Source organism: Paramormyrops kingsleyae, chromosome 9 (genome assembly GCF_048594095.1).
Source record: "Paramormyrops kingsleyae isolate MSU_618 chromosome 9, PKINGS_0.4, whole genome shotgun sequence".
Taxonomy (NCBI): Eukaryota; Metazoa; Chordata; class Actinopteri; order Osteoglossiformes; family Mormyridae; genus Paramormyrops; species Paramormyrops kingsleyae.
Genome location: NC_132805.1, coordinates 26,610,829 through 26,732,525, shown reverse-complemented (window position 1 = coordinate 26,732,525; position 121,697 = coordinate 26,610,829). Strand labels below are relative to the sequence as shown.

At 46.4% G+C, this 121,697-nt stretch overlaps 7 protein-coding genes across 15 annotated transcripts in view; 5 read left to right on the top strand and 2 right to left on the bottom strand.

Moving 5' to 3' along the window:
• Positions 1 to 23,495: 23,495 nt before the first annotated feature.
• Positions 23,496 to 25,666, top strand: LOC111840911 (ictacalcin-like). Its single transcript, XM_023806265.2, has 3 exons — positions 23,496 to 23,654; positions 25,045 to 25,202; positions 25,389 to 25,666. Exons 2-3 carry the CDS (start codon positions 25,050 to 25,052, stop codon positions 25,527 to 25,529), a joined length of 294 nt encoding a protein of 97 aa, XP_023662033.1. The 5' UTR covers positions 23,496 to 23,654; positions 25,045 to 25,049; the 3' UTR covers positions 25,530 to 25,666.
• A 6,782-nt stretch (positions 25,667 to 32,448) lies between these two features.
• On the top strand, positions 32,449 to 47,709 carry snx27b (sorting nexin 27b). Of its 4 annotated transcripts, none has more exons than XM_023806248.2 (13): positions 32,451 to 32,961; positions 38,777 to 39,008; positions 39,288 to 39,480; positions 40,141 to 40,205; positions 40,309 to 40,413; positions 40,853 to 40,931; positions 42,430 to 42,593; positions 42,712 to 42,801; positions 42,993 to 43,142; positions 43,238 to 43,366; positions 43,500 to 43,559; positions 43,658 to 43,706; positions 44,890 to 47,709. In XM_023806248.2, the coding sequence occupies exons 1-13, from the start codon at positions 32,639 to 32,641 to the stop codon at positions 44,955 to 44,957; spliced, it is 1,707 nt and encodes a 568-aa protein (XP_023662016.1). In that variant the 5' UTR covers positions 32,451 to 32,638; the 3' UTR covers positions 44,958 to 47,709. The 4 variants fall into 4 exon arrangements, with proteins under 4 accessions (XP_023662015.2, XP_023662013.2, XP_023662016.1 ...); XM_023806249.2 differs by having other exon boundaries at positions 43,658 to 43,720; XM_023806247.2 differs by lacking the exon at positions 44,890 to 47,709 and having other exon boundaries at positions 32,449 to 32,961; positions 43,244 to 43,366; positions 43,658 to 44,870.
• Positions 47,710 to 50,812: 3,103 nt separating this feature from the next.
• LOC111840889 (neuronal acetylcholine receptor subunit alpha-7-like) lies at positions 50,813 to 59,979 on the bottom strand. Of its 4 annotated transcripts, none has more exons than XM_023806201.2 (11): positions 59,497 to 59,979; positions 58,984 to 59,014; positions 56,641 to 56,780; positions 56,369 to 56,413; positions 56,056 to 56,165; positions 55,794 to 55,873; positions 53,578 to 53,745; positions 53,156 to 53,350; positions 52,669 to 52,755; positions 52,466 to 52,575; positions 50,813 to 52,147 (listed from the first exon to the last, which is right to left on the bottom strand). In XM_023806201.2, the coding sequence occupies exons 1-11, from the start codon at positions 59,542 to 59,544 to the stop codon at positions 51,422 to 51,424; spliced, it is 1,740 nt and encodes a 579-aa protein (XP_023661969.2). In that variant the 5' UTR covers positions 59,545 to 59,979; the 3' UTR covers positions 50,813 to 51,421. The 4 variants fall into 4 exon arrangements, with proteins under 4 accessions (XP_023661969.2, XP_072572785.1, XP_072572786.1 ...); XM_072716684.1 differs by lacking the exons at positions 58,984 to 59,014; positions 59,497 to 59,979 and adding exons at positions 57,404 to 57,517; positions 58,731 to 58,973 and having other exon boundaries at positions 53,147 to 53,350; positions 56,711 to 56,780; XM_072716685.1 differs by lacking the exons at positions 58,984 to 59,014; positions 59,497 to 59,979 and adding an exon at positions 57,591 to 57,641 and having other exon boundaries at positions 53,147 to 53,350; positions 56,711 to 56,780.
• Positions 59,980 to 61,820: 1,841 nt separating this feature from the next.
• Positions 61,821 to 74,869, top strand: adar (adenosine deaminase RNA specific). Its single transcript, XM_072716683.1, has 15 exons — positions 61,821 to 62,353; positions 63,470 to 65,776; positions 65,888 to 66,116; positions 67,061 to 67,212; positions 67,570 to 67,705; positions 68,800 to 69,047; positions 69,143 to 69,296; positions 69,376 to 69,544; positions 69,792 to 69,885; positions 70,833 to 70,949; positions 71,038 to 71,168; positions 71,711 to 71,893; positions 72,141 to 72,253; positions 72,378 to 72,505; positions 72,593 to 74,869. The coding sequence occupies exons 2-15, from the start codon at positions 63,684 to 63,686 to the stop codon at positions 72,855 to 72,857; spliced, it is 4,212 nt and encodes a 1,403-aa protein (XP_072572784.1). The 5' UTR covers positions 61,821 to 62,353; positions 63,470 to 63,683; the 3' UTR covers positions 72,858 to 74,869.
• A 6,312-nt stretch (positions 74,870 to 81,181) lies between these two features.
• On the top strand, positions 81,182 to 100,812 carry kcnn3 (potassium intermediate/small conductance calcium-activated channel, subfamily N, member 3). The gene is made up of 9 exons (XM_023806297.2): positions 81,182 to 83,402; positions 88,023 to 88,118; positions 92,408 to 92,704; positions 93,374 to 93,495; positions 93,711 to 93,852; positions 96,529 to 96,639; positions 98,111 to 98,238; positions 98,347 to 98,416; positions 99,113 to 100,812. The coding sequence occupies exons 1-9, from the start codon at positions 82,332 to 82,334 to the stop codon at positions 99,356 to 99,358; spliced, it is 2,283 nt and encodes a 760-aa protein (XP_023662065.1). The 5' UTR covers positions 81,182 to 82,331; the 3' UTR covers positions 99,359 to 100,812.
• A 15,017-nt stretch (positions 100,813 to 115,829) lies between these two features.
• On the bottom strand, positions 115,830 to 117,986 carry rps27.2 (ribosomal protein S27, isoform 2). The gene is made up of 4 exons (XM_023806294.2): positions 117,864 to 117,986; positions 116,971 to 117,079; positions 116,734 to 116,844; positions 115,830 to 116,084 (listed from the first exon to the last, which is right to left on the bottom strand). The coding sequence occupies exons 1-4, from the start codon at positions 117,867 to 117,869 to the stop codon at positions 116,056 to 116,058; spliced, it is 255 nt and encodes an 84-aa protein (XP_023662062.1). The 5' UTR covers positions 117,870 to 117,986; the 3' UTR covers positions 115,830 to 116,055.
• A 292-nt stretch (positions 117,987 to 118,278) lies between these two features.
• Positions 118,279 to 121,697, top strand: part of rab13 (RAB13, member RAS oncogene family) — a 6,185-nt gene continuing 2,766 nt past the window's right edge. The window contains exons 1-4 of one of the 3 annotated variants that reach the window (XM_023806292.2): positions 118,279 to 118,500; positions 119,702 to 119,762; positions 120,183 to 120,243; positions 120,355 to 120,432. In XM_023806292.2, the coding sequence (XP_023662060.1) occupies positions 118,461 to 118,500; positions 119,702 to 119,762; positions 120,183 to 120,243; positions 120,355 to 120,432 (240 nt within the window). In that variant the 5' untranslated portion in view covers positions 118,279 to 118,460. The other 2 variants (XM_023806291.1, XM_023806293.2) reach the window with 2 other exon arrangements.

Sequence of the window (121,697 nt, the reverse complement as noted above, 5' to 3'; positions counted from 1 at the left end):
CCCCCCACTGCATACCAATTAATATACTACTGTACTTTATCAAAATGACATACTGTACTGTTGTCTATTAGCATATCTTCACCTCCATATTACACTTCTTATTCACTATTCAATTATTATATACTTACTCTTCTATTGCAATATCTTGTCTTATATTGCACTCCTGTTAGTTTGGTGTGTCCGTGTCCGTGTCCGTACCTCTTATGCACGATCCCATGAGGCCCCTGGGCACCTGCCTTTTGGAGGCCTTTCACCGTACTGCTGCAGGGCCTGGGGCCCCTGGTGGTTAGCCTTCGTCATATGTGGAAAGGGCCCTGGGGGCCCCGGTGGTTAGCTTGCGCTCTATATGCCTGGGGCCCTCATGATTGACCTGCACTATATATGTCAGAGGGCCCTAGGGCCCCGGTGGTCAGCTCTAGCTGTATGTGGACAGGGCCCTAGGGCCCCGGTGGTCAGCTCTAGCTGTATGTGTGTATGTGGTAGTTAGCTTGCACTCTATATGCCAGGGGCCCTCATGATTGACTTGCACTGTGTATGTCAGAAGGCCCTGGTGGTGAACTGTATATGAAGGTCATAGTGTTTAGCTAGTACTAAAAATCTTGCAACTGGCAGACAGTAGTGATCGGGGGCCCCCCTAGCCTGAGGTCCAGGGCTCTGGCCCAACTGGCCCCACTGGCTTGATCCATATTCCAGCTGTGGTCCCCTCCCATGCAACTGTGGTACTATAACTTTGCCATGTTCCTTGAAACACGTAACGATAAAGCTTGAAACTTGAGAGAAGCTAGAAAAGAGTCTGTTTGTAAGGTTTGATGCAGCAGCTCCCCATCTAGAGATGGGCGGGGTCACAGAGGTCACCGTGTTCCTGTACTCGTTCATGAGAATCTTCTTCAGCTCATCACGTCTGAGTGTCTCCTTCCTGTCCTTGCCTTCAGTGTCCTCATGGAAGACCTCGGTGTTGTCATGGCGTGGTAGGGAGGGAGGGGAGCGTCACAAATGAGGATTCACTTTCTGGTACCGGTTTGCCGTTGCTCAGGCCTGTACACATTAATGTGCAAATTCCTTAAATTTTACATGTAATGCTTTCAAACTAGCAGCACATTCCTATCGGCAGGTCTGCGCAATCTGAGACTGCAGCATTACTGTAAAAATCTGAACAGGCTGGCTAATCAGGAAAGAGGCAAAAGTGCAAACTGTAGTCACACCCTGAACTCATTTATATAAATCTGATTCTTCTAATAATTCAGTTAAAGTGAATATGTTTTTTTGCTCTCCTGTGTAGTACTCTGAGCAGAAGCCATTTATAAAAGCTGCAAAGACACATGTGAAAGATGTCAAATACAATCTGCACTGGGATACAAGAAAATGATGCCCTACCGAACCTATTCAAGCAAAACCAAACACGCACACCAAATAAGAAAAGCACCCCACATATTAGAGAGGGAAAAGAGTTTGACACAGAGCTGCTGTTCAGGGCCCAGGACAGGAGGGGGCCTGCATGAGAAGCCAGTTCAAAACATGGCTCAGGATGGGGGGGGGGCTCTGCACGGTAGGCAAATCCAAAATAGGGCTTATCCACAGAGACATAATCCCACACTGCAGGCAATTGAAAGATGCTGATTCACCTAACTGTGTGTTTTGAACTGGGGGAGGAAGCAGGTGGTTGGAACCTTGGCATCCAGAAAGTTGTAGGTTCAAATCCAATGGAAGGTGGAGTAATCATATCATCCTTGATCATTGCCCTTAACTCCACCTGCTCCCAGGGTGCCGACTGAGTCTACACTCTGGTCCCAAGCTTTGGACAAAAGCATCTACTAAATCAATAATTGCGCCCATCATACAACCTCGAAGCACTCAGAGGCAGCAGCAAGAACCCAACCCAGATCTCCGCAGGTGTGAAGCCAGCGTGGCAGCCTGCATTTCAACGGCTTCCATTGTTCTTTGCTCATCTAGGAGCTTACAGGTTAAACACTGAAAAATGGTAAAGTCAAAGACAACAATGAAGCCGGCTGTTAGCATTAAAGCAGAAACGAGACACCATTGTCTCAAGGCTGTAGGTGGAGTCTGCACAGGCTTGGGTGGGTGTGATGGGATAAAACCTGGACAAGCCAGCCTGGTGAGCGTGGCCAAGCCCACTGTGTGCAAACTGAGGCCGCACTGTCTGGCTGCGTGGGCGTGGAGTGCTGTGCCATTGTACATCAGCTAGAATGACATTCACGAAGGCCCCTGATGAGTAAAGTTAGGGTAAGGTACCGCTTACAAATGGCATAAAACTGACTAGTAACTAGCCACGCTCACATGTTGCCTGGTAACACAACAGATTTAACCTCCAACAGATTAACTGCACGTGTAGATGCTGAGAGGTCTTCTGCTGCTGTATTATTCTCTGTTAATTGTTGTTCTTCATCGTTAGCTGTGGTGCTTATTGCCTTGTATTTTTTGCCATTATGGTCAACAGGAAGCACACAAGAAAGAATTTCATTGTACTATATCCACTCGGGATTAAAAACCAGCAATAAAAAAAAATGGCTGTTCTCACGCAGAGGACTACGGAAGTCAGGACATGTTCAGTCTGCCAAGGGTGGAGCTTACATCTCCTTCCAACAGTCGCCTGGTGGGTGGAGGGAAAGCCATCAACTGTCAAATGTGTGAGAGCTGCTGCTCTGCATCGTTAGGACACACCCCCCTGGCCCCTGGGGAGCAGGGACACTCAGTACGCTGTAAAACTGCCGGCTGATAATTATCTGCATGCATTTCTTTAATCGTGAACATAATGTCACCGTCTTGCCCTTAAAACAAACCTGAGTAAATGAAAGGGTATTATTTCCTACAGGTGAGATCTCATTATTCACAACACTCCGTGTCTTTAGATCCCTTTCAAACCCTTGCAGTGTTTGACTAGAAGGTTACTTTCAGACAGAGGAATAACCAGGATACATACAGGATGCACAGGGTGTTAGTTCTAGAACCTGCCTTTGTTTCTCAAGCATTCTCATGTGTCTTTACTTACTATTTGCAAAAATAAAACTGCTGGAAAAGATTATGAGGGATTCCAGGCCCTATGAAAGGAAGTCATTCTTCTGAAAGGAGAATAGTACAGCGGCTGTTTGCGGAATGAGTCACCACAGCCTCAAAGGTCGGCCGCCATGGCAAACACGGATGGGTGGAGCTCATGGAGGGATACAGGCCTGGAGGGGGGGTGCATGTGTGTGTGTGTGTTACAGTGGGTCACACTAACTAACGGGGGACAGACACAGGCTTGGGAGAGTGATGGCTCCCTTCCAGCATGGTGAGGAAAGGGCCTGAGGCCAAGCAGGTCATGTGCCCATGAAAACAGATTCATTGTGAGGATGTATTGTATGTCCACGAGCTGTGGGAACATACAAACTCACCCCAAGCCTCAGCACAGGGAAGACAGCAGAGTGCTTGTAATTGACCTGTTTTGTGTGTGTTTTCTTTCCGCTAGTTTTGGGTTATGTCCTAATCTGCTCCCAGCTGGGTGGGGTAGCTCTCATTTGAATGTGAAATAGCAGGTTTGTTAGCAAATGCCTCAGTGCCATGCTGGACTGTGAACGCACCTTCACCTTTCAAGGGGTCTCCCCAACGAAGTCATCAGCACACCTGTGGTATCCCCATCCCACCGACCGTCAAGGTGAGACCGGGCGAACGTTTGCTCCTTAAGCGCAGGTGGGAAAGTCGATGGGGTTGTAGGAGAGTCGTGCTTTTGTACGATACACCTTGTTGAGGCGCCCGACCGGGGAGGAATGCGCCGCAGTGAAAACGAATATGTTCTAAAGTAGATCCTTCCGGAAAAAGCTCTTCACTTCCTGAGATCGCATTGCATGTATCAATAGACTTTTGTCACTCACGCTCTGTGCTCCTGTCTGCGTGCATGCTCACCTCTCTCGACATGTGTTTCAATATGATTAATCAAGCATATTGCCTTAAAGGTGTCCATCTTTACATTTATTTGCATATATCCCTGGCCGTGAGGCTATTGAGGCATCCTGTGATATTGCCGCATGTCTGTCCTCAGACAGAAGCTCCGCTCCCCATACACACTCACTCTCCTGGGCCCGTGTCCTGGCATGTCCACACTGGAGAAGGCAGTGATCTCCTTGGTGGAGCTCTTCCACTACTATGCCAGGAAGGAGCCCAGCTAGAGGCAGCTGAGCTGGGCAGAGTTCAAGTAATTGCTCCAGAAGGAACTTTCTAGAGCTGATTTTAAGGTTGGGGCGTCAAGAAAGAGATACTTTAAGACAAGTTTGCTGCCATCTCAGGTTTCATGCAGGTGTCTAAGGCGTCAAACATGATCAGATGGCAGGATTTTATGAATGAATTTGAATGAATGAAATGTAAGACCTGATTGTGGTATCACTCATTAAAAATTCTCTTTCCACCTGTCATTTACCATACCTCCTGAGCCTAAATCCACTTTCCTATGAATGGGCTGCCGCACCTTATGTAAATCAGCCCCTGGTCTCTCCAGCAATTATGCCTTTTGTACTGATAAAACAAAATATTTCTGCTGCAAGGCTGTATGTTCATTTGCAGTTTTAGCCTGGGGGTGGCATGGTGGTGCAGTAGTTAGCATTGTTGCCTCACCTCTATGACCTGGGTTTGAGTCTCCGCCAGGGTTCCATGTATGTGGAGTTTGCATGTTCTCCCTGTGTCGTCGTGGGGTTTCCTCCGGGTACTCCGGTTTCCCCCCACAGTCCAAAATCATGCTGAGGCTAACTCGAGTTACCGAATTGCCCGTACATTTGCCTGTGTGAGTGAATGGCAAGTGTGCCCTGCCCTGGGTTGGTGCGCCATCTTGGATTGTTCCCTGCCTTGCGCCCATAATTTCCAGGATAGGCTCCTGAACCCCCACAACGCTGAATAGGACAGATAGAGAAAATGGATGGATGGAGTTTTAGCATGGTAAACAAATAAGATGGATGCACTCATATTTCCTCTTAATCCTAAATTCTCTTTTCAACCCCTCCAAGGTTATTATAGTTTTCAAATTTGCATTAGTTTTCATTTTTATATAGTTTTTCATTTTGCTTTTCAGTTTTAGTTCAGGTTCAATTTCTTTTAAGAGTGTACAAATAGTTTTAATGTCGTTTTTATTTTATGAACATTTCTTCACTATTAAAGTACCAAGTTTTGACACCACACTGGAAAGTGACTTACATGCTTTCACCCTGCACATGAAAGCTAAGTAGAAAATGTGAAGCATTTTGTTTTCTTGCCCCAAAATTCCCTTCCAAACCCCTCGCCTCCTTCCTGTAACACCATCATGTTTTTATAGCTATGAAGGACCTGGTTTATTGATGCTCCCAGTCCCTGATTACAATATGCACATACTTGATGGGATTTGGCACTTTTGGAGAAAGTAAGGTCTACCTGGGTGTCCTCCAATGAAAACCCCTAGGGGACTAGTGGTTAGAGAGTGAGGAATTATTCTTAGACATATAAAGTAAAATCAAGCAATCAGACAGTTATTGTACAAAGTGCTGGAGCAAAGTTTAATACACAAATTTCAAAAGGTCTCAAAACACTCAAAATGTCAAATTCAATGACATTTCACTCAACACTGAATGTGTGAAAGATTCTAACAGCAATCTGCAACGCCACCAGCCCTGTTTTAACCTGGATAATAGGTTTAGCAATAAGAAGAAATAAGTACAATTAATAAACATGAATCCAATGGCAAACCATCAAACAAAGCTTATTACCTGGTTTCCATTTAGCACTAGTCTCATATTTTAACAAAAGATTAGCCTAGAGGAGCACATTTTCATTTACATAAACCACTGTCTGTGAGAGAATGGAAAGAATGTGCAGTGGCGCTCACTAGATAAAATTTAATCTCTCCTCTCTGGATCACGTTTTTTAAATTATTATTTTGGAATCCTAAAGAATCCTTTATCTTTGTCGCGAACATTTTTTTCATTACTGTCGAAAACAGCACACCCAACCTTGATGAACAACACGAGTACCTTGAAAACAGTAACACGAGTACGAGTGAAACAGTATACACGAGTACCTTGACCAGATGAAAAATGCACCAATATGGCGGATGACAGGCTTTGCTTCATGTGGGTGGGGCCATGTGACGTAATGGCAACCCACCACCACAGTCCAAATCGAGGGGGTAAAAATTAAAACGAAGCTGATTTTACCTGCATTTCTATTTCGTTTCAGTGCATGTTTGCATTATTTATTGTGGTTTTTCTTAAGTTTTCCTTTTTTTACTCCTAGTTTTAGTTTTAGTCTTAGTTTTCATTAACTACAATAACCCTGCGCCCCTCCTGCAAAGCTGGTTGTGTCATCATTGTCATCTTCTTACCTCTAGCTGTCTTGCAGAAAAAATTTAACCCCGACAAGGTGACAGAGGTGACACTGGATAAGAATTACGACGGGCAGGTTTACTTCAGAGAGTTCTGCATGTTAGTGGGAATCCTGGCGAAAGGTTACTACCTCATGAAAACAGGTGGAAGTCTGGAGAGACCCTGACAAACAGAGAAATAAATTACATTATGGTGACCATGAGGACATTCTTGTTATTTTCATATTTTCTCAAGCACTAAGAGAAAATGCTTTGATGCTGATTAAAGAAATCTCAATTTTGGGACATAAGTTGAGTAAAAATATATTTCTATTGCAGATTCAATTTCTATAAGTCACAACAAATATTTTTTTTTCTTTCACATTGTCCTGCTACTCTCTTCGCACGCTGGGTATATCCATTTCTGTAACAATTCTCTAACAAATAAAACAGGTTTTAAAACAGATCTGTCCAGATCTCTAGACTCAGTTCTAAAGATGTCATGATATCATTTTTTTCACGTTAAATATGTTAAATATATTCCATGTTAAAATTTTGAGCCGTTACTGATACCAATCTGATATATTTTCCCCTTGCTTCACCCTGAGAAATTTGTATCAAAACACTTCAATTAACATGGCAAATTATCTGCATATAGTGTTGTAGCACCATTCTTTGAGTATGCTAAGAATAGAAATATATAATAGTCATGTTGCTCAAACAAAAGCCATGACACTGCAGGAAGGAATCTATGGCCAACATGAATTACACCTCTGCTTCTTTGGTTTATTCAATAACAACTTTGACAAAAATTTACAGAAATGTTTTTTAAAGTGCCAATTGTGCAATCCATCGCCAAATTAAAGAAATCAGTCATAAGAATATCACTGTATACCCCAAACTAACCATTTCTAGTTGAAAAATACACATTAGTCTCCAGTACAAAATATACAGTGGAGCACAGATAAAAAAAATTAAGTAGTAATTAACCAAACTTAAGAAAGAATACAAGTCTGAAGACATCTAGTTTCCATAAATTTTACTGTGTTCAGGTTTAGGAAAAATCAGCATTAGCCTCACATACACAGTAAGCTGCAGTTTGGCTTTTATCTTCCTTCAGCATAAAGTAGAGTAACTGCATCTCCACACAGCCGACATGACAGCTCCGACGCAGGTGTGTTTCTGGACAACTGGCACCACATGACCCGGTATGTTGTGCCAGGGCTGCAAGCATTGGCACGATTCTTCAGGCTAGAGCAATTTCTGGTGTAAAATCAAATCGGTTTCTTACTCCTCACCCCTGATATCCGGTCCAGCATTCTTGGTCAGTATTGGCCTGATACTGGCCGATAGTAGGTATTGGATCGATGCCATCTCTACTCAATACATGTTTTAAAATCATCTTAAGCATTGTTCTCCTCATGATAACAAGAACTTACCTGATCTGATTCTACTCTTAATTATATTTCCATACAAATACCTTTTTTGAGAACTGACAGCAAGATTCAAATTTATTTTAAAAAACGCATTACTTAACAAGTAAGCAGAATGTTTATTTCTGAATAACTTAATTGTCTAAGGATATATTTATTCCCCAGCCAACATATAAAAAGCATTCGATTACGTGTTAAGCTGAAGGCCATTTAACCGCATGTGACTAACATTAATCCGTGACTGGCACAATGATCCCACCCACCATGGAGAATGGAGGCCTATTCTTCAAACTTTCTATTGTAAGACTGTGGCTGGTGCACCGGCTCACTAGTTGGCAGCGTGGCTTCACCCCCCCCCCCACACATACACACACACATACACACACTGTGGGGTGTAATTAATAGACATGTCTGAAACTGACAAATCACTCATGAGCAATTATTCGTGAGACTGGCCAACGGGAAAAAGAAGCAAAATTTAATCGCCTGATTAAATTACAAGCAGACACCTGTCTCCTACTAAAGCTAAATTTAATCAAGTATTCTCAGCAACCCGTAACTTCATGCTTTTATTTTTGCAACTCAACAACTTCACAAATGGTTATAGTGGTGGGTTTGTAAACCATGCTTTGGACAGATCAAATGCTCTTACACTGAGTAAAGGCAGCTGTCCTGGTATAAAACGAGAACAAACAGCAAGAAGTATGTTGAAAAGTCCTGGGCTTGGCACCTGCTGGGCATGATACTTTGGACGCAGATGAATGAGTCAGACAGTAGTGGCGTCTATGTGTGGCGTCTAATCACTGCTGGTAACGAGTTCTTAACTGCCGTCATGTCGCCAGCTTTGTAGTTTTTTTGGTTAGCTTTATGCAGGGTGTACCGGCTGCTACCTGAACACCGGCCAGCACCTCCCCACACCGTAAATGACCAGCGTTTCCATTTACATTACATCATTATGATTAGATTAGATCCCTTCATTGTCGTTGCATAGTAGTATACAATGAAATTCAGTTTGTAGCAAACCAATGAACTTAGCTGTCTAACATGACATAAATAATTAAAAAATAAAATGATTTATTTAGAGTACTCAAAGCGACGTACATTTTGGAAAATGCAGGGCCAGCCAGTCCTTGGCGCAATTGGGGGTTGAAGGCTTTGCTCAGGGGCCCAAAGGTGACATCACTCTGCTGACCACAAGATTTGAACCGGCGACCTTGCGATCCCAGGCGCAGTGTCCCAACCCGCTGAGTCTGATCATGGTTGAGGACCTTGTATTGTAGGACTTTGCATTAATGTGTTCTCTGCAGTATTAGCAACTTGAAATTGGAATTACTATTGGTTTAAAAGAGCTTCTGCTCATTTATAGTACACTACACCACACACACAGCGTCCTATAGCATGGATAGGATGTCTGTGTATAGATGATGAATTCGTTTGCTCCTCTACATTACTTGCTGCTTATGTTTGACTCAGCTCTGAGGCGGATACGGTGAATGAATGTGTTAATATATCCTATAAAATGTTTTTAAACACTGAAAGAGAAACCAGTTTGTGAAAGCTTTGCAAATCCCCTATTGTTTGTTGACTAAATAAGCACCTTTTAACAGCTGAACCTGCAGCATTCCCAAGCTGATTTATTGTGCTTGTCTGCAGTTATCTGTAACAGCCACCCAAGGCATCTAAAACATTTATTTCAAGTTGCTTCCAGAATTAAAATTTGGTTTATCCAGTGAGCTAATCTATTCAACTACCCACTATAAAATGCTTACTGTTGTAAGCATTTTCCTTGAACTGGAAAAGAGGTTAAAATGTGGATAGACGTGCAACCAGTACCATGCGTAACGTCCTGAGACCCCACCCATTCATTTATGTCCATTGTAGTGGACATGTTGTTTTTGCATCTATCTTTTCACTGATATAAGGAAACATATTTATTCCTGTTGTACACTAAAGAGGACATGCTGTGAAATTAAAAATAAAAATAAATTTGAATAAATCTAAATTGTAAGATGTCTTATTTTCTCCAAAGACAAATAACCTATAATTGAAGGACACTTTTTTCCTTGTGTCTCAGGAGGATATTGAAATAAAATGGCGCGTTCTTGGCCAGTTGGTGCAACACAAACACGGGGAGAACACAAGTGAAGAACAAGTTCCACAAGCCAAGGGGCAAGAATCACACCCAAAACCCTGAAGGCATGAGTCTACGGCACGGACCACCAAACAAACATGCCAGCAGATAATAACTACAAGGTATTCTATTTGTCTACTGGATAGCTAAATACATTTTGTGGTTCATAGTGAATGGGTGGAGCCTCGTTAGTTTTCCGCAATCCACCCTCATAAATGCCATGTAATAAATCAAGGAATCCAAATTGTCAGAGCAAAGCATTGTACTCCATTACAGTTACACAGAGGGTGGTGCCTCAGAGCATCTCTCTGGGTGTAACAGAAACATGGCTTGGATATTTTATTCCCTGTTTCAACAAAAAGCTGCACACCCAGAAAACTGAAGGCTATCAGTCCCCAGTCCAGATTTTTATTGGTTTTTCCAGAGTTTTAAACATCTTCCTTGTCTTCTGTGGGTGTCACCATGGTTCCTATGGTATACCCTTTTTCTTCATTCATGGGGGGAGGGTGGCTTGGCAGCACCGGATTATTCCTCAAGTCAAAGGCATGTGGTTGAAGAAACTTTGAAACTAAACGTCTGACTTGAACTCCACTGGAAGCTGACACCATTTTTTCTAAATCATTTTAGGGGTTCTACCCAGGACAAAATGGACAGGAATGTTGCTATGGAAGGTCTTTCGTCACATTTGCTGGTGGAGGAGTGAACACAGTCAATCATTTGCACTTTATCATTAGCAGAGCCTACTAAGCTATCCCTAGATCCCCTTGTGGGATAATTAGCCATGATCTCTCTACCAACCACCCCAGTTTTGCAAAACTGCTTATTGGGTGCATGAGTCCATCACTAAAGACTTTCACTGTGTGGCCAGAGCACACAATCCCCAAACTACAGGGCTTCTTGGACAGACTGGTCATTATTTGCACAACAACCTACCATATACACCAAGCAGTACACTACTTCTGCTATGGACTATATATGCAGAAGTTGTTCTGCATTGAAAACATCACAAAAAAGAACACCATATGCTGATATCCCAATCAGAAATCATTAATGAATGGAGAAGTCTTGCAGCTGTTGCACCAACATGATGTTCCTGTCAGGACTGGCAATACTGAGGTCTATAGTAAAGCCAGGTCCAATCGGAAAAGAGGTAATAGACCAGTCAAAAATGCACACAGTACAGGGCTGAATGAACATTTCAACAGCTCATCTGACCCCAGGCATCTATGGGAAGGTATTCAAGCCATTACACTCTCCAAAAGCCAAATGAGCAGCTATTTGTCCAGGAGTATGTCCCTCCCTGTTGAACGCAATGCATTCCATGCCCATTTCGACTGTCACATTATGAAGGCAGCTACAAAATGACTGGACCCTTCTGAGGAACAGCCACTGACCCTGTCCACTGCTGAGCTAAGGACCACGCTGCACAGATTGAGCACACGGAAAGCAGTGGGCCCAGATGGCCTAGCGGGACTGGCTTTTAGGGGTTGTGTTAACATACTCAGTTATGCTTTCACGCACATCATCAACCTGTCACTCTCCCTGGCCACGGTCCCTACATCTGAAAAAAACCTCCATAATACCCAAGTTCACAGACAGCATCGCAGTGGTGGGGAAGATTACCAAAAGTGATAAGTAATGTGTCATGATGCTCCACCAACAGCCTTCTCATCAACATCAGAAAGACCAAAGGACTCATTATTAACTTTAGAAAACCCCCATAACTACCACAACCCTACATCATGTAACATTACTAGCTCTGAGGTGGAACATGTTAACTTCAGGTTGTTAAGAGTCCACATTACTGAGGATCTCTCAAGGTCACCTCCCTTTGACTTATGGTCGGGAGACAAGCTCTTCTTGGAAATCTTGAATGGGGTGTTGGGTTGAAATGGCAGTGAAACCTGGAAGGGTGTGATTGGGAGGAATTTTCTGCCCGATCTGAACTTGAGTGGTGCTCTGTTATTTGACTTCTGTGTTAACCACAGTTTGTCCATAGTGAACACCATGTTTGAACGTCAGGGCATTCATAAGTGGACCTGCCACCGGAACACCCTAGGCTGCAGTTTGATGATTGCTTTTGTAGTTGTATCATTGGACCTACATCTGCATGATTTGGACACTTAGGTAAAGAGAGGAGCTGAGCTGTCAATTGATTACCACCTGGTGGTGAGTTGGATCAGATGGCAGGGGAGAAACACAAAGTGAGGGTGTGCTGGGAGCGTCTGGCAGATGCCCCTGTCCAGGAGATCTTCAACTCATACCTGACAGAACTGTTCTTGCATTCTGAGGGAGTCATGAAACATTGAGCCTGAGTAGGCCATGTTCTAGGATTCTGAGGGAGTCATGAAACATTGAGCCTGAGTAGGCCATGTTCTAGGATTCTGAGGGAGTCATGAAACATTGAGCCTGAGTAGGCCATGTTCTAGGATTCTGAGGGAGTCATGAAACATTGAGCCTGAGTAGGCCATGTTCTAGGATTCTGAGGGAGTCATGAAACATTGAGCCTGAGTAGGCCATGTTCTAGGATTCTGTTGCTGAGGGAGCTGTGCTGAGCTGTGGCCATAAGGTTGTTGGTGCCTGTAGTGGCAGCAATCCCCAAACCTGTTGGTCAACTCCAGCAGTAAACGGTGCTGTCAGGCTGAAGGAGGCTCTCAGACCTTGGTTAGCTTGTTGGTTTCCTGGTTGCAGCTGACAAGTACCAACAGGCTAGGGAATGTGGCTTTGGCAGTTGCTGAAGCAAAATCAGGTGACTCAGGAGGGGGAAGCAGGGCTTTACCTATGCGTTTTTTCAACAGGGATAGGGCCCTGTTGACCTAAAATGGGCATAAAGTCAGGTGATGGAAGGAGTATTTTGAGGACCTCCTGAATCCCATTGGCATATGCCTTCCTTGGAGTCAGTAGAGCTGTAAAACTAAGAGGAGGACCTGCCTATCACTAGGCCTGAACTCACTGAAGTACTCACTAAACTCTTCAGTGGTAAGTCTGTGGGGTTGGATGAGATTTACTTGAAAGCTTTTAATGTTGGTAAGCTTTGGATTGGCTGACTAGGGTGATGGTCCTAGTCTTTAAGAAAGCGGACAGGAGGATGTGTTCCATCTACAGGGACTTTGAAAAAGCATACGGCTGTGTCCCTTGGGGGGACCTGTGGGGGGTGCTTTTTGAGTGTGGGGTACCCATGGCTGTGGGTCATCAGGTCCCTGTACAAATGGAGTAAGAGTTTGGTTTGCATTGCCAGCAGAAAGTCAGACTCCTTCCAGTGGGTTTTAGGCTCAGCCAGGGCTGCCCTTTGTCACCAAATCTGTTCATAACTGTTCACAACAGAATTTCTTGGCATACCCAGGAGGCACCAGTGGACCGGTTTGGTGACATCAGGATTGCATCTTTGCTTTTTGCAAATGATGTGGTTCAGTTGGCTTCATCAGGCTGTGATCTGCAGCATGCACTAGGGTGGTTTGAAACTGAGTGTGAAGAAGCCAGATAAGATCATCACATCCAAGTCTGAGGCTATGGTTCTCAACCAAAAAAAGGTGAATTGTCCTATCCTGGTAGGGGATGAGTTACTGTCTCAAGTGGAGTTGTTCAAATATCTTAGGGTCTTGTTTAGGAGTGAAGGAAGAAGGGAGTGGGAGTTTGAAAGGCGGATTGGTGCAGTGTCGATAGTAATGTGGACACTATACCATTCTGGCGTGATAAAGTGAGGGCTGATCGGGAAGGCAAAGCTATTGATTTACCGGTCAATTTATGTCTTTACCCTCACCTATGGTCACAAGCTTTAGATAGTGATTGAAAGAATGTGGTTGCGGATACAAGCTGGAGAAATGAGTTTCCTTCACAGGATGTGTAGGCTCAGTCCGTGTGCCACGCCCCCCTCATTACCCCATGCACCTCCATTCCAGTGAAGTTCAATGTTTTGCATGCTTCATCAGTCCGAGCACCGCGGCACACAACAGAAAAACTGGGGCAAAAGGGATTTAATGGGGGAATGGAGAGGCATACGGGAACAAACACACCGAAACACGATATAACATTAACGACTGTTCTGGGGATACAAACTCTGACGTGGACTTAAATACACAAGACTAAGGGACGGAAATGCAGAACAGGTGAGAACAATCAGGAATTCACATGAGGTAATGAGGGGGGGTGGCACACGGAAGGATCGTACGAGCAGGTCATGATAGCTACATTGTTTTCCAAGAAAATCTTAATTAATTTCATCCTTGCTGTTTAAATAACGTTCGTGACTGTTTTCAAAGTGGTGTTGATATTGTGTTTCAGAGGTAGGCTATTTGCATAACCAATCGACAAAGTAAGAATTTCAAGTCCCACTCCAAAGTATCGAAGTACCAAAGAAGTACCCCAGTTGATTTGGCATTTTCGGTAGTGGAACTTTTGGTACTGGTATTCGATTGAAAGTCAATGGAAAAGGGAAAGTACCAAACTGTACTGAAAGTACTGTAGTTATTATTTCATAATCAGTGTTGACACACCACAATGAAATGGATTTAACCCATATGTGACATAGCAGGGAGCAGCTAATTCAGTGCCCACGGAGCAATAACCTGCTTAGAGTACCTCACTGGTACCTTTTGCTGGTTGGGGATTTGAACCAGCAATCTTTCAATTACAAGTGTGCTTCCCTAACCATTAGGTCACCACTGCCCCAAAACAGGGGCTCTCTGATCGGGAATCAAACCTGGGCCGTGGCGGTGAACGCGCCGAATCCTAACCACTAGACCACCAGGGACCAATTGACTAGACCTCTAGACCTGTTGGTGCAGTGGAAAAGCCCCCACTGTCTCCACTGGCTTGCCTTCTTCCTATAGTGTATCCTGGTTCACCCTGCTAAATGTCGCACATGCACCCAGGCTATCTACATGATGTATCAGAAAATGTGATTCCAGGCTCTATGGTCCAGTTTGGATGCTTATGTGCCCATTGTAGGCACTGCTGTTTTCGAGATGCTCTGACCCAGTCATCTAACCATCACAATCTGGCCCTTGTCAAACTGGTTCAGATCTTCACAGGTTCCATTGTACAAAGATAAATGTTATTCAAGTCACCTGTCAGTGGTTTCAATATTATGGTTGATTTGTGTAAATACCAGATGCAAAGCCGAAGAGACCAAAAAGAGGAATAAATATTGATGAGTCCAGAAGGACTTTCAGGCCATTAATTAAATATAAGTCTGTATCCCACATGCAGTTATATTTATAAGATTTGGAGAATAAACAAATTAGTAAAGGTGGAGGACAGCAGGCACCCTGGGCAGACTCCCCTGCACTGCAGAGTCCACATTCATGACCTGGCTTTGCTCCACATACAGTGACACATAGAATGGGGGATGGTACTCTGGCATGATTTAGCTCTACATGCAGTGACTCTCAGTCCGGGGGATGGCACACTGGCATGCCTTAGCTTTACATGCAGTGACTCTCAGATGAGGGGATGGCACTCCGGCATGCTTTAACTTTACTTGCAGTGACTCTCAGACCGGGAGATGGCACTCTGGCGTGTTTCAGCTCTATGAAATTCCAAACGAACAAGCAAATTAGATACATGTCTTTGTAGCTCAGTCAAGGCTGCTGAGCCTATTCAGGGAAAATTACTTGTTTTATCACAAGTGATAAACAGCTTAGTGATAAGCTACTTTAAGAGTGACCTTTTTCCCCTTGGTGTTTTTACATTGATTTTGTAAAAACAATGAACACACTCAAGAACACCAATATGCTATATATGACTAAAATGTTTTCTTTTCGCTTGTCAGATAAGATCACTTTAAATTTACATGCATAGATTACCTTGAATGTGTGTTTATACAAAGTCCATACATCCAGCCTGTTAACTGCTTGTGCTGTGCAGGGTCAAGTTGAGCCTCATCCATGAAGCACAGGACCCAAGGCACAGGGACACCCTGAACAGGACGCCGGTCCATCATAGGGGACACACACTACCACGCTGTCAGGGTCGGTGTCTGTCCGTCCCTGCTAGGGCTGGGTACGAAACTTGGGTACATTTGTGGTAACGTCTGAAATGCTCTGATCCTACCGAGGACCGAAAAATGATCTTTTGGTGCCAAATTCTGATACCCAAACAGTAAATCTCAGCATCTGTGAGGTAATAAGCATGTAGCATACTTGTGTAAAGATCTAAAGTCGCTGGTGATTGGCTGTCTAACGTAACGGTACACAAATGCGTCATAGAGGCTGGAAGGAAAAATGTATGCCCAGAGACAAACTTCAGAACTGGTTTGCATGTGTGTGTTCTTGTTTATCTGTCATGTAGCGTAAAAAATACCTGAGAAGTCTAAAGCGTGGTTACATTGGATTCCAGACTATGACCATTTAGTCACATTTTGGTGACTATTTTGGAGACTAGGCACATCAGTGCAACTCGCAAATATGCCCCCGCATAGTGGCTGACCACATCGTCATACATTATATCATCAAAAGTATTGGGACACTTCTCCAAATCATTGAATTCAGGTTCTCCAATCACTTCCATAGCCACAAGTGTATAAAATCAAGCACCTAGGCATGCAGACTGCTTTTACAAACATTAGTGAAAGAATGGGTCGCTTTCAGGAGCTCAGTGAATTCAAGTGTGGTATCCATTTGTGAAATTTCCTCACTACTAGATATAATACCACTAACAGTTGACCGTGGAATAAAGTGGAAGCAATTGGGAGCAACAGCAACTCAGCCACAAAGTGGCAGGCCACATAAAATCACAGAGCGGGGAAAACGCATGCTGAGGCGCACAGTGTGCAGAAGTCGCCAAATGTCTGCACAGTCAATAGCTACAGACCTCCAAACTTTGTGTGGCCTTCAGATTAGCTAAAGAACAGGGCATAGAGAACTTCATGGAATGGGGTTCTATGGCCGAGCAGCTGAAGCCAAGCCTTACATCACCAAATGCAATGCAAAGCGTCGGATGCAGTGGTGTAAAGCACGCTGCCACTGGACTCTAGAGCAGTGAAGACATTTTCTCTGGAGTGATAAATCATGGTTCTCGGTCTGGCAATCCAATGGATGAGTCTGGGTTTGGCAGTTGCCAGGAGAACGATACTTGCCTGACTGCATTGTGCCAAGTGTAAAGTTTGGTGGAGGGGGGATTATGGAGTGGGGTCATTTTTCAGAGGTTGGGCTTGATCCCTTAGTTCCAGTGAAAGGAACTCTTAATTCTGCAGCATTTGAAGCCATTCTGGACAATTTCATGTTCCCAATTTTGTCCACACAATAACTAACTAAACTAACTCACACAATCAACAAGACCAACAACATCAATGACTCCACAAGAAAACAGGGCAGGATCAGGAACTTTAATACAGAGAGCTAACAAGGATAATGCAGGACAGATGAGAATAATTAACAAGGGCTGGCAAAATGGGCAACAGGTGAAATGAATAATTAAATCAAGGAACTCAGAGACTAGCAGGGAAACTAATAACGGACAAAGAAACAAGGAAACAGAATCTAAACACAGGGAAAATAACAAAGGCAGGTAAAATAGAAACAAGGCAAAGCAAAAAACCAAAACCGAGAACAAACCACAAAATCACAGGAACAGAAAAACTGATGAATGAAACATTAGGGAACAAAATATAAAAGCAGAGGAGGCAGGATTTGAACACAAGACTCCTGGGCTGGGTAACCACATACTCAACTCATAGAGCCATGCAGATGTTTGGTGAGCAGGGGAAACACATTAAATACTTTAACAACAGGGAGGACAGGATGGCCAGCGACACCTGCTGGCCAAACAGGAAGGAGAGCCAAAGGACTCAGGCAGATGGGTGCTGACCCTGACAAGCCTACCTATTATGAACGGGATGTCATTCAAGTTCATGTGTGTGAAAAGGCAGGTGTCCCAATACTTTTGGCAATATAGTGTATATCAAATGAAACACCCAGGGAGAGTGAGAATTGGTGTGTATGTGTATGCATGTGAGTGAGATCATCAGAATCGGGTCCGATTGCAGTTCCTCGGAAGCACTACTGTGGAGGTACTTAGAGCAATGAACTTGCTGACTGCTTGACAACAAGCACCGGTGCTAACATGGAAGTTACAAGGAAGTGCAGAAAAGGAGACAAAGCAGATAGAATTATTTTTGTACTTCAATAAGACTGAATACCTTTTTGCTTGCGTCTCCATATATTGCCAGAGCCATCGTGCCAGCACTTATTATCGGGATAATGTTTCATCGTTTTCTATTCTGTGGAAAATGAAAGATCGATATAGTGGCCAGATTTATTTATGAATTATAAACATGCCGTAGGGTCATATAAGTAAAATATAAATAAAGGGCTATGTCCCGTTATGATCGCAATCAATCCCCCCAACAAGCAATAGCTACCAAAATAACTTGTTCAAATAAAAGATTTGTGGTGTAATGTTTGACATATTTTTGTTGTTGTTAAAAAATTGATTTTAAAGCATATTGGTATCAAAAAAGTATTGCTCTGGAATCGGTATCGAAATCAAGGTATCATTCTGATACTGGTATCGAAAAAATTTTAACAATGCCCAGCCTTACCCACTGCCCTCTGCGTCTTGTCCCTTTTCAGCCAGCAGGCATTGCTGGTCACTCTGCTCCCCCCCTCTGTCTCACAGCCCTTGTCCCTAGTGTGTTTTCCTGCTCCCCAGGCCACCATGTAGCTCAGGGGTTTGAGTGAGTGGTGGTGAAGTTGTTACCCTTTGGCCATGAGTTCAAGAGATCTCACTCTTTGGTTAAGTTTTATTTGATTTTTCTTTTTCTTTAGTATTTGCTATGGTTTTCTATCTCTTTACCGCTTCGAGCCGGTGTGGCCCAGCTGGATTCACGGTCATGTGACCCTGTGACTATAGCTGGCAAGCTGCCTGTGCACGAAAACAACAAAATAATAAATGAACCCAGCTGCTGTCTTGAGATATTATGAAAAGCTTCACTATTAGTCACATTGTTTGGCTGCTGGTCAGGTGGAAATGTGCAGTCATGACAGTATCACAGCAACAGGCATTCATGAGGTACAGGAATATTAGGAGGTGCTAATGTGCAGCTTGAGCACCAGAGAAAGCTGGTAAAAACCGGTTAAAGTTCGACAAACCAAATGATTCAGAAAGCTCCATCGTTGCTTATTTATCTCCTTGTACTTTGTGCTCACTAACATTAAAATACTGATGATTCTAGCCCTGAATGGTTCTCCATATGATGGTGAGGAGAATCATGTGACTCAGGGACTTGGCAGTGATTGGCTGCTATATATTAAAGCATTGTTCCCTTTCTAGGCACAGAGGGAGCAGGGGCGTTTCCAACGCAACACATAAACATCAAAAAGCAAGGAACTGAGCTGGCGGGGACAAAATAAGTGAATCAGATTCACTTCAGTGGGGGGTGCAGAGGCAGGCTGGTAACGCATCATGGGACGGGTTACTCTCCCTCTCCAGGTTACTGGGGTGCAGCAGAACAGACCACAGGATAATGAATAAACAAATCAGTATAGATACTCCTGGTCACATGACTGTCCTTCCCAAGATGCCCCCCCACAGAGGCTCACTGGAGATCTACCTTCTCCCATTGGCCTCTTTAGTAGTACAGAAACAACAGTAGATATTATTGGCAAACGATGGTGTTCATGCTGTGGAGGTCTCCACGGATGGGACACATTTTTTTGGGTATGACAGTATAATTGAGCAAGTAGCCTGCTGATAATAATAAAAATAATATTTTTATTTATATACATGCTAATATTATAATTAGCATTATTAGTATTATTGCATTTTATTAATAGGCAGCTCTCAGAATTGGTCAGTGTTTCATCATAAACATGGAATAAAATGGTCTAAGCCAGGAAACTGAAACAGCCATTAATGGAAACAACTTGTACCTCTTGTGGACTCCTGGCAGGGGGATGGTACTCTGGCGTGCTTTAGCTCTGCATGCAGTGACTCTCAGACAGGGGACAGCACTCTGGCGTGCTTTAGCTCTGCATGCAGTGACTCTCAGACAGGGGACAGCACTCTGGTGTGCTTAGCTCTGTATGCAGTGACTCTCAGACAGGGGACAGCACTCTGGCGTGCTTTAGCTCTGTAAGCAGTGACTCTCAGACCTGGGGATGGGATTCTGGCAAACTTGACCCTAACCCTAACCCTAACCCTACGTGCAGTGACTCTCAGACCAGGGGGCGGCACTCTGGCGTTCTTTAGCTCTATATGCAGTGACTGTTTTGATTCGTGGGTGTGAGCATGAGAATGGGTGCAGGTGGCATGTTAGAGCCCTGCACAGAATTCTAGATGGTGCAGCCGCCCCATCCTCCCTCATTTCTCTCAGCACCTCCTCTCCCTTTCCTGTACATGGTACCATAAACATAGAGTGCAGTGAGAACTGCAAAATGGGCTATCCTGGGAGGGCGGGGCAAGATTCCTCTGCCATTAGCTCACCCCAACGAAATGGGGAAGTGCAGGCAAGAGGAGGAGCGCAGGGATCCATCCAGAGGTTTTGGCAGTGGGGGGAGGGGGGTACAGATAATGCGCAGCAGCTACTTCCTGGCCGCTTGAGGGCGCCCACCTACTGCACCTCCGGGAGGGACTTGCGGGGATTTTCCACCACACAAGGGACCGAGTGGAGTCTCCAGTCTCTCTGACTCAGCCTGTTTTTCAGCAGTCGTCTCGCATCAAGACCGCAGTCATTCTAGGACACACACACACACACACATCACCACATAAACAACAGGAAACTGTAAACGGAAGGTCCTCTGTGCCCGGGGGAGGGGCAATATAACAAACGCAATGTTTTTAGCAACGGGGCTAAAAACATAAAACTCATATTCAAACCACATGATTGCAGGCAACAAGCACAACAATAAGCTTTAGGGAGATTCCCTGATAAACATGCCAATGATGCGTCAGTAATGAAGGTGACCACTGTATGGCTTTGTAAAAGGGCTCGTACGTGTGGCAGGATAATGGAAGGAGTTGGGATTCGTTGCTGATAGACAGCCTTTCTGATGCTCAGTCCACACAAGCAACCATCCAAGCGAAAAGAAACGACACAATGGGCCAGTTGGGTGAAAACGCAGCGATAATATCGCCACCAAGCAGGGCAGAAATCTTCATGTGTTAGAACTGTTCCCCCATCCCAACTTCCAGAATGGTTCACCCCTATTCCCCTTTCTCATTTTATGTGCAAACCAGAATAGGCTATTGAAATGGTCTCAACCAGTTTGCCACAGAGGGGGCGTTAGGGACCTTCATAGCACTACTACGATTAAATCACAGAGACAAGCTCGCCAAGCTGTACTTAGCTGGGCCGAAGAGGTTATTAAACCATAAGCTAAACTGTGATTATATTTTCCAGATCATGCAGCCCCATGCTGCCAGATGTCGTTTAAGAGTTTATTGCAGCATTTTCATAGTTTTTTCTGGCATAATGAGGGTTTGTTCATTAGAAAGGCTTCCTTCCTTCGAGGTGTTTTGGCAAAGCACTTGAATGCCAGAAGTCATGCAGGCAGGGCAGGTAAACGCCATTTGGCTATCTGCAGTAGTTTTCCGTCCAAAGCCACTTATCCGGATGTTTAATTAAAAGAAAGACAACTAAACAGAAGTATGAAATACAAATTAATTCTGGGAAGTAACTGAAAAGATGGGAACAGCGATCAGGGACAATGTAGCCAGTTGTGGAGACACCATAAGATATTATTTCATTTACATTGCAGCGGTGCGTGTGTGTGTGTGTGTGTGTGTGTGAAGATGACTTTGTATGACAGAAAACCTTTAATACGCCTGTTGCCATGTTCGTTGCAGTATGTTTTTAATTATGTATCCAGTGCATGTGAGGCACTGGCTCAGCTGCAGTGATCACGATCTGAAACACACGTGGCTCCCTGTGCCCTATATGTTTCCATCATTTATTCCCTATTGGTTCATAATCAAAATAACGAAAGCGAAGTTCTTACAAAAAAAAAAGCAAGATAAATGTTTCTGTTGCCAAGGTACTTTGGATCCCAACGCACACAGTGAAATTCTGCTTCTGTGACTCACCATTGCAGTTGCTCATGTGCCAAAATGTTTTCTGTTTCTCATACCAGCCTCTCTCATTCTCTTGTCCCACTTCCATGTGCCTTCAGTTGATGCATACAATCTGTGTGTATATATACAGTGCTGTGTAAAAGTCATAGGCTGCCAAATAAATGTGTGCCTAACACTATCTGTGTCAAGCTGCTATACCAAATGGCAAAATATGGCAATCATTTATGGTGTCCATAATAAGGTCCCCAATCTTTCTGTCTCTCAACACAGTGCAACAAGGAGCAGACTAATGAGTTGCACAAGGCTGCTAGTTAGGCGCCTATTCTGTGCATAGCAACCAAACAGACAAAACAAATACTGAAGCAATATTTGCGACACACTGACAAACGTTACAACTTCGCTTGTTTTACCACCAGACCTGACTAACAATGCGCACCGCGTAAGGGGAGACAGGACGAGCAGCTGGTACCTGCGGGCCGGCCAGATTAATCCTGGACCTGGATAGGTGTGTGAAATGAAAAAGTGCTCGAAACACCTTCTGCCACGTGTGATAATGGAAATTACCAACAGTTTTTCAGCTGCGTATGTATCGCAGGATGACAATTATTTATAATTTGGCTTAAGAAAACCGCATGCTCTGAAATATACTGAGATCTCGCCGCAATCGCTTCACCAGCGGAGCTCGTATTTGCTTCATCAGAAATAACCGTGACGAGATAATCACACCAACGTGCCGGTTGTAAATGCCATTCGGTGCAAAAGCTTTCATGAAGTGCTTGCCAATGTATCCTGAGGTCGCTTCTAGGGAAAAAAAAAATCACGAACACGTGACTTTGAAACTGCTCCGCATTTTTAAATTGTATTTTATAGGAGGAAAGTTTGCACTACGGTTTTGGAAAAAAGATTATCTATTCAAAGTCATCAGCACGATGTCATATATGAAATGCATGTGATCAAACTGTAATACGTCGTATTTCCCGTTGAAAAATCAATATAACGCGCCATGTTAAACATTAATATTAATTTTTACATCTGTCATGGAGCAAAACTGTAAGCGATAATGATCACAATACACCAACTTCTCCGTCAATAGTGTTGCGTTACACGTATGTTCTGTATTTAAAAAAGGAAAAAAGGCGAATGTACAACTTTAAGTAGGCCTAACGAGTGATTAAAAAATAATTTCTTTGGCTAAATCTGTCAAACTGTCGTCAAGACTAAGGAACTTGGAAGGGGGGTAAACTACATAGTTGATTTAGGCTACTTCATGATGGTGGGCAATTAATTATTTTCGAAAGCATAGAGGTAAGGAGCAAGCGCTGAGCCTCTATGCTTATATATATATATATATATATATATATATATATAGAGCAAAGACATACTTTAAGTAAATACGTGTGGCGTACTGCTTCACTATATGTCGTGTTTTTAACGGGCTTTTTTTTTTTTACATACATTCAGATTTAATGTATTTTCGGCAATATTTGACACTCCCCGTTCTGTATCCAAAATGGACGATAAACTGTGATCCTACAGTCAAAGCGCTTTAAAAGTGCTGCAATAAAATAGACAAGTTTTCTAGCGGACAAGAAAATCAGCACATATTGAGTTAAAAAAAAATAGGGGAATGAGGAACAACAAAACGATAAAATGAAAGACGTGGGAGGGAGGAACCGAGCGAGAGGAGTATAAAACACCTCTCGCCCCTGTCTCCCTCACAATTTCTCTCCTTCACTCAAGTGTCTGTCTTGCATCTCCTCGCAGTTTGGTGAGTGAAAAGTTTGGTGTACTTTGTTAAAATGCCCTAATATGTATCTATTATTTCCTGATTTTATTCGTTTCTCTGGAATTGCATGGTGATATGTATTAATTAATGCCTATCCGTCATTAATTTCTTCTTTTTAGACTATTATTTTTTACATTCCAAGATGTCAGATGCCCTGTTCGCGCTCATTTTAGAACTTTTAGAATATTATTTCACCTTTCTTTTGGCGAACACCGCATTTAGGGGGGGTGGTGCCGTTGAAACGTGTGATCCAAACTTTACACGGAATGAGCCCTATCACTCAGCACAAACGGGATCGCCATTTCACGCTCATCTGCGCTAACGTTTTTCCAAACTTACTATTGGCCAACTTTTTACGCATCACAGGCATGGAAAAACAAAAGGAAACTAGGTTTGTGCAGAGAATCATGGGAATAGACATGCAACAGGCAGAGAATATTTGAGTATTTTGAAACGGCACCCGATACTCCGCCCTCTCTCTGCTTGCTGAGTGTAATGCCGCGGTGGGTGAAGGGCGTTGGCTCTTCTGTAACACAGCCCACTTGAGTGCCTCCTTCTCTCTGTGTCTGTCTCCCACGTCATGCGCTTTCAAGTCTCCTCTTCCAACAGCCGTATTTGATCAGTTTCCTCAGCCCTAGAGGGAGGCGTGTATGTACAACGTGTGGGCCTGTGTTCACAGTGGGGCTGGGAGGGGCAGGGAAGAGCAGGGAGGGGCGGAGCCTGAGTCTATTCCCTCTCCCTGCCAGGTGGGCTGGAACATGCTTGGCCGTTGCCGACTCCCGGTGATACTTTTTAATTTATTATCAGTCATTTTAAGCCAGTCTCACTTTTCCTTAACTGTTCTTTGAACTGATCTGTTCTTCCGTTAGTCGATGGTTTTTATAGAACCAGGAACAAGGAAGCACTTCTTTACACAGCGTGTAGTCAGAGTATGGAATAGTCTTCCTGATAACGTAGTGCAAGCTGAATCCTTGGGTTCCTTTAAATCAGAGCTAGATAAGATTTTAACAACTCTGAGCTATTAGTTAAGTTCTCCCCAAGCAAGCTCGATGGGCCGAATGGCCTCCTCTCGTTTGTATAGTTCTTATGTTCTTATGTCACCATCTGATTATATGATGACCCTCCCTCTTTAACTAGTGCTGGATCTGTATTTAAGGAAGGGCTTTGTGTAGATCACATCGCTGAAATACTACTTTATGTTTGTATATACTGTCATGCAACAAAATCGCAGCCTTGGAGACCCTCTTCACTGGCATTTAAGCCCATGCAGCCATTCAAGGATTTCAAGAGAATCAAGCACAGCAGCGACTCTGCCTCTCGCCTTTAACCATCTGCTTAACAGGTACTCCATGTCTTTCTTCTCCCTCCGTAGCCACCATGACCTGTAACAAGCCTACTGATCTCCAGACAGGCATGTGCCTGCTCATTTCTACCTTCCACAAATACTCTGGAAAGGAAGGCGACAAGTTAACCCTCAGCAAGGGTGAACTGAAGGATCTCCTTGACAATGAGCTGGGGGATATATTTGGGGTAAGAGCACATTGTTCCATTCTCCAGTCACACTACGCTATTGATGGTAATGAGTGATAAAACACATCTATGGCTGCAGGGAGCAGAAGCTAATCAACGATAAATAGTTAATGATTCAAATACATCTTACATCTTCCGTACGGATGGGTGCCCCATTCTCCTGTTATTTTCTCATTTCTGAAACAGAAATCACAGGATAAGACCAAATTGGACAAGATATTTAAGGACCTGGACGCCAATGCAGATGGGACAGTGGACTTCCAGGAGTATGTCACTCTGGTTGCCTGCATCACCATGATGTGCAACGATTTCTTCACTAAGAAATAGGCTACAGAGGATCGACAGACAAATGACCCATGTGAAACTTGGAAACATGCATAAACTTGTTTTTCCAAAGAAAGCTTGCAGCAGTTATAAAAATTTAATAAACATTATTAAACTGTTTTGATATGTTTTAAACAAAACATTTTTAATCATTCTTGAGTGTGTGTGGATTATGTTTATATTACATTGTGGGGGACATTTGGTCCCCCACAATGTAGTAAAGACCTGTTATTTTGACATTGTGGGGACCATTGTTCAGGTCCCCACAAAGATCTGTGAATGCAATCAAAAAAACTAAAAATGCCAGAAGTCACATATTTTGTTTGGTTACTCATGGTAAGGTTAGGCCTGGGTAGGGGTTAACCATTAAGGTGCTTTAACATAAAATATAAGTTACTGGTATCGATGACCAATTTCTTAAATCCATATCAAATTAATCCAAAATTTAAAAATTGTCAAGTTAAATCATCAGAAGTATACAGTGAGTATCGAAAGTCTGCGCACCCATGAGTAATACACACACACTACTGAAAAACTTCTCTTGCTTTTAAAGTCTGATATTTCAAAAATCTATTTAAAGCATATTTCAGTTGTAATTCAGTTGTACATTGTATTTGCCTTGGTAAATAAACCGTAATCTATCACTAAAATATCTGGGGCACTCGACAGGCTGACTCCAGATCAAAACACGTTTAATTTGGACCATGTGATCATCCCTCAGCTTGATGAATTTTCTTGTCACCATGCTTGGACTGGCCATCTGCCGTACCAGGCATTTTCCCATTGGACTGGTAAGCGGGCCGGCAATATTTATTGTGGGGATCCCAAAAGTGCAGAGTTTATCGTTGGGGACCCCAAAGTCCAGGGCCCCCACCACCCCCTTGAAATATTTTTACAATGTGACCACTGGTAATTAGCACAAATTAACAGCGTCTAGTTGTTCCTGTTAGCCTCCTTTACACGATGAAAAATCTCAGAGCAGAGATATCAAAACCAGGAAGGAACTTTCAGAAGATCTTTCCGGAATAAAGATGAAAGGGAACAGGAGAGTTGCGTAACATTACACTAAAGCTTTTAATATCTCTTGGAAGACTATCAAGACACTCATTCAGAAGTGCAAATACCACAGTCGAGCCTGACCACCTCCACGCAGAGAGTGTTATACGTGTCAACACTGTGAGAACTAAAGGAGAAATGTATTCCTTACGGGAGAGTTACAAAATGTCTATTGAATGACACCCGTGCTGAGGCTCACTCTAAAGGGACACTTCAGAGACTCTTCAGCCATATAGGCTGTTTAGACAAAAAGCTAGAACTGTTGGTTCCCAAGGTATAGGACAGGTATAGGAGGGACAGCACACACTTGTGGGACTGATACTTTTTTATTAAACAACACAGAAACCTGCAAGAAAACCAAACTGGAGAATGAAGTTTGTTTTTCATCACAAGGCACACTACAGAAGTGACTGTTCAGTGGCTGAGGAACATGGAGTCTGGTGTCCTGAAGTCCACAGTCAGAGCCCAGGCCACAGCCAGTCATACTGAAAACCTGCACAGGGACTTGACAGATAAAGGTCATTCGAGCTAGAGCTGCCTAACTCTCACGCATCTGGCGTAACACTTGCGCTTTTAGACTCTCACGTTCATCTATATTATCTATATTATTCCATAATAAAGCAGAAATTAGCCACATCAAAAGTGTTGGAGTTATCTTGCAAACCCTACAGATTATTTACAAGGTAATAAAACTGTTACATACATGTAAATGTGTGTGCATGTGTGTGCAATTGAAAATCTCACTCCAGCCAGCTGACCGAAGTTGGCAACCCTGTTTTTTTATCAAATATGAATTCAAGACTACATACACTTATCCCACCTATATATGTACAGTACAGTGCAAAAGTCTTAGGCAGTCAAAGAAAATGATGTTTATATGATCTTCCTGCTGGTGTCAGACTATGATGTCTGTCAAAGTATGTCAGCAGCCATTTCCAAAGCTTTCCTAAAGTCACCCCACTGTTTTGACTTGACTATACCTCACCTTGTTTGGTTAATCAATACCTATCTGAGGTATTTAACTAATCAAGTCAGTTAATTAATTAATTGACCTAGTGATGAAATTTAATGAATACATGGAATGGCTGGGGTGCCCCTAAGGAGAGGTTAGGGAACTGAAGGGGTCTTTATCTAACCATCCAACAAAATATGCTTGTTTATTTTTCATTGTATTACTGTTAATTTGTGTATGTTCTAACGTTAAATTGTGTGTTTCTTTCTGAGCCAATATACTCTCACTACCCAGATAAATAGATTTAAACATTTTCTTTGACTGCCTAACCCTCTTCACAATACTATATATGATGTTAAGGCCAACAGGCAGCCCTCTAAACAGCACATCGACATGCTTATTTTACTATTCTAGGGATGTGCAGAATGCGCAGTATTCGTATCTGTATTTTTTGAGGCAGACAAAGATATTTGTATTTGTATTCAAACAAAAGTGGAAATATGGGCTAATCCAGTTTTTGTTTTTATTGCACTTCTAATTTTACGATATAAAGGTGTTAATATAAGTGTTCTTCAATAAACTATTGCTGGGTTTATCTGTAAACCAATATTACATTTAAGTGTTAATTATTATAATGAACATGTATAACCATAAACTTAATCATTTAAAGCATAACACTGAGTTCCTAATCCACCCCAATACACTAAACTCTAAACTAATAAATGCCAGGGTGAACCCCACCACCACTCGGCTTAATTGGAAGATGTTGAACAGACTAAGAAATAAAAATATACAATAAGCTGTTGCATAAGTGTGCACACCCATAAACCAATACTTTGTTGAAGCACCTTTTGATTTAATTACAGCATTCTGTCTTTTTGGGTAGGAGTCTTTCAGCATGCCACATCTTGACTTGCCAGTATTTGCCCACTCTTCCTTGCAAAAGCTCTCCAAATCTGTCAGACTGTGAGGGCATCTCCTGTGCACTGCCCCCTTCAGGTCACCCCGCAGAATTTCAGTTGGATTTAGCTCTGGGCTCTGGCTGGGCCATTCCAAAGATTTCATTTTCTTCTGGTGAAGCCATTCTTTTGTTGATTTGGATGTGTGCTTGGGGTCATTGTCGTGCTGAAAGATGAAATTCCTCTTCACCTTCAGCTTTCTAGTAGACACCTAAAGGTTTTGGGCCAAAATTGACTGGTATTTGGAACTGTTCATAATTCCCTCCACCTTGACTAAAACATCAGCTGGTTGGTTGAAACAAAACCTGGATTTTGTACTTTCTGGACTTGAACTGTTCACCTCTTTTTAATTGCACACACTGATGGTAAACTAGGGTGCTAATAATGTTACCCTTCAATAGCTGTAAGATATACAAGACTGAGGATAGATGCAGCTAAAGCAAATGCTGCTTTATTAACATATAACTATGTAATAATGCATAATGCAATTCACCCTAATCCTAAACCACAATGCAATTCACCATAATCCTAACCCGTAATGCAATTCACCCTAATCCTAACCCATAATGCAATTCACTTCTTATTTTGGTTGAATTCTTCCATTCCTTCTACAGCAGTTCTCTTACAGCTCTGCTCTCTGGTTGGTTATTTCCCAAATCTCCTCTTCACTACAACTAAGTGCAAAATACAACTACATAATTTTAATATTTAATTTAGAAACTTACAGTCAGAGAGAAATAATCATGTTTGAAAATGGATGAGAAATGTCTAATCACTATCTTAAGGTTCTAAAAAAAAAACATGATCACTTTTTGAAGGGTCCTTCTGGCTCATTCTAAATGGCACAGCACCTGATCGCCACCTTGTGGGTGGTGAGAGACCTACATGATGGGTAGACTGCAGGGGTAGGTGGAAGTGTCATGTCTGAAAAAACAGTGGATCTTGTTTGGTGACATGGTTGATGTGTTATCAATGAGGTTGGTGAAACACCTCTGGACAGACAAACAAGGGTGTTAGCCACTATTTTAAAAAATGGGGACCACAGAGTGTATTCCATTACTTTAGCTAAAAAGTATTTAAAATAGTAATTGAAAATCTTTATTTTTTTTTAGGGGGAGACCGGGTATGATTGTAACTTGGGGAGAGATGTAACACCACCAATTCCAGCAATCCAGGATAAGATTGGAGTCATGTGACCATTCAGTGTTTACCCACTTCCTCCCCGATCCCACATGGTGGGTGTCAAGGCTGGAAACAGCCATATGCTGATTTCGTAGAGAAAGAAACAATGGATTTTGAGGTAAGAAAGTAAATTTCTTGACTAAGACTATGTGTTTTAGTACTTAAACTGTGGCAGATAAAATCATGACAATTTTTGATTAAATTGTGGTTGCATTTTTCCCCTGATCATTTCAAACCAAAATGTTAATACAGCTAGCTAAACAATAGCTGACAGGGGTAGGTGGGTTGTTAACATTTTAAAAAAAAAAGTGTTACAACCATCCCCTTACGTACAACTAAGAACACTTTCTTGATTTTAATTATTTTACAAAATGCCTAGGCAGTGGAAAAGAAAGATTGACAGAGGTGTGTCTGCCAGTGTTTTTAAAAAAGCATCCGATGAGGCAAGTCAATCAGATCAGTTGTGAAGGTACATGGAATCTGGCACAAAAGCCTGAGCTGATACTGCAAATCACTGCAGAAGCTGAGAGACCAGATGTCCAGCGATCTTGGCTGACTATCAGACTCAGGCAGCAGGTTTGACTCGCCACGTGAGGTAAGCATATGACAAGTCAGCCACTGGAAACCAGAACAGAACTGACCAGCGTAAGTGTCAGAAAAATTGAAAAACGTTTTGTGTACGTATACTCAGGTTTTCTAATCCACTATTTTTTAGGTCAGAAAGTTTGAATATTAACCAGCAGTAATATGGAACACCAAACAGAAAATGTATTTGAGATACTGTATGCTCAGTCACAAAGAGAGAGACAATGTTCTGGATTGTCTGTTTATTTCAATCTTTTTGAAGCATATTGCATGGTGTGGCCTAAGTTTTTTGCTTCTGTTAATTAATTGTTGCAACCTGCCCCAGCATGTGTAACAACCGATCCTGGTAGTGGGGTAGGTTGTAACAAAGGAGCACCGTGTATTTCACATCAACTCATGAGGTCTGTGATATTCTTGCAGAGTTTTGAATTTGTGGCATTTGTAGTAAACAAATGTGGCTACGTCATATAAAAGTTTGGGAACTTCAATGAAATTCAGTGAGTTACTGAAGCAAAACATGTTACAGCAATATCCACTGACCCCCCTATTTTGTAGTTAGTTCAGTTATAAATATTTATAATTTTTATTTAGGTTATTTTAGTTTTTTTAGTTTATTTTCTTATCTTATTTAAGTTTAGGGGTGGCATGGTGGTGCAGTGGCTAGCACTGTTGCCTCACAACTTTGGAATCAGAATTTGAGTCTCCAAAGTGTCTCTGTGTGGAATTTGCATGTTCTTCCTGTGTTGTTGTGGGGTTTCCGCCAGGTACTCCGGATTCTCCCCATGGTCCAAAAATATGCTGAGGCTAATTGGAGTTACCCAAATGCCCATAGATGTGAATAGGGAGTGAGTGTGTCCTGCAATGGGTTGCTGTCCCAATCTGGGTTGTTCCATGCCTTGTGCCCATAGGCTCCAGGTCCCATGAACCCTGAATAGGACAAGCAGTTACAGAAAATGGAAGAATAGATGGATTTCAGTTTGTGACAGTGTTGTCTTATACTTTTAGTTTTCATTAGCAATAATAACCCTGATTCTGGCTTGGCTGGGGAACACTGGGCCAACTCTCCCTTGCACAAGTGAATGAGGGTTTGTAGAAATTTGCTAGCACAGTCTACATGTGCTTTGAGGACTTTGAAAAGTGTATGACCCAAAGTATACCATAGGAGTTCCTGCAGGAATATGACCTGGAGTATCACCGCCAATACCATCCACTCCCTATATGTAGGAAGAGTTGGGTCCACATGCTCTTATTTGCAGATGATGTTCTTTTGTTTAAATGTGAAGCAACAGGGGAAAACCCAGCATCCAAAGTCCATGGCATTGTGAAGAAACCCTGGAGAAGTCTCAGGACACATTGGCAGGCAAGATAATGTCTCTGGCTCTGGAAGCAGAGCTTTGGTCTGACCTGCTCCACATGCTGCTACTGCAACCTTTACCAGGAAAAGGTCTAGTGCTGATGAAGATGAGGGGGGCTGTGTTTCTATAGACCACTGTTTGTTCCAATTTAAGATGGTTTAGTAACCAGGATCATTGTAATTTGAAAATTATTTATATTTCCTATAAAGTTATAGCTGAGAAATTTGCTGTTCTGGGGTGAAATGGATGATATGAAAAAGAGGAGACATTTGCATTAAATCCTCGGATATTTGCAAGAAGTTGCTTCCACCTAGTGTTTCTTTATAGTAATTGCAGCCCGCTTTAGTAACAAGATAAAAATAGGCGTGAAGTGCCTTCAGATCATCGTAAAGGGTCTTGGCTATTCATTATACCACGACGAATTCATGCGACAAATAATGATTAAAAATAAGTATATAACTAAAAATGTATCGAAAGCATGTTCTGTAATGTTTTATGTTGTACAAATGCAAACCCACGGACCGTATTTGAATTTTTACATACATTTTTAAGTTATATAAGGGGTCTTCTTAATTTAATCAAGCTTAATATTGTTTAGATACCCTTATATTTTATTTGCTTTTGACAACAACTTATTTGTTAATGACGCTTTAAAACATTTTTATTATGCAAGTAAAATATAACAGATATAGTTATATATAGTTCCCTTTATTTGCAGAAGTTGTTTTTAAACCTAGGTCTTATTTCTCGTATTTTCGTGTATTGTACCTACCGAACTCATAAAACGCAGGAACACGGGAAAGGGATGGACATATCGAGACGACTACAATTCCCACAATGCAATCCGTTATAAAAAACGTCTCGGGGAAAAAAAGTGACGGCGGAGAAAAAGGGAAGCGCGCTGGGGGTCTCGTGATGGTGGGGCGGTCTCGGACGGCGTCGCTGTCTCCCGTCTCGGTTCGCCGTATTTAATGTCCCGCCGTGTAGCAGGAGCCGAGCCGAATCGGGCTAAATACTATTAAAATGGCCGAAGTCGAAGGGGATGAGATTCGTTCTGCGGTGCCGTCGCTGCTTCAGCCATCGTCTCGGAATGGCTCCGGTGTCGGTTCGGCGGCTGGTACCGGAGGCCCGGCCGCGACCACGGTGACGTCAGGCCCGCGGCTGGTCCGGATCGTCAAGTCGGATTCGGGCTACGGCTTCAACGTCCGTGGGCAGGTCAGCGAAGGCGGCCAGCTTCGGAGCATCAACGGCGAGCTGTACGCACCGCTGCAGCACGTCAGCGCCGTGCTGCCGGGCGGGGCGGCCGACCGGGCCGGCATCTCGAAGGGGGACCGCATCCTGGAGGTGTAAGTGAGCCGGCCGGGCCCCGCTACGCATCCTCCCCTCCCCTTTCCTCCGCCTGGGCTAGTTAGCTGCTGGCTGCTTAACTAGCGAGTAGTAAGGCTAACACTCAGTCTGTGTTTTCATTAGGATACCGAGTCCCAGCATGCTAACGCGCTAAACGAGTAAGTGAATTAGAAATAAGGCGCGCAGCGGTTCGCCGGCTGCTAATTTCACCGAAACTTCGCCGTTTTATGGTGCCGGTTTATTGATGTAAGATGTCAGCGCTCCTCGGTTAGTCCTGACAGGCCACGGTGGTTGATTACCGGATACGATGAGCCTCCGGTGCCCACCAGCCACACAGCTATTTGCTGGACACTATCTTGCTCCCTCTGATATTAATAAACCAGGGGGCACTTTGTAACCAGTCGCTTTTAACCAGCTACCAGGTCAGCTGGACCCAGATATAAACATTCATGTCGTCAGCACGGCTAGGTGGTTTTAAAACATTGTTTACCTTAAACACCCAGCAAAATAACCAGCTCTGATAATGAGTGGTTAAACCACAACTAGCTGTAGGTGTAAGCTAACCGGCTAGCTGCAGCACCTTTTGGTAAGTGTTTAACGGTGTTTGCGATGCTGGACACACGGCGGGAACATAGAACCCGGCTTAATTAGGGTTAGTTAACCCTGTAACTACGATCCGGCGACTGGCTTCACACGCGCCGTGTATTGGAGCGCAGCACCAGGTCCGGCTTTTTATAAATTGGTCACTGATAGCGGCTGAAAGCTGCGTCCTGCACGAGAAAGTAAAATAAAATGCCGGATTGTAACGGCTGCAGGTTGGCTATGGCGAGCCGGCGGGCTGAGCCCAGTCGCCGAACCGGGCCATGCTGAGATGAAGAGGCGTCCTGTGTGCGTAGGGGTTCTCGGCCATTGCCCATTCTGGTCACATACGCGGAGCCGGCTGCTGCCTCCCCCGGCCGGGGCTCCGCGCACTTAAACACGCTATGATCCAGGTCATATCTTCACACACTGCCGATCTTGTTGCTGGTTGGTATTTTAATAATAAAAACGAATGTATTTTTTTAACGTTCCAGTGTAACAGAAGTGGCCTGTGCGCAGACTTATGTAACAGCCGGATCCTAATTATTTTGGGAAATGACAGGCTGGATAGCGTAGCCCTGGACCTTGCAGGACAGTGAAGCTAATGATGGAAACAAAATATGCAAAAGGCATACAAAAGGAGCTTTGCGGTGTGTCCAATCAGGAATGAAGGGATTCTTTCAGAGAAGCACTGATGTGGAGTGTGATGTTGGAGGGCTGGTTCCTAATTGTGGGATGGTGACATAGCACCAGATTAACATCAGTATGCAGATGGGAGACAGCCATGAGACAAGGCCCAGTGGACTGCAGGTTCCCTGGTTTTCAGGCTTCAATAACGGTCAGGTCTGGTCCTGCTGGTTTTTCACTCAGCTAGCGACTGCATATGGCCGGGATGTTGGCTTCTTGAAGTGGATTTGAAGCTAGTTTGAGGTGTTTTAAGACCTCCGTGATACATGTTGGAGTCTGCCGTTAATTTTATGCTTATCAAAATGATCAAAATGTCTGGAATTGGTGAAATGCCACAGCACTTCCTCCAGCAAAACTTCTCAATACAAGGCAGCTATTAAGCAGAGCTTTGGCTGTTTTTGGATCATTTCTTGCCTTGTGGGTTTGCACTAATATGAATTGTAAAGAGAGTAATAATGCACAGAGCTGCAGACCTTGTAGCTGTTCAGCTGTACTCAGGAGGTTTTCTTTATAATAGAAATGTCTGTCTGTGTTTTCATGTTGAAAGCTCTGTACCTGAGCTTTGGGCATGATTCTTTTAAATACTGATCTTGCCTTTCAGATGAGACCTTTGTTTCTGTGTAGAATTAAGGAATTAGAAGACTATGAAGAGCTGCAAGCAGTCAATAAAATATTAAATTTTCCTTGCATATCTTTATCTCTGTACAGTCTTATTTCCCATGATATGCTGTCACTGTAGGGTATTGGATCCAGGGTCCCAGTAGATCCCAAAATCCATGGGTGCTCAAGTCCTGGCATATTATTTGCATATAACCTTTGCACATCCTCTTGTATACTTTGAATCATCTCTAGATTACTTATAATACCCAATACAATGTTAATGCAATGTGAATAGTTGTTGCTTTGTTTGCAGAAACAAGGGGTACACACAACACAAGTAGCAAACAAGATGTGAGGCGAACAATGCTCAAGCAACGAGTGCTGTAGGAAAAACTGAGAATCTGTCAGCATGGTATACTTACACATCACTGCATTCGCATGGATTTTGGGTAATGCCGGAGAGAGTCTGAGGATCTGTCAGCAGGATATACCTACACATCATAACATTCGCTTGGATTCTGGGTAGTGCTGCAGAGAGACTGAGGATCTGTCAGCAGGATATACCTACACATCACATCATTCGCATGGATTCTGGGTAGTGCTGCAGAGAGACTGAGGATCTGTCAGCAAGGCATACCTACACATCACTTAATTTACATGGATTCAGGGTAGTGCTGCAGAGAGACTGAGGATCTGTCAGCAAGACATACCTCCACATCACTTAATTTGTGTGGATTCTGGGTAGTGCTGGAGAGATTGAGGATCTGTCAGCAGGATATGCTTGCACATCACTTTATTCATGTGGATTTTAGGTCATGCCCAGTGCGTGGTGAATTCCAAGTTTTGCTTTTTGAAACTTTCTGCAATTTTTATTCCCCAAATATTTTCGATCCGCGGATGCAGAAACCATGGATACAGTGGGCTGACTGTACTTGATTGTTTTCTGATTGTTCTTATGGTGACTTAGGCAGTACGTGAAACTCTGGGCTTGTGAAGCAAGCTGTAGTCTTGGCAGACTGCCATGCCATTGATGGGTGAAACACTGATTGTTTATCTTATTTAATCCCATGTACTATAAATACGTCTGCCTCATTTGATTATGTATAATCAAACCGATTGACTGCCATGTTCAGTGTTGAAAGACCCCATAAGCCTCAAGACAGGCATACTGAGGTAGATCTCTGAAATGTCCCTGATGAGGACACTTGATTGGATGTGACTAAAAAAATGTACCGCAATTGGAGCCTTTCCTCTTGAAAAGGAGCTAGTGTTGAAATCGTGCACATTTGACTGGTTTGTCAGTGGATTCGCATCAATCTGACAATGTGTGACTGAAGCGGCATGCTCATGAAAGACGGCAGCGCTCTCGTGTGTCCGCGTTTCTGTGGGATACATGATAGTCTGGAGATCTGTAGTGCATGAATGACTAATGTAACCACATGTCTGTTGTTAAAGAGTGTTATGATAGTAGTGGACTAAGTTTTGAAGCCTGTTTTTAAAATACTCAATAGGAAAAAAAATGAGATTACTCTGATTACTTTTCTGCGCAGGGCACCCAGTCAGTAACTCATTGGTTAAAACCCCTTTCTGTCAGGTCTGCCAGTACAGGGTGTGGACCCCAGCCTTACTTCTCCTATGACTTGCGTCTGCATTTAATGATTCACATGATGCTGGAAGTTGTGCAGGTGGGCCAGCATCCAAAACCTGCAAGCTCTTGACACAGCTTTGGGGAGAAAGGAGAGTCTCTCTGCGCCTCCATTCACCCAGGCAGTGTTCTTCTGTTGTTCAGCTATATGAGGGACATGCTGCAAAGTTGTTTCTGTTTGTTATCTCCTGTGTGACAGTCGGTGTTCTGGCTCCATTTCGTACCCAGAACCATCAGAACCTGAATGCTGCCTTCAGCCTGGGGTGTGTTTCCCAAAAGCTCCTGTTAGCAACTTACATGGACTGATCCATTCAGTTGCATGGCTCCAATTATGTAAGTTACTAACTTTGTTAGCAACTATGTTTTTGGGAATCGTACCCCAGGCCGTTTTGTCATTCTGTTCTCTGATTGTTTAACTGCAGTGTTTTGTCATGCCATTGACTCAGAAGAATGTGTCTCCCTCTGATATTAATGAGTTATGCTCTTGAGACCAGAGGTTTTCAGCAAATATTGTAATTGTAAATCTGTACCCAGGAGTTGTCGTCTTGAAGAAAGTGTCATTCTTGAGTTGAAAGTGTTGTAGCTTGCTGTATACTGTGTGAATTAGAAATCCACTGCTATTTAACTGTGCTACTCCAACAGTGTGTGTGTGTGTGTGTGTGTATTCCCCAATAGGGAAGCATGAGGGTGCCTTTTGCCCCAGTTTTCCCTGCCCACAGAAGAGCAGCATGTGGCCAGGCTCTGGCGGTATCCCTTTTCACAGTTGATGCCTCCAGTTGTGGACAGGCTATCCAGATCATCAGTGCCAAGGGCCGTGGCACCAGTGCCTCGCTACTCGCGTTTGTATAGACACATACACACTCTGAACATCATGCTAAGAGACCCGCGGGAACGCTGACCGGCGGACAATGCAGCACTGTAGGTCGATGTGTCATTTAGACCTGGCGGTATCTGGCTGTGTTAGTCATCATGCTTGGATTCTACTGTCTGTCATGAAATTTGGACTTTGCCGTTACAGCAGTCTGAGAATGAGTGCAGTGCGATGGAGGCTCTTTTCCGGGTTTAAAGTTAGGCACCGAGATTCAGGAACACGGAGCCCTAAGTCAATGCCGCCTCTGTGCACCTGCACTGGAGCTTTTTGGCTCAAAGAACATGCAGCGCTCTGCGCATTTGCCTTTCATGAGAGCAGCGCTGTGTAAACCATTAACCAGACCAGTGCCGTGTTATGTCAAAGTGAAGACATTTCACCGTCTGCTTTGCAAGCATAAAATCCAAGGAGAATAGTTGGCTTGTATCTGCTTATTCTGCAGTTGTGTGTTTATTTACCTGCTTAAAGTTTCTGATTAAACTGACCTGCAGCTGGAAGACATACAGGTTATGTAGCAGGCTATTCAAAGGCATTCACTGTTTTTGCTGCTCTGTTTATAATGATGATATCTGAAGATTCCCGTTAGTGGTATGAATGTTGTCTGCCTACTTCCATGAAATATTAGTAGTTGCGTATTTGTAGAAACAGCCGGGACTTTCCTTTGGCAATCCTGCCCCAGGGCCATAATAGAAGTTCTCTGTCAGGGTCCCACCTGGGATTTTAATCTCACTGCTGATGTCGGGCTGGTGTCCAGCCTGTATTGCTTTGGACTCAAAGGGCCACTCTGACTTTCATTCTCCTGCCCCCCCCCCCCTTGTTAATTTCTCACATACCCAACAAGCACCCCGGGTGTGGAAACACTCGACCTGAGCGTCTTCCTTTCTGTTCCGCCCCCATCTTCCGCTCTGTTGGTCACACAGATGTATCGCAGTCGTCACTGTGTTAAGCTTCCCCCTCCCAGATCATCTGCTCTGTGCTCTTTGGGTGCAGCAATTACAAAATGAGGGAATGACGAGTTAAATGTCAGCCCCCCTCATTGTGCTGCCTGTCCGCTGTATGGGAGGACCCCCCCCCCCACAGCACGCGCTCCCTGAGGAGGGGCTGCTGGCTGCTCCGCCAGGCATGCTGAATGAAGAGGAGCAGATGTGCATTGCCGGCATGTCTGTTAAATACCGTTTGCAGATCTGAGCCCCAGTACATAAGGCTACCTTTGGGATGCTACGTCTGAAGAAGGTTCTAGGTTTTATTTATTTTTTTCCCTTTGATTAATTGCCTCCTCCTAAAATGTCCTTCTGACATTTCAGCATTTAAGCATGATATATATTGCAGTCGTAACTCGCTTCTAGCCTTTTATTCTCCTCACTTAGATTCTTCAGCATTAGCCGTTCATACTGAAAACCCCCCCCCCCCCTCCCCCCCCCTTGTCTCCTGCTAGGAACGGAGTGAACGTTGAGGGGGCCACGCACAAGCAGGTGGTGGACCTGATCCGAGCTGGCGAGCGCGAGCTGGTGCTGACGGTGCTGTCCGTCCCACAGCCTGAGGCTGATAGCCTGGACCCAGGGGACGATGGTAGTGCTCAGTCCTGCTACGATTACAGTGACAAGCAGGCCGTGCCCATCTCGGTGCCCACATACAAGCACGTGGAGCAAAACACAGAGAAGTTCGTGGTAAGTGTGTGCCCATAGCCGCCAACTGAGGTAACTAAAGTTCCAATGTTGCCAGGCAGCCACTGCAGGAAGGCATTTCATTTCTGTGATTGCAGTTGCGCAGCTTCTTATTTGCTTTCTGAAGCAGCCGTGTAAGGCAGCGGCGAGCTGCCCTCACTTCCGTCATTATTCCGGTGGTTACAGAGCACGAACCACGCTCACGTGCGAACAAAGGCGATTGGCTGCTGTGCTCCCTGCACCCCTGACCCCCCACGCCCCTCCCCCCGGTCCACCACGCAGGTGTACAATGTGTACATGGCGGGCAGGCAGCTGTGCTCCAAGCGCTACCGCGAATTCGCCATCCTACATCAGAACCTGAAGAGGGAGTTCGCCAACTTCACCTTTCCCAAGCTCCCGGGCAAGTGGCCCTTCTCCCTGTCCGAGCAGCAGCTGGACGCCCGGCGCCGCGGCTTGGAGGAGTACCTGGAGAAAGGTGGGTGTGGAGGCCCACAGGAAGTGCGGCGCGCACGGGTGTTATTACCTGTAATGTTGGTTATTACCGACAACAGGCTATCCCATGACCGGCACACATTTGTAGTGAAGCTGATGTTATCCTGGTGCTGAAGTCCCCAAGTAGGGGCAGGTAAAATTCCATCAGCAGCACAAAGGGATCGATCACACAAGGCAGATTTAGTATGTCAGTCCGGATGTGGACTAGAGTCGCTACTGACCACTGCACTCCGTCATATAAAGCGAGCAGTGAGACGACAGTGAGGTGACGACAGTTTAGGAGACTGTAGCTGATAAAATGCTTCTTCCTGGGCTACAGAAAATGGCTGATGGTCCAATGCAGTTATTGCCATTGTTTTAATAGGTATGACTCTAGCTCTGGTTCTTCTGACTTTGAATACTGACTAAACACTAAATATCAAGTAGCAGTATCAGCCAAGACTGACACATCAGGCCGCGGCCGATATGCTGGCCGACATGTCGTGCATCTCCAGCGGCCCTCAAATGGAGGCGCTTATCGGCAAGAAGAAACGGCAAAAGCAAACAGCCGGTCAAACACGGAATTATTGCAAATCGAGGTTGTGCATTTCACCTTTCAGCGTGCTCTCTCTCTCTCTCTCTCTCTCTCTCGCTTCCCCTGCAGTGTGCTCTGTTCGGGTTATAGGGGAGAGTGACATCATGCAGGAGTTCCTGTCCGAATCCGACGAAGTGAGTCCGCCTCCGCTGGCCCAGTCGCATCTCCACCATCCCTAACGTGTGGCCGTGCCATTTGTCGCCAGCTGCTCCTCACCCCGCCGTCTTTCTCTGGCAGAACTATAATGGCGTATCGGACGTGGAACTCCGTATAGCCCTGCCCGACAAGACCACGGTCACAGTGCGCGTACGCAAGAACTCCACCACGGACCAGGTGTACCAGGTACTCTGCAACTCAGGGAGCTCTCGCTGTCTATATCGGGCATCGTGGGCATCGTGCACGGCCGTCCGGAGCGTGGCACTCCTCCCTGGCCAGAGGGGAGAGCCTCTGTGCAACTTCTGAGCCAGTTTAGTCTCTGTAGAGGCTGTAAATCCTGGTAGTGTGTTTTAAATCAGGTGAACTTTGCTTATGGGTGTGGAGAATGAGGAGTTTCATTTTCCTTTTCAGGAGAGGTGGAAAGTTCAGGTTCAGAAAGTAAAAATCCAGACAAAGATTTTGCTCCAACGAACCAGTTGAGTACTCTGGGGCTGAGACTTTTTATACTGAACTGGTTGGTTGAAACAAAATCTTGGTTTGGGTTTTTCCTTTCTGAACCCAAACTTTCCACTTCCGCTTTTCAGCATTTCCGTGCAATGGTATGTCTCTGTGGTGTCTCCTCCAGGCTGTGGTGATGAAGGTCGGGATGGACAGCACCACCGCCAGCTACTTCGCCCTGTTTGAAGTCATTAACCACTCTTTTGGTATGGCTGCCTTACTCTGCTTTACTCAGCTATTACCCTTCATCCTGCACAGAGGCAGTTCTGATCAGAGTGTTCCCGTCCCAGTGCCCCCCTCCCCCCCCCCCCCGCTAGGCTGGCTGAGTCCAGCTGTGTCTAGTGAGTCACACCAAGGCTTGCTTGCACAGGCCTCTGCCCTGTGTACTGCATTGAAGTGCACTCACTATGTCACTTCTCATCTTCTTGGTTCTGTTTTTGGACTGAAGTCACTTTTAAACCAGCTAAGCGGAAACTTTGAATCAAGCAAGAAGGAAGGAAGACCATGAAAGGCACAACAAACCCAGAAGTATTAAACTGCTTTTGTCACTTCTGTAGCGGGTTCTGAACGGCTGGTTATGGAGGCTGCAGCTCGATCCTGCTCCGATCTGATTAACCAATCAGCTCAATGTGCCTTCCTGTATGCAGTGTTCGCTCCAGATGCATGTAGGGAAAAGGACCATATATGAGGAGAATGAAGTAAAAACTTCATTTTATAAACAACCGACTGACTTATGCAGGCCTGTTTCTTATAGTTTTTTGAATAGCGGTGTAATGGTACATATAAATCACAGTTTGGTTCGTACCTTGGTTTTGAAGTCACAGTTTAGTACATTTTCAGTACAGCGGGGGTAAAAGAGACAAAATATAAATGGCCTCTTTTTTTATTTCTTTAAACAATGGTTTACTGAACAAAGTATGACTAAGTCTCTGTCAATACTGCTGCAACCTACTAATAAAAATCAATTACTCTTAAGTAACACTCCTCCTATAGAGAGAGACTACTGGCCTGCCTTGGTATAACGGTTATTACAGTTCTACAGTAATCCTTGTTCACTCTTAATGGGGAATTGTGTCTAAATTTGAGTCCTGCAGAGTGAGGAGCTACATGCAGTGGGGCTGATCATTATAGGTTTTGTGCTGCTTTGCTAGTAAAAGTTGTAAAACCTGATTTAATTTCATTTACCACAGCAGAGCGTTAAGTATAGCATTGACTGCTTCACCCTGTTTAATTTAAAATGGTCTCAGTCAAGCAGGGATCTGTTAAGGGGCCTCTTATGAGAGGATGATAGCCTTTAGCAGACTGTGTAAATCCCCGTGTAAGATCTGAAAGCTTACTATGTTTTGGGCTGTGAGCTTTAAAACTCTGCTCCCAGTGAACTTGCTGTTTCAGTCAAATTTAAAGCTGTCAAGTGGACCTCCTTGGTTTCCTGTAATGGGCAAGGATCCAAAAATGGTATGCTGCTGGTGAAATGTATTTAAGGGGGGTGTAGGTGGGAGGGGACAATGCCCAAAACGGCACTGGGATACGTGGGATGGTTGTAAAGGCCTGAGATTAAGTCAGGACAGGCAGAAACGTAACCCTACATTTTTGATTAACTTAATTTAAAAAAATTTCCATGAATCTCCAAGTTGTTCCTCAAAATCTTTCTGAGTGAAGGTGAACGGTCTAAACTCTCGTCCACTGTTTCTCCTCCTCCCCCAGCACGCAAGCTGGCCCCCAACGAATTCCCCCATAAGCTCTATGTGCAGAACTACACCTCGGCTGTGCCTGGAACCTGCCTCACCCTGCGGAAGTGGCTCTTCACCACGGAGGAAGAGATCCTGCTCAACGACAACGAGTTGGCTATCAGCTACTGCTTCCACCAGGTCGCTCTGCCTTTGCCTCCAGTGCAGCGTTGAGCCTTTCAGGGTGGGTGGGTCACCCTCTGTCCTCACCCTCGAGTCTAATCGTGCAGCTCTGCTCCCCACGTCTCTGTATTCACAGGCTCTTGATGATGTGAAGAAGGGATTCATCAAGGCGGATGAGAAATCATATCAGCTGCAGAAGTTGGCTGAGCAACGTAAGATGGCAATGGTGAGCAGCCCCCACCTCTCCCCCCCCGAGCTGCTGTAAAGCCCAATTCATACTTCACGTTTCCACATTCCTCTACGGTCCATGCACAGGGTTAGGCCTATGATGTAAATTTCTGTGTGCATGCAGCCCAGATTTCATTTCGGGTCTGCTGGAGTTTTTGTGCATCTGCCCCACCCCCCCCGGTGTTCCAGTACCTGAGCATGCTGCGCTCATGCGAAGGCTACAACGAGATCGTCTTTCCCCACTGCGCGTGCGACTCCCGGCGCAAGGGCCATGTGTTGACGGCCATCAGCATCTGCCACTTCAAGCTGCACGCCTGCACCGAGGAGGGCGCACTGGAGGTGGGCACCTGGCAGCCGTTTGATGATTGGGGGGGGGGGGGGGGCGAGGGGGCACAGGGACAGTGGTTGTTTGAGCCGTGTCGGCCTCGCCGCAGAATCAGGTGATCGCCTTTGAATGGAGTGAGATGCAGCGCTGGGACACGGACGAGGAGGGCATGGCCTTCTGCTTTGAGTACGCCCGTGGAGAGAAGAAGCCACGCTGGGTCAAGATCTTCACCCCATACGTGAGTCCTGCTGGGGGGTGGGGCAGGGTGGGCGTGGCCACCACTCTGGTGGGTGGAGCTAGTCGTGTATTGACCACATCTCTTGTCCTTTCATGCTCTTGTTTCTCGCATCTGCCTTGGGGATCCTCCGCAGTTCAACTACATGCACGAATGTTTCGAGCGGGTCTTCTGTGAGCTCAAGTGGAGGAAAGAGGTGAGTTCACATGCCAGAGAATGGGCCAACTGAGGGATCTCTGCTGGGGGGGTGATGGGGGGGGCAAGCGTGCTTTAAATCCCGCCTTTTTGCTGCAGGTTGAAGAGGAAGCCACTGACAAGGACAACAAAAACTGCAGTAAAGATGGTATGTGTAGTAAGGTAAGGCCTTGTCAGCTTCTGACGGGCACCCCCCACCCCCCTTCCCCGCTGCACTCACGTGTCGCCCTTTGGCGCTTTTCCACTGGCACCAAGAACCCCAGCTGTACCCCAGCTGTACCCATGCTTACATGGCCCTGCTTATTAGCAATGCCGAAAACATGACCAATCCAAGCTGGATACGTCGCCACTATCTGATTGATCGACGTGCAGGTCAGAACTCAAATTGTTCTTTATCAGTAGTACTGCATGTTGCGACGTATCGGTGCATTCTGGATGACTTCCAAACTCCTCCTTAAAGTACTGTAGAAATGATGAACAGAATGGATTTACGTTACTGTCGCTCTCCAAACCCAGTAACGCCTTTGCTAAGCCGATCCTTATGTAGTAGAATACCAAAGGCAGCTGGATCTGCCCTGTAGCCAGCCTCTGCCCTGTAGCCAGCCTCTGCCCTGTAGCCAGCCTCTGCCCTGTAGCCAGCCTCTGCCCTGTAGCCAGCCTCTGCCCTGTAGCCAGCCTCTGCCCTGTAGCCAGCCTCTCTTCACAGAACGGCTCGGTTACTCTGTGCCTGTGGAAAAGCAATGAGGGTGGCTCTCCATGTCTCTTGGGGCTGCTTTGTTATTCCTGTGACGTCACAGCAGCGTTGTGTGTTTGTGGAAACCATCCAGCCCGTCTGCCTGTCCTCTTTGGCTGCTCTCAGCATCTCCCGCGGGCAGGGAGGATGTTCCGGTAAAAGCGTCCGCATTTCAGCGCCGTGTGCGCAGGGTAGCACGGTTTTCCTGTGGCTGCTGGGGACGAGCCGGAAGGGGGGTGAGTGGGAAGAAGGGGAAGAGCAAGTGAGCGAACAAGTGAGGCTGCAGGGGGGAAAGTGGGCCAGCTGGGCAGCCGGTGTGAAGGATGGGGGGAGGGGGGCCAGCGAGGTGACTGCTGCTGTGCGGTGGGCCTGCCGCCCATCCCTGCAGGTTCCCAGCATGCATCTGCTTTGTCTATGTGCCTGCTGATGTGTTGGGAGTTTGCCCTTGTGTGGTCTGAGCACAGTTAGTAGTCAGTCCTGAAATAGATCAGACCACCTCAGTATTACCCCCCCCCTCCCCAGACAGTGTTCAGGGCCACTCACTCTGTGTGCCCCCCCCCTTGCCATTGCAGTGTCCTGAGCCTCATCTCTGTTTCAGAATATCTTCCAGCTGTTGAGGCACAGAAGGGATGGCGGCACCTAGGGGGCGAGATTGTCACCACCTAACCAGCACCTACCCCCCCCCCCCAACCCCCCCGCACCCCCGTCCCTCCCCCTCCACACACATGCTGGACATCACAGCCAGAACCTACACACGACAGACAAGACGCACCACAGGAGACGCCGAAGACAAGCTCATACAGACGACGACGACGAAAAGTCAAGCGACAGCTGCACGCACATGCTCACACTGACACTCGGACCTGAACTCGGAGCTCGCTCGGTGGAGCTGGACGTCGTCTATGGTTTAAATATATAGTGAATTAATGTCCATACATCGCATCGCATCATGGGGTAGGACTCTGAGAGGCATGGAGTGCGGCCACCGCTGGGGGATTCCACATGGAGCCAATGGGCAAGGAGTCCTGGAACCGCCGCAGGATTGGTCAGCGATAATGGCCCGCCCCCGTAAACCAGTCACCTGACACGCGATGAGTCTGCACCGGCCTTCGAGTCACAAGGAGAAGTGAAACACTGGAAATGCTCACCGCCGGAGCAGAACATTCGGGGGGAGGGTGCAGATTTCACATGCTCGATAAGAGGAAGGACTCGCTCAGTAAAATTAAATAAGATGACGGAATGAAAGGGGGGGGGGGGGGGGGGTGGGTTGGGGTTGTGATCATGGTTGTAACTGCAGGAAAACTGACTAATGTTCATTCTCTCCAACTAACTCCAGACAAGTCCTAAAGGGGGAGAGGTACATCTGCTTACCTCACTGTCTCACACAAGATGCTTCACGTGTTTGTAGGTTTAGCTAAAATGTAAATTGATATGTGGGAGCAGGACTGAGGGGAGAGCAGCGGGGGGAGGAATACGTTACTGTCTTCATTGCTGAGCTGTGTCCCGGTTTGTCCGCTTGGAAGCTGCATGGTAAAGGTTAGTGGCGCTAGAAGCTCATTTTAAAACTACCGGTGGCAGGTTTTCAGGGGCTCTGACATGCGCTTGGGGGGGCTTCATTCACTCAAGCTGTTTCTGCTTTAACATCATTTGTACTCGAAAGCATTTAGTCACTTTTCCCTGCCAAGGGACGTCCTGTGCCCGCCTGGGAAGTCGTCTTCGCTGCGATCCGGTATACCGTGCCACTTGCTGTCTTCATAAACATGGCCGATGTAAGTTCTAGTGCTTGTGAGACTCTCGGCTGTGGTCAGTTGATGAGTCGGAGCTGCTTTTGTACTAATTTGTACTAAGGATAAGCGTATAATGTCTGTCTTCTGGATGGAGTGTTCCATTTTTGTGAATGAGGTGTAATACCTCTGGTGGGCAGCAGAGGGCTGTACAGAATGGGCTTTGCGCTGATACCGCTCAGCCTAAGTGTTTTGAAGCAGCAGTGTGGATGCTTGGCACGTGTGTAGGCATTTGTGGCCTCCCCTTGACAGTGTGCCGGTGATGGAAGGTGGACGGGGTGGCCACAGAGGACAGATGTTTGGTTAGGCAGTCAAACGGGGGGGGGGACGTGGCAGGCGGTCCTGAAAGGCCCCCATTCTCTCTCTCTCTCAGGATGCTCTGTCAAGGCCACTTCCAGCCCCATTATATGAACTGTTGTACTAGAACTCTGTACATAAGCAGGACATTGGTAGTGCACCATTTGAAGGCTTTTCATTTCCTGTTCCTACTGAGTTCATCACAGGAGCCATTTTTGAACTTTTTTTTTAAAAAAAAAGACACCCAACAGATGAGGCTGCTTGAAACACCTTCAAGAGCCCCCCTCCCCATCACAAGGTGTGTTGGTGCAGCATTCTGTGCAGTGCACGTGGCTTCGAGAAGGTCCTCTCAGTCTATACCTGTGTGCTTGAATAATCCCAGTTAATCATTTTAAGTGGTTTTCAGACATAGTAAGCTACCCTGGCATAAGTTTGCCCCCCTGCCCCTTCAAAGGTGCTTAGCACTTCTGCATTTCCTACTTGCCCGCTCTCTCTCAAGGCATCCATGTAGTAAACAGCCGCTCATTGTATAACCCCTCACGAGGTTTATCGTCATGGCAACGGGAAGTGGCCATACACGTCCAGTGTTAAGTGTTTGCTGGCTCCTCAGTTCTCTGACCACAGCTGCACATGTATAGGCCGTTTCTCAGAGGCGGCCAGCGATTCTCAGTATTAGGGCAGCACCGCCTCCTGAAATAGTGACTCAGATGATTAATACTGTCGTTCATCAAATCCTCCCCTTTGACCAGTCCGTTGTGTAGACCGAGCATTCTTGGGAGTACGTAGGTTTATGTCAGTGTTGGTCCTTAACCACCATTGAGAATTCAGTGCTGTTCTGTGAATGTTGTCTTGTTAGCCGAATGGGCCGCCCCACAGAGGGGGCTTCCTGTGATGGCGAGCGTGCAGGGGCCTCAGTGTGTTCATGTTCCCGTGAGTGCGTCTGTGTTCGGTGTGATGCTGGGATCACAGGCACGTCGCCGGCCCTCCTTCCGCCCGCCTGTCCCAATGCCCTCGCTCTCCCACTCTGAACGCCAAGTCTTTTAATTTATTTCCGTCACATAAAAAGAAAATGGAAAATCCTTATTGTACAGTATTTTCACCAGGTGGTTTTTGGGGAAATCTTTTAAAACGAGAACTAAAATGATGCAAAAATGCGTTAAACAAAGGAAAATAATTTTTAAAAAATTGCTTTAACTGTAGAGTAAAATCGAGAACTAAAACAGGGGAAAGTAAGCTGAAGGCTAACATGGTTTAAAAACCTGAAAAAGTTTGGTAATGTCACTTAGTGTAATAAATTGTAACATATTCTTTTAAATAAATTGATTTATTGATGCAAAGCAACTGTCTGGCTCAGTACTTTTCAATGTGATTAAACCTTGCTTTGTCCCTCAAGTATTGCTGAGAAAGTGTTGGCTTAAAATTATGATCTTATATTCTTATTAAAGAGTGGCACAGTGGTTAGTGCTGTTGTCTCTCACCTCTGGGACCAGCGTTTGAGTCTCTGCCACGGCTCCACGTTTGTGGAGTTTGACGAAACCCCATGATGATACAGGGAAAACATGCAGAGTACACCGGTCCCCCCCCCCCCCCCGACCAAAAACATGCTTAGGTTAATTACCAAACTGCCCGTAGGTGTGAATGTGTGAGCACATCCCACAGATGGGGAATTCGGAGGCCAAGTCAACACCTTGAACTCGTGTTCATGTTTCCCAAACGATTCCTGAATAATTTTTGCTGTCTGGCAGGGTACATTATCCTGCTGAAATAGGCCTCTGCTATCGGGGAATATGGACAATGTTAGGTAGGTGGTACATGTCAAAGTAACATCCACATGAATGCCAGTGCCCAAGGTTTCCCCAGTAGAACATTGCCCAGAGCATCACACTGCCTCTGCCGACTTGCCTTCTTCCCACAGTGCATCCTGGTGCCATCTCTCCCCCAGGTAAATGACACACACGCACCCGGCTGTCCACACGATGTAACAGAAAACGTGACTCATCAGACCAGGCCGCCTTCTTCCATTGCTGAATGGTCCAGTTCTGATGTTCACATGCCCATTGTAGGTGCTTTCGGAGGTGGGCAGGGGTCAGCATGGACACTCTGACCGGTCTGCAGCTACGCAGCCCCCTATGCAGCAAGCTGTGTGTTCTGACACCTTTCTATCACAGCCAGCATTAACTTTGTCAGTAATTCCTGCTACAGTAGCTCTCCTGTGGGGTCGGACCAGACAGGCTAGCCTTCGTTCCCCATGTGCATCAGTAAGCCTTGGGCGCCCATGACCCCGTCGCTGGTTCACCAGTTGGCCTTCTTTGGACCTTTTGGTGGGTACTAGCCACTGCATACCAGGAACACCACACAAGATCTGCTGTCTTGGAGATTCTTCTAACTCAGTCATCTAACATCACAATTTGGCCCTTGCCAGAGTCACTCAGATCCTTACGCTTGCCAATTTTTCCTGCTTCCAACACGTTAACTTCAAGAACTGACTGTTCAGTCGCCGAATATCTAATGGCACCAATGACAAGGTGGCATTATAACGAGATAATTATTCACCTCACCTGTCAGTGGTTCTAATGTTATGGCTGATCAGTGAATAATGCTGTATGATTTGCAAATTCATTCCCTTCTTGTTAGATGAAATTGGACTTTCCAGAATGTCAGTATATACCCAGATAACATGAAAGCAAAATTGGATGAACGCACGCCTAATTTGAAACAAGCTAATATTTTGACTTTTTAATAGATTTAGGGTTTGTATAATGTAATTTTCTGGGAGCTCAGTATCTAAACTAGTTTTTGAAAACTGAAACTAATAGTCACTGGCAGACTATTAGCACAATTGTTCTTGTCTCCTATATTTTCAAGTCAGTATTTTTTTTTTCTTGAACATTAATTATTTTCTCTTGAATTAGCATTGAAATTCTGAAAGTTGCATGTTTTCATGCACCTGCGGCAGTTACATTAAATGGTGCATCACATGCAGTCCCTGTTGCCTGTCACTCTTCTGTTTGCTATTGTCCTGTTATCCAACCATCCATCCAGGCACTTACCCAGTGCAGGCTTGCAGTTAGCCTGAGGAAACACAGGAGGCGCCCTGTACGGCGTACCGCTCCATCATTATAACCAACCCTGGGTAATCGTATAATAAAACTGAGCTCAATAAACAAAGTGCGCTGGCCTAACATCTCATCAAGCACATTGTGGAGATGCAGCCCCAGGGAGGGCAGGGAAGGTTATCAATCACCATCTAAACTGGCCTCATTCCGACGCATTGATCCTCGCGGTCATTTTTCCAGGGCCCGGCGTTAAATGGTATCGATCACTGCATGCCTACTCTCTTGCTGAACGAACGGATGAGTTTTTCCCTCTAACTGTGGAAAGAAGAATGGCCCTTGAGGGTGAGAATTGTATGGGATGGATGGGTTTTTAATGATATGGAAGCAGGTCCAGAACCTGAGCGTGGGTTCCTCTGATGAATTCTGATGCATTAATTACTCTTCCTGCCTTAATGGCAAAGTGCTTCTCTTAGGGTTTGAATGCTGGTGAAGCAGCGCGTCCTGGAGACAGAATGGGCTGTCCTAGCGGACAGCCTTCCAGCGTTTTCCTGCATGCGGCGCTGCTCACCGCAGTGACATCAAATCCTGCTTCCTCTCCTGGCTAGAGGCCCTGCATAAATGCCGCCCCCCCCATTTCCCCCCACCCCCATGCCCGTATCTCCACAGCTGTCGTTCTGAAATGTTTCCGCTCTGGCAGCTTTTAATTTCCACATCTTAAGCCCTAACCGCGACAGCGAGCGTGCTAAGCATGGCCAGTTTGTTGGGCTTTCATTTCTCACGCTGTGCCCTACCGCACCTCCACGGACACCTTGAATCTGTGTGCGGTCGCGGCTCCAGCTCGCCGTTATGTATAATTGAAAAGGAAGGGGATTTTTATGTAGGAGGCACAGATACAGCGACAGGAAATGCCCGCACTGGCCCGACCGCCGGGGTTTAGCTGATGATACAGACATCTGCCTTCTGCACTGAGTGTTCGGCGCATAAATCTGAAAGACTGAGATACACGGCACATTATGAAATAGTCTGTCTTTGCAAAAATGGAAAAAGCATCATAATTTTCTATGACTCAAATGCAGGCTGTCATCCTGACCTCCTCTCATAAAAGTGAGTTATTCTTGCAGGCAGTTCTGACTAACGCGTATTTGGTATAATAGGCTGAACGTGCAATGGCTAGTGTAGAGACAAATATGCAGATTTATTCTTTACTGCCGACCGGTCTGACTATCTCCCCGTGCCCTTATTATACGACCTTTCAAATGCTGCTGTTAGCGTTACAGGGAATACATCACTGTCCTACCCGGCTTTACGGCCATGTCTGTCTGCAGTGCGCTTTTTGCCGTTTTATTTTTTTGGGATCTAAAATGACCAGGAAGGAAAAAAGCAGTAATCTTGCAAAAATGGTATTTATTTTTGGATGCCATTGGAGGAGAGAAGTTTGTTTCTCAAAAACAAGCAATTGCAAGAGAATTTTCCTTTGAAAAAAGAAGATTGACTTAATTGTCAAATGCTGTCTAGCTGCGGAGATTTTCTCACACAATCCAATACAGCTGAATTAGTCACTGGAGGTACATCAGGGCACTGATTCTTAACACAATCATGCAGGTTTTCTGGAACCTAACAAATGCTCTTGTTGACTGGACACGTAGCCCCTGTTAGGACTGCAGGGTCCCTCTGATTGGGTTGATCAAGTAGAGGATTTATTTCTTTGCCACATCTATTGAATGGATCAAGTGGAGGATCATTTTGTCTTCACCCATTACATGAATGAATTGCACGACATCTGAAGTCTTTTCATAATATGAAGAAGAAGCAGGAATTTAACTGCTCTGTTTGTTTTGAATCAATTCCAGGATAGTTTAGTCCTTCCTGCTCTTCTCAGTCTTCTTGTCTTCAGTGGCTTTATCCCCCCCCCCCCCCCCACGCACATATCCAACGACACATATTTGCTCTTCCTGTTCCTCTGTGAGCTGCAGCATTTCTGTCCTCTTTTTAGTCAGACAAAGTCCTTAGACACTGCCTCCACAAAGTTAGGGGCAGACATAAGGATGGAGATGGTGCAGATGATGTTGAAGACGCTGAAGGCCACCAAGCAGAGGCGGTCAATGACAGCGGCGGCAAATCTCCACTGGTCCACCACCACCTCACTCTCACTCTGCTCCCTGTAGCGGTCGGCCAAGAAGCGCACTTCCTCCAGGATGGCTTGGAGGCGGGGGTCCCCCATTGTGTGCGAGGAAACCCCAAGGCAGCCAGTTGCTGCCCCCAGACCAAAGCTGCTGGAGATGGTGCTGGAGCAGCCCATGGTGTCAAGGTTTGAGGCTGCAGTAGGGGGATTGCTGAACTGCGGAGGCATATGTGGAGGCGGACTGCTGGCCATGCTTCCAGAACCTCCTTTCCGTGTGACTGTGCCGATCCTCTGGGCCTGCTCGGGTAGCAGGGGTGGGTCATCCAGGTTCTGGAAGCTGATGTAGAGCAGGTTGCCATTGTTGTTCGTGCTGGACTGGCTGTGCAGGTGGGAGAGGGAATTGTGGGCCTGGGGGAGGTTCTGGGTGTGCATGGGGTGCAGGGAGGGGTCGGGAGGGTTGGGGATGCTCCTGCTCTGTGAACCGGAGGAGCAGCGCCGTAGGTTGGCGGCGCATGTGCGGCTGTTGGGGTTCCCACTGTCTCCTGGGCGCTTCATCCGCAAGAACCACGCAACCCACTGGAACAGGATCACCTGCACCTGGAACCAGAGAGGGACAGGGACACAATACAGGTAGGTATGCTGAAAGACACGGAAGAAAGACAGGAGGGAGAGGAAAGACGGGAGGGAAGACGAAGGGATATAAACATAGCGGCAGCATGGTACCAAGACGGCTACAGAGCCAATGCAGAGCAAGCCGCTGTGAGACAGTTTAAACCATTCATGCAGAAAGGCGTCAGCAGCTTATTCACACAACATGACACGCTTGGCCGTAGACCTCAAGGAGCCCACACCGTCCCAGCCGTAAGGAGACAGCAGCGGCTGGCCGGGCAGCCAGACGGCGAGCAGGGGCCCTACCCACTGAGGCATGTCCGCTCCGTTAGGGTCATGGTGGTGATACTGTAGCACCACCACGGTCGCCACCACCGACATGCCCACAATCACCATGGTGCTGGCGAAGTACTGCCCTGCGAGGCAAAGGTGCAAAAGCTTGTTAGTCAGCTACTCAGGAACAAGGGAACTAAGCTGCAAGTAATATCGCTGGAATTTTTTCCCCAGACCTATCAGTGGTATGGAGTCTGAGGTGGCCGGCATGATCTCCGCAACAAGCAGCATGAATACGGTGAGAGAGAGAAGCACTGTAATACCTACAGAGAAAGAGAGAGATAGGGGCATGTGTGAGTGGGGCCTCTGGGTGGGGCTTCACTCTCTGTATCCATAATCCTCCTTTCCTCCCGCTTTAGAAATGCTTATTCTGCTTGTCTGAGCAGCCAAAGTTTAATAAGACTGCAGAGGATGACGTGGCCAGGGATGATCAAAGCAGCGGGTGTAATTCACAGTGGCTGCAGATGTTAATGTGCCACACTGAGCAGCCTGGCTTTTCACTGCCTTCTCTGCTGATATCCAACGATATCCCCGGTGCTCACATTTCCTATGCTCAGAGCAGCCCCTTTGCATCCGCCATCACCTTCCTGCCTTGCAGAATCTGCAGGCCCTCCCCTTCCACCCCACGTTCATCTTTATGTTCCCGCCGCCCACCTCTCTCACCCAAAGAAATCTTCTCCCCGGAGTTGGCCGGGAGCAGGAAGATGAGCAGGGTCATGGAAGAGAGCAGCACGCACGGGATCAGCAGGTTGAGGGCGTAGTACAGTGTCCTCCGCCGGATGGTTATGATGAACGTCACGTCAGGGTACGGCTCCTTGCAACAGTCGTAAAACACGACGTTCCGGTTACCTGGAACCCCTTCAGAGGGTGGAAAAAGGTATGGAGAACATGGCACAATTGTTCTTCCTGGTTAGTATTGATATTGAGGAGGAAAGAGTACGGCGTGGAGATTTTAAAAATTGATGAAGGGAAATCATTCCATTGTCTAACCACTTATCCTGGGGGAGGTTCTCCCCTGTTCATGTTCTGGCCAATAAAAGAAGCTGAGTGAGAGGGCCTTTAATCAGGAGGGGGTCCACGCTCACCAACCAGATCCCACTCCCCGTTCGACATGTAGCCCGAAATGTCGGCCTCGTTCATCTGCAGGTCCAGCAGCCAACCATCAAAGGTCCAGGATCCAAACTTAAGCTCGCACCTCTGAATGTCGAACGGGAACCAGCGGACGTCCACGTTACATGTGCTCATGAAGATCCCTGGGGGAGGGAGAGCAAGAGTGGGGTAGAGTCACAGTCAGGGAACGCCCCGGTCCCGCTGAGACCACGGCAGAGTCAATATCTGGGAATGCCCTGGTCCCTCTGAGACCAAGGTGGAGTCACAGTCAGGGAACTCCCCGGGCCAGCTGCGACCAGGAGGGAGTCACTGTCAGGGAACTCCCCGGGCCAGCTGCGACCAGGGCAGAGTCAATGTCAGGGAACGCCCCAGGCCCTCTGAGATACAGCAAAATCCAGAACATGTGCGTTTGCAATGAAAGAATCGCAACTAATATGTTTGCAGAATCCAGGGAAGTCTGTGAAGAAGTCTTCTAAAAACAGTACTTATTTACCTACTTCCTGAAACAGTCATGCTACAAAAACTGAATGTATGGGGGGGCTCAGTGCACAGCCGGCCCAGTCCCCACTGTAATGAGTCACCCTTGTCTCCCTCTGGGTCCGTGTATTTTGGTGGTGATCCAGAGGGAGCGCTATCCGGCCCCAGCCTTCCTTCACAATAAACTCCCTCGGAGTTTGAAAGATCGGAGTTATTTCACAATAACATTGTTTATAATATTATTCATTGATCCATCCATCCATCATCCAACTGCTTATCCTGGCCAGGGTAATAGGGCACTATTATTATTATTGTCATCATTATTATATCCCATCCATGTTGATAAATCCTTTATTTGTCATTTGCACAAGTATGAATACAGGTACATTGGAATTCTACTCTCCGCCTACCCCATCTTGCTCTCCATAGTTTGGGAGTCACATCACAGGGCCAGCCAATGTGCACCTCGCTTAAGGGCCTACGGACATGTGACCATTTTGATGTGGCCAGGGTTTAAACTGGCGACCTTCTGACCCACAGGTACAGAGACTTAACCCACTGAGCCTCTCTCCGCCCCCCCTGCAGCTGTAGCCACCAAAAATAAAAATATCAGGGGCAGGTGTCATGGAAGTCCCCCACTACCAGAAATTATGCAGTCTAGATTCCCGCATTTGGGAATTCGCTGGGGTCAGCATAGTGCAATGGCTGAGTGTCACCCTAGGTGAGCCATCTTCATATTGTGGTATCTTTCCTGCCTTCATATCGTGGTATCTCTCCTGCCTTCATATCGTGGCGTCTCTCCTGCCTTCGTATCGTGGTATCTCTCCTGCCTTCATATCGTGGTATCTCTCCTGCCTTCGTATCGTGGCATCTCTCCTGCCTTCATATCGTGGTATCTCTCCTGCCTTCGTATCGTGGCGTCTCTCCTGCCTTCGTATCGTGGTATCTCTCCTGCCTTCATATCGTGGCATCTCTCCTGCCTTCGTATCGTGGCGTCTCTCCTGCCTTCGTATCGTGGTATCTCTCCTGCCTTCATATCGTGGCGTCTCTCCTGCCCTCGTATCGTGGCGTCTCTCCTGCCTTCATATCGTGGCGTCTCTCCTGCCTTCGTATCGTGGTATCTCTCCTGCCTTCGTATCGTGGCGTCTCTCCTGCCCTCGTATCGTGGCGTCTCTCCTGCCTTCATATCGTGGCGTCTCTCCTGCCTTCGTATCGTGGTATCTCTCCTGCCTTCGTATCGTGGCGTCTCTCCTGCCTTCATATCGTGGTATCTCTCCTGCCTTCATAACGTGGTATCTCTCCTGCCTTCGTATCGTGGTATCTCTCCTGCCTTCATAACGTGGTATCTCTCCTGCCTTCGTATCGTGGTATCTCTCCTGCCTTCGTATCGTGGTGTCTCTCCTGCCTTCTCCCCTGTACTTCCTATGATAGGCTCCAGGATTTCCTGTCACCCTGAGCAGCACCATTGTTTAGCAGATGAATGGATTATTATTGTTCTTTGACGCTACTATTTAAATCCAGTTAAATCTGCTACTGCTACAGGTAATACCTGTTTCATAAAAGGCTTGACCATGCTTGTGTTATATTTAGAATGGTAATAACAAGCAAGAAGAAATGTCTTGACACATATTCTCGCTGTGGTAGGAACCCCAAAGAGTAGGTGGTCACTGCCCCCTTAGGGAGGGTGACAGAGACAGGGAGGCTGGAGACCTACCAGGTGGCAGATACTGGCAGAAACCGCTGGAGTTAACTAGCACATTAGTCTTGAAGGTGGAGTCAAACTTGTCATCAGCACTGAGGGAAAAGAGTAAGGAGAGGCAGGGAGGCATTAAGGGAGAAGGATCCCAATGGCTGTGCCGAGGAGGAGTTGCAGTGGGAATGACACCATGCAAGCATGCAGAAGAGCGCCCCCTATGGTTGGTACAATGTGCTGCCACGGGCATAATGTGAGTTTCAGCGTAGCAGTGACGTGTTACCTGTTGTACAGGAGGATGTCAGGCGTCCACACCTGATCAGTGGTGAATCTCAGGTTCTTCACCCCAGGATATTCGGACTGGTTCCACTGGAGATAGTGGTCATACCAGTGCTGTGGAGCAGTAAGTTTAGAGTAATTCGCGAGAACCGTTCTGCTTATGGATGCTGTTTCTGAAGGAGCTTTTGCTCATTCTATCCCATTAATAGCCTCAGTTGTCCCCTACACATAACATGTCAATTGCATAAGTGATCATACAGTGAATGGATATTTAATGTCACTCAAAGCTTCACGCATAGTGAGGGGTATCTGTTTACCATCTGGAGCCACATATTGGTGGTGAGAACCTGATTCTTCTCATCCTGAAAAAAAGTGGAAAGGGGTGGTTTCAGTAAAGGCTCACGTCTCTCGCACCCCCATAACAACTTTCACAGATACCCTCATTCCATCTATTATGTTTACACTCCCGCTTTCAGCCTGACTGACAAACAGCTGGTGAGAGAGCGGAAACCGGACGGACAAATGAGGATTTGGCACGACAGTCTGACGGACACACAGACACAGGATTAGAGAGAGAGAAGCCAACTACCACATCCATAATCTGTATGAGGATCATGGACAGGTTGACGGTAATAGGGAGAGTATCATTTGCCACTGGCCTCTCCATGGGATTGTAGTCCTTTAGTAGCTCTTTCAACAAGTACCGCTGGTGTGGTCCCTGCAGTGACGCTGAGAGAGGGAGGCAGCGAGGGATGGAGAAAAAGAGGTGGAGCAGGAAGGGAGGAACAGAAAGATATGAGGTTAGAAAAGGCAAGAGAGATCAAAAGGCAGGTTTAGGAATGGAAAACAATGTGAATTACAGAGAGGAAAGGACTACAACATAACTGATGAGTAATGGTGATGAACGTCAGGAGGTAGAGAACATTCCGGGAAGAGGATCAGCAGGACTGACACTAACCATTCACTTTATCAGCTCTTTAACTATCAAGATTGCAGTCTATAAAAGAATACAGTTTGTAACATTAACATAAACCCGCATCACAAATGACAGTCCACTCCTGAATATTTCAGGGCATTGTTAGTCTGCCAGCACTGCAGTATGTCCGGTGTCCAGCCAATAAAAAAACCATCAGTGGTCATGTTCAACAGTAAGCTGTCTGTTGTTGTTTGTTGATTGCTTGGATACAGGCACTGTGTGCGAGAGACACTGGATATGGTGGAGAGATGGTTTCTAATGTGTCACTGCCTCATCAGGAGGGCATTTTCTTTACTTCCAGTGATAAAGCACAAGTTACAGCTAGTCCAGCAGCTGCTCAGCTCCCACCGTACTCTGAATATCACATGTCACTTACATGTATGTCTGAATGCAGCTTGTAAGCATTCAGCATGCTGTACATGCACCACTGTTCCTCATTTACTTCCACTTCTCCTCTACATCAGTGCTTCTACCCCTTATGTTCCTTGGTCTCCATACAGAACAAAATGTGGATGAGAGGATAAGTGCAAAACAGGCGAACAAACACGGAGATAAACACTTACCTGGGACCAACGCTAACAATCCAAACGCACAGAAAAACAGATGAAGCATGTTCCCGGCTCTGCTTGAATAGGGAGGGAGGAGGTGAAGAGATATTGGGAGACCTCTTCACTGAGGCTCACTGATGCACTGAAGGAGATCAACACGGGGATAACACGCTGCCTGAAGTGATACACGGAGAGCCTGCTCAATTCTAAACATATAAGTAAGCCCTCTCCCTCCCTCTCTCTCTCTTTCTTTCTCTCCCTATCCCCCACCCCCTCCCACTCTATGTCGATGATTACCAATGAGAAAAGAGGTGGGAGGTGGAGCCAGTGAACAGTGTGGGGTGGATTGAACAAGGGTGCAGAGGCAGGCGTGTGTGTGTGTGTGCGTGTGTGTGCGTGTGTGTGTGTGTGCATGTGCCTGTGCGTGCGTGGTGGGGGGAAGCACATGTTCTTGCCCACAGCTCTGGTGCAGCTGAATCGTAGGCTCCAGTCAAGAAAGCAAGCAGGCTTGTTTGCCATAGATTGAGGCAGATGTGTTGTCAGGTCGTGTGTGTGGTGAAGGATGAGAACAATCAAAGGATTTTCATTCTCAAAACTCTACAGGACGCACAATACATTTAAAATACCGTGTGGACTTTAAAATTAACCATGAGTGACATATTCCACACTTAAAAATGCCACTGAGAACATCATTTCAATAATGTTTCATGGTAAAACAAAAATAATCAGCAGGCAAGTTTTTTCATGCTAACCTCTACTGATTTTGTTCATGCTTTTCCCGGAACAACATATCCAATGCGAGGTCGTGGCAAATCTGAGTAAAATATGCACGCACACACACCACAGCTGGTCGCAAGATTCAAACCCACAACCCTGGGGCGCAGATCGACCAGCATTACTATTCGTCAAGCTGCCCTGTAGCATTGCTTAGCTTATTCTCAATCCTTAATTCTCCTAATGTGTGTAAACTGTATTATGTTCCAATGCAGAAGGTGGTGTATATCATTATTATATACAGCACAAATCTACAAAACGCTTGGTATATATAGGAGAATTGAGTATATTGCGTATATACAATTTCACACCTATACAGACATATAATATTACCCATGAGGTGAGATACACAGTTAGTGAATTATTAAGTTAGCCTCTTACCATGGGGTTAATGATCAGTTACTTAAAGGCTATCATTTCCCTCAAGTAACTCGGCGGTTCCCTTGAAAACTATTCCAGTCTTATCTTAAACTGAAGCGCATGTTTACATTACAGTAAATGACGCAATTACCCAGTGTTTTCGCACGCAGCTATCTAGACATATGACTTCGGAAAACCGATTTTTCCAAATATTACGAATTACAAGACATGACCATTTTTCCATGCCGTGGGTCATAGTACTGTAATAACTTACCAAGCTGTAATCCTTCCAGGTGGCCTGCCACCTACTGGACAAACAAAATAACTACAGGGTTACAAGCAGGGGCGGATAAATATGTTGGCATTGCTATTTCATAGGATCGCTTTAAAAAAAATACGACGAGCTGCAGGTTGCACTATATTAGAAAAAGGAAAAGCTGTAAGAGGAGGCTGTGAAGAAATGACGAAAACGGATGACATACACACTTCGGTACGATTCTCAGGCCCGGTTATCTTCTTTCATAATATTGTTACTCTTAGGGGATCACTAAAGTCAAAACGGAAGAATGTCACTAAGGGATCTTACGATCATTAAGTTAAATTGATTGCTCATTGGTAAATAAAGAAATGTTTTGTTACTAGAATATGATATCTCAAAACATTCTTCAAATAATAAAACAACAGCAAAAAATAAGGTTATTTCATATGTATTATATGGAGGAAAGCATTTCATAAATACACTGACGTTAAACTGTGGCACCATCCTGTTGGTTGTACATAAACATACATGTTTGCGGAGTCCTAATCTGCATACAGTGTAAACACTTGATTGCATATCGAATGTCAGACGGTATCCCCGTTGAACCAGGTAAGTGTAACATGAGATGCCTTCTACATTTATTACACTGTATAGTACAGGGTTTCTTAATTAAACGTCTTAGAAAATAAAAGTAATGTCGGCTCTATATTCTACATAATAAAGACACCCAAAAACAATAACTACACGTGTACAGTTTAAATCTCTATTTTTATTTATCGTCCGATAGGCGTCGAGTTTCCGGGGTTAAGTGGAACTACTCTGTGTGCGATCTTTGTGTCGGGCGAGCGCGTGAGAGCCGCGCGCAACCAGCCCGAGCGCTGTCGCGAGCTATTGATGTCATTGCGTGCATATTCCGTTGTGTCTCGCAGGACGACGGCATCGCATCCAGCACCGCTACTCTAGCTGTACCGAGAAGAGCCACGGCTGCAACTGCAGGTAATCTGATGTTTTCTGAGTTTTACTTTGTGCATTTTTTTTCTAAATTGTGAAATTGTGCATGCGGCCGGAAAAGTGATGCAGCGAGAGATGATTGCTGATGCAAAGACTACTGAAGTGTACCTTGCTGTTTCACGTCCTGAGCATACTTGTTTTTGTTTTCCAACAGTAACTAACCTCTAAGTCGCTTGTGATAAAGCATTTTATGTGTGTTTTTCGGAACGCAATCACATTTGCACAGTGTATTTTTGTTTCGGGACAAACTGTTGGCTTTATTGGGATGTAGTTCACATTCATCAGTCGTTAAATATGCAGATAAAGCACTGATCTCATTGAAACTGAGGAAATGAAGAGGATGTTTTCTCGTACAATGTTGTGTAACAATGTTGTATAACAACAAGAAAGCCGACTTATTTGGGAGTTTATGTCAATATGTATGTAAGTGTGTAATTTAATATGGTGGAATGAAAGGACGCGAAAGGAAGTTTAAAGTGGCTTCTAGATAGATGGTAACACGGGCTCAGTCTGTCTGATGAAATCTGAATCTGCTTCAGAGGATTTAATCGCTAAATATTTAAATAGGCTAGTTAGTTAGGGAAAGGGATCTTACGCAAGTTAATTACCTTTTTCAATTAAGCCAGAAGAATCCCTCATCTGGTTGGTTTACACATAGCTCTGAATGACCTTTTAAGAAAAGCCGTCATTGTTATTATTATTATTTTGTTAATTGCTTATATATTCATCCGGGCCCTTGTTTAGTGAATGAATGGCGATGTCGATCTAGTGAAAAGGGGTAGACATGCGATTCGACACTTATAAAACAGGTCATTCAGGCGGGTTTACCAGTTCATTTTGGTGTGAAAGAATCTGTCGAAAAGCTCTGTGGACTTAACTCGATCACATTTGCACCATTTGACATTTGTAAGCGTCTCAGATTTTAGTTACCTCTCACTGTGTTGCAGTTTATGTTGATCGACAAAATTAAATTTGTTCTGTTGTTTTTGTTAGGATAATCAGGGCAAGATAAGATGGACTTTCATTAATTCCACGTAGGGGAATTTCGGTGCTACGGCAACAGTTATAGACAGGGTCAGACAATATACTTAACATAAGTGCACAGAATGAAATGACAAATGTATAAACATCCGGTGGTAAATATAAATATAAACAACATCTCTTAATGTTGTTTTAGGCCAGTGGTTTTCCATTTTGGTGTAGCAAATACCTCTGAGTACTCGTCTTTATATCAACTGAACGTTTAATTAATTCTGTAGTAAGAAGCCAGCCCATGCAGTAGAGGACACTCCGATCCGGAGGACGGTCCATTGAAGGTCACACATATGCAGATTTTACGGGCAACTTAAATATAGCAGTTCATTTAACTGCATGTCAATGGACTGCAGTAGGAAACCTGTCTGACGGGGGACAGCATGAAAACTCCACACAAGCAGATCAAGCATGTGAGGCAAATGATGCCAGGTGTAACCCATTTACCTGTAACGTAGTCTGCAATATATAGCTTCTGTCTCCTCTCTGTTAGAAGATGCGATAGCTGTGTAATTTTTATAAAAATAAAAAAAAACTAGGAAATATCAAGTTAAATATCTTAAACGAAACAAAAATCGGCATCCAGAAATCCACAGGATGATGATTTGAATCTAAAGCAGAGTTTTGACCTGAAATACGTTAGCAGACCTTAATTTAAGTAATTCCCTTACAAACCTCACGGAGAAAATGTCACAGCCCAGCAAGCTGGCATATTGTTTTTATCTGATGCAATTGCAGTGTCATAAGGACGAGTCTGCGAGAAGCTTGATACTGGCTGGCGCCCTGCAGATCAGAGGCGCACGGCGTGACTTTCCCGGCTGACGGGAAGCAGACGCGTCTCTCCAGAACGGAAAGCGAAACTTAAACTGGCGTATCGACGTCCCAGTGACATAATCACGGAATGACCATCTGAACCTTTTCCTCTTTTACTCTAAAATAAGCCAGTTTAGCTCCTTATGCACGTCCAAGCTACCTGACCGAATAAGATCTGGGCTAATCTCTAGGAATATAAGCGACGTTTGCAGTTTTACTATTATTAGATCTTGATCAATTTGGCGCGGCCGATCGACGACACAAGTTAAACAATACAAATTCTATAAAGGGATAATTTGGTTGATTTTTATTTTCAGTGGTATTTTTGAAGACACCGGCATATTTTTGCGATAAATTAGACGTATGCTTCCACGTGCTACAAGGTGCTAAACGCTTGGAAGAAACGCGAAAACTTCTGGTTGTCTTCCTGGCAAAGAGCACCATCGAAACTTTACGAGTGACATGCACGTGTTTAGTGTAATATTGCGAATATAACTACATTTTAAAGGGGGCATTCAAGGCTGAGCAGGTACGTTTAATTGCATTAATATACCGTTTATAATAGCTTTTTACACCTAAGAATGATAAACGTTTAGATTTCTTTGGATTACTTATATGTCTGGTTCATGTTGGATTGCCGTACTGTAACTAGTTAATCAGGATAGTGTGCCTGATTGTCGGATATATACTTATGCATAGTTGTCATATACATTATACAGACACACACATACTGTGCATCTGCAATTAACTACGTATTTGTATTGCATCGTGCCCAAAATCAGCCCCGTCTGATGAAGGGGATATGCATGTTCCTAAAGCCGTGCCCAGCCGTACAAGAACTAAAGCTTATTTGTGTGGAGTTGTTATTTTGGCAGTCGGTTGCTCTTGTATTAGGGTCAGGGTGAGTCAGTGGCAACCGGTTTTTTTTTTTCTTAGGGCAAAGACACTGTCTCCTCATATTAATGTTCTCCGCAAGTAAGAAGAGTCTCGTGTTTTGCATCCGTGATTTGCGCCAGCTTTCTGAGATTTATAATTTTCGGCTTTTAATCTGGTCTTTCCTGACGTCTGTTTATTTGACCTCTAAAGATTTATGCATGGACAAGTGTTGTTTGCATGAGTAACTTTTTTTCTGTGCCTCTCATATATGTGGAGGATAATTACATGAAACACTTGGGTCTGAGAAATTTAACTCTTTGTAGTCCTTCTGAGGGTCTTTATTTATAGATGTGTGATTAGGTATGCGGTTTGTTTGCTGTTAGTGCATTTTCGTTAATGTGATCCCAACCATTTCTTGGGCGAATCTGAAGTATAATACAGACCTATTAACATACTGGTTGATTACAGCGTTTTCCTCTTTGCTCTTTCACCCAGGTTCGTTTTACCCCTTCTCCTCTAAGTGTCTGAAAATGATCTCTCCCAGCCAGAAATAAAATGGTTTTGTCACAACAGATATGAATAATTCATTTAGGGCTCTTACTCACCGATCGTGTTCCAGCCATGTTAGAGACGGCGAGACTAAATAACTCCGACTGCCTGACGTATGGGTGGCACCGTGACAAGGTTGTATGATAGTACAATTTGACTTTTTTTTTTTTTCTTCTCTCCTCCACAATCCTTTCTTTTCTTCTGGCATTTTTCCCCCCAGTCTATTTGTGCCCCTAATTTAACTGTCATCCATCTTATACCTCACTTCCCTCTTGCCAACTCGCTCCAAACCCTCATTTCAGGTACAGCAGCGTATGCAGTGACCACCTGTCTTGTTCCTACGGACGACCCGTCAATGACATAACTGCCATCTTGTATGTCCAGCTGGTACTGAGCCGGCGCCCTGCCCTTCCGCTGACTCTGACCCCTGCGATATGAGCAGAGGTAGAGGCGGCCCTTCCAAAGAGTATTACCAATTTCCCCCTCCCTACCTTCAGGGTAACCGTCAATACCGGCCTGGTCTTGCTGCGAGCGGCGGTCATCCATGGGCAGCACGACTCCCCGATAATCCCATTCATGTTAACAGATTCCCGGGCCCCTCTACCCCGAGCACCATCACCACCGATCCCCACCCTTTCTGGCCATCGGACCCTCCCCTCCCAAACCAGCCTCCGCCTAGCTCAGCTCCAAATGGAGTAGAAGGCCAAAATTATCCGGACTTCCGTCAGCAACAGATTCAGTTCTTGAGAGGTAATACATCTGAAGCTCCTCAGATTAGAACGTGTCTTCAAGGTGGGAGCCACTGTTTGGGTGCTCGGACTGAGGATAGAGGGGGAAGTGGAGGCGTCCTCACCCAGCGACAGACAGAGCACTTCAGAAACCACGCTAACGCTCCCAGGAGGAAAGAGGTCTACAACTACGGTGGCAGAGGACACGGCAGTTTCGGGAACTCTCCCTGCCACTCTGGCCCCAAAAGGCAAGTCAGTTGGAGTCAGCCAGCAAGGCCCCAAGCTTTAAACCATCAGCAGAAAAGATACCAAAGCTTGAATTCAGAATATGGTAACTCCTTTTTCATAGACCAATTTCACAATTTGTCTCTGGAACAAGAGGGGCCTGGCAGGTACAACAATTTGGATAGATTGTCCCCAGGTCCGAGTAGCAGCATCTACTCCGGCAGTTTTCACTCTACACCTACTTCAACTGCTAAAGCAACTCCACTGATCCAAGATCAGGTTCTCCAGGTCCTAACATTGTTAAGTCCAGGGGAGTCAGTTCAAGCTAAAGTTCTTGCCAAAAAATTCCGCTTGCCGAAAAAAGTAGTCAACCAGGCACTGTACGCACTGCTCCGGGCAAAGAAGGCGGAAAGGAAGGGTGAAAATCCTCCTCTTTGGACTCTTTTCCAGGGGACATCGGGTGAAAGGGCAAACGGGCATACTAGTGACAGCAGCCTAGCAATACCTGAACGGGGCAGTGTGGAAAAAGAAGGGGAGCAAGAGAAAGAAGTTGAGGTACCTTTTCAATCCAAAATTGAAAGAGATAGTGACCAAGCTGACGTGCCAAACCAGTATACCAACAGAGCCCCAGAACAAGAATCTGACTCCTCCTCGGACACATCTGATTTTGAGCGGGACCAACCTCTTACTACTAGTAAGACAGTGAACTCTGTCAATATGACGGACACCAAAGAACGAATTCTCCAGTACCTCTATGAATCAGCCAAGGCCAATGCACTCATGCTGGCAAAGAACCTTGGCTTCAGAAGTGCAAAGCAGGTCAACCCAACCCTGTATATACTGGAGCAGCAAGGTGACCTTTGTCGAGACTCGTCTGTTTCACCTCCCCTCTGGGAGCTGTCCGATCACAAGAGGGAGCGCATGGAGAGGCACAAGAAGGCCACGCAGGGAATCACTTTCGAAGGGTCATCTCTGTCGCTGGGGGCAATTGCAGCTGAACCAGTTCCTGGAGAAAGTGTAACGGGGATCATAGCTGGATGTGTCAGTGGTGAGCTCACTCCTGCCAACCGTTCAACTTGTGAGCCGGTGCATTTTGCAAGTTTAGAAACTAAGGACTGTGGGCTAGGTAACATGGTGTCACCTGGCCAAGCAAGTCAAGTACAAGAACCAGTAATGGCCAAACCAGCTCCAGACAGTCATTCTGTACCCATTCCAGAACTGGATACCACCCCTCGTGAAAGTAGTAACCTGCCCTACTCTGGCGCCTATAACTCTGCCCCCTTTTCCTGCCATCTTCCTTTCCGCTGTCAGGAAGACTCTAAGAATGGAGGTCTTTCGCAGTGGATGTCTGATGATATTCCAGAATTTCTTAATGCCATCCAGCCTGTGTCTGAGGGCACAGTGGCTGTGTCTGTTGCCGCAGCTCCTCAGTCCCTGGATTCCAGTCGCCTGCAGAAGCTTCTGGAGGTGCGTTCCAAAAATCCTGTGAGTGGGCTGATGGAGTTTTCCCAATATTTGGGTCAGAGCTGCGAGTTTCTTCTTCTTGACCAATCTGGACCTTCACATGACCCAAGGTCAGTAAGACTCTGAATCCTAAGTTGTATAGAGTTCACATTGCTTATCGCCAGCTACCCTAAACCCTGTTTCTTTCACATTTCTCTATTATACGTCCGTGCATTCAAAAGGTTCCGGATGCAGGTTATGCTGAATGGTCGCCGCTTTCCTGTGGCGGAGGCGTCCAGCAAGAAGACGGCCAAGAAGGATGCGGCAGCTGTGACGCTGAAGACCCTTCTGCGAGAGCTTGGATGGGAAGCCGAGGATATTAAAGAGGAGGAAGAGGAGGAAGTGGAGGAGGGGGAGCAGGGGAACACGGCAGGCAGAGATATTGCCAATGACCCGACAGTCGAGACCACTGTAAGTGCCTGGAACCTCGAGGTAGGGTGGCCTGTTTGGGCATCAGATGCCATTGGTTTGCTCCAGCACTGCTTTGAGAAGGGTGTAAACCATATGAGTGTGTTGACATTGTAACTGTATTACACATTAGTTTATATATAGGGTACAAAGCAGGGCTGGAAATGGGACATAAGCAACAAGGGAGAACAGAGGATCAACATTTAAAGAATAGTGGGTTGCTCCCTTGTGCATCTTGCCTAAAGGCAGGTGGATGTAGTGGCAGTACGGATGGGGAAAGTCTTTCATGCACTCATGTCGCAGCAAGAAAAACGGCGAAAGGGAGCGAAGTAAGATTGTTTGGAAATGTACTTAAGTTGGTAATCAGTGTTTAATTGTTTGAAGGATACACACAGGATTTTCTTTGTGAAGATTTTATGCATTTATCTATAGCTGGCCTAGAAAATATTGGGGGGAGGGGGAAGGCTTCTTGAGACGAGCTGATGCCGCATATTCAAATCAAAAGAAATGGGGGCTAAGTTTTAACTCTGCATGTTTAACTTCTTAGGTGTCTTAATTTCTAAGTAATCAGCATGCAAGGTTTCTAAGCATGAACTATCAGTCAGAGCTAACCGGGCATTCAGAAAATATCGACGGCTTAGTAATTGATCCTCCAGGATTTGTTTCCCATGAAGAAAGATGTGTGAAGAGTGCTCGGTCTCTAGTTATCGATGACTCACAAATCAGCTGCTTGTTTTTAAATGAGCGACTATCGGCTTTCAGAACTTTTTGAGTCAGTCTTTCTGTTTTGAACCGTCTTGTCATCCATCATGTCAGTGCAGCTAAAGGGAGCTGGGTGTGTGTTTGTGTGTGTGTCTGTTCTCACAGTCCTTGCGCGTGCGTGTGTGTGTGTGTGTGAAGGGCAGAGTGAGTAGCAGATGGTTTGATCCTGCTCTCCCCCCTTGCAGGGGCCTTGCTCTGGGACCCCGCAGCAGCCGCTGGCACGCTCCCTCCCCGGCGGGAAGAACCCTGTGTCTATGCTGATGGAGTACAGCCAGCGCAGTGGATATCCCATCGAGTTCATAAACACAGGACAGGAGGGTCCCCCCCACGACCCACGGTAACCCCCCCCCCCCCCCCCATCATGGCTTGCTCTTGCCGCACAGCAACTGGCTCTCTCTGTCTTATTCTGCCATTCCACACACCTTCTCCTTGAAACCCACTGAACCTGTAAACCACAGGGATTTCATGCTGCTATTCTTATCGCGGCAAGACTGTGTCCTAAATGTAAGAGTCTGGGTCCAGTGTATGAACATTCATAGGCCTTTCTCTCTTCATGCATTTACATATTTGTGTGTGGTGTTAGGCGGGGGGGGGGGGGGTGAGACAAAGTTGTCTGCATTTATTTGAAGGTTGAGAGCCACTCAGGAGCACCCCCTCCCCGCTTGCCTTCCGTCCCCCCCGGCGCCCCCTGCAGGTTCATGTTCCGGGTGAAGGTGGGCCACCAGGTCTTCAATGAAGCCTCAGCCCCCAGTAAGAAGTCAGCGCGGCAGCTGGCAGCCGAGGAGGCCGTCAAGGAGCTGTTGGTGGATGGCAAGCTGCCGCTCAGCAAGGTGACAGGAGCCGCTGCGCGCGCTCGCGCTCCATAACGCTCCCGGGGATCTCTCCCCGGTGTCATTCTACTCCGCCTGAACATACAGTGTCGCCAGGGAAAGCCAGTGCGAGGGGACCCCGGGTCAGCTCAGCTGCCGTGTAGCGCTCTGGATATCGCGTGACAGTGCTGCACACCTGTAAATGAATCTGCCATCTCGTGGGGTTTACCGGCCGGTCACCGCAGATGCCTTTCCCCTGTCCATTACCGTCGAAAGATGAGGGCAGCTCTGCTCTTCCCTGCTGATTGGTCAAGTTTGGCGTTCCTGAAGTATGACGATTTACTCTGCTAAAAATTTAACGTGTATAACATGACTGTGCTGGAGAGGGAGATATGAAGAAACGTATGTTTTACTAGATCTGCAATGATTCACAGCCTCCCCTGTGCATTTCTAGGAAGCTCTCTCTCTCAGCAGTGATAAATCAGGGGATTTACCGATCTGCTAGAGGTCAGAAGTAAAGGTGGTAAAGCTGAATGATATTCCGGTTGATGACACACACACCTCGCCGAGCGAACCTGGAAGTAGGACAGTTCTTTGGTTGCACGATAAATAGGAAGTTGAGTTCAGTATAAATAAGGTGGAGGTGCGTTGGTCAGTCGCGATGCTAGTTTGTTGCCAGCTAGCCAGTGAGGCTTTGCAACACAGTCTAGCGCTACAGAGAACTTTTCTGTTGCCTGGCAACCACCCTTCTTTGGCCTGGATTTTCTGGCTAGATGTAGATTGTATTTAATACATAGATGTATTTGATACATTCCTAGATGTATCTGCATCGGAATGCTTTTTGGAGCGTGTCCGATGTCCTTCGTTGTCTGGAATGTGCAGTTTTCTGGGGGCGTCCTACGTGGTGACGCCTTGGTACGCTGTGAATATGCCGTCGATGGTTCTGGGAGAGCCTGCTGATATGGTGTCTGCCATCTCTCCCAGTGCATCTCAGCCCAGTTCCAACCATTGTGTGTCTGTAGGAAGGGGAGACACACATCCCGCCTCATTTGCCCGCCTCGTTTTTGCGGACTGCTCTGAGCTCAGGCCCCTCTCCACTGCCTCCGTCTTCCCAGGGCCCACGGATCTTCGCACTGCTGTCCTCACAGCTGAGCTCCGGGGATGACGACTCGGGCCAGACCCCAGGGCCTTGCCTCACCCTGACAGCGGCCGAGGTGCAGGCAGCCCATGAGGCTGGGGTGGGTGACCTCATAAACCATCTCAACAACAACGCTGTATCAGGCCTGCTGGAGTATGCCCGTGCGCGGGGCTTCGCCGCCGAAATCCACCTGGTGGGCCAGTCGGGTCCGGCCCACGACCCACGGTACCAAACCGCTCGCTCCTGACATGCTGTCACGTGACACAGAGGTGTCACCAGTACATTGCTCACTGCGTCTCATCCCCCCCCCCCCCACCAAGATTCACATACCAGGCGAAGCTGGGGGGGCGCTGGTTTCCGCCCGTCTGCGCCAGCAGCAAGAAGCAGGGCAAGCAGGAGGCGGCTGACGCGGCTCTTAGGGTCCTAATCGGGGAAGCGGAGAAGGCGGCCCGCATGGGGGAGCTCATCGCCGAGGTACGCGCCAACCCCCCTCCCACCTCTCTCGCCTCCTCCCTACTGTCATGCTAACCTTTACTGTGAACCCTCCCCCCAGCTCCCAGTGAGTGGCAGCACCCTCCATGACCAGATCGCCATGCTGAGTCATCAGCGCTTCAACGCGCTGACCGCCCGCATGCAGCACAGCCTCCTGGGCCGCAAGATCCTCGCCACCATCGTCATGAGGAAGGGGAGCAGCCTGGGGGTCGTGGTCAGCATGGGCACTGGTGAGTGGATGGGACTGGGGGGGGGACCAGTGTCATGTTGGGGGCAGCCTGGGGGTCGTGGTCTGCATGGGGACTGGTGGGGGCGGGGTAGCTTCATGGGGGGGTTGTCATGTGCAGCATGGGCACTGGTATGGGGAGGTCAGGGTGGAATGGTGGGAGTGGGGCTTTGCTTCATCATGATGTGTGGCATAAGAATTACGAGGTGAGAATGCATGTCCTCATCAGTGGGTATCACTCCCGTTTCCAGGCAACCGCTGCGTTAAAGGGGAAGAGCTGAGCCTTAAAGGGGACACTGTTAATGACTGTCACGCAGAAATCATCTCCAGAAGAGGTTTCATTAGGTACTGTCAATCTTTTTTCTTTAACAATGATGCTGATATCAGGGTGTGGTTCTTATGCAGGGGTGGGCAGACTTATCCAGAAAGGGCTGCTGTGTGTGCAGGTTTTCACTGCAACACCCTAATTAGATTGCTAAATCCTAACACCTGGGTTTGAACAGCTGACCTAAAGGTTATCCCAAAAACCTGCATACACACCGGCCCTTTGCGGATAAGATTGCCCTCCCCTGCTCTTATGAAAGGGCTCAGAAGACTTCATACGCAAGATTTATATATATGTCTTTATACGCAGGATTTGGTTTAACCCCAACCTTTATTGCCTTAGTGCAGTGACTGCTTTTAGTCATCGAGACATCGTAATTTCTTGCTTCTCGAAGTTCATACTTGACGGTGTTTTCGAATTTTAATATCTTCATTTTCATTTTTCTCTCAGCAGCAGGCTGGAATCAATTGGGCCGTTTCCACTGTCAGCCCGCAGCCGGGCCGAAATAGCACGTCTGTATTCTTTGTTGGGGGTAAATCGGACGAGGCTCTCATTCCCAAGACACGCTGGAATAGAAAATTCCCTATCTTATAGGGGATTTTACTGCTCCGGCTGTGGTGGTTTAACGTTAAACGTTTACTCTAATGTATGCATGGTGTGTAATGTAGATAAGAATTTAATGCTAAGTAAAAGTACATGTGCAGATTAATTGCTCGGGGTATTTCCGTTGCTGGTGACTTATTTACATTTTTTAATTTGCGTGAGTGCTCCTTTAAAAGCCTGGGATTTGTGTGTATCGTAAAGATGATATACACACAGCCGACCCGGGATAACGTGCTGCTGATTCATTTTTGCCAGGAAGAATCACATCTACGTGATCGGTCTGTTATTCCTCAAGTTCAGAAAAGGCCCGGATCACAGAGCGTGTCACTTCCTGTCTGCCGCCCCCCCCCCCCCCCCCATCCAGGTTCCTGTTCAGCGAGCTGATGAAGCAGGACTGTGGCTCTCAGGAGAGCATATTTGAGTCCGCAGAGGATGGCAAGCTTCGGGTCAAGCCCGAGGTGACCTTTCACCTTTATATCAGGTTGGCGCCCTCCTGCCTTCATCAAGCCCCCCCCGTTCCTTCTTGTAAGTATATATGTATTTAAACAACGTCCCCTCTGCCCCCCCAGCACCGCCCCGTGTGGCGACGGTGCCCTCTTTGACAAGTCCTGCAGTGAGACAGCTGAGAGTGCAGAAGACGGGCACAAGCCTCTTTTTGAGAATGTGAAGCAGGGGAAACTGCGCACCAAGGTGGAGAACGGTGAGGCGTGTGTATGGGTGTACAGGCGTGTGGGCGGGGCTCTGAGGGGCGGGGCTCTGAGGGGCGGGGCTGGCTTCCTGGAGGAGGAGGCAGCATCTCACATCACAGGGGAACCCGCCCCCCCCGACTGTGATTGCGATGATAATAAGCTGCTGGTTCATCTCCTGCCAGCCCATCACCCAGTACCTAGGCCTGCTCCGTGTGTTCTGGCAGCAGCTTTCTGGTGGGAGAGCAGTGTGCTCCACTGTAAAACCTGCACCGATGCGTCCCGTCGGCGTGGAACATGTCAGGCTTATGATGGTGTCCATAAATCAGATGCTGTCAGAATGCGGATCTGCAGAAGTGCTGTGTCTGCGTCGGCTCTGAGCCCGAGAGCCGCGTGAGCCGCGTGTGCCTTGGTTAAGGGGGGGCAGGTCATGGGTTCTGGCTGCCATGGGGCTTCCAAGCTAGCCCAACCCCCCCCGCCCCACTGCTGTCAGCAAATTGCAGTGCCAGCAATCATTAGCCAGTTAGCCTTTTAAGCACCTTCACCCACCCACCAGGAGAGGGCACTATCCCTGTGGAGTCCAGCGACATTGTGCCCACGTGGGACGGCATCCAGCACGGGGAGCGGCTGCGCACCATGAGCTGCAGTGACAAGATCCTCCGCTGGAATGTGCTAGGCCTGCAGGGGGCACTGCTCAGCCACTTCCTGCACCCAGTTTACCTCCGCTCCATTACTCTGGGTGAGAGCTCTGTGAGGGCGTCTTTCTGCACACTAGGACGAGACCCTGTTTATTTTTGAATATTTAATTACTAACTCTGCAGTTTCTGTATTTGTGCTTCTACCGCACCTCTTCAGAGCCTTGAAATTATTATTATTATTCGTAGTCATATTATACTTGGGTTTTATAGGTACTTCATGAATGTCATGTTGCCCTGAAGGAGGTGCTGCCCTTAACTGAGATGAACCTGCTATCCGTTTGCATGCAGGATACCTGTACAGCCATGGCCACCTGACACGGGCCGTCTGCTGCCGATTGGCCAGAGATGGGCCAGACTTCGCGAAGAATCTCCCCCCTAGCTTTACGCTGAACCACCCGGAGGTACCTGCATGCCCGTGTCCCAGCTGTCCCACCTGGGATCAATCGCTCTCATTGGGGTCCCGTCCGTATGCCACAGCCAGTCCCAGGACAACATAACCACATCCCACCCATCCCTGACCTCCAGGTCGGCCGGGTCAGCGTGTACGATTCCTCGCGCCACACGGGTAAAACCAAGGAGTCCAGCATCAACTGGAGCCAGCCAGACCAGGCCAGTGTGGAGGTGCTGGACGGGACCAAGGGCAAAGTGGATGGGTTAGTGGTCAGCATTCCCGGCCGTGTCGTTCGCGCCCCCCCCCCCCCCGGCCCGCACAGTGTTCCTAATGCTCCTCTCCCCCGCAGCCTCACGCTAGAAGTGTCCCGCGTCTCCAAGTCCAACATGTTCCGCCTGTTCCACGCCCTGTGCCACCAGAAGGGGCGTTCCGACCTGCTAGCACTCCCCTCCTATGCTCACGCCAAGATGGCCGCCAGGCCCTTCCAGGAAGCCAAGGCCCAGTTCTTCCAGGCACTAAACGGGCATGGCTACGGGACATGGATCTGCAAACCCCTGGAGGAGAAGAGCTTTGAAGCCGGGTCGGGCGTGAGTGGTGGCAGCGGCGCCGAATAGGGCAGAGGGCGGAGCTTAGGAGGGCAAACGACGTGGGACGGGAGTTGGTGGGGGGTGGGAGGGATGTACAACAGTCTCAGTACCAGAGGGAGGCGCCGTTGGGTAAGCGGGTGGCCTGAGGGGACGGGAGCTTCTGAAACGCTGATGCAGACTTGTGCTGTATTTGCACATCGATCACCTACTAACACTTTAATGGAATTAGTACATGCACACGTACAAGCCATGGCTGCTTCCCTTCTCAGTGGTCACATGATTTAATGGGGTGGAGGGGGCGGAGCACTTGATCTCATTGTAATTGCCCCTGGAGTGAAGCCGGCCTCCAGCTCTCCTCTGAATTATTACTGTGTGTGTGTGATGTCTGTGTGCCCCCCCCCAATTCCCAGTGCTCCCTGGACCACTAGAGCTCCCCGTGTGCAGAAGTGTGGCGTAGTCAGAGCCAGCCGGCTTCAAGTGGGCATCAAAATACTCGGGTCAGCTGCCTCTGTTCTGATTCTCTGGGCTGTATCATACATACTGTACATACAGATATATGTGCACACAGATGTATATGTAACTCATCTGCCTATATATAGATTTGTGTGTATGTATATATGTATATATTTTATGTATATATCTTGTAGCCCTCCCTTCTCAAAGTGGGTTTGATTTTACTTAATTTCTCTTGATACTTAAAAACATGTTGCTGATCTCTCCAGGGACTGGTTTTTCTTTTAACTGGTGTCCAGTGGTCACGTGATTGCTGACACATCCTGCCACGCACACACACACACACACACACACACACACGCTTGTCTCGGAACCCTCACCTGATACACCGCCGGGTGCTCTGTGATTTTTTTTATTTTAATTTTTTTTAATTTTACTTTTTTCTTTCATCCTCAGTTGATTCCATTAGATCTCCATCAGCCCACTTGTTACTGTAAACTGGAACACAGTAGGAAATGCTACATAAAAAAAAAAAACGTTTTACAAGGCCATTGTTTAAAAAAAGCAAGTAATGGGGGTGTCTTCCTGCAAACTGTATTTTTAGAGAAGGTCTTTACTGAGTGGGAGTGCCTTTTGGTTTATTGCATTGTTATTGACATTAAAATTCTAAGTAAATCGTGTGTGTGTGTGTGTGTGTGTGTGTGTGTGTGTGTGTGCGTGCGTGCGTGCGTGCATACGGGTACTTGTGTGTGCGGGCATATGTGTGTGTGTATGCGTGTGTGCATATAGGTGCTTGTGTGTGCGGGCATGTGTGTATGTGTGCATACAAGTGCTTGTGTGTGTGCGGGCATGCATGTGTGTGCATACGGGTGCTTGTGTGTGCGTGCGTATGCGTGCATGCAGGAGTGTGTGTGTGTGCGCATGTGTACATGTGTCTTTGCGAGCACGCAAGTGTTTGTGTGCATGTGTTTGTGCGTGTGTGGCTGTGCATGCGGACATACGTGCATGTGTGTGTGTGCGGGCGGGCATGTGTTCGTGTCTGTGCAGACGTGCGTGTGTGCTTGTGCGTGTGTGCTTGTGCGTGCGTGCGGGTGTGTGCGGGTGTGTGTGCGTGCACTCAGCAGGAATCAGTCAGATTTGACCTACCCATTTCTGATTCCATCACATGAGTCTTCACTTGAAAAGCATTTATTTCTAGACCAGTATGCTCACGTAGCTGAGTGTGTGTTGTTTTTAGGGTGATTACACTGCTGATTTCATGTTCAGCAAACACCTTAGTCAGTAGGCGGCACTGGTGATGGTGGTGTTTGTTTTCCTGACCTTGTCAGGGATACTGTTATACTTTAGTAATGTTAAGCAAGAACATTTCCAGAAGTAATCATCTCCAAACAATAATTCTGATCAAATGCTGTATGTTTCTGTGTAGCTCATAGATCCATGTTATATACAAACATAATCATAAAGTGTGCAGTCTTGCATTTTTCTTTTTTTAATTTTTTTTTTATTGCACATTTTGTCTATGTTCATTATTTTGAGACTAAAACTTTGAACTTAGTTCTGTTCATTAAAGAAAAGTACTCAAACAATTGCATTTTAACCGGTGTGCTTATTTAGGAGGCTTCCAGAGCCTAATACTTAAATCTTTTTAGTAAACATGTGTGTCTGCCTGTTTCATCCTGTGTTTATAATTGTAGTATTTCCCTTTTTTTTTTTTTTTATATGAGATGTATTTTGTCTGTCTGGGTGCAATGCACTTCTGGAGGTCTGACACCAGGTGGCAGCAAACCAATGTACCCCAGTGGTAGCAGATAGGTTAGGCCTGTCAGTCATGTAAAACAATTAATATGTTTGTGTTCCTGCAGGTGATAAATGTTTGTTGTTTTTTTTTAAGTCATCTGTTGGGACAATGATGCTCAGGTGAAGAGCTACCAGGGGTGGCGGCGTGGATGTGCAGAGGAACTGGAGAGAGAAGTGAAAAATGTAGGAAGGCAGAAGCAGTGGAAGGCAGAGCTAATGAGCAGCATAAAATGGACATCGGTTGCTGAGAGTGTGGGGCTGTTGGCCTGCAAGGTGATGAGTGATGGAACGCACATGCAAATAAGGATGGTGATTTCTGCTGATGTCACTCACCAGGGAGCTACATAACCTTCCTGTCACTCCAGGCTGTTCGTCTCTGCCTCCTCTCTTTCCTCGACTTTAAGATCCCCTAGGGCCTTTCCATGAGCTAAGTGTACCACTAAAATAAAGATGGGGGGGGGGGGTACTAGTATTGGTCATCGTGAAACCATGTGATACCACAACGTAACTATTCTGCCAGCGACCTTCCAATCACATACATGGAGGCTTATCCTGCTGTGTCGCCTGCTGCTCCCAATTTGATTGTGTGCTTTCTCCCTCTCATTGGATCTCATTGGTAAGACGTCTGCATCCCTTCAGCTCATAAACAGAAGATTATGAGCGGTACTGTCACGCCACAGGATGCCAGGCATAGGAGACCAGGGAAAATTGTGTTTCTTGGAGCTTATCAGAGATCTCCACAGTATTGTCATTATGTTTTATCTGATCTATTTATCCAATGGACCCTCCTGTTTATCCTTGCATCCCCTTATCCAATACTGGGTCATGGCAGACTCTGGAGGTGATCTGGAGGGAGGCACCCTGGACGGGATCAGAGTCTGTCACTGGGTAAACACAAACTCACACAAACCCCTGACTGGCAACTTAGAGATGCCAGTTTGCCTATCTGCCTGTCTATGACACAAAGAGAGCAGAAATGGAGTTTGAACCCCTACTCAATCCACTTATATTTTAACCAGCATCAAAAATAAACCTAGATGCTGTCAGAACAACAACAATGTACTGTTTGGCTAGTCCCGTCCCCCCATCTAATCCCACCTCCTCCCACACCCCAACCTCTACAATCTCTCACTCCACTACACACACACCTCAAAAAAAAATGTTTATTAAAAGCCCAACTTTGTGTGACTTGTCTTAATGTAACCAGGTTCACCAGATCTGCATCTGAGGCTGTCCTTCCCTTTGTTACCACTGCTTTTGTGAGATTTGTTTCAAAATGTAATCACTAACTATGTGTCTGCAGTTTTAAAGAGATCCAATACTTTTTGAGTTATCACACTAACAGTATAAGTGTCTGGGGCAGGGATGGTGGTGGACCAGTCCTAAAACCATATCTATGCCTGTCTGGGGAGTACTATTAAAATACCAATAGTTAAAACCCAGAACAGTTACCTGACAGAAAAAGTAAACCAAACTGAAAGGCAACTACAACTTGACTATTGAGTGGGTAGTGTCTACAGAACTACAGGAGAGGTACGCACAGTCCTTGGTGGATGAGGACACTACAGGAGCAGGACCTGTGTAAAATGAGGCCTTTCGTCACCGTGTGTGACGAAACTCCTGCCACTCTGGGTCTGTGATTAACAGCATCTTATTAGCAGCTTATTGTTTTTCTGAGGCGTGACTGTCTAAGCTATTGCTGTTCCAGCTTATTGGACAAAATACCCACGACGGCACTTTGTGAGGCCATATTTCATGTCCTCCATCCCACAGAGCTTGTCTGAGTAAAGTTTCAAATGGAAGTATGTTAGATAGCTATCTTTGAGTAGGTATGTTTCACTGTCAGCTGAACCAAGAGAGTGTTTGTTTATCATGTGTGATGGTGTGTAGGTCCCAGGTTCTGTACACACAAGGAATCCGCCTCGCTCAAGCTTTTCTGAGAGCTCAGTACGTTGGCTTTGAAGTCATGCTGATGATCCAGCTCACGGCCTTCGTCAAGACTTACATCAGCCTCACTCCCTTCATTCTGTGCTGCTGAAGAAAACATCTTCTCAGGAATAAGCGTTTTTCTTGTACAACGCTTTTTTTAAGAGCATTTTCTCAATTCATCTGTATACTTTCTCGTTGGCATAGCAACTACTGATGTTGCTATTTGTCTATTTAACACATTTCTTTTTTGTTATATATGGCTATATATGGTCTTTGGGAATGTGTCAGAGACATACTCCCCTACAGAATAACTCAGAGATGTGGTTACATGTCTCCCCATTTTCCCCCTTTTACCCCCCTGTTCCTCCCCCTCGCACTCATTCTTATCAGTCCCTCTTTGCTTCTCTCCTCCCTTCATGCTCCCCTAACCCTACCATCCTTAACTGTCTCCATGACTCTTACAGCTAAGTAGTATGGACGTCAGATGCGGTCCGTGTCCTTCATCGCTCCGCCTCGATATCTCCCCCTTCTGTCTCTGTGTGTGTGTGATGCCAGCCGCCATGGGAGCATAATGCTGTGTTTTCGGTCCGTTTCCATCTGCATCCCGTCACCCTGACGACACACTTTGGCCGGTGACAGGTGACCTGAGCACCACGATAGCGTTGGAGCCACAGAGACATGCGGCCAAAAACCAACCTGAACACTGCGATCAAGGAGTGAGCTGAGGGCACGTCCTGCACCAATCAGTGTAATGTGGTCAAGTGCTGGTGACACGGCATCTAAATAACAAGGCTTCCTCTTTCTTATCACTTCGTACCTTTTATTTATGCATAATGTCATGTAACAGAATGTAAAACCTGGACAAATAGCTTTTCATTAGGATGAGGGCCAGCTGTACTGCTCTGGCCACTTGAGTGGGAGAGCATTTTTCTCCTAATATCAAACTGTGGCTGACATTTGTTCTCTTCAAAGTGCCACACCATCATTGAGTATGAGAAATATTGTTGGCTTAGTCCAATATTTAAAAGGGTAGAAAGCGATGGACACAGCAGGTCACGAACCAGTTAAGGAAATTGGTATCAATGGAGATTTCACAGCACACTCAGTAGGTGGCTTCAAACTAAATCGAGATCTTGAATTTGTCCATCCTTTCAGTGCTTATTCTGTAAATATGTTCACTATGTTCATTCAGGCTTGGCTTCTAGGCAATGCCAATGCGCAGACATCAGAATGCTCATTAACACACTTGCTTTCAGTGTCGTCAATGTACAGCGGGTGGACAATATAACTGAACCTTACACGGAAAAGGAGTTTAGGTCAGAAGCACGTAAATTACAAACACAGCTACAAAGGGCACCAATTTTAACTTGAATGCCAATTATTAACACGTGTGTCAGCTTTAGAAGTGGTCTGCCAATCAGCAACGGAACGCGAGGAAATGAAGATGTTAAAAATAAGCCAAAGAGTCAGAGCCTGAATAGCAGGTGCATCATCCTCAAAACCTGCAAAATAATTTATTGAGTCGCCGGGAACATCCTCGGAGATGATGGAGCCGTGTGAGAAATTGCATCAGCTATGAAGCAGGGTGGCCCCTGTTGAACCTCCCTGACGGAGACTGACAGGACAGTATCATCCTGAACACCACAAGAGTATGTCATCAATAATTACCAGAGAACTGAGTCAGCACCACCGTGACCCAACCTTAACAGAAACGGTGAGGCTGGGATTCCAGGCAGGGCAACCACCGGGAAACCGCTGGTATCTGAGGCCAGTGATCAAAGACTCATAAACTACCGTAAATAGGAGAAAACGTGGAGTCCAGGGCGATGGGGAAAATGTAAATGTAAACGCTCTGCTGAGTCATATTTCACCCTATTTCCTACATCTAGGGGGGGGGGGTGTTCCACAAAGCAGGATTTCTTGCTTAGCCAGATAACTTTTTGGAGTTAAGGTAGTCTGGGCTAAATGGACTTTATCTTTATCCAGTTTCATGTAACTCAGACCACCTTAAATCTGGCTAAGCTAGGAATCCCCCTTGGACATTTGGAGAGAACCAAAAGATGCCTTCATCCCTCAGTGTGGGAGATCTGTAACATGATGGGGGGGGGCATTCTTGTGGCTCATTCATTCTCAGGGTCAGTCCGTCATTCTGAAGGTATAAGGTGGCCTACTCCGTTAAGACCTTTAAAATAAGCAGATTGTTAATCGCTAAACATCTTGTTTATTCTAAGCGAGCAGACCCTTAGCATGTTACGGCACATGCAGCATGCGCGATTGCTCACATTGGTCCGCGTGCTGCCGGATGAATGCGTCTTGTGTAACATCTGTAGATATCTCAGTCTTGGAGGCTGCAAAGGTCTCCCTGCCAAGAGTAACCTCCAGCAATGTCTGGAGATGTGTGCAGCAACTGAAACGATGGACTGTCCTCTTCCCGCTGTGTGCTGAAGGTGCCGGGTAACCGGTGAGAAACACAGGTCCCCTGTTCATGGTGGTCAGCTGATATATGCATTAATGCGATGTGGCCTTGGGGTCTCAAAGGGTGGCTCAATATGACGATATTGCACAAAGAATTCCTTGGCTCGCATGAAATGATTGTCCCCGTTGTTAGAAACTCTGTGTGTTGTACCTTGGACTGTATAGAAATTCTTCAAACCGCCCGAATGGTCTACGACCATTTTTATCCAGGGAATCAGGATCGTTTGAGGTCAGCCTGGGTAGGTAACTGAGCCGCACACAACCATGTCGCCTAGAGAATGATGATCCATCAGGCAAGATCCCCCTCGCACAACTGGAACAGAGGACACTAGCTCATAACCAGAAGGCTGTCAGGTCAAGTCCCAGGAGGGTCCCGCCAATAGTGTCCTTCAAAAGTCTACTTAACCCTAGTAAACAGGCGACTCCATTAATTTATTTGTAAAAGGCATAGAAGCATAAGGTAAATTAAAAATGCAACCAAAGTTATTTGCCACTTGTCACATGGTGTCCTTCCCTGTAGCTTGCCCACAGAGGTCTGTGACCTGCTTTGCTTGACTGTCTGACCTCGCTGTTCAGAACTGAATCACACCTGGAGGGCTGACTCCACCATCCGTTAGCTTGACGTCACCTCCAACTTCCTAACACATTAGTTTCTCCCACTCTGGCCCATGACACTGCTGTGTTGTCAACAATGCGTCTGTGTACAGGGGTAAAATGAAGCCTGTTCTGAGGTGTGAAGAAGCTTATTGCTTAAACCATACACACGGCTATACCCTTGTACACCATATTTTTACTCCATTGGCTATGTGCTCCTGCAGATTTTCTTTCTTCGGGTTTACACATGCAGTACGTATTTAAAATGCTTAAAATCTGCTTGCCTAATTTAAGGAACACTGTTGACTTTGCTGTAGGGTGACCACCTAATCCATGTCAGGGAGGTCACCGTGAGCTATTTGTGGTTTTACAAACTACTTTAAAACTGAAAGGCTCCTGTGCTCGGCTAAACAGTCCAGGTCTTTCTGTGTTATTCCTTGTTTCTTTCCTTGATTAAAAGACTCATCCAGTTGTTTCATATTAATATTAGTGACACATGGATGATTACAGGAGGCTGGCCAATCAGCGCACAGCAAGAACTCAGTGCTTAAGTGAAATACAGGTCTTTTTAATTGAAAAGGCTGTTTACAAATCCTGTCCAGGCTCACAGTGTCCTCCCTGACATGCATTTGGTGGTCACCCTACTTCGCTGGGCAAAAAGGTATAATTTCAGAAGTTATATATATTTACATTAATTAAGCATACTAGGTTCTCCCGTACGGAAACAAGTAAACGACAAACCTTTTAATTAAATTATTAAAACAAGAAACTGCTACTTAAGTATTTGTTCTGCTATTAACAGAATAACTCTGGGTATGTAATGTAATCGATAGTTTAATATATGAGTACCAAAAATACAACAGCCAAATCGCCAGCATTAGGCAGCTTAATATTCGGTGATAATGACTGAGCATTAATTACAGAATAACCACAGCGGAAGGGAAAGAAGCAAGGGAAGCGAGGATTTTTGATTAGATAAATTTTCTTTATAGTTTTTTTATGCTTATTTATTTCCTTCGGGCAGCTTAGCCAATGGGAGTGCAGAAGAGGAGGGGAGTGGGCGGGGAAAGCGGACGGGCAGGAGAGAAGTTGCGCTCGCAAAGGAGGTAGCGAGAAGCACTGAGTGAGCGGACGACAGGAGAGAGGCTATGATTAGGAGAAAACATCTATCATTTTTACATTTCTACGATAATTGTATTATTTTTGTAGTTTTTTTAACATTTTGTATTTGAATGACAATACTCGTGTTTATATTAATAATAACTGAACTATCATAATAACACAAAACAAATAAGATATTTTACCACACTTTGATTTGGGTAAAACAACGGGATAATATCAAATTTCGCGTTTAGTATGGAAGATGGAATAGAAAAGAAGAAACACATACCACTGAAAAATACTGTTGAGTGAGACGAGGCAAGATTCGAGGGAGTCGGAAATTTGGTAGAAAAATACTGTTTTATATTCCAAGAGACAACCTGTCGAAGAGGAAGGCATCGGAATATGAACGATGGGATGGCTGTGACAACATGAAAAAGAAAAAGTGCTGTGGAATATTTTTGCCTTACGTTTGAATCAACAACTGAACTGGGAAAGAAAACGGAGAGAGGGGAGGTAGGAAAGACGGTGAGGAGGGTGTTTGCAAAAGAGCGACAGAAACGGGCAGAGGAATAAAAATCTGAGAGGATTCTCGCCACAATTTGACGGAAAGGAAACGTCAAAACAAAAATATTTAATAAAAATAATAATCATACAAATTACAGCATAATTATCACTTCATGTCTCGATAAATTCAAATATCATGTAAATTATAGTGTACAATAATAGCATATTTAAATATACAATACAGGTTTATTTTGTGTGTGTGGCTGTGTCTGTGTATGTGAGTGTGAGTGAGGGCTGAAAAAGTAGGGAGTGCTTTGACAGTTTTTACATGAAGATGTAAAACGTGAACACTTCTCTCCTTTCAGACCTGTACAGATCCCACATCCCTTTCTCCCCCTCTCCACTTTCAACCAACCCCATTCCCCCACTCCCTTCCAACGACCCCTTCCAAATCCTCCCCAGCCGTCCCTCCATCTCTCCCTCCAGCCTCCTTCTCGTTCTTTCTCCTTCCACCTCCCCTCTGTCTCATTCCCGCACAGTTAAATCCTCCCCCCTCCCTCCGTGGCCCTTTGCTGTGGCTGCTCCCTCCACTTCCACACCCCCAGAGAGCCAAACGACCACTGGAAACCCCTGTGGCGCTCTGCCATGGAACCCCCGCCCTCTCTGAACCTGGCCCTCCTCACGGGAAGTGAGGAAGAGGAGCAGCGGCTGGCCGGTCCTCCGAGCGGCCTCGCCCACTCGCCTGTGGCTGGCAGCTACCCCGGGGCCAACCACTCCAACCACACGGGCAGCACCACAATGGACCGACTCAGCAACACGCCATCGCCCACTACCCCCAACCTCCCGCCAGCCGCCCTCCCCAAGCTGCCCCTGGTTTCTGGCCAGCAGCTTCCCCCCGCCATCCCCAATGCCCTGCATCCCACTAGTACACCCCTGTCCTCTTGCCTGGGCAGCCAACACAGCCTAAGTGGGGACAACTCACCTGTCTACAATGCCCTCTTCTACTCGTCACACTCACCATCCTCAGAACGAGAGCGGGACAGAGACCGGGACCGGGACCGAGACCGGGACCGAGACCGGGACAGGGACAGGGACAGGGGGTCCAAGCACAGGCAGGCTAGCCCCCTGGTGCACCGGCGAGACAGCAACCCCTTCACTGAAATTGCCATGAGCTCTTGTAAGTACACCGGTGGCGTGATGAAGCCATTGAGCCGCCTGAGCGCCTCCCGAAGGAACCTAATTGAGTCCGACAGTGGCAGCGACACCAAAGAAGGAGGGGGCACCACCGCACGGGACAGGGAGCGCGACTCGGCCCCAGTGCCTCCAACACATGCCCTGGTCCAGGCCCAGAACCCCCCTGAGATCGTCATCTCTTCCAAAGAGGACTCACCGTACGGGTACGAATTTGACACTGCCTCCAACCAGATGTCCATTTACCACCAGAACCATGCCCTGTCCGAGAGCCGGGGGGCACTGGGAAGTACCGGTGGGGGCGGCAGCACAGGCCACAGCCGTGGGGGCAGCGAGCGAGCCAGGGGCTCTGGGCTCTCCAAGGCCCCAAAACGCAAGAACCAGAACATTGGGTACAAGCTAGGCCACAGGCGGGCTCTGTTTGAGAAGAGGAAGAGGTTGAGCGACTATGCCCTCATCTTCGGGATGTTTGGAATCGTGGTCATGGTCATCGAGACTGAGTTATCCTGGGGGGTCTACAGCAAGGTGAGCTGCGTGCGTCTGAGCTGTTTGTTGATGTCTGAAGGGCCCTTCAGCGTGGAATGCATCGGTCTAACCCAATTCAACGTGAAGGAGATTCAATTGGCGGTTGAGTGCTTTGACGGGCGTTGAGGGATCGGTATCTGGCAGCAATAAGCATGCATGTCACACCGAGAGCCACCTTTGGGGCGGGATTATTGACAGGCAATCGCGAGGCATCTGTCAACGTGATTGTGTCTTTAATTGAAACGCTTCGTTGGGTCTATGAGTGGCACCAAGACCAATTCCAGGAAGGACACATATGGGCCTTCATGAATGTGAATGTGAGGTGCACAGTTTGAGATCATCAGCGTGATGCTTTACTAGTTTAAGCAGGCCGCTGTGGTCGAGGGGCCAGTCAGCCTTGTTTCTCGAGAATCAGAGGCAGTAACCAAATCAGGGTTTTAATGCCGGACGGTAAGGAGCATTTAGCCAAACGGTGTGTTATCGTACGTGGGTTAATGTGATTGTGGCATTATGGGTGAAGCAGTACTGCATGTACCAACAGGCCGTCTCTGACATTTTGGTCTCCTTCTGTTTTGACTTATTTTTCAACCTGCCTTCCTGAAGGGAAATTTTGTCTCCTTCTCTTTTTTTTCCTAGATATGAATATCGATGCTGTGTTTGTGCCTGTATATCTCTCTCTCCCTCTCTCTCGCTGAGCTCAACTGTTATTTCAGTGGGCGGCAAACCGGGGGAGTGTTATTTGAAAAAAAAAAAAAACGAGAGACTGAAAAGAAATGAAAGAAAGAGATTTCAAAGGGCAAATAAAATCTCTCTCATTTTGGTTTGAAAATCAGAGTAAGTCAAGCATTGAAAAACAAAATACACAATAATTAAAGAAATAAATAGCAGTGTTTAGTTGGATTTTGTGATTGCTGCAGTCGATTATAGCCTGAAATTCTATAGTAAAGGTGAATTTATCGAAACATCACAATTGCTCATCCCAGTATTAACATACGAGCAAGTATTAGCTCTTTAAATCTCCAGGTTGAGGTCCTTATGTTTTTAGTTGATGCCAGATTGTTCCACCTAATAAATGAAGCTGAACACAGGCTGGGCTGAAGCCACGGACTCACAGCTAAGGAGGGGGATCGTTTCTGCAGAGGATGTTGTGCTGTTGGGCTGCTGTCTAAATTGTTGCTCACTGGCGGGCAGTTGAGCCCACTCCTCAAATCGCCATCACATACAGAGGCACACACATGTGAGACTCGCACGTCGCACACCCAATAAGAGTGTCAGCTGTTTCTGAGAGGTCGGGCCAAAAGCACACTGTCACTCTGCCCCCATTCACATTTTTTTCACTTGTCGTTGCAAGTCCTTGAGCAGCGTGTGGAAATGGTGTGGCGTGTGCGTGCTCCCCACACGGCTCTATATTTACAGCGTGTTCAGCTGCTGTACCATGGGACATCTCTGGTTCATTCACACCAACGCAGCACATGCACGTCTTCCCGAAATAGCGAACTGAACTGAGGTATGTGGAGAAAAGGAGGGAGCGACTGACAGAGGGATGGAAAGTAAAGAGGGATGAAAGACACGGCAGTGTCCCTCTGTGTCTGAGTTAAAAGAGGGGCTTTCCGCGTAGCCCCCGTGTCTCACAGATTCTCGTCGTTCTCGCTCAATGTTCAGTCAGGCGCTGCTTAGTTTCGTCATGCCGCTCTCGCCTGCCCCGCTCTCTGTGTTGATCAGCGCTCTTCCAACATCCGAACCCGGCAACGCTGGATCTCAAAAGTCACCCGATTGATAAGTCATTCTCAGAGCCGCTGGTCACATGGGGCGTCGGCAACACCGGAGTGACCTGTGGGCTCGCATGTCTCATGCACAGGAATGTGCATCTGTTGCACACTTCACCCCCACCTCGAGGGGGAACGTCAGCTGACAGTGTGGCACTTCGTCTTTCACCGGAGAGTCGGCAGGCTGAATGGTCCCTTGGGATTGGGCAGATTCTTAGAGGTGTCAGCCATATTCTCTATTTACAACTCTAGCTATGTACTGGCAAGGACTTTGCTGTATTTAGAAAGCTGTCTGGATTAAGCTGAGGGGACTGACAGTTACCTGTTGACCTTTGGGTGGCTCACACACATGAGCCATAAGCCTAACCCTAACACAGCACAGTGTCTCTTTGTCTGTCTCTCTGCGGACAGTGGTGCCTTTTCTCCTGTGGTCTGTTGCCTCATTATGTAAGCAGCTGTCGGGGGCCATAATGTCCCAGGTCAGCATGTAATTGAGTGTGTGACTTGTAGCAGTGTGTATAGAACCCCTTTCACCCAGAGACTGATTGTGCCAAACTGGAGGGGCCCAGAGAGTGAACAAGACAAATTTTGAAAAGTAACACTGGCAAATAAGTCATTAAGGCGTGGGCATGCACAGGGGCACACAGGCTGTCTCAGGGGCACACAGGCTAACTCAGCAGCACACAGGCTAACAGAGGGGCACAAGAAAACTCAAGAGCACACAGGCTAACTCAAGGATGCACAGGCTACCTCAGGGGCACACAGGCTATCTCCAAGGTGCACAGACTAACTCAGGGGTGTGCAGGAGAACTCAGAGACACACAGGCTAGCTCAGGGGCACACAGGCTCTGTCAGGGGTGTGCAGGCTAACTCAGGGGCACACAGGTTAACTCTGGGGCGCGCAGACTAACTCAGGGGCACACAGGCTAACTAAGGGGTGTGAGGCTAACTCAGAGGCTTGCAGGCTAACTCCTGCGCAGGGAAACTCAGGGGCTTGCAGACCAACACAGGGGTGTGTAGGCTAACTCAGGGGTGCAGGCTAACTGAAGGGCTTGCAGGCTAACTTAGGGGTGCTAAGGCTAACTCAGGGATGTGCAAGCAAACTTATGGGCACCCAGGCTAAGTCAAGGGCATGCAGGCTAACTCAGGGGCACAGGCTAACTCAGGGGCACAGGCTAACTCAGGGGCGCGTCTGCCACTCTGCAGATTTTTGGCCTTTCTCTACACAGGAAGGATACTTATTGTGCGGTGGAATTTCCAGAACAATCAGCAGATGCAGGTTTAGGTGGACGTGGCGTCATCCAGCCCCCACATCCATGCCAAAGCTGGAGAGCTTTAGGTGTAACTCAGGACAGCAGGGTTAAATCCACTCCCCATGACCTTAGGCCAGCACCTATAATATTCCTGCTTAACACTAAGAAGGCAAGCAGGACATGGCAACGCGAGGTGCCCTAACTGCCCTGGGGGGTAACAGAGTGTATGTGAGGGCAGCATGCTGAGCGGGATCAGGACCTACATATATATATATATACACACACAGCTAAAACGCAGCATACGCTAATAGCCAGTTCTAGCTGTTTAGCCAGTCTTGGATGGCCTTAAATGGTCATGTCCCAGCTCGTGTGGCTCTTTGATGATTTACCTGGGTGGGTCACCAGCTGGTCATGATGGCCAGCTAAATGAGCTAGAATGACCATCATAATCTGTTATGACCAGCTAAACCATCAAACCATCATGTGAAAACAAACCTTAAACCGGTCAACTATCATAAATTGGTCAACCTGTTCAACCAGGCTTTCATCAGGGGAGGGATCTTGAACGTGTGTGTGTGTGTGTGTGTGTGTATACACACACAGATCTATGCACAAGTCTTAGGCTGCCACATAAAAAATATGTCTAAATTATGTTTATGCTGGTGTGAAACTATGATTTTTATGTCTGTCAAAGTGTGTCATCACACCACTTCAAACCCCCTCCTCAGATCACCACAATATTTGCGGTTTCCATCCAGTTTGCCCAAATTTTGACAGAATTCTACCACTACTACAGCTTGTTTAGCTAAGCAGCACCTCATGAAGTTTCTAAACTGATTCGGTTAATTAATTAAGTGGGCCGGTGGTGAGATTTAAGGAATACGAATGGCTGCGGTGCCCCTGAGGAGAGGTTTGGGAACCAAAGCCTTGTGCATCTAGCCTTCCAGTAAGATATCAGTAACCTTTTAGAGAACTGAAGAAATTCTCGCCTCCGTTTATTGCATTACATATTCTTATGTTAATGATATTTCAGAGCAAATATGCACTTACTGGCGAAAGATAAATTGCTATATAAGCCTAAGACATCCATATGTATATGAATGGATGGTGTAACAGAAGCACAGAATGAATGGGGTTATATGACAGACTGAGGCAGGGTATGTATCTATGGAGTCTATGGGGGCACCAGGGTGTGAAAATGGCTTCAGATTTAGGCGATTAGTGGAATAAATGATAATTTCCTTTTTTTTTAAATGTGCTTGAACCTGTAATCAGAGGATCTTCCTTTTTGAATAGTTCTATGCAAATTAGAGAGTGACTTTACTCTCTCAAGGTTAACTCCCCGTCATAACCTTGAATGAATGAAGTTTTTCATCACCATCTGTGGGATGAGTTTGGGTTATTGTTAGTTAGGGTTAGGGTTAATAAACCTGGTTTGCAAACAGGACAGGAATGTCTAATGGGAACAGAGATGGGAGTTGGCTTTGGAAGCTGGGAGACCAGGATGTAAAAGGGAATTGTTAGTGTGGATGTGGGAGCTGTGGGAGACGGTGCAGAGCTGACATGTGCGTGTGTGTGTGTGTGTGTGTTTTCTCTCACAGAGCTCCATGTACTCCTTGGCCCTGAAGTGTCTCATCAGCCTTTCGACAGTGATCCTGCTGGGCCTTATCATCGCCTACCATGCCCGTGAAGTACAGGTACCACCCCCCCCCCCCCCACCTCCCAGACATGTCGTCACCAGTAAGATCCCCGCTGTGGTCGGCCTGGCGCTCTTCCCAGGGGACGGCTGCTCTGGGAATCTTTTTGAATGTGTGCAGTGATGTCAGAGCCCATGGCACAGTGATACAGTATCCAGGGAATTTCATTACGGGCTGTTCCCAAGCAGGGCTACCACACACACACACACACACACACACACACACATGCACACACTCTGGCACACACACTAGCACACACATGCACACCCACGCACAGTCATGCACACATACACTAACACATATATACACAGACATGCACAAACACGCATGCACACACACAGATGCACACACATGCACACCCACGCACAATCACGCACACACACGCTAACACACATATACACAGACATGCACACACACACATGCACACACACACACACACACAGCTGAGCTGCCAGGACACCCTGTCCATGACAGTGTGAACCTGGTGACTTTGCGATGCTGTCTGGCCCCCACGGGCCTCGCCCCCCGCCCTGACCATTCCCATCATTCCCGGGGAGGGACATGGTGTGCTGCATCAGGCCCGCAGACTCAAGGAGGGAATGAGAAACAAGTGGGGGGAGAGATAAAACTGGCCCGCCGTTAATCTCCCAGATTTAATTCCTGTTCATTAAATGAAGTTTGGGGGGGGGGGGGGAGTTACACAATTGGTCTTTTAAATAACTGGGGATCCAACTTCTCTAGCATCTTTATCAGATCTCTATCGGCTGGATAATTTATGAAGCGTGAAACTCTGTGGCACTTATTCTCTGTTTGGGTCTTGCAGGATCCTGACATTGCAATGCTGCTTCCCGTCCTATTTCTGTGTCTCTCTGTTTACCTTGATTCATCCCTCTCTCTCTCCCTCTCTCTCTCCCTCTCTCTCTCTGATTATACCCCCCTCACGTCTCCCTCTGTCTCCCTCTCTCGCCGTCGCTGTGTTCTCTCCCTCCCTGTCTGTCTGCTTCCCCTCATCTCCCTCCGACTTGCTCGGGAACACCCGGCACTTTCCATCTCGCTCCCCCCCCCCACCCCCCATGCATCTCTGGGAGTCTGCTAGTTGATTCTCCATTGTCACGTTTGTCTCCCTGCCACTTGTTTTTTGTTAAATAGGTCAGCATTTTTGCCCTTTGAGGGTCACACTCCATTAGGGGGGCTCACTGGTGTGTGTGTGCCTGTGTTTATGTGTGATTGTGTGCAAGACTCCAGCTTACGAGGTTGTGAAACCCTCAGCCTCAAGACGCCGCACGTTCACATGCCAAACACCCCCTTGTGCTGATCCACCACCGTAGGTAACCATAGTGCCCCCTTGTTGTGTGGAATGAGGCCACTCCAGGTGTCTGCCCATCCTTGATACTTAACAGCCCCCCCCCCCCCCCCCCCCCCCCCACTGATGTCTGTACCAGACTGGACCCTCCCAGCCTGCTGCAAACTACAGGAACTGGATCCGTGGCTTTCCAGCTTTCACATTGTCAACAGGCTAATTAGCATTTAGCACACAGGCTAATTAGCATTTAGCACAAATGCGATTAGTGGCCGCTGCCGACTGCACTGCCTGGCCATCAGCCGGTGCCCCAGCCTCCTCGTCCTGCTGGCAGCGGCAGCCTCCCAGTCCGCGCTGGGCAGGCTTCACTTTTCAAACCGCTTCCCTTCTTTCTTCCCTCCTGGACTTTCTGTCTTCTCTACCCCCTGTGCTCTCTCTCAATCTCTCTCTCTCTCTCTCTCTCTCTCTCTCTCTCGCTCTCGCTCTCGCTCTCTCTCCCTCCCCAGCACTCGTCCCCATTCTGCAGTGATGGAGTGACTCGTGGGGGGGAGGCGGGGGGCTCTGGCATGTATGAGCAGCTGTGTTAAACCAACCCCGAGTGACAGATTACGTTTCCTAATGGAATTTAATTATTTACCATGTTCTCGGGGTGATTTAACTGGGGAGGGATGGACGTAGCAGGGCGGGGTGGGGAGGGGGTGCTGAGATAAAAAGGGAGAGGAAAGAGAAGGCAAAAGGAGAGATGGAGGTGGTGGGAGGGGAAAGGGACAGAAGAAGAGAAAGATTGGGGTTGCGAGAGAATGACAACCGTTTCCTTACGTCGGTGAAGATCGAGGCGTCTTTGTTTCTCAATTGCGTTGCATGTCATTTATGGGCAGGGAAAGCCAATTCAGCCTGCAGGTCTGGCATTGTTATGACTTCAGAGGCACGTAGACCAGTGCTGTGGTGTTACATTTACTTGCCGATGACAGGAACAGTGACTGTGGTAAATAGGAAAATCCCCACAGCCTGAAAAGTGCAGCCATGCATCTGAAAAACAGGGACAGACAACAATACACCTGCACCGTATACATCCACATATATATATATATATATATATGTTACCGAATCCCCCCCTCCCCTGGCTGTCTCACTCACTAGCTGGGGACCTCTCTTGCTGGAGACCCTAATTAAGCTTTGCTGGTCTTTGATGTTGTCGCCTTGGCAACAGTCACCATGACGAGGCAGCACCGGCAAAAAATAAAAAACACACACTCACTAGCTGACACATAATACACACATGGCTGCACACAGACTACACACGTATACACGGCGTGGACCATACGGCAGTGCGGGCTTTCCATCCGCAAACACACATGCACTATAAAAACAATGATGGCTGTATTAGAGAATAACATGAAGAGCAGCTTCAGTAGAGTATTATGGTACCATTTATGCACGAATTTACCCATTGACTCCATTATCCATTAGCAGGCAGCTAAATCTGACTTGCTTCAGTTAATCCACAGATAAATCTTTGGGAAACCCCAAGCCAGTGGGATTTACTTTAGATCAAAGCATCTGCTCAGTAAACAAACAGTGTGAGTGGCTCTGGTTAGGAATTTTAGTTGAACAAATTAGAGTATGACGCCACACTCTGACATTTCTGCAAAACAAATAAATAGAGTATATCGTCACACCCTGATATCACAGCCAGTGCTACCACACTCTATTTCTGCATGTATGTATACATATATCATACTACCACACTCTGCTATTTCTACTAAACAAACATAGATCATGCTACCACACTCTGCTATTTCTACTAAACAAACATAGATCATGCTACCACACTCTGCTATTTCTACTAAACAAACATAGATCATGCTACCACACTCTGCTATTTCTACTAAACAAACATAGATCATGCTACCACACTCTGCTATTTCTACTAAACAAACATAGATCATGCTACCACACTCTGCTATTTCTGCTAAACAAACATAGATCATGCTATCAGACTCTGCTATTTCTGCTAAATAAACATAGATAATACTACCACACTCTGCTATTTCTGCTAAACAAACATAGATCATGCTACCAGACTCTGCTATTTCTACTAAACAAACATAGATCATGCTACCACACTCTGCTATTTCTGCTAAACAAACATAGATCATGCTACCAGACTCTGCTATTTCTGCTAAACAAACATAGAAAATACTACCACACTCTGCTATTTCTGCTAAACAAACATAGATAATACTACCACACTCTGCTATTTCTGCTAAACAAACATATATCATACTACCACACTCTGGTATTTCTACTAAACAAACATAGATCATACTACCACACTCTGATATTTTAGTTGGATAGAGAGTATCCCATATCCCACTGAGCAGTTATATTTTAGGTAAATTGCCATGTTTTGACAATCTTGCTCAACAAACAAATAGATCATACAACCACACTCTGTTATTTTTGCTAAACAAACCAAGTATATCACCACAGTCTGTTATTTCAGCTAGACGGACAGTATCCCACTGTGAAATTTCAAGTAGAGTATACTGCCACACTCTGCTATTTCTGCTAAACAAACAAATGCATAATACTACCACACTCAGTTATTTCTGCTAAGCAAACAAAGATTATGCTACCACTCTGTTTTTTCTGCTTAAGAGAGTATACTACCATACTCTGGAATTTCTGCTGTATACCACAGCATACTACTGCACTATACATCTAAAAAAATTGCATTATACTCCACGCACTGACATGCACATACAGTGCTGCACACTGTGGCCACAGTGCTGTCACTTTAACCCCCTGTTGTTTTGCTTGTCGCGCTACACGCGTTCTGCCAGGAATGATATTAGCGCCATGTACTTCCTGTGGGGAAGACCGGGGCTAATTATCTTGTCCCTCCAGCCTGCCGGTGTCATTGAGAAACACCCCTGTGCCTCTCACTCAGCGGGATCTTAACTTTCCCCCTTGTCCTCCTGCCCAGCTCTTCGTCATCGACAATGGGGCAGACGACTGGCGCATCGCCATGACGATGGAGCGCGTGCTGCTGATCGCCCTGGAGCTGCTGGTGTCGGCCGTGCACCCCGTTCCCGGGGACTTCCGCTTCCACTGGCACGCGCGGCTGGCTTTCTCCTACACGCCGTCGGTGGCTGAGGCAGACGTGGACATGGTGCTGTCGGTGCCCATGTTCCTGCGGCTCTACCTCATCGCCCGCGTCATGCTGCTACACAGCAAGCTCTTCACCGATGCCTCATCCCGCAGTATCGGGGCCCTCAACAAGGTCAGTGGGCCGCTCGCCCACCCTGACAGCACACACACACTGACCGGCTGGTCCCAGGCTAAGCATACCAGTACATGACACGTAACTATACTGCCCCACAAAGGCGAAACACAGGAGCTACAGCAACACTGAAACTGAGAGAGAGCCCTTGAAAGTTTTTTGACTGTCCACCCAAGTGTGTACTAGGTAGTTAAATGATAGTGTGCCCTACAAAACAGGGCACAGTTGATGTTTGTCACCAGATAAAATCATAGAACCAAAGAGACCCAATTTTGGTCATCGATTATGATCAAATATCCAGTTACAGTGTTTTACCTTTGGAGAGCAATAGAGTCTCAATCGAGGGTCTGCACACAGACCCCTCATGAAGCAGGAGGCTGGTATCGCAACCCTCTGTGGGCCTGGAAGCCGCCTCGCTTCGGTGAGGCCGCTTAGAGGCAGGGACACTGGCACCATGACAATAGCTTGGCTCCCTTCGCATTTGAAGGCATTTGTTCCTTGGCCGCCATCTGCCAGCAGAGCGCTAACAGGTAGGGCAGTTATGGGTGGCGTCCAGGCCTCAGAGTCCTTCTGGACGTTTCCTCCAGTTGGTCTCCTTCCCGTGGCTTTGAGGACTTCCTGCGATTGATGGTGAGATAAACCTGCCTTTATTCTCCTGTGGACTCACAGGTGCACTTCAACACACGCTTTGTGATGAAGACTCTGATGACCATCTGCCCAGGCACTGTGCTGCTAGTCTTCAGCATCTCCCTGTGGATCATCGCCGCGTGGACCGTGCGCGTCTGCGAGAGGTGAAGGAGGTGAAGGGGGAGGGGCACAGATGGGGGGGGGGGGAGGGAGAGATGGAGGACACGCCGCTGCCGTGTCCCTTTCTGGAGTCCTAGCCCACAAGGAGACACGTAAGATGAGAGTAGGAGCGGGTCGATAACCTCAGGAAACCGTAGACAGGAGATACATGCAGCTCCAAATCTCCCGCCTTCACTCCTGCTTTCTGATGTTATTTTAGATACCATGATGCCCAAGATGTGACCAGCAACTTCCTGGGGGCCATGTGGCTCATCTCCATTACCTTCCTGTCGATCGGCTACGGAGACATGGTGCCACACACCTACTGCGGCAAAGGCGTGTGCCTGCTCACCGGCATCATGGTATGGCCCGGTCACCTGACCGGCAGGGGCGCTTAGTGTGTCTGCTCTGCACTTGGAGGGGCGAGAAGTGCGATTCGCCTCGAAAAGAGTGAGACCAGCAGAGGGGCTTTGAATGGCTTTGAAAGAAAGTCATGGATGAAATCAGCCAAGGTCGTGACCTTGGTGGCTGTTATCGCTGCCGCTGCCCCTGCACTGATGTCTGTCTCCCCCCCCCCCATCGCCCAGCTCCTTCATCCTCGCTCTTCTCCCTTCTGTAGTGATTTCCTTTCTTTTTTGCCTCCCACTGTGAAGGACGGCGGCGCTGCCTCACAACCCCCCCCCCCCCGTTTCCGTGCTTTCCCCACCTGATCGATTACATCACCGCGTGGCATCGCAGTCAATGCCGCATCTGAGCCAAGCTGTGGCCCGGCTCTCTGCATGCCTGGCGTGAGCATAATCTAATCGCCAGACCCCTTTTTCATCATCCTGAGTGCTCCCCCCCCACCCCGATGCAGGCACTCCTGAGGTGCTTGCGTCCGCATCATTACCCAGCGGCCCCCCTCTGCCCCCACCCTTGCCCGTCCCCCCACACTTGCGTCTGTCTTGCCCTTCTCCATTACTGCTGCCCATTACAGCAGATTACACCACAGTAGAGCTGGGCATCTCTGCCCACAGTGAGTTCCCTCCCGCCACCTGTCAGTTTACACTAATTCCTATGAGTGTAATGGCTGCTGTTTTTAAACCTCCATGTCAAACCTGAGAATTCCTCGTTGTCTCACTGTTTCTCTGTCTGCCTGTTCTTTTCTGGGAGGGGCTGTGTCCACTGAGGGGACATGTCCAGCTGTCTCTGTGAATGTCTCTGTGTCCCCCTGTGTCCCTCCCTAAACCGCGTAGCCCCTTACAGTGGCCACACCTGTATGTATGTGCTCAGAGGAGATGCAGGGAGGAGTTCTCTCTCCTCTCCCTCTTTTCATTCATCCTTTTCCGCTCTGTTTCTGCTCTACGCCTCGGTGACGCCCTGCCCGTCCCTGCGTGGCAGCTCAGCCTGGCAGGCGCCCACTCTGTCCCTCACATGTTAGCGGGAGGAGGAACACACTCGTACATGGGGGGGGGGGGTGCATGCTCTGCGGTGAAAATGGACGCATGCTGTCACGCAGACGGACTCCCACACACTGACTGGCACACGAGCCGTCAGGCAGACTCCCACCCGCACACACACACACGCACACACACACACACACACGCACACACATACAAGTGCATGCACACACACAGTCGGTGCGTAACACAGACGCAGACACACTGTGAAAGAGAGCAAGGAAGACAGGGAAGCGTAGACTTTGTTTTGTCTGGTTTTCGGTATTCCTGCTTATTCCTCCTTAGCATGCTATTTGGAGGGGGACTTAGAGGGCAGCAGGGGCGAGATAAAGTACAGGAAAGGAAAAATGAGTGAGGGGAGGATGAAGTTTTTTTTCTAACTGTGAAACTGATTGTAATGACTTTCTATAGGTAGAATTCGCAGACTCGTTACCATGACAACGTTGAAGGCCAACTCTGTTGGAATATACCATTGAAGGTACCCTGAGGGGTGTATTGGGCCTGGCAGGTGGCAGGGGGGTGGTGGCAGGGGGGCCAGGGCCCCTGGGGGGGGGGGATTATGTGTGACTGAAAGAAGCTGTCTGTATCCTTCATGAATATTAACATTTAACACCTTACAAACCGCTTACCTGAAATATTCTGTTTATCATTACAGAGAACTGACATTTTAATGTCCTGTAATATATTCTGCAATTTTCCAAGAACGAGGAAAATTTATGACATCAATTTAACACATAAATTTTACACATTTTGGCATTTAGGTTTTGCTTTTCTTGCTATGTTTTATGACAGTTCAGTGGCAGGAAAATGTGATCCATGACAAACTCAGTATGTGCTAATGTTTTAACGGAGACTTACATACCATGAACAATAAGTGAGTAAAAGCATCATCAGTGAGGCGTGTTATCGTAATGACAGCACTCTTCAATAAATGTCTTACTCACCACCAGTGTAAAATCCTGCAGTTCATACGTATGGCTGCAGAACACCCCATAAACTAGGTGTAACGCACACTTTCACTCCCGGAGAGCTTTCTGTACACTATTTTTTGCACCATATTTTACACCCAAAAGCTCTTACTGAACAGTGTATCTGAGGTCCAGCTCCTGACAGGATTTCTTTATTTATGACAGGAGTTCTTTCTAATATGTTCATACTATCCCACAGTATATTTACAATAATGCTTTTATCGTTATGTTTGTTACAATAATGCATCTTTTATTATATACTTATTCCAGTAATGCTTTTGTTGTTATATTTGTTTATTACAATAATACTTTTGTTATGTTTGTTTGTTACAATAATGCTTCTGTTGTTATATGCTTGTTACAATAATGCTTCTGTTGTTATGTATTTGTTTCTTAGGAACCTGATCCCTTTCTTTCACCTGCTGACGGCAGCCCTGTTGTTTTAGTCAGTAATGTGCTCCATATCCTCTTCACCTCTAACTCGCCTGTATTAATGAAGCGTACTGTGCATATAGCCTAATACCGTGTTTTTCAGTCTGTGCTGTAATGGACTACTCTGGCCATTTAAACAGCCCATTTGTTTTCCTGTCCTGCTGCCTGCAACCCACTGGGTTTCCTGTCGCACCCCTAGGGGGCAGGCTGTACAGCGCTGGTGGTTGCCGTGGTGGCCAGGAAGCTGGAGCTGACCAAGGCCGAGAAGCACGTCCACAACTTCATGATGGACACCCAGCTGACCAAAAGGGTAGGAAAGCCTATGTTTTCACTAAAGAGACGACTTTGGACCAGCTGTCCTGTGTGTCATGCGGCATGACCAAGCCGCAAAAAGTGTGTCGCGCTCTAGCAGCAATCGCTGTGGTCCACTGTGAAAAACCCTGAAAAGGATGTACTACGGGTGGTGGCGTTGTTTACATGTTCTCTCCCTTTCAATTTTTCATGCAACTGAAAGACCAGCGCTTCAAAAATAGCTCCAACTATCAAATATGTAGCCAGTGTCCGTGCTATACAGTTACTCGCAGGAGCGGAGGGTGATCGATACATTCAGCACGGATAAATGATCAATTAAAAGGCCTGGTTTTCCAGCAGAGCCTCGAGGGAACGGAGATGCACTCGTGACACATTAGGAACTTGATTCTCTTGGTGTCGAAGGGCTTCACACGGTTGGCTCGGCCTCCTCTTGCCTCGCATTTGCTTTGAGGTGAAGCTACTTTCTGAAATCTACTGAAGCCTCTGCAGAGGATGTGAGCAGGTCTGAGGAATAATGAATGAAACTAAAATTAGTGCAACTCTTATTTCACCCAACAGGGTAAAATATGATTCTGGATTAACATACTGTAATTACTCACCAAATAGTTTTTCAGTAAGAGGCCGCGTGATACACACTCTTCCATAGCATTATCTTATTAAATGAATATAATTTCAGGTGCAATATATCAGGAAATATTACAGTTAACACCAATTGTACTGTTGGCTGTTCGATTTCATATTTAGGCAGATCTCTTTGTACCGTGAACAGCTGTGCAGACACCACACATTCATACCCCTTCAAATCCCCTGTTTTCAGTCGAGTCCAGGCCGTCGTTGTCCCCGTGTCATGGGTCAAGAAGGACTCCACACATAAAGGCTTGCATCAGCCACCCCCCTGGGGTTGTTTCCCTGCACTGGCTTTTTTAAGGTGCCTGCCCCTGTTACCCTATGGCACAGGACCCCGTCCCACCAGGCTTCCGGCTCCTCACTGGTGCACAGCCTCCCTGCGGCTAAGGGGGGGACCATCCAGGCAGGGGCGGACTGAGGGGGTGGCCACCGCACATCAAAATAATAAAAACGAAATATGGGTTTTTTTATTTTGTAAGTGAGACCATAGAAGGGACACAGTGCACCACGCCCCCCCCCCCCCCCCATGAATAAGCTGGCCCCTGATGGTCCCCCCAGCTGAAATTTTCTGTAGGCGCTACAGCATCCAGGGTTTGTCTGCCTCCCCTGTTCACATTAAACAGGGGGCTTATGCAAGCCTGTAGACTTCATTATACTGGCTTCTTCGGGGGGGGGGGGTTATAAAATAAGAGGCTGAGGTGCTATATGCATGATACTGTTAGTATTTAATGAAATTACTGGTCTAAATCTACATGCATATATAAGTGTGTACTTAAGCCACGGTGTACAAGTGAAGGGGGGTTCCCTAATTCACCAACTCCTCTCCGCCCACCCACTTCCAGATAAAGAACGCGGCAGCCAACGTGCTAAGAGAGACCTGGCTCATCTACAAGCACACCAAGCTCATGAAGAAGATCGACCACTCCAGAGTGCGCAAGCATCAGCGCAAGTTCCTGCAGGCCATCCACCAGTGAGCTGCTGGCCCCACCCACTGACACGCCCCTTTTGTGTTCTGATTGGTCGAGTGTTTAACCCGACTCCTGCCCGCACTCATAATGTCCCTGCTGCTCCTCCACAGACTGCGCAGCGTGAAGATGGAGCAGAGGAAGCTCAGCGATCAGGCCAACACGCTGGTGGACCTCTCCAAGGTGAGGCGCCGTTGACGGCGCACCAGCCTGGCCGACCTGCTGGGGGCGCCCTGTGGTATGGCGTTTTCATCGGGGGTACTCCTACATGCCTGCACGTGCTCATACACGCTCACCAAAAAAAGACTGGGGAGGACGGGTGTCATTCTCTGTGACATCATGGTCACACAAATATCCTGTGCCGTGCAAGACTGAAACACACATCCCACTGTGTCATAATTCACAGTGACACATACCTTTGCCCACCCCTCATACCAAATATATCCTGGCACTCCTGTTTCCATGCTAACCCGTTTGTTTCCGTGGCTTTGCGTCGCCTAGCAACCGGAACAAGTGTTAAGTCAGGGACGACGGCGAGGGAGAGAGACAGAGAGGGAGATGGGGAGGGTGGTGCTGAGAGAATGGATGTGTCAACATGTAAACGGTGGCTTGACTGTGTCCCATCTTTCAAAAAAAATAAAATAAAAAAAAATCAAGTAACAGCATATAATGAAGGCTGGCTCTGGCCATGTTAGGGACGTGATGTCTTTGGAAAGCCATTTCCAGCATGGCGCTCGCAGTAATGTGCATCTCTGCTGCATATCATTATGGATCTGTGAAGCTCTGGGCTTTATTCCACCCCTGCTTGCGCTTCAGATTCCCCCCATCGTACCTGCTGTCCCTCTCACCCTCCCATCATGTCCTTCCCATTTCCCGCAGATGCAGAGCGTGATGTACGAGCTGATGTCGGAGCTGAACGACCGGAGCGAGGACCTGGAGCGACAGATGCAGAGCCTGGAGCAGCGGGTGGAGCAGCTGACGGCCGGCTTCAGCGCCCTGCCCGCCCACCTGTCGGCCACGCTGACGGCTCAGCACGCGGCTCTGCTGCACCTGCTGCGCGACCGGGACGGCAAGGCTGCGGCTCACACTGAGGGCAGCCCCAACACCAGCTCCTCCAGCTGCTGAGCGAGAGAGGTGGGGGGGAGCCCAGGAGAATGCCGGTGAGGGAGGGAGAAGGCACGGTAAGAGCGACACCCCCCCCCCAGGCAAGAAAGACCTGGTGAGCGGAAAGGCAGCGGATGGAGAGCAGTGGTGGGAAACAAAAATGAAATGAATGTGAAGAGGACGACTTGAATAAATGGCGGGGGTGGCGGAGGGGCGGCGCCGTTACCACAGAAATAATTACATGGATACTGAATACTTTAAACGAGTCTGCACTAATTACCAGAATATTCTCTCCCTCTGTATCAGGAATTAATGACAGTGACTTTTTATCCTTACCATGTGTTTTCTTACTAATTGCTAATTGTGCTCTGATGAACATCCCTTTAATAAGAATTTTAACCACTTCACGGGACACTATACATTCACAGCCTGCAGGACGGACACACTGACCTAAAAGGCGACGCTGCGTTTGCGTCGCGTGAGAACAGGCAGACGGCGTACCCCACGCGCACAGGATCAGTCCGCGCGGCTAGCGGATACACGCGCTAGGCAGCGCTACGCCTCGCCACCGAACAGAGCTCAGACAAATCGATTCGGTATCTGTAAGTCATGCATATACCCAAGAGAGAAAACAGCCATATTGCATGTTGTCCATGCCTGCACAGACGATACGTACTCACCGTTTACGTAAATGTAGACCTTTAAGCCCTACAGATAGACAGACAAACACACACACTCACGCGCGAACACACACACTTTCTCTAGGTCTATCTTTGCTACCAAAGTGCTCTCTCAGTGACTAAAATGGACTCTACAAAGAAAGGTAGAATACGTAAATCAGGGAGGAGAGGAGGGAAGATTGGACACTTACATGCCTTTCCCTGGTGACTTGGAGAGAAAAAGGATTTTTTGGAAGTGCAATGTGGACTGCCATTTTTACCGGCAGCATGATCAGAAGGACAATTAAATGAACAAACCTACTGAAGAGAAAGACAAGCAAATTATGAAACGGAAATAAAGCGAAAGTGAGACATGCTTGGATGCCAAGAAGTATAAACCTGGGAAACGGGAATAAAAGATAAATACGACAAGAAACATTATAATGGCGTGCTGGAATATTAGAGACACTATTTTTGCTTCTGACCCCATTATACGGAGACCATTTTAAAAACTGTCTTTTAGCGACATTCTGTGGCCGGAAAACTGAATTACACCCGCTTGGAATATTGTACTGTCACTAAAATCTAGCTTTGTATTGCTGAGTTTTTTACCATTAAGATATTACTACCGCAGTTATAGCAGATATTTATGATTATGAAACTATAGTATTATTCTCATTCGTAATTAAAATTATGATACATGTATTAATAACTCACAATGACTTTAAGGATTGAGGAGAGGATTGTTTGAGGGTGAAATTATTTTGTAATTTTATTTTACCAGAGATAATTAATAAAGTATATATCTATATAACATCTCTGTCTTTGTGTGCCAGTGCTTTGTAAGATTAAAACCCACAAGCTCTCTTGTCAGCCAGTTCGTATTCTGTTATATAAACAATAGGCCTACATATAACTATATAAAAATAGGCTATATATCTATAAATAATATATATAATTCATCTACGTCATTATAAATGTAATACCATGTAATTTAATTAAGTAACTACATTTGCAATATGATACAAATTAGATCTCTTGTATAGCCAAGAAATGTGATTTTTTTTATGCTCCACATGAATGTACGCGTTTTAATTAGCTGACAAATATATTACATAGAAATACACTAAAAGACACGTATTCATCACTATATTGCAGGTTGACTTATTAAGGTTGACACGTTAATTTCTTGTGAATTAACTGATTATTGACCTATTTAATCGTGAAGGTCCCACAATAATCACCCGTGTCGACCTGCCTGATAAACGTGTAATATTATAAGCTATTACATGATCCCAAATGATCTGTTTTGGGCTATTTTATTGTTACTGTACACACACTAACACTTTGTGTGCCAATATTACACTTTGTGGCACAAACTTTAAAACTTTTTAGGAAAATTATTAAGTTATGCTTGATCTCTTTTCGGGAAAAGCTTTAAAGAGTGTCATTTTAAACACGCTCGTTTTTAATCGTGTTTCACTGCTTAGCTATATTAATGCAAACAAAAAAATTATATTTCCATAAGTAACATAAGTGACCGATTACTAACTAACTAGTATCGGCTAGCCAGTTAGCTATCAAGCTAATTATCGGTCGATCAGATGAGGGATAGAAACCACACTTGGCGTTTATAATCACTGCTCCACGCTTTCTATTAACCAGAACTAATTATAAGTTTTACTGCTAACTTTTCATGTTTTGGATTCACCCGTGGGCATTTTTAAAATTTAATGTAACTGCCATTTTTTCAGTCAGTCCGCAAAATGAAATGTTCCCGAGCTCCTTTAATGTCTCCCATATGTGGTCTGGGACCATCAAGTGACCGGGCAGCGGTCCCTGCTGGTTCTGTGCACCCCCGGCATCTGTGATCTGCCCGCAGTGGGTGATGGTGTTTGTGATGGACTGGCGTCCAGCCCTCGGTGTCCCTGCCTCATATCCCCTGCTTGTTGCGCTTCCACTGCAGCCTTGTACAGGACAAGTAGTCGTAGATGAATGGATGGATGGATGGATTTTTTTGATGGCAACAATGTTATCAGCATATTCAGTAAAACACTTAGACAATATGTATTTTTAAAATAACTATGTTCTCCATTATGTAATCTACTTTCACAAACAGTTCTCTCTGTTCTTGGATAGTTCTGGAAATCGCAGCTAAAATTACGTGATCTTATCGGGTTAAGAACCTGCATTTATTATTCAATAATTTTAAGCCATCTGGTAGATACATTCTGTCTATTCAGAGTGATGTATATTCTGTTAATGTAGCAAATCTCAAATTAATTTAATAATGTTGACAGCTACGAAAACAACAAATTGTGCCACCTTGGGAAAGAAAAGGCTGGTCTGTGCAGGCATCTTCGCAGCGAGCTCGCTGCCATGGAGTGGGTTGGTGTAATTTTAGGGTGTCTTCAAGGCTAGAGGCAGCCGGCGTGGTGCCACCCCCCAACTCCCCCCCCCCCCACACACACACACACACCCTGCTGTCTCTCCTCAGATTTCCTCCCAGCATGGGTGAAACTCCAGATCACTGTAAGATGCAGGAATAGGTATCGAATCAGGAGGGATCCATCATTCTGCACAATGATGTCATAATGGGGAAGAAGGGAGCTGATGACAAGTGTGTGTCGATTTTGGGGTGTGATGGGCAGCAGGTTGGGAGGTTGAGTCTCAGCCTGCTGTGTGTGTGTGGGATCTGCTGCTTTTCCTAGTCAAAAAACTTGCAGCTAGCTGAATTTGCATCTCTAAAATGCCCATTGTGTGACTGTGCTGCCTTCCTGTTCAGGGTGTCCCCCCCCCCCCCCCCCCCAAGTTTACTGGGACTGGCTGCAGGCGCTCCGTGATCTTGTACAGGATAAACAGTTGGATGATGGATAGATGCACTGATTGTTTTGTACAGCCCAGAATTAAAATAGGAATTATTTATTTGCCCATATTTTAACTTGTCCACCATGCTCTGCTATTTATGCTGGCGCTTTGCAGTGGCAGGTCACGTCCTGCACCGTGATGTCACCGTCAGTGAGATAGACAGTCGCAGCTGCTCGACAGTAATTCACAGAGAGGTCCTCTTCACCGTCCATCTTCAGGAGGCTTGCATGAAACTGATACTGACAGTATTTATTCCTGACTGCTGCACTGTGACAAGGCACAGCTCGTTAATTAGTCAGGCGGCGTAATTCCTAAAGAATTAGTCAAGCCTCCTTAGAACAGGACTCAGAGCTGAAGGAGTTGATGTTAGGGCAGTTCATATGTGTGAATTTAGCAGATGCTTCATGATTTTTTTTCCCGAGCAAAGTTTGCTTGTTCTATCCCTGAACCTCCACCTACACTTCACCTACAGGGAGCACTTTCAGCTGCCCAACAGGACTAGAGTTTAAGGGAGGGCTAGATGTGGCCTTTGCCTCCACACAGAGGTGCCAGGAGGAGGTAATGCGCAGCGTTTTTCCTTTCTGACCTTGCTGTGATGATCGTGACGGGTCCCCCCCCCCCCCCCCCCGTTATTCTTGCGATTGTATTATTTTTTTTTTCAGGTTTGTTCTCCTTGCGGAGGCGGCCCTCAGCAGCTCTGCCAGCGTCTCCTTCCTGGTGGAAAACGTCTGCGAAGGCAGGGTGCTGCTCCTGGCTGGGGTCCATGTCAGGGTGGACGAGCCTCACTTACAGCTCCAGAGCGAGAAAGGAGAAGAGGCTGCACGCTGCCTGCAGACCCGGTCCAGGCCCGCTGGGCTTTCAGGCACTGAGCTTGAGTGGAACGAGAAGGATGGCGTCTAATAAACGAGGTCATGGTGGCTCAGTGGGCAGCACCTCTGTTCAGGCAGGGTGGGGAGGGTTTGAATCCAACCCCTGCATTTTGTGTGAAGCCTTCACTTCCTCCATATGTTGCACGGGTTTGATGCGATGCTCAAAAGACACGTATAAGCAAATGTGCACGACTAAACAGCTCATAGGGTGTGACCTGTGATGGACCGGCATCCTGTCCACCCGTGTCCCCCCACCTTATGCTGGGCCACATTCCCTGGCTTCCTGCGTTTGAAAGCAGCCCAGGTGTGCGGCCTGCCACAGTGGCCACGTCAGCAGGCCGACTGCGCTGCAAAATCAGCAGCCCCTTCGCGAGGACAAAGTCCAGCTTCCTCCTTATTCAGAGGGTCTCATGTGGCCGGGGGAGGCAGCCAGTGTGACTCTGTGGGTGACGGAGGGGTGGAGGTGCCCGGGGAAGTACCATGCAGTGCAAGGATGGAGGTAGAGCGAGGGACAGAGTGAAAGTCAAGCTGCTTTTTATGTGTACACTAAAGCCTGATTAATAATTAAGGTTGCCAGACATATTTTGTAACTTTGATCATATTTCCAGAATAAAGTTGCCAACAGTAAACTGATATAAAATTCTAGATATATTTCCCTCCACTGCTTTCAGAACTAATGATTTATCGATAATTATGGTGTCTGTCGAGAGGCGTCTCAAAGTACAGATGAATTATTTAGGGCACGTTAACAGGAATTGCAAAGTCGATTAATTCAGTTAGATGTTAAAGTATATTTAGTAAACTGCTCTGATGCTCCGACATTCCAGCCGGCTGTAAAGAAACATGGCTCTGAGACCTTCTGCTCTGAATCTGTGTATTCCACGTTAATGCACTCCACCATGAAGATTGTTAGGCACCGTTGGTGATTCCTCCATCTTTATGACCAAACTGTGACACTGCAATAGGAAACCATCGATATTCAGTCACGTCATATAATAAGATATTGGACAGACCTTTCCTAATTACAAACATGGGTTGAAATTGCGGTCAGCTGGCTGAGACTGGCTTCAGAGTAACTGAGACCTATTGATGTTAATTAAGTGAGCAAATCTAATGACTTAAGGGAAGTCTAGGGTAGAATTTCATTATTGAGGTAATGAATCTCATATTTACGCTTGTTTAGATCTGGTACTCAGCTTGAAGGGAGTTTGGAAGGCAGATTGTGAAACTGCTCATGACAGAAATCTGTTCTACATTAGCGAGCACCTGAGAAGATTGGACTTACAAGGTCATTTATTACTAGGAGAACTAGATGGCCTTGAAACCTTGTGACGGAATGACTCTGTACAGACATTACTAGTATGGTCTATAAGAATGAAAAGGCATTGTGCTTTCAGGGGGATGACCCTTTCCGCAGGAGCGTATGAGTTTGTGGGGGTGGGCGAGAGACAGACCTAAACTGAGAGCCTAGGGAGGGTGGCAGAAAGCCATCTTGCCCCTGACGCGCTGCAGTCACTCTCTCCAGCAGCCCTCCTCCCGGCTGCCGACTCCTCGCTCTGTCCCGGTGTCACAGTCTGCCGCCGTGGTGACTCTCCTCAGTGCACATTCAGCCCGGGCGTTACAGGCAGACCAGAAACTCCTCTCCCTTACTATAGCATATGTGGTCAGAGCCCAGACAGCTGGGCGCCAGTGTGGAGGAGGAGCAGGATAGTTGGGTGCTGGAGACCAGGAGACAAGAGGTGAAGCATGTCCTTCATCCATCACAGGTATCAGTCACATGACGGTACGGACCTGTCACCTGATCAGCCTTCCATCCCATCTCACAGGATGTACTGATGCTGGAGGAAATCTCGAGAGAAGGACTTTTTAAGTTTCTGGAGACTTCCACCAGCCATTCTTATCACCTTCTGCTGACCTGTGTCTCTGCACAGCCTGCCCAGTGCTGGTCCTGGGCTAACCTTAACAGTTACGGACTTCACACAAACCCCAAATCAGTGCAATACGGCGGCTACAAACTTGTGATTTATGCTAATTGTTCAGTGCAGTTCTTACACCTTCTGCTGAATGAGCTACCACTGGCCTGAAACCCACCAATCAGCTTGTAGCAGGAGGAAGACATGAACAACCTGCTTGTCCTACATCCTATTGCCACTCTGTTTCCATGGAAACTGGGGGGTGACATCATCTCCTAGGATAAAATATAGGTGCAGCAATTCTAAAAGACTGGGGAGTCACATAATTCTTTTTTGGGTTGACAAATTTAGTAGTTTCTTCCACTTGTTCTAGTGGAGTTGCCATGGCGAAGGTGAATGGGACAGCAATGACAGGCGTAAGGATTAAGGCCATAGATATATGAAATCCCTGACACATGGCAGAGGTGCAACTACAAGTTCAGGGTTTGCCAGGTACACATCACACATAAGAGCAGCATAGCTGTCGTCATAGTAACCATGAGCTTCTCCTCATACTTCCACCAAGGGCCAGAAACAAGGCTGTTCTTCCTCAGAGTTTGCTGGGAGCCTGTTCATAATTGGAGGCTACAATCAATTAAGCCCTCCTGTTTCGATCAATTAGGCATGTGACTTGATCAATTACGTCGTAAAACATCCATTACTTTAAACTAATTTAATAGATGGACGCTATCATGTGATTTACTGCTGCTGGAATGAATGAGATGACAGCAAAACTGGCAGAAAGCTGTTGGAACTCGGACTTCAGACTGCTCCGATATTTATGTTGCTTTGCTGTTTATGTGGCTATTTTTAGGAGCTGGAGAATCATGCAGGTTGCCAAGGTGGACGTGGTCTGTGACACGCTGCAGTCATCAGCGTCTCCAGTCACATCTATTGTATAAGCACCATCACTTGCTGTCGGGGAATTAAAATGATTCACCATTACCCTCCTAAAACAGTGTGCTGATATTTGGGGATGCGTGTTCTTGCATTTCTCCAAGTAAAAGCTGGTGAATGGATTGTCAAAGTGAACAGTAATAGTCCAAATGAGTGTTTTAAGCACAGATTGTTTGTGGTGCTGTTTATTTCCAGAATGAATCCTCTGGGGAGCGCCAAATGATTTTAGCAGAAAAAGTCATACGAATCCCTGTAGTATTATCCAGCTTGGTCAGTATTTACTTATATTAAACTGATTTTCAGTGTCACATGACCGCTTGTATGTCACAAGACCATTTGAGGCCTCCCTCTGCTCATCCCCATATAGCGCACCTCGAACCTGGGCCTGACTGACACTGATGGCAGTCTGTGAAGGATGCAGTCGCATTACTGTCGCCGTGGTAACAGGCCTGAATGACATCAGCGTTATGGCACGCCTGCCAGCCCACAATCCCCTCAGGGTATGCCAGTCCTTTGATTATTTATAATGATCTACAAAATAACTGCAGGAATGGAACAGACACTGCTTGATATGTGCAGCTGGGTTCTGGCTCCTTGTAATGAGTCTCCCCCTGCAGCCACATTAGAGGAATCCTGGGATATTAGTCCGGTGTAACATTTTAATGAGTTTCCATCCATTCCGTACTGCTTCTCCAGTGCAGGTCGAGCTGAGACTGGAGTCTCTCCCAGGAGGCTCAGAGGAGGCGTGCACCCTGGACAGGATGCCAATCCATCAAGGGACAAAGATAGGCACCATGGGTAATTTAGTGGCACCAATTGCCTGACATACACGTCTCTGGCCTGGGGGAGGAACCCAGAGCAGCCAGAAGAAACCGCGACACAGAGAAAAGCCAGCAGAGCAGACACCCGACACACTGCAGGGCGTCCCAGGAGAGGCCGTTTATTAATAACCTCCTCAAAGTGGATTTTAAAGGATATGTGCCGTTGAAAGGGCACCCAAGTAGTAGGAAGTGTTTGCCGTGAGCCGGGTGGCGTCTGTTGCCAGCTGTAAATCCGCGATAGTGATGGATGGCCTGCTAGATGCATTTCATTTAGGGTTTTGGGCACTGATTCTCTTGCCAGCCCGCAATGTTTTCAGTCATGGCCAGGGGGGGGCGGGCACACACAGGCTGGGGCCCAAAGACAGTCACTTTCAGAGTGGAGAGACAGGAAGGTTAGCGCCAAAGAGGGGGGCCTGTCGCTGTGACAGAGAGCGATGCAGGAATGCGTTTACTCTTCTTCTGAAGTACGGGAAACACGGTGGGGGGTTTCTGCTCCGTCTCCATGGTGGTGTGGAGAGTCTCGTCAAGTCAGTGTCACTTGGCGAGGAAACAGAAACCTTCTCAGTCAGACTGAATCACAGACAGGAATAATCTCTAACTGGTGTCTAATTTAAGCAATGTCATCGCAGCTGATCTCATCGCTCAGGCTCCACAGAAATAGGGGGAGTTCGTACTTATGACTTGCAAGTTCTGGGATTTGAGGTCATGAGATGATTATGGCTTAAATGTTCATCAGCAGTTGGGTCGACACACAGAGGGTCTGTCATGCTACTCAGCTGAGGGTCTTCGCTGCTTTTACGTTTTTAAAGGACGTTAATTACGCTTGAGGTCTTGTGATACATTAGTTGCATGGGTGCAGCGAATAGCCAGATAGATAGACGGGTCTTCCGAAATTGCCCATGGAGTGTGGATTTTGTGCCCATCTTGTGCAGGATGTCCCCTGTCTTCTGCTCTGTGCAGTATGGAACAGACTAGATAAACAGTTGGACGATGGGTGGATGTTTCACAGGGAGACCCCTGGAGCAGGAGAGAATCCAGAATTAAGCGGATAACAGATCGCGGTGCATCATTAATGGACAGACACCCGCCGCTCAGTCACACCGATGGTGTCATCGATAGGCTGCAGCCTAAAATATTAACCATTATGGCTGCTTGCATGTTAAAGCAGTAACCTTTTCATACTTCACACCAGGACAACCACGTTCTCAACATAGACGTGTAAGACAGACAGATGGCCGGCAGCCGCTGAGTCCAGCCGTGGGCGGGAGTCTTGAGGGGCGCCGCATCGAGAATAAAATTTAAATATAACAGCACTAGTATCCACGGGGAGACTTGGATCTCCTGTGGGAAGATGGCAGAATGCAGCCAGCACTCTACATCCTGTGTCGATTGTTCTTGTGATGTTCTCCTCGGCCAGATTCCTTAATCCTCCACAGAGCCGCAGAGTCATGTTGTGTGAGAACGACATTAGTCATGATATGAGGACGAAAGCTTCTGCCTTTCAGGGTGTGTTCTGCGCCTTGTTTTCAGATGTTTCATTCCCGCCCGCTCCATTGTGTGTCCCGTCCATCACAGGCTCTGGTCCGCGGATCCAGACACTTCCAGGTGTGGATTCGTGACAGAGAAACTGAGATGTTGCTCACCTAGGAGACAGCAGCACCAGGCAGGCTGAGCAGGACTGACCCTGTAGCTGTGCTGCTGACACCCTGGAGTGTAGCGTCGTGTGCCAAGGTTATTCTTTGTCCCCATGACCTTGGTATGACCTCCCCTGACCCCATGGAGCCATTAGTAGAGTGATCTACCCCTGATTCCCTTTCCTGCTTGTACCTCTTCATCCCTCATGGATACTATCCAGTCAGACCGCCTCAGACCCCCCCGGGCTGGGCAGATGGATGCCTTCTCACTGGGGTTGCATGTCTTTAGCCAGGCGAGTCAAGGCAACCGGGCTGGACCCAGAATAGAACCACGCGACATGGTGGGTGGGCGGAGATTGTTCAGGGAGTCTAACAAAGCTGGTGTGTGTCATGTGAGGGACTCGCTATCTGTCTAGCTTTGTGCTCCATCCTGCCTGGGATTGGCTCCAGCCCCCCCGCATGGCCCTGACCAGGGTCAGAAGATGGATGGATGGACTGGGGGGTTTGTCTGTTCTTAAGGCCGCTCTCAAGCTAACCCTGTCTGCTGATTCTCATACAATACCATAAATTAGTATAATGTACCTCCTAATTACAGACATGGGGGCCTTATCTGGTCTGATACAGTGTTAAGCGATCTGCTCCTGTGCTTTCTGAAAGCTCCTACAGCTCGTTATCATCTCCTTTCGGGGGAAATGGAAGGGTGGTCTACACCATCAGTCCAGTGTGAGTGATGCTGGAGTTGCCACAGTGACAGAGACTGGTCTGTGGATGGGTTTTTGGGACATTGAGGCTACTTGGAGTACTGCAGGCTGTTACTAAGGACAAGTGGATGCGACTCACCTTCACAAAGATGAAACACTCACAAGGCCTCACCTTTAATTACGTCATGACTAGTGTCTCTCCCTGCACCTCACCTGTAATTAAGTCAGGGCTCTCTTATCTGTGTTTGGCCTGCACCTCACCTTTAATTAAATTATGGCTCAGTTATCTCTTTGTCTATCCCTGCACCTTACCTTTAATTAAATTATGGCTCAGTTATCTCTTTGTCTATCCCTGCACCTTACCTTTAATTAGTCATGGCTCAGTTATCTCTTTGTCTATCCCTGTACCTTACCTTTAATTAGTCATGGCTCAGTTATCTCTTTGTCTATCCCTGCACTTTACCTTTAATTAGTCATGGCTCTGTTATCGCTGTGTTTGTCCCAGCACTACACATTCAAGGCAAGATCTGATGGGCCTCTCAGTTGGGTTCCATAAGAGATTGACAGATTATCAGCCGATGCTCCACTTAGTCGCTGGAGCCATAGTTTGCTGAAGCATTATGGTCCTCAGGTCCCCAGCCACTCATTTTCATTTGTTACTGGCCGCGAGCTGGATGGGGATTGGTTCTGCCCAGAGTGATTGTTACTATCACTGTTACTCTGTGGCCAAAGGTGATGAACCTTCAGAAAATCGACCTGCTGCACATCTGAGCACTCCGGTGTTAAGCAGGTTTTAAGTCCCAATTGTCGCCACCTATATCGCCATGGAGACACAACCCTTTGCTAGAAGCTACATGAGTTCAATTAGAATATCAGACTGTATATCTGTAATGTACATCTCTTTTTAAAAGGTTCAAAAATGCTGAGTATTGGGCATGTAGGAAATAATTACCACCAAATGTCATCCTTTTACTCTGATAGTAAGAAGGATTTTTTACAGATTGCATTTACCCTTAAAGAGCTTTTAAAAATCAATGTTAAACACATTTGCACCAAAAAGGCAAATCATGTAATGTTTCTTAGTTGATGTATCTGAAAGAGGCCTTGCAAATGATACAGAGATGCTGAGCTGTCTAAAACCCCTATGAGGAGTTCAGCAACATTAATCCAATTTAGCAAAATTCAGATTAGGTAGCAGTCTTGCCAAGTCAATTGTTTGATTATTACTTGAGTGCACTTTTCATCTTTAAAAGGCATTTCTCTGCTGTTTAATAGGAACAAAAAACAACTTCTACCTTTATTCTCGATACGTTCTGAAAGAAGTGTGCATGCAGAACACACACACACACACACACACACACACACACACAAACACAGGTTTGTAATTATATCTTTGTGGGGACTCTCCATTAATTTCTCTGCAGAAAACTATAATCACAACATGATGACCTTAACCACTACCCAGTCCTAAACTTATCCATAAGTAACCAAACAAAATATGAGACTTTTGGTTGATTTTTAGTTTTTTGATTGCATTCACAACGTCAACATAACATGTTTTTATTACATTGTGGTGAACATCTGGTCCCCACAATGTAATATAACCATAATCCACACACGCACCCACAGATGCACACCTTCCCGCACACACACACACACACACACACACATGAATGTGCACACACACACATGCACATGTACACACACACATATACACATATGCACACGTGTCCACACACACACACACACACGGACATGCACACACACATACATATAAAAACATGTGCGCGCACACACAGACATGCACAGATACACAAGTATGCAGGCACACACACACACACAAGGTCATGCACACACACACACACACACACGTTGGGTAAACATATCATTATGGGAACCGTTCATTCATTTCTATGGCACACACACACACTCAGGGGCCTGGCCTGTCTGTACAGAAGGATCCCTTGTGACCTTTCTCTGACCTCTGACCTGCTCCCTCACAGGGTGAAGGTTGGGAGCCAGTTTGGTCTGAACCAGGTCAGTGCTCTTTACATTAATGCTGCCTGTCTGTGTCACAGACTGATGATATGGATTTAAAACATTTTAATCACCATTGTCATCATTTAATGCTTAATGAAGTCAATGGTATTTAGCGTGAGGTTACAGGAGTGGGGTTCCTGTGAGTCTAGAAGTGGCGTAAGAGTGAATCATGAACGTCACCCCTATGGAGCACAGGCCCCAGTATAACTCAACACTCCCTTTCTGTCACGCCGCCGCCAGCCTGTATATCCCCGTATCCTGCCCTGAGCACCACGCCGCCGGCAGCCTGTATATCCCCGTATCCTGCCCTGAGCACCACGCCGCCGGCAGCCTGTATATCCCCGTATCCTGCCCTGAGCACCACGCCGCCGGCAGCCTGTATATCCCCGTATCCTGCCCTGAGCACCACGCCGCCGGCAGCCTGTATATCCCCGTATCCTGCCCTGAGCACCACGCCGCCAGCAGCCTGTATATCCCCGTATCCTGCCCTGAGCACCACGCCGCCGGCAGCCTGTATATCCCCGTATCCTGCCCTGAGCATCACGCCGCCGGCAGCCTGCGAATCCCCGTATCCTGCCCTGAGCACCACGCCGCCGGCAGCCTGTATATCCCCGTATCCTGCCCTGAGCATCACGCCGCCGCCAGCCTGCATATCCCCGTATCCTGCCCTGAGCACCACGCCGCCGGCAGCCTGTATATCCCCGTATCCTGCCCTGAGCATCACGCCGCCGGCAGCCTGCGAATCCCCGTATCCTGCCCTGAGCACCACGCCGCCGGCAGCCTGTATATCCCCGTATCCTGCCCTGAGCACCACGCCGCCGGCAGCCTGTATATCCCCGTATCCTGCCCTGAGCATCACGCCGCCGGCAGCCTGCGAATCCCCGTATCCTGCCCTGAGCTGTTAGGTCACGGCTCCACGCAGCACCACGCAGAAGACACTCAGGGACTTTGACTGTCTCTTCCTAGGCATCAGCAGCGGGGTCTCTGCACTTGTTCTCCATCTCCAGGCTGCACTGGGGGGGCTAGGCTTGCCCCTTGGCTGAACTGTCCACGTCAGGACTCTGATCTAGGTCAGCAGTTCCATTATCACAACAGACACGCTCTCATCACAGCTGACAGCTGCATTAGGCTGTGCTGGTAACAGGACACTGCGACTACACCCGATTGGCGTTAATGGCTTGTGTCCGGTATTCTCAGCCACCTGATCCTCTGCTCCACTGCACTTACCTTTGCTCTTCCTCACAGATGACCGGCTCCAGGTCACTCCAGACAGCAACAGGCACTCATTTCCAGTCCAGGATGGTGTGACACTGAGGTTTCAGGGGGACCCCAACCCTCAGGCCACCATCTCTCTGTTCCTGTGGATGAGGTCTCCCCCTGGTGTCTGCGGATGGTACATGCCGGGCCTGAAATGATCTGCGTTTCAATCATCTGTTAGCATAAATTTACGTGTTTCTTCAGCCCAGCAGTTGTCTCAGATGAAATTTGATTCAATTTTTTTTCCCTCTCTTTGAAAGGCCACCATGGAAGCAGGAATGTGATCTCCATTTTCACTCAATTTACCCAATCACAGGGGAGGTCCTTGCAAAGCATGCTGGGACAGAGGTGGGCAACATGCTGGGAAGGGGGCAGTAGGCCCTCAAAGAGGAACAGAAGAAAGGCTCTGAAAGGCCCTAAACATCTCAGTGTGTTGGCAATGTGATGCTAATTTGTCATGCTTTGTCCTGTACAGGTGATAGTGGAGCTGGCTGGGACCCCATGCCTATTTTTGTGTAACGATGGGAATCTCGTTTATATATTGACATGGTCAATGTGGAACTCTCCTATCCACAGTATGATGCAAATTAGCCATTATAATGTCACCAATTCTTGCTTTGTGGAAAAAGCCCTTTGATGTAAAAGTTAGTCCTGAAGCAACGTAATTTGAGCCCTGTGAATGAATGAAGAGCCATTGGTGTAGTGTTTGTCTTTCTTTACAATTCCATCATTAGGTTTTTTTTTTTTTTTTAACAATCTTTTCTTTTCCTTTTTAGCTCAATGCCAGCTTTTTGGCCATTTGGCGCCCCCTGGTGGCAGGATTTAACAACTTCGCTCTACAATTTGAGCACCGTTAAGATAAGTGGAGAGTAGAGACAGTGACAGCTTTTTGGGTGCAGGTGGTGTGGGATGACGTTTGATGGCGTTTCAATTTCTGTGAAGCTAATGACCCCCCCCCCCCCACACCTTTCCCTCCCTGCCTCTTCGGGTTGGTAGAGCTGTATGATGTCAGTGCCTCACTGGTTTGACTCCTTGCCTCTTCTGTGTCCCTCCTTGCCCGGCCGTGCAGCTGTTCTGCCTCTACCTGCATCCTGCCCTCATTGCAGGGGAATGGAAGATGCTTATGTGATCTAGCAGGTTAGGCTGCTTTGCCTGTGAGCATAAGGTCACTGGTTCAAATCCCATGGGTAGAAATGTGACCTTATTTGCTCCAGGGACTGACTCACCCTGCTTCCTCAGTTGTATAAATGAAGGCAAACATTTTCTTTTATGTTTACATATTTTTTCATAAGGGGCGGAGTTCAGCTCAGCAGGTTAGGATCTTCACCCATGTTCACATGCTTGTGGGTTTGAATCCCACAACCAGCAGTCCAATCACTGCTGGGCCCTTGAGCAAGACCCTTAACCCAAACTGCTCTAAATATTTTTGGACAGAAGCATCTGCTACATACAAATTCACATGTAAATATACCCCTGCCTTACACTCCTCCCACTTACCATGGAAACAGATCCACAACCACCTTGTGGTGCCTGTGAATAGCCCTACCTCACAATTCTGCAGGACAGGCACCTCTACCCACTGATTTTACCATGTTGAGATGTTACTCAACCATTGGGTCGAGACCCAACAATGTATTACCAGCAGCACCCAGCATTCTCCCTCCCTAGTGTGTGTTTGTGTAAATAACCTACTGTGTGCTCAGAGCAGGGCCCAATTCATGGAAGACAAAGCCAGGACACCTGACACACCCTACAGATAAGCTGGGAGATCAGCACCATCACTCCTGCAAATGAGGAACCCTCAGGCTGGAGGGAAAGCATGGCCCAGCCCACTCAAACAGCAGCTCACTAACCCCCCTCTGATTGCATGGTTTGCCTTCATGTGGCATGCATAGGGCACTGCTCAGGGTGCACCCAGTAGGATACGGAAGCCAACCTCCTCTCCGATTCCGATAACAGAGCTAACTGTGATGGGTAAAAGGAATCCCCCCCCCCACACCCCCGGAAATGAATAGCAGCCGTTAAGCCAGTTAGCCAATCGGATCTGTTCCAGGGTTTTTATCTCTAATGTACAAAACTTACCAGGAAGATTCTGAAATCTCTTTAAATATACAAAATAGCTGCCTTTAGCTTATTACAAGGGTCTTCAGCTCAAGGTAAAGACTAGTTTGACAGGCCTAAAACTGGTGCAAACTGACACAATCAATATCAGACAATCAGCATTAAAGTTTTCAACCATGGCTGGAAAGAGCCATACATTCACAAAAGTTATTTTAATACTGAGGAATGAACAACAGTAAAATCCCCTTATAGTGGACTCGCTTATAATGGAATAACGTCTATGATGGACAAAGTCCGCTGGTCCCAGCCGTTCGCCTTTACGAACATGCAGAAAAAGCATATACATATGCAACATCGCATATAACAGAATCTCGCTTATATCGGAAAATTTGGTCCCCAGGGCTGCTTTTAGCTGTAGTTTTGTTCGGTTATAACAGACATGCAGGCTCCACATACAAGGCACGTGGCATGCTGGTGATATCCAGCGCAGATACATAGACGGGATTATTAATAGTTACACATCTGCTCAGGTAAAGTTGGATGACTACATGTACAATATAATAATCTATACCACAAGTGTGTCTGCTGAGGTGTGGCATGAGTAAATGGTGTCCTGTAGTTGTGTTCTGGGCATACAGCAACTTTGGATGTAACGGACTGTTTTGCCAGGTCCCTTGAAGTCAGTTATAACGGGATTTTACAGTAAAACCAAAAAGCACATGTAATGCAATCCTTTAGCGAAATGTTTTATTGGGAGAAAGACAGGTAGAGGCAGGAGTTACAGCAAGCCAGTCCGGGTAGTCAGGCTCTTCCCCGTACATAGGAGGGGCTCATTCAAAAGCCTCGTCTCCGGTGTTCAAAACTCCACATCCAAATTGCAGCTTGCAGCCAGGTGACCAGAGTGAAATCCTGCTGTTGTAACCCCACCTCTGCCCCCCCGCCGCTCAGGGCCAAAGGCTCTAGTGCTGCTTTCTCCGGAATGAACAACCTGTAGGCAAAGAGAGCGTCAGGTCATGGTGGATGTAAGGCTCAGCAGGAAGTGTGCAACTCCACTTTGGACAAACAGAACAAAACCTCATTTCCTGTACCACATACCACAGGCAAACTTAAGTAAAATTGCAGATCAATTTTCAGATAAACCAAGGATAAATCTTTAATTCAGTTTAATGACAATAAAGTAGGGAGCTATTAAATGTAACAATGCAAGACACGTCCATTCAGCTTTCACTTAAGACAACATATCCAACGTTTCTCATCCTCCAGGGATGAAATGGACACTCCCTCCATTGTCACCAAGGCTACTTCGAAAGATGCATTTTGATTCAATTTCCAAGACCAAAAAAAAAAATCCATCAGTAAGTTACAATAAAATGAAGAGTTTAGAGGTACACAATTAAATAAACATTCCCGACAAGGAGGCACACAACACAGTAGAAGCTCATTTTTTTATGATTATGTAATACAGACATGAAATAAACAGGTTAGACTGGAGAATGGCTAGTAGAGTTTAGTACCAAGACCTGACAATTGCAAAATGCTCTAAACCTTTTAAAATTTTAATTCCACCAAATTTCTCATGACACACAGGCACCCAAGAAGCCCAACTTCACCTCACATGGGGCACTGGGCGGACTTACCTTCTGTAAGACGGGCTTTCCCACCAGTGGGCTGGCACAGCACCGTAGAGCAACCCACACAGAGCACCACTGTCTGCGCATGGCTGAACACTGTGGTGATCTTGTAGCATCCTACAGAGAAACACCGAAGAGGGGAAGCTCACACTTGTGTGTCACGTGATGGCCCAAACACTGCAGGTTAAACCGATACCTGGATCATCAAGGCTCAATCACATCACATCTGCAGTGGGGACCAACCTGGACATTTAACATCCATGAAGTAGGAGTTGGGGCTCTGCACGAGGCGCTTCTTCTTGTGCCTCCTCTTCTCTTCTTCGGGGGATGGGTGCAACAGGTCCTTTGCGAGCTGAGGGGGGGGGGGGCGACAGCACTTACTAAAAGGCGCAAATTTATGTGGAAAATCGCCCAAGTCCTGCTTTCCGCACCACAAACAACTTCCTCTAAAAACCTTTACACTGCAACCAATACCTGCTTTGTAAATATGAAACATAAATATCTAAAAAACTAAAATTTAGTTAGAAATATCACAAGCTGTATCACAACTCCGCCAATTAAGTGCCACGAAATTACAACAAATGTCTGATAAATCGCTCGGAATATCCGAACCAATACTAATTTACTAAATACTAATAAAATAATCACTAAACAAACATTACGATCCAACTTCCCGTGTGTTTCACAGTATATTATTTAGGACAGAAAATGTAACACATAAATACAAGATGCACGCTGATCCCGGAGGCCAATTTCCTAATGCGTCAGAACAGGTTCTCTCTAAAATTTAATTACACTTAAACGGGTTAACGATCACGAATCGCATCGTATAACGAATAATCAAGCAGCATTAATGAACATCCGTATAAATAACGCTCAAATACAATCTACAGAGCAGATTAACAAAGTAGTGTTAAAACGCTGCATGCTTCGTGTACGCCGCCATCTTATTTTCTAAGTGGCGCTCACAACACGTTCTACATTACAAATTTCTTTTGTTTTATCAGTAGCTCTTCATCGATACTTTCCTCAAAACAACGCAAATGCATTCAATATCTCGCTACGATTCGTTAATCCGTTCGTTGGCACACGTTTCAGGGATAATCCCGCGGTTTATATGTGGCGAACACACTTACTGGCATGTTGGCGAGTTAGTAGCCGCTGCCGAAAAGAAGGAAGAACCGGAAGCAGGCTCCTAATATAAACGGGGCTCGTGCGCAGGGGCAGGAAGTTGCCGAACCGCCATTTTTGAAAGTGTACGTGTAAAGCAACAGCGACAAGGGAGGTATTTGTGGCCATATTGATGAGGTCGCCATTGTCTAACGTAGTTTCGGAATGGAAACATTTCATTTCAATGCTTCATTAATTAAGGGGTAAGATGACTATGAAAATATGTCTCATTATAGCTGACGCTTTTATTTTTTATATACAAAAATTCAGATGTAAAATAAACACATCAGCCATGTATTTATTCTTAAGAGCCACTGGCTATATAGGTAGCCACAGAATAATCTACCTAATCCAGCATGTGACCATTTAATCCCACAGTACAATGAACTGACAAGCCGGTGTTTCAACCATAAATATTTAAATAAATGAACCGTTAGTTGGGCTTTTAAACCGAGGTGAAACCTGGTAATAACACTCGTTTTTGAGATTCTACGATAAACATCCGTATATTTTACTAAATCGCTATATAAAATAAGGTTTAACTCGTGTCAACATTACGGAGAATGCCAACATACGATATGTCGCCCCCTCTCGGTGCAGAAGGTAAGTGTCCCATTCCCACTGTCCTACTCCCTTTTCCGAAAGCGAAATATTTGTGAACCTCTCCCTTTCCACGTAAACTTTCGGGAACTCGGAACACAGTAAATACCGACTTTATGTGGAGCTGAACTTATACATGACTGCTGGCTGAAAAAGAGGTGCCCGTCGTTTTTCAACCACACTGGATTATAGTTATGTGAAAAAGCAAAACTTCGAAATGAGCAGAAACAATCGAGGCAACCTTTAACTTTTTCTTTTTGCTCGGAAGAACAGAACCGCTGGAGAGGACGGGGATTCTTTTCCTTGACATTGTTCATGGAAAAATAAAATTCAAGCATAAGAAAAGCGACTAAAACAAAGTCAGTTTGTGTTCGGAAAAATCAATATTCCATTGAGAACCTTCGTTTTGGAGATAGTTGTATTTATTAGTTTTGGATTTATTTTTATATCGAAAGCGGCTTTTTGTATTGAAATACAAATACATAACTATGGCGAAGAAGTATGACTTTTTATTTAAACTGCTGTTAATCGGAGATAGTGGTGTCGGAAAAACTTGTTTGATCATCCGATTCGCAGACGATAACTTCAACTCCACTTACATATCCACTATTGGTAAATATCTGTTCGAATGCGGTGTTTTTTTTTACTGATGCTGTCAGTTTAATACAACTTTGCTCCCTCAACCGCTGCTGCCTGTTCTGGCGCACACCTATGACTACTGAAGTTCCCGGAGTGCTGCCTTCATGTCAGTACCTGTCTGTATTTAACTTTCTACCCGACCATTCACTTCTTGCTTCTCCAGAAAGTGCCTATCTCTCCATCTAAAATTCTTTGTTTGCGTCCATCTTGCCAAGTTCTTCACATCTTCTTCTCGTATGTCCTTTACCTCCAGTTTCTTGCTACACCCCCACCCTTGGGACCCTATCTCTTTTGCAATCTCTCATTCTGTGCTCAGACATAATGGCTCTCGTCCCTGGAATGGCTTTTTTTGTGTGCTCATCCATATCGTTGTGAGTGCCCTTCCCTGCTTGGTGTCTGGCTTTATTATTACAAAATGCAACAGCTTTGCCAAAGACTGCAGGGCATTCTCAGAATTTCGAGGTGTTTAATCGACCCGACCTAGATTTGATGTATTGCCAATGTCGCGACTCAAATGAAGCCTCCCTTTTCTCACTTCCCCCCCTCCCTACTGTCCTGTCTACAGGCATTGACTTTAAGGTTAAAACAATAGATGTAGAAGGAAAGAAAGTAAAACTGCAAATCTGGTAAGAATTTCCTGTGTGTAAGTGATGTGAACATATTATTGCGAACTCAGTGCAGTATGTGCAATGTGGTGTGTGCTATAAATTGTGCTGCGGAGTGTAGTCGTTTGTGTGCTGTTAAACAGGAAGCTTATGGCAGGCATTTGGAGATGTCTCATGAATATTGATATTATGACAATATTGTGATAACTGTTGTACACTAAATGTAGCTATTATGGAAAGAAAAACAGGATTAATAAAATCTGCCTGCTTGTATGTTAAGTGCTGTTACAATGTTGACAGTTTCAACAAATTGACTGCATAGTGGTTACAGTATGCAGATAAACGGTCAAACGTTTGTGCAGCGTGTAAATGACTGCTTGTTCCGGCACAGTTTTGTGGGATAGGCTGGGTTCGTTGTCAGTGTGGTTTGTGTATTAACAGGGACACAGCAGGACAGGAGAGGTTTAAGACTATTACTACAGCGTACTACAGAGGAGCAATGGTGAGTCTGTACACACCCTGCACACAGAAAACAGGTCTCGTGTCATAAAGTAATTTCCGAGTCAGAGCACTCGGAGAATCCATTGCATAATGTCTATGACTCTACCTCAAGGGCATTATCCTGGTGTATGACATCACTGATGAGAAGTCCTTTGAGAACATCCAGAACTGGATGAAGAGCATCAAAGAGGTGAGAGAGGGCGGATGAAATCAGGAGAATGTAGGGTGACCAGATAATCCATGTCAGGGAGAACGCTCTGAGCTAGGACAGGAATTGTTAATTACCATTTCAATTAAACGGACCTGGATTTCACTTGAGCACTGAGTTCTTGCTGTGTGCCGATTGGTCAGTCTCCTATAATCATGCATGTGTCACTAATGCCAATATGAAACAGCTTGATGAGTCTTTCAGTCAAGGAAACAAACCAATCAAAGCGCAAGAAGAGCTGATCTACTAAGCCAAGCACAGGAGCCTTTCAGTTTGAAAGTAGTTTGTAAAACCTGAAGTAGCTCCAAGTGTCCTCCCTGACATGGATTGTCTGGTCACCCTATGAGAATGGGACCGATTAGCTGTTTGCAATGTCGATCTTCCTGATTTAAGAAACTGATTTGAATTGATGTATTTAAGAATATTATGTCATTAACAGTTTATCAGGCTTTAGAAACACATTAATGTCAGCTAAAGGTTAATTAATGTAATTTAATGAGTTTCATAATTTAATTGGTTGCAGAATGAGTAGTTTCTAGTCTAACCAACTAGTGCTGTCCCAAATGATTATTCTTTAAATGATTAATCTAGCGATTATTTTTTTTGATTATTCGAGTAATCTAACAATTAATTTTTCGATTGATCTGATGATAAATTTATTGATAAGCAATTATTTTCAAGTTAGTCATTTAGTACAACAATTCACCCCTCCCCCCACACACAAATCTGAAATTCTCATTAACATTTCAATTTATTAAAAGATTTTTTAAACATTAGAGCATTATTAACAAATATGGCAAATCTTAAGAGATTCAATAGTATTTCTATGCTAGACTGCCGCGTGTTTCTCCAGAGTCTCCGGAGCTCTGCTGGTAGACGCAGCCATGTTGCCTTGTGTGTGGGGGGCGGGCAGCAAATTTCCTTTTTGCAGGGTGGTAGGAGATGTCTCATTAATATTTATGAGAGAAGTGCTACATGATTGGCCAGTGCATGCCTTACAAAATAGTGCGGCATTGCCGGCACCGGCGATATTAGACAAAACTATATCGGAATTCAGTCTATAATTAGCGGAATAACTTTGTATTGTAAAAGAAAACCATGCCGCTGGTCCAATAAATAAAATATTGTAGCTCTCGAGTGGCAAAGAGATCATCAGGTGGACAGTAAAGTTCAGTTATTAGCAGACTGTTTTATTGCGTGATTCTTAAAGGACAGTGTTAACGTGCTCCTGAGGGGATAAAGTACTT

What these genes read in the sequence shown, in the direction of transcription:
- LOC111840911 (XM_023806265.2), top strand. Translation starts at nt 25,050, where the DNA reads ATGACCTGTAACAAGCCTACTGATCTCCAGACAGGCATGTGCCTGCTC. An exon ending in AGCTGGGGGATATATTTGGG is followed by an intron (nt 25,203 to 25,388) that starts GTAAGAGCACAT and finishes TTTCTGAAACAG; the next exon opens with AAATCACAGGATAAGACCAA.
- snx27b (XM_023806245.2), top strand. Translation starts at nt 32,639, where the DNA reads ATGGCCGAAGTCGAAGGGGATGAGATTCGTTCTGCGGTGCCGTCGCTG. An exon ending in TCAGCTACTGCTTCCACCAG is followed by an intron (nt 42,594 to 42,711) that starts GTCGCTCTGCCT and finishes CTGTATTCACAG; the next exon opens with GCTCTTGATGATGTGAAGAA. An exon ending in AGCTCAAGTGGAGGAAAGAG is followed by an intron (nt 43,560 to 43,657) that starts GTGAGTTCACAT and finishes TTTTTGCTGCAG; the next exon opens with GTTGAAGAGGAAGCCACTGA.
- kcnn3 (XM_023806297.2), top strand. Translation starts at nt 82,332, where the DNA reads ATGGAACCCCCGCCCTCTCTGAACCTGGCCCTCCTCACGGGAAGTGAG. An exon ending in ACCATGCCCGTGAAGTACAG is followed by an intron (nt 88,119 to 92,407) that starts GTACCACCCCCC and finishes CCTCCTGCCCAG; the next exon opens with CTCTTCGTCATCGACAATGG. An exon ending in ACCGTGCGCGTCTGCGAGAG is followed by an intron (nt 93,496 to 93,710) that starts GTGAAGGAGGTG and finishes ATGTTATTTTAG; the next exon opens with ATACCATGATGCCCAAGATG.
- LOC111840889 (XM_023806201.2), bottom strand. Translation starts at nt 59,544, where the DNA reads ATGCAATCAAGTGTTTACACTGTATGCAGATTAGGACTCCGCAAACAT. An exon ending in CCTGGAAGGATTACAGCTTG is followed by an intron (nt 56,781 to 58,983) that starts GTAAGTTATTAC and finishes TCCCTCTCTCAG; the next exon opens with CGTCACTGCAGGGACCACAC. An exon ending in GAGCGGACATGCCTCAGTGG is followed by an intron (nt 52,148 to 52,465) that starts GTAGGGCCCCTG and finishes CTCTGGTTCCAG; the next exon opens with GTGCAGGTGATCCTGTTCCA.
- rps27.2 (XM_023806294.2), bottom strand. An exon ending in CATGGATGTTAAATGTCCAG is followed by an intron (nt 116,845 to 116,970) that starts GTTGGTCCCCAC and finishes GTTTCTCTGTAG; the next exon opens with GATGCTACAAGATCACCACA. An exon ending in GAAAGCCCGTCTTACAGAAG is followed by an intron (nt 116,085 to 116,733) that starts GTAAGTCCGCCC and finishes CTTTGCCTACAG; the next exon opens with GTTGTTCATTCCGGAGAAAG.
- adar (XM_072716683.1), top strand. Translation starts at nt 63,684, where the DNA reads ATGAGCAGAGGTAGAGGCGGCCCTTCCAAAGAGTATTACCAATTTCCC. An exon ending in TGGGGGAGCTCATCGCCGAG is followed by an intron (nt 69,297 to 69,375) that starts GTACGCGCCAAC and finishes CCCTCCCCCCAG; the next exon opens with CTCCCAGTGAGTGGCAGCAC. An exon ending in ACCTTTCACCTTTATATCAG is followed by an intron (nt 70,950 to 71,037) that starts GTTGGCGCCCTC and finishes CTGCCCCCCCAG; the next exon opens with CACCGCCCCGTGTGGCGACG.